This window comes from Gobius niger (assembly GCF_951799975.1).
Source record: "Gobius niger genome assembly, chromosome: 18".
In the NCBI taxonomy this organism is placed as follows: Eukaryota; Metazoa; Chordata; class Actinopteri; order Gobiiformes; family Gobiidae; genus Gobius; species Gobius niger.
Window position 1 is genome coordinate 10,974,865 of NC_136869.1, and position 117,585 is coordinate 11,092,449.

The 117,585-nt window shown below is 40.8% G+C and overlaps 1 protein-coding gene across 1 annotated transcript; it reads right to left on the minus strand.

Moving 5' to 3' along the window:
* Positions 1 to 7,801: 7,801 nt before the first annotated feature.
* Positions 7,802 to 100,594, minus strand: col11a1a (collagen, type XI, alpha 1a). The gene is made up of 67 exons (XM_079576018.1): positions 100,268 to 100,594; positions 96,344 to 96,508; positions 94,791 to 95,004; positions 91,101 to 91,260; positions 82,061 to 82,183; positions 80,549 to 80,638; positions 79,445 to 79,543; positions 78,356 to 78,619; positions 77,631 to 77,696; positions 77,052 to 77,093; positions 76,912 to 76,974; positions 75,982 to 76,056; positions 75,054 to 75,137; positions 73,801 to 73,857; positions 72,478 to 72,531; positions 72,142 to 72,195; positions 71,463 to 71,516; positions 71,290 to 71,343; positions 70,433 to 70,486; positions 70,140 to 70,184; positions 69,952 to 70,005; positions 69,819 to 69,863; positions 68,764 to 68,817; positions 67,731 to 67,775; positions 67,270 to 67,323; positions 65,927 to 65,971; positions 65,764 to 65,817; positions 65,642 to 65,686; positions 64,259 to 64,312; positions 64,074 to 64,181; positions 63,939 to 63,992; positions 62,554 to 62,607; positions 61,727 to 61,771; positions 61,590 to 61,643; positions 60,281 to 60,325; positions 56,472 to 56,525; positions 55,929 to 55,982; positions 52,012 to 52,065; positions 51,351 to 51,458; positions 46,636 to 46,725; positions 45,641 to 45,694; positions 44,387 to 44,494; positions 44,181 to 44,288; positions 43,978 to 44,031; positions 43,817 to 43,870; positions 43,388 to 43,495; positions 39,267 to 39,320; positions 39,135 to 39,188; positions 38,655 to 38,708; positions 38,052 to 38,105; positions 35,618 to 35,725; positions 35,204 to 35,257; positions 35,072 to 35,125; positions 33,550 to 33,603; positions 25,890 to 25,943; positions 23,578 to 23,685; positions 23,242 to 23,295; positions 21,419 to 21,472; positions 18,940 to 19,047; positions 17,101 to 17,154; positions 16,976 to 17,011; positions 16,820 to 16,873; positions 15,869 to 16,115; positions 14,807 to 14,919; positions 13,376 to 13,444; positions 11,053 to 11,286; positions 7,802 to 9,050 (listed from the first exon to the last, which is right to left on the minus strand). The coding sequence occupies exons 1-67, from the start codon at positions 100,380 to 100,382 to the stop codon at positions 8,904 to 8,906; spliced, it is 5,406 nt and encodes a 1,801-aa protein (XP_079432144.1). The 5' UTR covers positions 100,383 to 100,594; the 3' UTR covers positions 7,802 to 8,903.
* Between the last annotated feature and the right edge of the window lie 16,991 nt (positions 100,595 to 117,585).

The window sequence follows — 117,585 nt, forward strand, 5'->3', positions numbered from 1 at the left end:
GACTCTATAGTGACTCTGCAATCCATTACATTTATACATAAATCCTGTCTACTGCAGTATAAATTGTCATATAAGCAGTATCTTTTTCCAGTCTTGACCTGAGCATAGACTTATGGAACGAACACTGCATTCGACTACATTTGGCAAGCATCATTTTGGCTTCCCTCCCTATTAGCTAGCGAGTGCACTACAGCAGCACTTGGCTTGGCTACCGGCTCTGCTAATTAGCCCTATTAGCGAAACAGCTCAAGGCGTTTCTCTGTGCACAAACTGAAGTATGGATTTAACAGTGAGTGAGTGAGTGAGTGAGTGGTACGATCATTCCCAGGAGACTCTCATCCAGTGCCCGGTATCGAGTGCACATCCGCGGACACTTCCTTATAGCAGCTGAGAGCAAGGATCATGCCGGAAAATGATTGCCACTCGGCCGTATTTGTGCTGAGCGAGCGTTTCGGCGCATGTTTAATAGTGCTTTCGGATGGGAGAGGAGTGGTAAAAACTGAAGTGATCAGCCATCTGCCGCAAGAGGACACTGACATGTTGGAGAGAAAGTGCAGGGGACACAGTTACATGAAGGAAGTACAAGTGTTGGGCAAGTTACTTTAAAAGAAAAAAAAAATGAAGAAAAATGAAGAAAAAAAGAAGAAAATAATGCCCCCAGACTTGTCAAACATAATTACTTGACCATTTATTTTATTGTTACTACAGAAGAACAGAAGTCACTCTCTTCTCCTCTGACACTTGATGTGTGACAAAAACTATTGAATATATTAGTTTAAAGCTGCACTACCCAATTTTTATGTAAAAAAAAATAAAAAATAAACTTGATATTAGTGCGTATTAGACCTTTTGTTGACCTAGAGGCTGCTTGGGTGGTTATCTTAGAGCCTTTACTTCTAATCCCACTGGCCCGTAAGACACTCCATGATCAGATGTTTTTAAGTTTCTTTAAGTTTTTCACTGCTGCCGTCTCCATGGTTACGCATACATTTATTTCCGAAAACCTATAAGAAATGTAATTGATTCGGAAGCAGGATGGAAAGCAAATGCGTCAAGCTAAACACCCGTACAGCCACTAGGTCACTGAAAGGTCAAATACGCACTAACTATTTCTTCAAAGTTGCATAGTGCATCTTTAAAAAAAATATTGGAGTTACACATTGAATTACTTATGGGTTGCTTTTGATCCTGGGAGCTCTGTTGTCGGGGGCTTCGTGCCCCTGGTAGGGTCTCCCATGGCAAACAGGTCCTAGTTGACGGGTCAGACAAAGAGCGGTTCAGAAGCCCCTAATGAGAGACCAACAGGCTGGTTAGGATCGTGAGGCCGTCCTTCCTCTGTAGACACACCACCTGCAGAAGGAGCCATATGGGGTAGTGAAATGTGATTTAGGCAGTGCCAACAGCTGCCCCCACGACCCGGTAATGGACAAGTGGAAGAAAATGGATGTATGGATGTATGGCATATGTTATATCCCTTTTTGTAACACTTTACCCTCAACACTGGGAAATGCTGTGGGTTGCCAGATTCTGCCCATGTCCCATATCAACAAAATAATGGGTTACACACATTAAACTTGGCACAGTCTGAACACAAGATCAGAATCCATGTGTGGCACCAGACTCTTTCCCATCCATCCATCCATCCATCCATCCATCCATCCATCCATCCATCCATCCATCCATCCATCCATCCATCCATCCATCCATCCATCCATCCATCCATCCATCCATCTTCCTCCACTTTTCAGAATCAGAATTGCCATTGTTTGTAAACAGGTTCACAAACTAGGATTTTCTCTCGGTGAAGACGTGCAACATTAAACATAAAAACATGTAACACAGACATTAGATAAAAAAATAAGCTATAAAACTTTAGACTATAAGGCTTTAGGGGCATGCTTAGACGGGTTGTGGGGGCAGCTGTTGGAGCTGCCCAAATCACATTGCACAAGCCCCCTATGGTTCCTTCTGCAGGTGGTGGGTCCACGGAACAACGGCCTCAACGTTCTAACCGGGCCTGTTGGTCTCTCATAAGGGTCTGAACATTAAAAAGTTGCTAGTGTATTTGTGAGGAAGCTGGCCACGAGGGGTCGAAATGGGCAGGCAGACTGACATGTAGATCTTACAAGACAGTTATTGTGCAAGACAAACAGAACTTGACCCACATGTCACATACAAAATGGCCCCGAGTGACTAGAACAGTCAGCTTTTATACCTCCCCTAATGGGAAAGGACCTCCCATAGGTCAGCACCATTAGTTCATTGAGTTCCAACAGTAAGTCTATCTGGCAAGTGATCATTTTATATAAAATGAATTAGTTTAGTGACAAAATGATAAGTGTTCAAAACAACACAGATACAAATCAAAATCATGCACAAAAGGAAACACAAAGCAAAGTTTAAACCAGTTTCCCTCTGCCACATGGTCCAGCCTAAGATTTTAAAATGGCAAAGACCACGCCCCTTCCTTTCTCACCAGGTGGTACAGGTAAGTGAATAAACAAAGTGTTAAATGGACAACGTGAAGTAATTATTAACTTAATAAAATGAATCAGGGGTTATTGTTAGCTAGTGTAAATTGCAAATGAAACAAACGAAGCAAAATAACCAAAATACATAATGGGACAAATCCACTTTGTTAAATCTTTGTTAAATATTTGACTTACTTTCACCATTATCGTTTCAAATAAAACTGCGTATCAGAAATCACTCATATATTTTAGAAACAACAAAATAACACGACTGACAAAAAGTGCTTCGCTTTTCAACTCCTCCATTGTTACTGCTGTGATAGTACTATTTGAGAACTATGTTTCTTCTACGTTTAACTGAGGGTCAACCCAATTACAATGTTAAAAGCGGCAGTGTTGTAGACATAAAAGACAATAGTTTTGTACCCATTTTCAGTCCCACAGCGCAAAGGCACAATGCGCTGAAGACACCTCTTTGAACTGAGCCCTAAGCCAGTGTCTTTTATCACCTTCGGCAGCATTGGTCTGTATTGAAAAGACAAATTCCTGCTTCTGACTTTGGCTCCTTTCTAACCCGCATTAATATAGGCCTTTTTGTAAACAAATGAAGGTAATTAAGTGACAAAGCTTTTAATTAATTCTGACATTAAGCATATTGTGCGCATAGGTTAGTGACATTTAGTTATTTCTAAGCGCGTTATCAGCTATGGCTAATTAAAGCAATGAAGGAGGCGGCCGACTTTACATAGAGTGTAGAGTAAACAGTCAGACAGTACAGAGGGTACGGGTAAAAAGAACTGCAGCTACTTTCAATGATAGAGAGATTTAGAAGTTTGGTTCGTATAAATTATTCATCTGCAAACCTGCCAGCTTCTTTAACTTACCCAAATAAAGCTGCCTTTCCAAACTTGCACTCTCCATATTAAAATTGTATATGTTTGTCTTGTTGCTTTTTTATGTCAAAGATGCTTTAAACTTTGACCTGAGGAGGACTGTTGCAGAATGACAGCACACGGTGGAAAGGAAATAGAGACAATTGCAGCACAGTCCAAGTATAAACAACACTTTCCAGGCGCATTATAATTACATGCTTTGTTTTTCACTCCCTTTACTGGTTTTGGTATAGCCACACCAGCCCTGGGGTACACTGACAGAAGCAAGACTGCCAGTTGGCACAAGCAACCATCATCAGCCGTCACTCACTGAACAGAAGCAAGCACACCGCTTCCCATCCAGGCACCAGGCCCAATCTGCTTAGCTTCCAAGATCAGACGAGATCCCGCTTTCTCCAGGTGCGTAGTAGGTTCTTGGTAAATTTTCCTCCTGTAAGAAAATGTTGCTTTATAAACAAGTCAAACACAAACTGTGACCTTGAGGAAACTTCTACAGGGGCCTAGAGTGAGTGAGAGTGAGCTGGTTTTGTTTCTTTGTTGCTCCAAAAACCCTTTGTTTTCAGTGTTTTTGTCTGTAGAGCTTTGAGCATAGGTATACAAGCGTGAGATCCAGCTCTCAATCTCCAGTTTCATTTAGATTCAACCCAGCGTTCTTAAATGGTATCGTTCTGTGACCCAAAGTGTTGTGCCCTTCACAGTTTAACGTGTGCCCCACATCTGAAGGAAAAGTGTCTGGTTGTGGTCAGCATAATCAGCTCTGCGCCCATCTGTGCTGACGGTTTGATGTCCCCCTGAATTTCCTGTTATAATGTACAAAGCTTTTACCAAAAATGAAAATCTGTCAATTAGTGCTCACTTGTGTTTCTAATTTAGGAAAACAGATGGACATCATTATAATATAAAAGGGAATGGACTGGAAGAACGATGTTTTGACAACCATGGACAATATTTTCTTCCTTTGCAACAAGAGATCAGAAACGTATGTTGAGCAGCATCAAATATTAGACCATTAAAGCAATACAAAGTAACACCTTAATAAATCCTTTCCGTAGTCCCTCTGGGGGTAATGCAAGTGTTAATGGGATGATTGGAGGGTCTTTCCTCTCCCCCTGGTGTCTCTGGCCAGAAATCCACAATTGCAACTTGACTGCCACCGGACCGGAGCAACCAATACTCACTAATAGATTCAAGATGAAGAAGCTAACAGGCTAAAAGGACAAAGCTAACTGCGGGCTAGCGCCACTTAAACAGTATTTACAGGCAAGTTTGAGTGGAAAAAAAATATTTCCATTGTGTAATTGGATGTACAATATCCCTCTCTCCCTTCGCCTTTTCTGTCAGAGTAGTATTTACTCTAACAGACAAAAAAATCACAACTTGCTACGACACCTGCAGTTGCGCTTATGGCCTCTAGGGGCAAGAGTTACTTAGTACTGCTTTAATAAACAGAGACTTAAACACATAAAATAGCCTACACTAGTTAGAAGTCGCACTCAGGTATTTTAATGCTACAATACAGTGGGTCTCAAATGTTTCACATCAAGAATCTCCTCATAAAATATTCAACATTCCAAGTGCCACCAACCCTAGATCAAGATTAAACCAAAAGTACCAGTAAATGTCTAAAAAAAAGGTCTAAAATAGACTCAAATGTGACTAAATTAAGTGTAATCTAACAGTGTTTAGACTTAATCTAACCCAATGCATTGCTGTAGCGAAAAATGAATAAAGAATGAATTGCAGTAATGATTAAATATATATGATTCAATGCTTGAGAGTTTGATTCCAGATTATGCCATAGCAAACTGTTGTGTTCTTGGATAAGACTCTCCTTTATGAATGAAAGAATAATGCAAATTTGCTTATGGCTAAACCTGTTCAGTGTGTACGTGTCTCATGTGTATCCTTGAACTTCAATCCAAGTTCATTCCTATTCTCTATTTAAAGGTTCAGTCATTAAGTATGTACTTAATGCATTACAGAAGAGGAATGAAACTTTTCTTAAAAATGTTTGGTGTCTTGATACAAACTTACATTAACACAAATTAGGTCGGCCAAATTTATATGTTAATAAGTGCTAAAATCAGTATATGTTAATAGGTACTAAAATCAGTCTTTCGTCTAACCACTGAAACAAGTTTGATTGCTTCATGTAAATACAAATACTTCTGAATATGTATCAAACAACTTTAGATGCACATCCTCTTTGGAGACCGAGACTGCATCTTTAAGCAGGGCTTGAGTTTTGAGAGAGCGGCTGGCGCTGCTGCTGTGTGAACCACTGGGGGTGTTTCTTGATTGTTTTCCAGCCTCCTGCGTGAGTACTGTATTCTCTTTGGTCCACTGTCTGCAAGTCTACAAAGACCAGGACTGAGAAAGAAAAAGGCGAGAACTAAAACAGAAAATACAAAGTCAATGTGGCGGCGAGCTGTCAGGTGTAATTTAGTGGATTTTTAGTGGTTTCTTTGAGGTGAAAGGAAAAGCTTTGTCAGTGGTCAGTGCTTTGAAGACACAGGACATCAGTGCATTTTCACTGAGACGGCGACACTGGGGGATTTGTATTAATTAATTAGCTCGGTTTGCTCTGAACTGTCATTTCAGAAGTATATGATCGATTGTTTTGGTGGGAGAGCTTTCGTCTGAGCACATGCATAGAATTAGAAGTGCAACCTTCATATAACATGGGTAAAGAAAAAGTTTGTCTTTCAATTTTGACAAGGTAAATGCTCTCAGCATTTATGGAACATTATTGTCAAAGGTTTTCATTATTGTCAAACATTTTTCACGCTTTAGCCTAGAAGCATAGTTTATTCTGTTCTGTGGCGGACATTTGCAACATGGCCATAGCTCCGTTACACAGTTATGGTTAATATATGTTTTACTAAGTTACCAATTACTAACTGTTGATTATTGTATCTTTGTTTTGTAGACTGTACATTTGCATTTGAGTCGTCTTTCAACCTGTGCATCGGGGAAACCTGTCAGGAGCAGTGACCCAGAAACCCTTCTCCGAATATTGAGCCAGGTTCTTGACCAGGATTACCTATCTGGAGGGCTACCCTGATGGAAATAAAGTTTTGATACAAAAGGGAGATGGGAGGATGAGCAACAGGGCAGCACGACTTTGGCCAAAAATTTGAATTGCGATTTTTTTCATACAATTATTGTGATTGCAATTTCATTTGCGATTTTTATAGAATATATAGCTGCTAAAATGATGAGTGAAGGGAGCTACGTTCAGACTGTCAAACAACACATCCTTGCTCAAATTACCACTCATTAGAACAACACACAAGAATCTACTTTCACAAATATGGTTTTATATGGACAGCGCACTCTTCTGGAGGAGTTTCCCCGACATTCGCAGTAGCTCTGGGGGACAGCCACGTGACTAAAATAAATCCAGGATGGAGTCACATTGCGTCTATCTAAACACTTTATAATCTGCTTTATGGAAACTCAGAGCTTTGAAATGCTGCGGCTGAACCACATGCCTGAGACAGAAAAAGAAAAAAAAACTCTTGAGGTTAGGTTATTGCAGTCGATTGTGATTCAATAAAACTTGCAGCCCTAATGAGCAACAACATCTTTTTTGTGAAATGTGCATTTTAACCTCATAGCTCCCATCTTTACCGAGCACATTATCTCCAGTTCACCTTTACCCGCATCTAAGAGCTTACAGCCTATAGGCCAGAGTAATGGCTCATTTGAAAGCTAAGACCTACAACTGATCTAAACTGATCTTTTTCCTCATGCCATTTTTCGCTCTTTTGTTGCGTTTTCATCCTTATACGTTCACGATGTTGGCTAAAGCTAAACTGGAGAAAATGTGCTTGGTTCAGGTGGGGGCTAAGAGGTTAAACATTTTACAAGCAATACCAAATCAATAACAGTACTTCAGCATCTTCACATACTATTGTTTTGGTAAAACAGCACTATATAATTGTACTGACTTGAGAGCTGTTCAAACACTTTTTGAAGCCTCTTACACAACGCGAAACCCTCTATTATGCTTTACCAAGAACACATCATTTATATTTGTCAGAGAGGGCTTTTGTCACTTGTAATAACCCTGTAAAACTGCCTTTTTACACGAGTGCTACGAACACTGCTCTGAGAGTCTACTTATTCTCTGTCAGAAACCTTCACGCGAGTCGGTTTTTAAAAGCTTTGTCGCTTTTCATGCAAAAGAAACAGAGAACTTATGCTAAGTGGTTGGATATCAAAAGAAAGGAACATTTAAAAGCCCCATATTCACATCCATTTAGTCAAAATGATAGAAATTTTAGTGTAAGATGGTACTTTATTGGATTCCATTGCACCAGCCCAGAGTCGTATTCCTAGTAACACAACCAAGTACAGTAGGCGTATGTTAAGAAGTTACTTAGATGTACAAAGCGTCCACACATTCAGTTCACTGTTGTTTACAATCCAGTTTTTAATATTTAAATGAACTATAAAAAGCACATCTTAAAACATTTTCTCATTTTAGTTACAAAAAATGGGTCACCTAATGGGTTTATTGTGTCATTGCGGTTTCACAGAAGATTTGGAACAGTGGATGTCTAGACCAGTTATCTTTTTTTTTTTTTTAACAATAAAAATCCCCTCCCAAAATATATAAACTTAATTGTGTAATCAAGGTATATACAGGGCATATTATCCTTGTTATCAAGAAAGTTTTTTGAGGTATACAACCTGAAATAAAAAGCCTGTCAGAGAAACAAAAAAAAAACAGTAAAACGACAAATAGTCTTAAATAAGAGAAAGGTTGCTTCCTACTTAGCACAGGATCACAGGGAGTGGCTGGTTCTGGTTAAAACTGGAACTGTCAGTATATACAAGGGGCTAACTTTGCAAAGTGAGGCGGCTTGCATTATGAGGAAACAAAAAATAAAATAGTAAGAAATTTATTCGATAGCCTTTCAACTGTCCAATGTGAGATGAGACTTAAAATAATAATAATATTAATAATAATAAAAAAGCCGGAAGCAGGTCTGATACACATGCAAGTTTTGAAAGTGGGTTCAGAAATAACAGTATTGTACAAAATAATAATTACAAAGTTTTTCTTTAAAATGATCAAAATACACCTTCCATTTTCGTAGCACCTCTATATAAACCTTTGTGTTTTTTGACAAAACAAGCACCATAGTTTATTCATACAGCACCTTGAGAATCCAAAGTCAGAGGGGGGAGGGGGCTCGGTGTTGGGCGCCCTCCCCCCCCCAAAGCCACGTGTTGACGCCTCTGTCCCGTTGCACCCTCGTCCTGCCACGATTCCTTGCGCTCTTCCTTTTTTTTTCCAAATGTCCCTTCTCACCGGCTCAGAAATGTGGTTTCGTCGAGGTTGATTTAAATACAAAGACATGTTGGATAGGCCATCTCTCATTCAAAACTTGCATGTGGCGTGGATAAGGGTGTGGGGCTTAGGATTTCGGGGAGATTTGGTGGTATCCAAAAACTTCGTCTTCTCTGCTTGCCCCATCAAGTCCTTTTTTTTAAATATAAAACAGGTATGTGTTATTTTGTTTTAACGCTAGCCAAGGAAACACACAGGCCCAACTTCGAACCCAAACTTCTGGTTGGGGTCCCCAAAGTCAGTCAACATAACGTCGACAATTGGAAGTTGATCAATTTTGGGAGTATTAATCTCCATCACAGTCTTTGCGTAGCCACTCCTCGCCTGTAACGAGATAAAGAAAGCAAAAAGGCTCAGTTAGGTATCTGGAAAGTCGAATTTGCACATGTTTTAAGGCTTAGGGTTAAGGTGCAATATGTGTATGCATCTCATGTGATCATGTACTGTCTCCCCAAAATAAAAAACAAAGCAAAAAGCAGGTTCTGCGGTCCGAAATCTGCACGCACACTGTACCTTTTGATATTTTCAAGTCCATTGTAAGTGAGCAAACTGAATGAAGGTCAGGCCTTTTGTCCTGCCATACCTGCCTTACACAAAAACCTTTTCTAATGTCGGCAGAGAATCGGGTCCGCTGGGGTCATCCGCTTTCATTAGCCACTGCCATAACTTTTCACATGTTCGCATTTCAAATCCAAGACGATTCCTTTTGAGAAATAATGATTCTATTCAGCCCTGCTTCAAACTGATGAGAAACTAATTAGATCCATTCAAAGTTTGACAGTTCTTTACCTTTCTTTCCAAATGACACGGGGGTAAATGTACCCAAAAACCTGCCTGTTAATTGCCTATTCACCGGTTTGCACAAAGAGATGTTCGTGATCAGACTGGAGAGTGAATCTCATCAGGTTTGACAGCGCTTGGAATTAGAGCTGTTAGGATAAATCGCATATGACCAAACATGTGAAAGGTCGCAATTTGCAAATCTCCTCAGAAAACCGACTCATCCTGTTGTAAAGATCTGTGAAAGGTGAAATGTTATGTCAGCGTGCCATTAAATGCTAATGCTCCATTTATAATGTACACTGTTGCTGCAGTTCTGAAAAGTAGCAGAATATTAAGCCATATTAGTCTATTAGTTTCATGTTTCTGCACTGGCTCCTGTTGCTCAGAGAATAGACTTCATAGCAGCTCTGCTTGTGTGCGATTGTCTCCATGGCCTAGAACGGGGATCTCCAATAGCTCACAAGTCCTTTCCAAGTTGCCCCCTAAAGGCTTTCTACATTTCTACAAACACTTGATAAATCATAAGTTGGATGCATTTTCTGTTAGTTCTGAACATGCTGAACACATTTATACTTTATAAAGAGGAAGCTCAAGTCATTGGCGATAAATATGTTCATCTCATCACTCGCTGCCTTTTTTGTCACATAAAAGGAGCTTGTGCGGTAAAGAAGGTTGGAGACCCGTGGCCTAGAACCAAAGCATATTATCTCTGGCTTATTCGAACCATATGAATCATCTCGTGATCATAATCATCTCTTCATTCATGAGAACTTAATAGAAGTGATGACTTGCTGGTGCCCAGAGTCAGTACTAAAAATGGTGAAGCTGCTTTTCAGTTTTAAGCGGCTGAAATCTGGAACAGTCCTAAAGATGGTCTTTACTTTCAAGGTTTGAATCTAAACTAGAAATGGTTCTATTTAACCACGAAAATGACAATGAAGGTACTATTCTGGACTCTTCACTTTCAATTTAATGATTATTTATGACTTATTGATTTTGATGTTTATGTACTGTTAACACATCTTTCTTTTCCTACCTACCTACCTACCTACCTACCTACCTACAGGTGAAACTCGGAAAATTAGAATATGTCAAACTAATATATGATATAGACTCATTACATGCAAAGTGACATATGCCAAGCCTTTATTTGTTATAATTTTGATTATTATGGCTTATATTACAGTCCATTTTCAAAATATTCTAACTTTATGCGATTTTTAATTGGGTTTTTTACAAGCTGAGCCATATTAATCAAAATTATAACAAATAAAGGCTATACATAGCTCACTTTGCATGTAATGAGTCTGTCATATATTAGTTTTACAGTTTTAGTTGAATAACAGAAATGAATTTACTTTTTTAACTATATTTAAATTTTCCGACTTTCATCTGTAATAACATGGATTAAAGCTCAAAAAGTTGATTTTGCTTGATTGATACGTCCCTTCTAACACTTTCTCGAATTTGACATCACAAATCCCAGAAGCTGCCAGATAAAAGCATTTAGACATCATTCTGAAGCGCCGTGTCTGTCTCTCACCGCGCAGCCGTCTGATAGGGCCTTGATGTAGGGGTTGTTGTCATAAGACATCTCCTCATCGTTGGAGCCCAGGAAGCGCAGCGCCTTGTCGTAGCTGTCGCTGGTGGCGTCGTGCCAGGCCACAGACTGATGGCAGCTGTAGGTGAAGTTCTGCCGCGCCGAGGCCGTCAGGAGCCTCAGGAAGGTCATCTGCACCATGTTTATCGAAGCGCCGTCCACATCCACGTAGGACAGCTGGAGAGGCAGATAACACCCACAGAGAGATTACAGATCAATACACAAACTAATGAGTCTTTTCAATTATGAGTTAACAACAGGTGCATATCAGTTAATGAGAAAACTGCGGAAAAGTTGAAGGATTTTGATAATTATGTATAAGATATAATAAAAAAAAAGGATTATTCATAAGGCAAAATATTATGAACAAATTCTAATTCACAATATTTACCTCGAATATTTTATCCTGTATGAATATATATTGTTTTATGAATTGTCTGTCTGTAAGGGGACAAAAGTGTTTTTTGATCAGGTCTGGACTGGTTTTGACTGGTTTGAATCAGGTCTAGACTGGGTTAGATCAGGTCTAGACTGGTTTTGACTGGGCTAGATCATGTCTGGACTGGTTTTGACTGGTTTAGATCAGGTCTAGACTGGGTTAGATCAGGTCTAGACTGGTTTTGACTGGGCTAGATCATGTCTGGACTGGTTTTGACTGGTTTAGATCAGGTCTAGACTGGGTTAGATCAGGTCTAGACTGCTTTTGACTGGTTTGGATCATGTCTGGACTGGTTTTGACTGGTTTAGATCAGGTCTAGGCTGGTTTTGACTGGTTTAGATCATGTCTGGACTGGTTTTGACTGGTTTAGATCAGGTCTGGACTGGTTTTGACTGGTTTAAATCCTGTCTGGACTGGTTTTGACTGGGTAAGGTCAGGTAACTTAGAGGTCTATAAAAAAAAAGAACATTGATGTCTGTTCCCCAAATGGTTAGAAAAAGAAAAAAAAAAGGGGTGGATGGAAACATGCTTCTTGAACACAGCCGACCTTTCACAGACGAGGGCTGGGTACCATTAATTGATACAAGTATGGTATCTGAGGGTTTTTTTTAGGTAATATGTGTGCTGGTGCCGTTTTTCAGCTCAAATACATCATTTTTTGCCATCATTTTAAAATATTTTTTCTCTTTATATTTGTCCCATTTTTGCCATCTTTTTTACAACTAATATTTCCCTATTCTTCACATTCCTGATTTTATCCCCAATTATTCCCACACATTTCTTGACATTGGAGATTAACCTGATACTGTAAACTATGGTGAGTATTGTTAAAGTACTGGCATCAAATTGTTTTTTAAGGTTTCCAGCCCTCATCCTGACTAGGCCACGATAACAAATTTGAAGTTCGATATATTGAGGCAGGAAAGTATCGTGATAAACGATATGCAACTTTGCTGCATGTTGGACCGGACTTTAAACATTGTTCCCTTGGTCAAGTAATTTACAATATCTACTTAAGAGCTGTTTACCTAAAACAACCGCCCACTCATTCAAACTGAAAAGGGTAATGTGTCTTTGAGCAGCAACTTCTTCATCCTGCACATTTTTTATAATTAATATATTTATACAAGTGACATTCTTTATTGACTTTACTCGACAAATAACAGCTTCTTTTGTTGGTTAATTTTCTGCATTTCAGTTTGAGACAATATAAGATGCGCGTGGGCACTGAGGAACAATACAACGGATTGCTGACATTTCAACGCTGCAGACAAGACAATTAAATCCGGTGTACAAAGGTAGAACAGAGATTAATAATTATCCAGGAGCATCTGCAGTGACTAAGAGGAGCATCCGGCGCTAATGTGTTTTCTATATGGCCCTTCGAAAAGGGGAATGTGTAGGAGAAGGCTGTTTCGAAAGATTCTTCACTCAAAGGAACTAAATCAAAAGTTTATATCATGATAAAGTGGATCACTCTTTTTAAATCTACAACAACTAGCCAGTGATGTGTTTGCAGAGATTTCTGGCATACAAGAACTTCATATTTTTCTGTGTTTCTTGCTGCATTTGCACGCTCCAATGTGCAAATTTATACTTGAAAGGAAGCAGCGGCTCAAAGAGGGTTTTATTAACTCAACATGAACATGATTTAAACCAACAAAGTTTGGATTTTTAATGGATGGCAGCGAGGGGGTCAGTGGCTCGCAATTTCACGGCTAGTGCAGCTATTTGAGTCTATTAGTGGCTTTGTGCGCGCTAACTGAGCAGGTACACAGTCGCTGAAATAGCAGTGAGGCGGAGAGAGCCCAGAGAAAATCCACTCACCATTTTGCCGCGCTTAAATTCACTGAACCACGACCCGGGGTTTTCTTTGGGCCACGATGATATTCTGACCTGCGGCGACAACACATCACATGAGTAACAAACATTATACTCTTTCAGTCAGTTGCATTCATGTGACATTCAGAAGCAGAGGTTCTAAACAGAGAGGTCGGGCACCAAATGTGGGATCATCATCTGTGGGTGATAATGAGCTAGTGGCGGTATCCTCCACACAGGCACTATTGCTGTCAGTTGTAAGGACTTAAATTGTAAGAACCAGATCAATAAGGTAAGTTTGAGAGAAGAAAAAAGTGACAGTGTTTAACATAACATATTTTGATTTTGGTGAGCGCAACCTATGCCTTTAAAGCAGGGGTGTCGAACTCATTTGGCCTGTGGGCCGAAATTCTGCCCCCACGGCGGCCCCATGGGTTTGTAAGGACTGTAGCCTAATAAATAACACCAGCTTACAGTTATTAAGCTTTATTAGCCTGTATCACACATTTTTCAAAGTGCTACATAAAGTCATTATTCATTCACTCCACACTCCATGGCAGTAAGTTATTGTAGCCACAGCCCTGGGGCAGACAGACCATTTACCACATGGCTATAATATGCTGTTTATATCCTGATCTCTTATTATGTCAGTGCCCTCTACTGGACACGTGTGGAATTCTTTCCTTTTTTAATTCAAGCTGCCCCTTGGCTAGAAAGAGCATTCTGGGTATTTCTGTAAAAATCCATAACTCCGCACAGGAATGGGCTAGAGACATACCCACGGGCCTTATGTTTGACACATGTGCTTTAAAGCCACACAAAATCTTCATGACAACTTTAAGTAAAATCTCCACACTCAATAATTGTTCCATCCCAATCCAAAGACATTTTCTCCTTCTGTTCGAGAAGTACATAATGATATGTTTTGACAAGCACGAGAGTTATTACAGCTGTTGCAGTAGAGAAAGCATGACAGTTTGAATTGCATCGCTATAAATACCACTGCAATGTGTCTTAATAATTGCGCTAATACTTATTTTCTACAATAAAAGGAGTTGGACAGAAAATGAACTGCTTATAAGAAAAGACACACTACAGGCATGAAATATAATCATGTCTAAAGTGGACCCATCAAGTTCATTAGCTCCCTTTTACACACAAGCATGGAAATTCTTGTAAACTGGAATCCGCCTTTAACATCAGTAACATGATATCATCTTGTTTGTTTATTTAATCAGTCAGAAACATCCCTCTTAAACCCAATTGAGTCAAATTATGAATGCTGTAGGAGATTTAAAGAGCGTATCTTGCCCTGAAGCAAATCCAATAGCTTCCTTTGACACCTCCGGCTCTCCGATGTCTTAATATTTGATGAGCGCTGATAACACATAGTTCTACACAGGGTTCGAGGCATGTACATCTGCTCTAAAGACTTACCCCATTGGATTTCTTATCGGGGTAGATGCAGGTCTCGCCACCAGCAGTAAAGTTACAGTAGACTTTGAAAGAGTCCCCTGAGCAGCCCTGGTTTGGATCGATCCAGTATTCGCCTGAGGAAGAGGAAGTGGAGATGGTGAGCCAAGAAACCAGTGATAAACTCCAATAAAACTGTGCCGCATTGCCCCAGCTCATGTGTAATTCAAAGCTTAGTTTTATGGGTTCTCACAGAGCAGAGAAAGACTGGGATAAGGCCTAAAGCTAAGCATTACCTCACTCTAGTTTAGTAATGTAAACACACAAGCATTGTAGTGCATTTTGATCCATTAAAGGAAAGTATTTCTCTATTGACATGATGTGTGTTTTTGTTAATTAAAGTGGACAAATGCATAACTGCGGCTTAAATACATACTTTGGGGAACTCAGCATTGATAGTTTTACGATTTCATGATTAGAAATAATGTCTGTGTGAGGAAAGACTGTGACACTGAGACACGGGCTGGTCAGGATTTTGCCTGGAGCTCCTTCTGCAGGCAGCAGTGGGAATTGCATAGTGAAATCTATAACGCCACATGCTCAAAACTGCATGAATGAAGCTACATACTCCAGGCATTCTTCAGACAAGGGAACGTAATAACATAAAAGCTCACAAAAGTTAAATTGGCCACCGTTCATGAATATGCTACCATGAAGAATACACTTTCCAACTATTGTCTTTAGCCAGTGGTTCAATTGCTTCTTGTTTCACTCAAAGTATATGTTGCCAGGTACATTTTCTATCTAGCATAGTTAGCAGTCTAATTCAAAATACTTTGACAGATTGATTTTCTGCTTGCCTTACCAATATTACACTGCATAAATAGAGGCATTTTTAATTATTTACAAACTCAAGACAAATATTGTTTTAAGCAAATTAGAAAAAATCCAGCGGGAAGGGACAGCAAATCTCCCCCGGGTCTCATTTTCCGAGGTTTATAGACTTCCACTGCAGTCTGGCCAAACCTAATCTCCCCCGCCGCATATGCTGCCTGTGTCATTAGCGCTGTAAGTTGTGGGACTCACCATCTGGGAACTCTGGATGGGACAGCTGTAGATCTTTGCACGTCCGGGCGGGGTTGTTCTGCGTGCCCATGGGGTACTTCATGCGCTCAATGTCCTGTTTCAGGAGGTTGAGTGAGCTGAAAATGTCCTCCATGCCCTCGCCGTAGTCCATGAACACACCGGCCGCGTCGGATTGAACGTCGCTGGAGCGCTTGGTCTTCTTTGGCGACTGGATGGGCAGGGGCTGAATCACCTCACCTGGGGGACCCTATGAGGAAAATAAAGGTTTTTTTTTAGAATTTAATAAACCTTTGTATGGTCTATGAAGACAGCCAGAACATCACATTGATTTTAACATTTCAAAAAGTAGTTTCACCTCCCATCGCAGACACTTTATTTATTTATTTATAAAATATATATTGTTTTTTTTAAATATATATATTTGTCAAGACTGTAATTTGTGGCATTGTTTGTTAACCTCTTAACCCCCACCTGAACTGAGCACATTTTCTTCAGTTTGGCTTTACCCAAAAAAAAGAGACAAAAAAGAGACAAAAAAAGAAAAGGAAAAAAAAGGCAAAATGAGATTGAAAACAAACAAAAAAAAAACTGAAAAAATTGACCACACCACGGTAACAACGCAAGAAAAAAAAAAACATCAGTTTTGTGGGTCTTTCAAATGTCATGTACGCCAACAGGGCTGACCAAACAAGTAATGTTGTTCTACTTGAGCTTTCACATCTTGGATTATTGACAGTTAAGTAAAGAATAAAGAAAAATCACTGAAATGTCTTTTAGTCTTAGCTTTCAAATCAGCCGTTACACTGGCCTATAGCCAAAAAGGAGAGACTACATTCAGTTTGGGTGGGTTTTAAGTGCTTAATGGCTAAAATTACATAACTTAGGCTTCATGCATGTACATTAGTTTAAGTGAGAATAGTTCAAATGCAGCAGTGAACTCGTAGTACTTACAGGAGGACCAGGAGGACCGATTGATCCTGTGTCTCCCTTTGCACCGGCAGGACCCTGTAGGAAAGAATAAACAAAACGTCCTTTAGCTTGATCTCTCACAGACACTCTGTAAAAAGCTATAATTGCGCTGTCAGATGTATTTAAAACACTACTTACCGAGGAACCTTTCGCTCCCTTTGGACCTTGAGGACCCTGTTAAAAAGGGGGACATATTTGGCAATGTCATAGTGTGCACAGGGCAGAATATAAATGAGCCGTTTAATGATGGCTGGGGGACTTACGGGGAGACCGGGCGGGCCGGGGGGACCGAGGGGACCGTTTGCTCCAGAGATGCCCTGTGATGGGAGCAGAGACTCAGGTCAGACACATTAGTGAATCAATGCCACTTGACAGAAACGCCACCTGCCGCCATCTTGGGTATAGTCGCTAATGCAAACAAATGTCAAACTCCTCAAGAAGAAGAAAATAAATGCCTTCAGCAAATATAATATACTGCAAGGGGGCAAAAATGGATTTCACTCTAACACAAGGATAGTCCCCCTTTAAAGTGACTGTGTTAAAAAGTAGCTATTTAGACTTAAAATGCCAAGTTGCATCAAATGCTTCGAGCAACAAAAAATTGAGTAAAAGATAAGTGTCTCAAACCTATTGTGCACACTAACACAGCTGACCCCCCAAAAATATTTGACTTTATCTGAGCTTTTACATCTCGGATTATTAACAGTTAAGTATCATATTTTAAGGACTGTGAGTCGCACTTTTTCATAAATTGGCTGGGGGTGCGACTTATGCTCAGGTGCTTATATATAAAAATATATAATTTCATGTTTTTCCCATTTTTACACTGACTGTCGCTAGAGGGCGCTCTAGGCTCCAGTACCAGTGTCCGCTAAGACTGAACACAAATGCCCCCAAAAAGAAAATCACTGCAGATAACAGGCTGCAAGTGAAAAATGCAGCCGAAAACGGTTATCGAGCAGCAGAAGGAAAAGCAGAGGTTGCTCTTACTGCAATGAAGAAAACAATAAAAGCTAATCGCGGGCTCAAAGCTAGATGGCAATAGCTAGAGGAAGAGGTCGCAAATGACCAACGTGCTGCCAGGAGAGGCTTGTCAACAGTGGACCAGGGAGGCTGGTGCAACTTGTACTCTGTAGCAACTGTTTGTTTTTGTTATGTTTTTATCTTCCTCATTATGCATTCTTTGGCTGTTGCGACTTATACTCTGGAGCGACTTATAGTCCGGAAAATACGGTAGAATCTGAAATAAATGATTAAAGAAAAATCTCTGAAATACTTTTGAGTAACTAATTAAATGCCTACAAACCTTTGATATTATGAAAATGTAGTAATGGAAACGTTTTTTAATCAGACTTTACAGTCTCAGTATTTCCCAGATCCAGTCTGTGAGCTGAAGACGATTAAACCTCATGTGAACTGCAGCAGGACTTAATTGTGTGCTCCTTTGTACTTTCGCTGAGGCTTATATAAAATGGATGAAGGCCATCACAGAGGCTTTGGCGAGGACGAGATGTTTCGCGTGCCTCAGTGCTGGAAACAGACTTCTTTGGGAGAAAGTTCTGCGCGATTACAAAGCTCGAGGAGAAGGAGGAGGCGGAACTACAATGGCATCGAAACCACAAGCACACTCCGTCCAAGGAATACAATAAAATATCAAGAAGGGAAGAAGATCTGCTGCAAAGGGGAAAAATGAATGACACTGTCCTATTATGAAGAGGTAGATGAGAAAAGTTTCACTCAACTTTGTGAAAGTCTAAGAAATAGCACGCACTATGGGGCAATCATGAACCCCTAGATGTTATGAAGATGATTCTATGTGTAATACAGGCTAAAGATTTCTAGCAATATGTGAAAAAAGGTGAAGGGAACATTTCCGAAAAGATTGAACAGATAAATGCATGGTTTACACTGATGTAACTGTATTTACCGTGATTTACTGCAAAGGTGACTTACTGAAAATAAAAACATGTGTATAGCTCTATTCTTGAATTTCAGAGTTGAATAGGTAAATAGGACAACCAAAAGATAAAAAGGGGAGAGGTGAAGGGGAGATGGCCTTTAGGACCGGCACAGGAATGGGGGTCATACTGTAAATCACTTACGCCGTCGCCCTTGCTGCCAGGTGATCCTTGGGGTCCAGGCAAACCGCGGTCTCCCTTCTCTCCCTGCTCACCGGGCGGCCCGATCAGCCCAATCAGACCTGGGTGACCCTGTGGGACAAAGGCAAAAGGAGACAAAACACATAAACAAACAAAACAAAAAGAAGTGTTTTCTGGATACTCAAATGTAAAACTTTATTTTGACACACAGTTCAATATTCAGAACCAATTCCAATCCCACAGCACCACAGTGTTATAAAAATGATGATCCTTTTTTAAATTTGGCACACTGATGCAGCTGTCCTGTCTCTACTACCATTTTACGAGCCTAATTATGTAGAATTTGTAATGCAATTGTCAACACAGAATTACAGTTCTGTGCTTTCTTTTTGTCTAACTGACACTTTGCTCATTTTGTTGACACTTTGCTGAATACGGAAACAGGTTTGTCTTTTGTCAGTAAAGTTTTTCCCTGTGACAGATTTGGATGGGTGAATCAGGTTCTACTTCTTCCCACTCCATTTCAAGCATCAATGTACGCTTGTTTTCTTCTGGCTGCATCAAATCGATATCAGATCTAACCTAAACAGATGGTGTTCAGGGGCACACAACTCGCTTAAAATAAATAAATGAAGTTGCATGAAAGAATGTGAATGTGCAAGAAACTATTGTTATTAACGATAAGCTATTATTAACTATACTATTGCAGCTGCAGCTGCTCTGGGTTTGACTGATGGAAGCGAGGCCACCAGTTTGTGCCATCGGGCCCTCTGACCACCACCAACCACTCACTCACTCAGGCTTCCTCGTGTTCCTAAATGGTCTCCCATCCAAGTACCAACCAGACCATAGCAGTTTGGGATTTTTTGGGATATTTTTCCGTGCCCGCTGCTAGCCGTCTCACCAGCCCAATCAAGCTCCAAGACGGGTCGAAATATGGCAGTTTCCCCGCCAAAACAGCCACTCAGGCTACTGACAGAGTGTAGGCCTGTCACGATGGCAAATTTTGAAGTTCGATATATTGAGGCAGGAACATATCGCGATAAACGATATTATTGACTACAAGATACTTTCAACTCAAAAGCATAAAAATTATGGTAAACCTTTGTTCCAAAAGTGCCTTATCATATCCTAAAATACCACACAAGCTGCGGAATTGTTATAATATAACAATTCGCTTTATTTTATTTTTTTAAAGGTACACTAAGTAACATTTTGGACTATTCTGTTGCCATCAGTACAAAGCATGCTCCTAATGAGCAGCTCGACACAGGAAATGCTATTAATGCAGTGAGAAGTCAATGAATGGATTTGGATGGGAACCAAACCTGTTTAAATCTCAAATTCTGCTGCCTTTAGTCGGCATCTCCATGGAAACGAGCTGGAGACGTACCCACTCCTGGTAAAGTTATGTCATGTCTTAGGAGAGCTGAGCCGCTCACAGCGAAATCACATGTTTGTTTGAGGTATTTTTCAATGCTGAAAATATCTGTTATAAAATAAAAACTATAAAAGGTAAAATTCTACGTGGTGTGGCTTTAATCAAAGTTTTACAAAGAAAAAAGGTTGATATGTAATGTACAGACGCTAAATACTGAGCCCATAAATGTATTGTTTAGCTGTATATTTATTGAACGATAAGTCGATATAGTGATTATCGTGACAACCCTAGACATAGGGGATAATACGGGAAGACGGTGGGAAAGAGGGGCAAAACGACCAAAACGGGACACTTGACAGCTATGAACCAGACCCTTCCCTGCTTCACTTCCGAGGTCTGACACGATAGGGCAGAGCAACGGCGGTCTGAAGATGTTAAAGTAAACAAACACAATCTAAATAGCATGGAATGGTACCACATAATGCTCCACACTTACTGCATGTCCGACAACGCCATTACTGCACAAGGGAAGATTGTGAAGGATGGTCTTTCATTATAATAACCATCTCTATGCATTATAAAAATGAAATGTCATTCCTACCACCGATATTAAAATGACATGTAAACACAAAGGCAGCCAAGGCCCAGCGAGAACACAAAGATGATGACTTGGAAACGGCTATAAGCAAGTCTGATGATTCCAAGGGTTTTATCCATGCAACGCAATGCATTTATTTCAACGCTTTTTGCCGTCATGTCAGCGTGTGGTAGGCAATTTAGACAGAGTAATGCTTGCTGTCTAAACATCACTCGCTGTTATATTTCACCAGGAAATTTGACAGTGGCAGCTTAGACAAGAGCGAGACTACACAGATTAAAGTCATACATCACGTTTAGCCGCATATTCGATTCCTGTTAAGTCTTTTGTCTTTTGTTGCAACAATGACAAAAATCTAATTTGGCTCCTCTCAGACGCTGGCATTAACTTTGTAATTATAAAAGTTGCGGGAGTCGTGTGGAGTTGTGAAGTCGGTTTGAGGTTTGCACTTTCTGTAATGAAACCGTTTAAAAAATCAGGCACAGAGACGGGGGCGAACTCACCTTTTCACCTTTGGAGCCGGGATCGCCTTTGAGACCAGGGAGACCAGGAGGACCCTGAACAACAAGACAGTTTTAGTTTAGAAACTCACAGCCCAGATTTTGAGTGATGCACGATATGTCATGTTACTGCAGAATGTTTGTGTATCCACTCAGTCGTGGATAATTTTGTTTGAATGAAAGGGAAAGTAGAAAGTAAATACAGCCACTATTACTGTACTGCTTCAATACTGCTTCTATTGTTTTATCAAATACTGTGACTATTTCTAAAGTAGTACTAAAAAGAAGTAGCACATAAACGTCTTTTTTACCAGTAAAAATCTTACCCATACAACTAATAAGACACACATTAACCCTTTAATGTTACGCCCTACACCACCTTTTTTTTTGTATTTTCTAACCATTTGGGGGACCTCTTAGCTACCTGATCTAAGCCAATCCAAACCAGGTCTAAACTGGTCCAAACCTGATCTAAACCAGTCCAAACCCCGGTCTAAACTGGTCCAAACCTGATCTAAACCAGTCCAAACCCGGTCAAAACTGGTCCAAACCTGATCTAAACCAGTCCAAACCGAGTCTTAACTAGTCCAAACCTGATCTTAACTAGTCCAAATCTGTCAAAACCAGAATAAGCTAGTCAAAACCTGATCTAAACTGGTCCAAACCTGTCAAAACCAAAATAAGCTAGTCAAAACCTGATCTAAATCAGTCCAAACCTGTCAAAACCAGAATACACTAGTCAAAACCTGATCTAAACTGGTCCAAACCTGTCAAAACCAAAATAAGCTAGTCAAAACCTGATCTAAACCAGTCCAAACCTGTCAAAACCAGAATAAACTAGTCAAAACCTGATCCAAACCAGTCCAAACCTGTCAAAACCAGAATAAACTAGTCAAAATCTGATCTAATCTCGTCCAAACCTGGTCTAAACCAGTCCAAACCTGTCAAAACCACAATAATCTATTCAAAATCTGATCTAAACTAGTCCAAACCTGGGTTAACCAGTCCAAACCTGTCAAAACCAGAATAAATTAGTCAAAATCTGATCTTAACTAGTCCAAACCAGTCCAAAACTGTCAAAACCAGAATAAACTAGTCAAAATCTGATCTAAACTAGTCCAAACCTGGTCTAAAGCAGAATAAACCAGTAGAAACCTGAACTAAATTAGTCTAAACCTGGTCTAAACCAGTCCAAACCAGCATAAACCAGTCCAAACTAGTCCAACCCAATCAAAACTAGTCCAAACTGGATATTTTGAGTATTACACACTTGAACCGAATGGTATAGGCAGAATTAGAAACAGCACACGATTCAGTAAAGAATAAAGTGTCCTCTCCCAAACGGTTAAGAAAACTATTATAGGGTTAACTCAAAATATTTTACTCAAATGAAGATAATGCAGGAACATACACTGCAATAATGTATATACGAACATATTTCTTGTGCAAAGCTAAGGTGTGACATTGTGGGGAAAAAAGAGAGAAAATATGAAAGTGCACTGAGAGAGGTGACATGAAACAGTTCGCGGCAAGAAGGGAAGAAGCAAAGAAGCGCCACATCACAAAAGGACAAAGGAAACAGCAGGAGAAGGCAGAAGTTCTCCATTATACAACTATGCATTCACTTCTAGGAAAGTCGTTACTCGATATTCAAAATTACGAATAGCACTTAAAAGCATCTTCTATCACTGCATCTCAAAGCACGACTCTACATTTGAGCTTTTGTATTAAAAAAACGTATTTTTGGGAAGCAGCATTTGATGTAGACGGCGAAAGGGAGTGAGAGAAAGAGAGAGAGAGAGAGGTGCGGCGCTGTGCATACTAACCATGGGACCAGGTGGACCGTCTTGTCCTGGGGCACCGGGCAGACCTTGTTCACCCTGCGCACAAAACATTTGATTTCAGTGAGCATTATAGTCTCGCTGTATTATTATTTTTTTCTTCTTCTTGCGATTGATTTTGTGAGCGCGGCGTGATGATTAATACCCCAAAACAAGGGACAAAAAGTGCGTGGGATTAAACAAGTGAAGCTAAAGCATACGCCAAATGGATGTATTGATTATTTGATGAAGTGTATCACATGCCTGAGCGAGTGTCTGTTTCTCTAACGGAGCATTAAGTATGAAACTAGAGTGGGATTTGAAGACATTATCGGGACTTACGACTGGGCCGGGGATTCCTCTCAGACCCTCGGGACCGGGCTTTCCTGGAGGTCCCTGGGGTCCGACTGGTCCGGTTTTACCTGCGGGTCCTTCTGCTCCAGCCTCGCCCTGTTCAAAAGGTACAGAGCACACCATTAATACCACTAAGATTTACTTCATTTCCATGAGTTACGCTGAGTTAAATGTATAATAGGGTTGGACTATTTTTTGGAAAACTGCCAAATTGTTATTAATATTGCAATTGGAATTAGATTTACAATTTAAGATTTAAAATCAATATTCAGATTACAGTGCAGGAGCAGCAACATTTCAGAGAAGACTGAAAGAAGAACCGCAAAACTCGTATGTCACAGAATATCATCTCATTTTGTATACTGGTTACTTTGTTGGAAATTACGTCATTTTACATAAATAACAGAGTCCTTCCAAAAAGATGTTGATTAAATTACGATTAATCTAGCGTCCTTGATGTTAATCATATTTACATGGCTGAATGCATAATTAACCTTTTTGGCACATTTCAAATTTCAAAACTGATTTATTTACCGAAAACAGCACATCTATCATCCAAGGTTACATAAATAGAGGATTAAATCCATACAAAGTGACACAATGTTCACATTTTGTGAGCTGTGTATTGCCTAACCAGTGAACTATTCCTATAGTTGAACAAAGTAGGAATCTTTTTAACATTTTATTTATAGATGAAAGTGTTTTGTAGAGAAAAGGAACTTCAGCTTATTCATTATTCTGCGAATCTGCTGTTGACGATCAGTTAAATGGGCCGCAAGAAACAGACCATGTTGCAGTCACGTAACCCCACGCCTCTGTATTGTTCCACATGAGACAACACACCAGAATTATCTGTGGTGGATTTCATTTTGCATTGCAGGACTGACCAGCTGTGACCTGAAATGTAATAGAAATATTAACTGCAACATAATAGCATGGACTTCTTACTTCCAGAAAGGCTTTTTGAAAATCTGCCCAAACTCCTCCAGTCAAATTAATGGGAGATTTATAGCAGCATGTGTTCACTCAAACTCCAACATGGATCATTGTGTCTTAGAAATACAAGCTTGAGTGACTGGCACTTTAATGAAAATTATAGCTATTAGGAAATTATTGAGAGTGGTCAGACCTTCAATTCAGTTGCAGATGAAAGTAAATCTCATACGGGCAGCAGCCCCTTTTACAATCCTATTATTCCTAACTCCCTCAAAGTTTGGCATTTAAGTCAAATACTGCTGCTGTCGTAAACACTACACACAAATAATAACTAAAAATGTTGTTAATCGTTATGTTTACATCTGAATCAGAGACAAAAGCATTTATTGGAACAGATTTTTAACAGAGTATATTTTCCAATTTGTAAACCTAACCGTAAACACCCTATACAATGTACGCACTCCATATTTCATTAAAGTTACAGTAATAAGCTTCAGGGGGCGATGCTGTCACAGTAATGTAAACATCTAGCTGCTCGCTTTAGAACTCGATGCACTGTGCACACATGTTTTTCACTGCCTTTACAACAAACTGAAGGTCAAAACAAATTTCACTCCACTACTAGAAAAAGAAAACTGTATTGAGCTTTGACCAGTTCACCAATTGAAGTTGTAATTTATACCAGAGTAACAGTAACTGTTCAAGCATCCCCACTTGGGCGAAATGCCAGACAAGTAGCGTGTGTTCCTAACCCTAGCCTCAACCATATTCTAAACAACAATAATATAATACTTTTCTATCTGAGCGAGCGAACCGGTGTTATATAAGTCCACGATGCTCCACACAAGAGGTGCTTCTGGACCTTTTGAAATGAAGGGTTCCTGCAATGTCTGATATGTAAAAAAAAAAAAAAAAAGGAGAGAGAGAGAGAATCCAGTGAGTATTGGGATTTGTAGCCAATATTTACAATATCTATAATTTATCCTGTGGGGCTTGTAAACGAAGACAGGGAAAGCCCAAAGACCTTATGTGACACTAGAAAGCAGAAAAACCTTCATAAGCGAAAACCTCGGGACTATGGATATAAATAGCACCGAACCCTTTTGTCTGAAATCAAGTCACATAACAAAAGAGCCCCTCCAAACTGGCATGCCTGCGTGTCCATAAATTTCCATCTAATCAAGTCCAAAATTGAATTACTTGTGCATTTTGCGATCTTTTAATTCCAGACGAGAGCAGGGGCAGGACTGGTGTGTGTGTGTGTGTGTGGTCGTAGTAGTGGCAGTGGGAGGTGGTGAGATGACGGGACGTGGGGAGTTGCTGATATGGCTGTACTGTGTTGAGGAGAGAATTGATTTTGTTACCTTGGCGCCCTTCTCTCCTTGCCTGCCCTCCGCACCATGAGCTCCCGGAGGTCCCTGAGGAAGAAGACAAGAGGACAATACTTTAGCATTTCAATACGACATGCAGCTACGGACCCGCAGCCACTTTGTCCACCCCGGGGAGGGAGCATCAGCGGACATTTGCGCTTGATGAGAGGCAGGGCAGCGTGCCAGTAAACCAAAGAAAGTCCCGGGTCTATAGTTTATTTGCACAATGGGCTTTTGGTACTGTTGATACAGCTTTATAGCTATGAAAAAAAGAAAAGAAAAAGCAAGTACTGGACATGTATGTGGGTAACGCAGAGCAGTGATTCCCAACTTTTTTTTTTTTCTTGAATTAAACCTGGAAGACTCATTTCAGCATCACCTCCCCCCAGCCAAGCCTCCAGCATTCATGGCCCGTTTGCCTCCCAGCTGTGCTGCAGCCCACCTCCACCCCATCTCCCTGATGCATCCTTCACCGGTCTCCCATACCACCACCAGTGTATTGGCTCCGGGGGAAAACATCCCTAACACTAACTGACCCATCCATACTAACTTTAATTCATATATCAATGCCTACTGCCGGGGTTTGATTGTCAAAATACATGTCAATAAATCTATTTAATCACTGCTTTTGTCTGTTTGAGTCAGGTTGAAATATATACAGCATAAACCTAAAAAATCCTCCCTTTACAGCCAAGGGAAGTAGGCAACATTGTGTTTGTAATGTTAAAAAGAACAAAGTGTACACAAAGGGCACACTGAAATACTGTAAGTATTCTGGACACTTTGCCGGCCCCAGTGAGTTTGAGTCTGGGCTGTGAAAATGAACTGACCGTCTGCACCCACTCTTTACCTGCTTCCACTCAATACTGTCCTATACAATCCAATAAAACAGCCTGTAAAAAAAAAAGAGAAGACACCATTTTGGGCAAACTATGGCTATGGTTAAATACAGTGGGAGCGCATCTGACATATAGCCTAGATTACATACAAAGTTTTCTGTTTACTGGCCTGTAGATATGACAAAAAACCCTGCATTAAACAGCAGCTGGCAATGCAGTCTACAATATACCTCGTGGTGCTCAGTGATTCTAAATTGAGTTAGTTTTTAATGCTGCCTTCACCTTCTGCTACCTGTTGATTCACTGTTGTTGGATAAATAGGATAGTGGCCATCTGCAGAAGCATACAAACGATCTGATATTGCTTTCTTTTTCACTCTCGTCCCGATAAAAGCGCCAAGCATTCTCGGTGCTTTGCCGATGTGATTAAATTCCCATGACCTTGGTCTCCTTTCGTATGTTATTAAGCGTCGCGTGAATGGTTTGGACATGACATTGACAGACACCCCCCGCTACACGGACCAACACGGAGTAAACACGCACAGACATCAGGAGACGTGGCCGCGGGTTGCCAGGTCAGGGCTTTGATTCCTTTCAACTCCACCTGCAGCCGCCCCCTCTTCAGAACCGGCTCTCTATCCAAATCCCCCGCGCTGATTCGGCCCGACGCTTGCCTGAGTGCTATTGACTGGGGCCTATAATGTGACCCCGCTTCATGTCTCGGAGCTTTCATCTTCCCTCCGGCACGCGGCTCTTACTGGTGGTGAAGAGGCGCGCTCTTGATCAGCAACAAGAGTCACTGCAAACGTTCGGAGATGTGCCCGAAGCGCGGCTGAGGTCCGGGTCTTTTCAAGGTTACAGGGGCGTGCTTGTAAGAGAGGTGGTTTAGTGCTTAGATGAGGATGAAACTCATAAAATGGAATTCATCTCCTACTCTAGGCATTTAGTTTTGATTGGATTGGGTTTGCGAGTAAAAAAAAAAACTTTCCAATGTATTTAAATTGCAAACCCACAAGTTGCCCGAGAAAGAGTCTGTCTGGCCAAGTCCTGGAAATGCGTAACCAAAACAACTAATTTGGAAAAGAATGGTTTCAATTTCCAGCGCGCCAAGTGTTCGAGATGGCACCTACAGCGACTGCAAATTCCAAACAATTCTCGCTTTTGGGATTAAGTATTCACAGAGGCACCGGGCGGGGGGGTGGGGGGGGGAATCATCTGGGGTCCCTTTTTACCGACGTGCGACTGATAAAATAGCCTTTCCTTACCATAATCCCCGGACCATTTAGGAGGAGCGTTCGCTGATACCGTGCTTAATACCCCGAATGCAAATTCCAGTGGAGACATTAGAAAAGCAATCAACCCGGGTTTAAAATGCACAACATGTTTTTTATGCACAGGACTGAGTCAGAGAGTCCTCCTTTGAAATGCAGCCAGTTACTTTTCCCTGACATTCAGAGCGGCGGCCGCTCACTCTGATGTGGACGTTAAACTGCGCATTATATTATGTTAATGCTCTCTATATCTTTGGTTTGTGTTATTACTGTATCTCAAGAAGCAGAGATGGAATAATCATTTAGATCGAATACAATCTTTTATCTCTTTGTTGTCTGTGTTTGTTCCACCCACAATTAACATTCATTGACTTTGCTGTGTGGCGTCGACATTGCCAAAGGGTCACTTTTGCAAAATAACAATAAGGCAAGGTCCACTGACAAAATGTATAAAAGGAAGAGAAAAACAGAGCAAAATAGACAACGCACTGCAACTGGGCTTTCCAATGCGACCAAGCACTGTCATTCTGTGTCCCTAAGCCTCCTGGAATTGCATAGCCATGGCCTGCCAAGCTTGTCCTGTTCCTTTAAAAGATATATACGGTCTGGAGCCACGGCATTATCTCCGCGAGTTCCGGCATGAATCATGATTGACAGGTGGATTAACCGCACAAAGGTTAGCATGGACCGTCCAAAACAAACATGGCCGCTTTCACATGTAGGATGAGGAAAAACAAACTTATAGAAACAGCTTCTCCTGCCAAAGCCATGTGTGAAGCACTAAACTCTGAATGACAGGACTTGAGAGTGTCACACTTGAGAGATGCTTTATAAAGTTGTATTTGTGATTGAGCTGATACGAAATTGATCAGAGTAAATAATTTGTTGTGAGCCTGGTCCCACATGCTCCAGATTGTGAACAGAAAAGAGTATCTAGCTGGCCAGGCTAGTAATTTTATAGTATTATATATTTTTGATTCAGTAGGCTCTACTGAATACATCTCTATTAATCCGTGCTTGAGACAGCGCTAAAGAGTATATTATGACCCTTTGTGGCAGTGTCGGGCAAGTTATTTTAAAATTGGAATATATTCTTTATCAGTAGTTACAGTTTTAAAAATGTAATATGTTTGTATTACACATAACTGTTTCAAAAATGTAGCTGAGTTTCACTACTTTGAGTTACTTTCGGCCTAATATAAACTGAAAATAGTAATATACCACCGACCAGAAGTGCAGTCAAAGAGTTCCTTTTCCTTCTATTTCCCCATTCTCTCGTGTGTTTATTTGGGCAGAGTGTGACATTTTTTGTTCGTACATCAATGCAAACCATTTAAATGCACTTGTAACTGAAGTTACTTAAATTGTAATGACTAATATATTACTGTATTTTGTTTCGCAACACAGCTTAGTTGGTTGGTTGGTTGGTTGGTTGGTTGGTTGGTTAGACTGACTAACTGCACACACTTAAAGAAATGAATGTCTTTGACCCACCGGCTATATTTCTGTCTTTAATAGATGGGACAGTTTAACGTCAAAGGAGGGGAAGACCCAGGCATTAATCAGACTGTCGACTCATGAAACTTAGGAAGGCAATGTGCCCGGCCAAATGTATTTTATTTCACGCAGAAATCTGTCAGTGAAGATTTCACTCTGTCACTCTTTTCTCCATAAAAAAACAAAAAAGCATTTAGGAAGCAAGACATCTACAAATTTGTGGTATTGTAGAAAAAAAATATAGGCCTTTATTGTTTTAAAATAGCTTAATTTGTTGTTTTCTAATACGTTCTCCCACCTTTCCCTGGTCAGTGCTGCCTTTGCCGTGCAGCGGCTGCCAGTCAAGCCCAGATCAATAACCTGTCACACATGCTATAACCCAATGGCTTTCTTCCTGCTGCCACGGCGACGCAAACGAGCTTTAGCAGCAAAGGGGCTTTTTTTGAGCTAAGCCTTTTCAATTTCTTGCCAAGGAATAAAAAAAGATTCATGATTATTACTTCGTTACATCCATCTCTCAGTGGGGCTTTGGGGGGGCTTTACTTCGCAGACAGCCCTGACCCCTCCAATCTCACACTTTGTTTTCCCCCACTCCACTTTTAATGAAAATGAATCTCCTCTACTGCGCAGCCAAAATGGACTTGAGGAAAGTTCGGGCTACAAGCAGAAGTGTGAAGACGTGCCAACGGGCAATTATAAGCAAGCTTCGGCTGTTTGAAAATGAGTGTTAATCAAGTGTTTCATTCCTTTTTTTGGAATGTTCGGAAACCTAATGCATGTGCTGGTTAAAAATATGGTTTTACAGCGCAGTAATAGCATTGTAATAAGATTCAAATAGCAAGGTTGTTTCTATAGTATCAAAAAAATACCAACCACTTTTCTAGGAAATTTACACTCTTCTGGATTCAGGTATTATTATCATTATTATCATGCCATATCTGTCCTAACAGGGTTTAAACAGGCAGAAGCAAGTAAAATTAAAGCCGCAAGCGGCATCGAACGGCCCTCGCGGGCCGTGCCTCCTTTAGCGCCTCTATCTATCCGTGCCACAACCCTACCAAGGGCGCCAGACTGCATTTTATTGTCCTGATGTGCCATTAATCGTTGTCAGTAAACATCAAAAATACATTTTTAGCCTCTCCATGTGAATAATGGCTCCAGCCTGCAGAGGGCGCTAGCACGCCCGTAATCTTTTTAATTTCACAATTAGCATCAGACAGCTAATGGGCCGTACTTCCATGACCACTGTCCACAAGCTCCTGACAGGAGGCGCTAACGCGCTGCAATGTTGTATAATGTGAGATTTATGTGTCAGCCCCATTACAATAACATGGGGGGCCCCGGGCATCACCATGGCAACACCGTACAAAATACGATATGGGTCTCATTGGCTTTTTGGATCGGGACGCCATCACCTATTTTTTTGCCAAATTTCATCCATTTCCGAGAAACTAATTTTTTTCCCATAATGCATTTTTTCTTCTGCACCTGGAGGGGGCGCTGTCGCGCCCAATGTCACTTTTTTGCATTTGTTTTGTCCTGGGATGAAAGGTCAATAAAATGTATATTTCGGATTTTTAATGGGCGTTTCTTTGTGCGAATGGGAGCGATTTTTAGTTTATGATGAATCGCAGAATACTTCGGAAAGATTGCGGCTTCGCCGCAAACAAACCGTAAAACATAGCCAAAAAATTTGGATAACATTTGATGCCCCACATCTCGAGATGAGCTGGAGCGATTTTGAGCTCATTCGGTGAAACGCCCTAGGAGGAGTTCGTTAAAATGCGATGTCAGCGAAAACGCTGACTCAGCATTCTCCGGGCTTCCTGTCAAAATGGCGGACTTCCGGTTTGTCAGGGGGCGTGGCAACAATAATATTTCTTGTGTGTCGTCACATGACGAATATCTGTACCAAATCTCGTCGCTCTACGACAAAGTTGACGTTGGTCCCGCCTCCATGGACGCAATGTATTTTGATTCACCATGGCAACACCGTACAAAATACGATATGGGTCTCATTGGCTTTTTGGATCGGGATGCCATCAACTATTTTTGTACCGAATTTCATCCATTTCCGACAAACTAATTTTTTTCCCATAATGCAATTTTTCTTCTGCACCTGGAGGGGGCGCTATCGCGCCCAATGTCACTTTTTCACATTTGCTGCGTCCAGGGTTGAAAGGTCAATAAAATGTATATTTCCGATTTTTAATCGGAGTTTGTTTGTGCGAATGGGAGCGATTTTTAGTTTTTGATGAATCGCAAAATACTTCGGAAAGATTGCGGCTTCGCCGCAAACAAACCGTAAAACTTAGCCAAAAAATTTGGATAACTTTTGATGCCCCACATCTTGAGATGTACTGGAGCGATTTTGAGCTCATTTGGTGAAACGCCCTAGGAGGAGTTCGTTAAAAGGCGACGTCAGCGAAAACGCTGACTCAGCATTCTCCGGGCTTCCTGTCAATATGGCGGACTTCCGGTTTGTCAGGGGGCGTGGCCACAATAATATTTTTTTTTTGTCGTCACACGACGAACGTCTGTACCGAATCTCATCGCTCTACGACAAAGTTTACTTCGGCCCCTCCCCCATTGGCGCAATGTATTTTGACTTTTGTAGGTGGCGCTGTCGCGCCATTTTTTTTTTCCCCAATATGAAACACACATTTTAATTAATTTTTCGCCGGATCTGAATTTTGGGCAAAGTTTGGTGAGTTTTCGACTATGTTCAGGGGGTCAAATTCCTGCTCAAAGAGCAGAAGAAGAAGAAGAAGAAGAAAGAAGAAGAAGCGAGAAAGAATAATAATATTTCCGAGAAAAACAATATAGTCGCTTTCGCGACAATGTTATATTATACATTTTTGGAAAGCTTTCAACGATCCGCACGCACCCGTGGGGTTCCTGGGTGGATGACGAGCGCTTCGCGCTCGTCATCCACTATATACCCCCATTCACACTATATACCCCCATTCATTTTAATACAATAATAAGTATAAAGGGCCCACACCTTTGGTGTGGGCTGTCACTGTTTTACATGGTGAGTTTACGGTTGACATGGGGACAGCGCTTCGCGCTGTTTTTGTGCGCTCCGCGCACTTAGGTTCAGTGCGCTGCGCGCACTGCGCTGTGATTGCGATTACAATAGGCCCTTGCGACGGCAGGCCGCTCGGGCCTAATTAAATGCTTTGTAGTGCCATTTTTAATGCCCAAATATTTAATGCCACCAAAAAACTGCTGCATATTTCATTTCTTAGGATTTGAGAACATTTCAACTCACAGAGGAAAGAGAATTGGACAACTCATGCCCCTAGCATGTTGCACTTTGTTTTACTCATTAATTGTCCGTGAGAGTAAATACTACGCTGGCGTTAGCCTATTAGCTTCTTCTTCGTGATTCCATTAGTGTGTATTACGCCTCTGACCCGGAGGCAGGGAAAGTTGCAAAGGTGGTTTTCTGGCCAGAGACACCAGGGGGACATGAAAGACACCCCAATCATCCCATCAACACTTGTATTACCCCCAGAGGGACTATGAAAAGGATTTATTTAGGTAGACAAGTTACTTAGTTCTGCTTTAATGCACTGGACTGGCAGGCAAAATATAACGGGGATAAAAAAAAATAAAGAAAAATAGCAAAAGCGAGATGAAAGCAGTGATGGTTTTGGAATTAAGACTGAAGTAAAGATTCAAAATCTATGTCAGATCAAGTCCACAACACGACTGCCATCCATTTGTGTCCCTTATGGAGCTCAGCCGCAGAAACCCGCAGTGGTAAATCTGAAGAATGATGGCGGCTCATCAACTATGTGGTAACTTATCATAAAACATATTAATTCCAATAAGAATATTTTATCAACAAAAAGTATGTTTCTTTTTCTCATTAAAATAATCACAGTGCAGTTACCACAAAGCTTAGAGCTTAGAGCAGGTTTCAAGGTGAGCAAAACTGGTGAGCCTCATTTAATTTTTGATACCACTGTACCATTAAATTAATTTAGAATTGACAACACCATCTGTGCATCTGAGCTGAACCAACTCCCAAACAACTTACTCTCTTTCCAGGGGGTCCTGGGGGCCCGGCTTCTCCTGATGGTCCTGGCGGTCCCTACAAACAGACAGTGAATAAAACATAATTACAAACACTGAAAGGTTTATCTGAATAGAATGATCCAGCGCTGCGATGATTTCTAATGACAACGCGGCTCGCTTCAATGACTCCCTCGTTGCGTCTGCCAAAAAGACAATAACACAGAAAAGAATATTGACATTTGGGGAATACGTAACCCCAGGAAAGGGACTCGCGTTGCAGCCAAAAACTAAGTACGATAAAGCACCGCGCCGCCCGAGATGACACTTACTGTGCTCCTTAGACACTTTTATCTGTTATTGCGAAGTTAATTACAAGCAAGTGAAGCTCTTTGTAGCATTTTGTAAAAGGTAAATACGTATTTCACAGTGCAGCAGTCTGGAGGTGCAGAGTTGTTTGGCTGGACTGCACTTGGCATACAAAGCAGAGAGACCGAAAAAAAAGGATATCAAGGGACAGTGCAGCAAAACACACAATAATAATGTGGCGTCCCAGAATATATTAATAGATTAAATTATGCTACAAAAGATCTTCTAACTGCCTTTTTGCATTTGCATAAAATTAATGGTCCTAGAAGTTGGAATGTGATATGCTTCTCGTAGTACAGTAGTGATAAAGAAAAAAGAAAAAATGCATAGCAGTGACTGGGCTCAATATGACGTGCGAGTGCTAAAAAAAGGACATTATATCATTTGAGTTGTTCACAAATGATTGATTGGGATCCAAAAGAGTCTCAGATATTGTCTACATTGCCGGCAGATTCTCAAATAAAGTATTTTAGTTACAGACATGCCTTTAATGTCTTAACCCCCACCTGAACCAAGCACATTTTCTCCAGTTTATCGTTACCCAAATATAAAAGCTTCATGAAAAAAATTGTCAAAATATAGACAAAAATGTGGATGAAAAAGAAAAACAGTGACCAAAAAGTGACAAAAACATGGCTAAAAAGTGATGAAAAAGTGATGAAAAAGTGATGAAAAAGCGTTAAAAAACCCCGATGTGCCGGAAAAGCAACGACAACACAATAAAAAACAGGACAAAAAATGACCAAAAAGTGACAAAAAGAGCAACAAAAATGTGACAAAAACCCATACAGAAAAGCAATGAAAAAAAAGCAATGAAAAAGCAAAAATGTGACATAAATGTGGCGACAAAAAAGCTTTGTAGGCCTTAGCTTTCAATTGAGGCGTCACACTGGCCAAGAGGCTGTAAGTTCTCCGGTCATAAAGCTTTTAAGATTCAGGTGATACCGAACTGGAGAAATGCGCTCAGTTATGGCGGGTGTTAAGAGGTTAAATGACTAAAACGTTGTCAAAAAACAAACAAAAAAAACAGGAAATGATGGGTCACTGAAAGGGGTACAATGGAATTGAAATCATGTGTGCTTACCTTGTTTGTAAAAAGAACAATGTACATACCTAATAAAATGCACAATTTGAAGACAAGTGTTTTAGTGTGTGTGGAAAAACCTAAAAGAACTCACTGGTTGTCCGGATTCTCCATCCTCTCCCTTCTCACCGGCCTCTCCGTCCGTGCCCTTTCACAAAGCGATAATCCCGGTTAAATACGATCATTTGGAATGCAACACAAACATTGTCACCGGCATCGTACTTACAGCAACACCGGGCTCTCCAGGAGGGCCGGGGTCTCCAGGGAAGCCAACAGGACCCTTTCGAATAGAAAAATAAAGCAATTAATAAAAGCTTAGGCTGGGATTTCCTTTGCCTTTGGGACATAGATTAAGTACGCGCTTAGTAATTCACTCAGCTTCCCATACCTAGCTTCCCCGAGGTGCCTAATATAATGGGCTTAATAATAGTGTTGCTAATCTATCGGGAAATGTGTCACCGTACGTCATTAGCGCGGGGCATAAAGTATAATTTCCATCAATAAAACGGGACTTTTACTATTCGGCATGTCCACGAATAAAAATGACTGCCTCTAAGCCGGCTGATGGGGGCTATTACCTTTTCCATATTTGAGCTACAGCTGTGACTGAGTGCCAGAAAACAGTATTAGCTTGACTTACGGGGTTACCCTTTGGACCGTCGTCCCCGGGGGGTCCCTTAGCGCCAGCGGGACCGGCGGCTCCAGGGGGGCCGGCTTCTCCCTTCTCGCCTCTCTCACCTTTGGGTCCCTGTGGAAGGAGGAGGGAGGTGTGGGTATTAGCGTTAAAATGGGTACCGCGGGGAAGTAGACAGCAAAGTGAACAGGCAGTAAGCACTAGCCTCTGGAGAGTGTGCCGGGGAAAGTAAGTGTGAAATAAGAAAGGCAGGCTGCTCTACAGGGAGTGACAATGGGGACTGTACAGAGTAATTTGAACTGAACCCAGGGCTCCACACTAACATTTTGTGCTGTTTATCTGCTGCATCTCTGCTTTACATTTAGGTGGAGGACAGAATGAAGGCGTACCACTGAAAAAATGTCCCTGATTCATCCTAAAAACACGTTCAATGTCGATACATTAACAGTACATTCACCATCTATGCTGTCTGCTATTTCTTTTCATCTTCTACAACTACAAAATAACATAAATATCATCATTTGACTCAATACCATTTAATTTATGAATCTATTAGAATAACACAGTATAGGAAAGGACTTTATTTGTAAAGCACATTTCACACTTGGGCTGAACATATGGGATATACAATATTATTGCGATTTTTCACTAAACCATTGTAACCAAATTGTAAGTAACTAGTTAATCAGCAAATTGTGTCAAAAGAAGACTTAAAACAACACTACATCAGCACCAAAACAAGACTCAAGTTGAACTAAGTTTGCAGAAACTCTGTGTATGTATGTATATGTTTATACTCTGTATATAGCCAGCGTTATTATGCAAAACAATAACTCTTCCATAGATGTAACATTGGGCTCTGGTATATGACGAGGATCTGACTCATCGAGCCAGTGCAAGCAAAGCAATGAGTTGAACCAATTATTTTTTTTCTCATTTCAATCATGTTGATTAGTTAAAATTAATTATAATTTTTTTTTCCATTCTGTCATCAATCAGGGCTCCAGAGTGAGTCCTGATTGATCTTTTCTTTACCATATATATTCCCTTTGTGTAACATGAATTTCCCAAAATGCAATTTCTTTGTTATGTACAGTAATTTAATTTGATGATTTTGACAGACACACAATTGATTTCATCGCATTGTTTTTGGTGCAAACTCCTCACATCTTATTCTACTCCACAAACTCAAATTAACTATTGATGTCTCTGTACAGCCCTCCTCTCAGTACAGAAACATCACTGCGTTTATTATCAAATCAAATATAATCCAATGTGATTTATTACGGTAAAGTGCTTTACTGAGCTGCAAGCACTTTTAATTTAAAACTTCATAATGATATCCAGTTTTATACTATATTCCGAAAATCATCATTATGTAATTACAAAGCTGACATTTCACTTGAAGCGAAATTGAATTTGATGAAGTATTAATTTTACTTGACAAATTGAATTAGAGGTTGCGGTGTGCCAAATATGAACGTTTTACATCAATATTTCTCGCACTGAAATGAAAACACGAAGAGAGAGTTAGCAGGAGCTCTTTCTTTTTTCTGGGAGACTTTGCTGCTCATCAACTTTGTGCATGTTAATGACGCCAGTGAGTAGACAGGGACCAGACAAAGGACATTTGAATGCTGGTAACCACTCTGCATTAGAGAAGGGCAATCTCCTCGATCTGAGGGGACCCTTAATTATAATTATCGAGGAAAAAGGCCACTAATGATCAGTGTGAGGCAAAAGTCAAAACAAGGTAATCAGAATGTACATAACTCTAAGGCACGCGTGGATTTATGAATATGCTTGGTTGTGAAATGAAAAAGAGACAGGGAAAGTATGCAAGTTCCAAAGCCACACTGCGGAACATCCTAGGTTTACAGTATATGTGCTTACGCCACAATACGCTCACATGCCAGTGACACAAACGTGCTTCTGATGCTCAGCTAGACCCCACCAGAACCTAATGTGTGTGTGTTTGCAGCTGATGCTCGGCTACCTGTGGTCAAAGCAACATCTCCATGGAAACTAGCTGCTCAAGTCCCGCCCCCCACCAAAGTTACGAGCCACGTCTGAGGAGAGGCGGCCAATAAAACAGTTATACTCACTAGTACGCAGCTACTAATTTAACTTGGTTCATCAATTTGACATTTGATAGAATCTGTAGAATCCTCATTGCACCTTTAGCTTAAGAGCTTGGGAAAAGTCTGAATATGTTCTGCAGTGGTAGGAAGTCGTGCTGAGCATAAAAATGATGTTAATGTTGTGAACCTCACGCTGTGTTTTACTGCTTCTGTATTTATGGGTTGAAAAAGGGCATTACTTAAGGCACATTTTACAGCATCAGCAACACTCGCAATGACATAAAGCTATGTATATTGATAGTAAGAAGTATAAAACATAGCATTTTCAGACGCACATTTAAGCTGATCATTTCACTTACCCCCGTTCCTGGCTCTCCTGAAGGTCCTGGGTTTCCAGCTTCACCTTGTTCACCCTGCAGAGAGAGAGAGAGAGAGAGAGAAAAAAACTTTCAACAATCAATAAGAATGACACACTTTGGTTCAGACGCCCTTTTCTGATGTGACACAGAGTGAAACTTTTCAATGGTTTATTTGGCAGATTCATCATTAAGCTAAATGACAAAATAAACTGCAGTTTTTCAGCCGAGTCCAAATGCCTTTCTAATAGTGTCTGATTGCCAAAATTATTGAAGGTTACTGCATCGCGAGTGCCCTCTTGAAGTGTTGGCAGCCCTTCATTCTCCATCATGCTGGCTCGCTTTAACAGCTGCAGTAAAACATTAACTATTTATTGTGGAGCGTTTTGCCAAATGGCTCTGAAATCCGGTTGAAAGTGTGGGTAAAATTGACTCTAACAGTGTCTAGCGTTCACCCAGCTTGAACGTGTTTGACGAGGGGGAAGGCAGTGACAGCGGGTGGCAGCTCTGGACAGGGCCAGGAGCAGTGAAGCATCGGCCTCCATCACAACGGCCTCACGCTGCGCGGACAGATGCAAGTCGGAAGTGCCCCGAGCGGAGACCTACCTTCTCACCCACGGATCCCATCGGGCCCACACCGCCAGGAGGACCTTGAGGACCCTACGGCAGGAACAAAACAAGAGAAACAAGAGGTCATTATCAGCCAACCTTGGATAATATATTTTATGGTAAACAGCAGCGTATAGAGAAAAGTTTTGTGATAGCTTAATGTAGTTGCAATCAAGTTTGTGTTGACTTGAACTGACGACAAGTTTATATTGAATAACATCCAAATAATAGTGCAGAGCGGAAACTATTTGGATTCACATTGCAGAACAATTGAAAAGATTAATATTCCTAAAAGCTTGCTGCAAATAATTGTCAAATAATCTTTTGTTGGGAGAGTAAAGCCAGTTTTACCGGTTCAAAATCCTTGTGTGTATTATGCAGCTAGCTAGTGTTAGTTTGAAGCTTCGAGTCCTTTCAGAGGAATGATAGTGAACATGAATAGGCCTCTAGGAAGATGCAAACTTAAAGCATACTTACATCGGCTCCGCTGGGACCCTGAGGACCTCTGGGACCAGGTGGACCAGGAGGACCCTGCGCACGAGAACGGTTTTGTTAAATCGAAGATCAAATAAAGAATCCGGGATTTCCTTTATCGGATGTGTGTCTTACCATTGGACCGACGTCACCGTTCTCTCCCTTCTCACCAGGAGGTCCAGGAAGACCCTAAAACACAAGAAGAAGCAGCTAAGTAAGTAATCAGAAGACAATCAAGTGCAAGTGGCAGCTGCATGAATAAGCCACACTTCCTTAATCATTTAAATGTGTGTGCGCGGCTAACTGTATTTACAGCAGCTGTTCTCCCTCGACTCTTAATAGATTTCATTTGCAACATGTAGCGGTGTAGTGAAATATTAAACATACCCTGGGCTAAAGAAATAATTAATCCCCTGATTTCATGTTTCAAATGCGCCCTGCTGTGATTAGTAAATGAATATATTCAGTATAATACAAGCGGCTAGAGCACTTGGTGGTGCATTAGATTGGGTTGCGTTGAGGGTGAGTCTCAAAGCAACACCAGAAAGCTGTAGGCTTATAGTGTTATGTATTCTAAAGCTAGTCACTGCCAGTAATCATCTATTCTATTCTGGTTCCGTGAGCATTTTGGACAAAATTGGAAGAAAGAAATAGAACTGACTGCCTATTATCTTGATGACAAAATGTTGGTATTTGATTTGTCAGGGGGAGCTGAAGCTTTACGAACAACAACAAACATTAAATCAATAATCCATATTGAAATATAACTTTTTAAATGTCATGGAAAGTTTCTTTGGGATTAATATATATAGCATATATTATGTATCGTTTCTTGGCAAGAATGGATTGAGTTCTTTTATGCGCCTTCGCAAATGTGTGAGTCAGAGATGATTAGTCTTAACTTTTTGCAGTTCTTTGAGGTTTAGCTGAATTATGCTCTCTAAAGGTGCGAGGCATCGAGGAACTTGAACTTGTTTCACCCCTGACATTTGGACGATTGATTGTTCCGATTAAATTGCTGCTCTTTCAGTGTCTGTGTCTGATGAAAATACAGTCGGGGTTTCATCACTGTGAGGTTAAATGCTGCATTCCACTTGTCCTCGGGGGTCGGGTCTCTGGGCTAGGAGAACCTTCTCATCTTTTTTCTTCAAGATATACAGTGTGTTTACATTGTAGTACGATAAGATAAGATAAGATTAGCTTTTATTGGTCTCACAATGGAGAAATTCACTTGTTAATGATTTTTCCACACACTTTACATATGGCCTCCCTGCTGCACATCAGTAAGGTAAAGAAGCATGTCCTCACTCAGCCAATCAGAAGAGATCACCCTACATTATAGATCCCACTACTGTGTCATTTGACCAATCAGCAGAGACTTATCAACTTCCTGTTTTCTCTGAAGTCTGAAAAAGACACACGTCTGGCTAAATTCATGGTACATTTCTTTAAATAATTTGAAAACTAACCATGGTTAGTTGATAACTCACACATTTTATTGGTGAATAATTGTGCTAAGTGATGATACATGTGTTGGTTTTGGAGGACACAGTGAAATGAGTGAAATTACAGCATGAAAAAGGCAGGCACCATATTTGATCATACGCCCTGTTTACGCCATATTTGGACATGCCCATTGCACCTATTATTCATACTTATAGTAATTTCGTGACAAAGGAACCAATAAACCCTAGGAATATGTATTTATGTTGCCAAAGGTTATTTTAGTTCTGGAGGTGACTGACCCCGCCCACTGCAGGTAAAGCACAGTCACATTACAAAAACTCTTGCCTATGACAGGTGTGATCATTCAAACATCAATATCACAAAATACATTGTCTCCTGAATACCAGCACCCCCTGAGACCTGAAAGTACTTTTTATATATAAACCTTTGTATATTTTTTTTACCCATAAAAGGGCAAAGAACCAAATACGGTAACTTCGCTCACATTGATTTTCTGCATGATGATGAAAATTAACACTCTTAATTTTAAATGATTTATTTCAAAGCATTTCAATGAGTGCCCTGTAAAGGGTTAAAACACATGCAAGGAGAATGACATCTGTAGGATTCTTCAAACTAGTTTTCGCACCATTTACGACGGCCTGTCAGTTAAACTGATCCAACAAGCCTTAGTGCTCGTCCGCCATTTGCCTGCATTTCCAAAGTGTGTTTGCGCATCCACCCTCCAGTTCATCCCTCGCTGAGAAATCTCATCTGTGTAAAGGTCTCCTCCAGCCTGAGATCGTTAGCGCCGGGGCTAATTATGCTCCGTGGTGAATGTGCTCAATGACAGACTGACTATCCTCGCCGGTCGGTCCACACAAGTAATGGAATCGCAATGGGAAGTGAATTACACCCAATTAAAAGCCCATCGAGCTCTATCCCGTCGAGATGGGATAGCACCTTGGGATGACGAGCAGCGGGCTACGTATAATTTCATCAGGACAATGACCCGACCCTACCGACATGTTTGACTTGAGGGAAGCTGATTACTATTAAAACACATAATTACAAACAAATGGGCCACTGTGCAGAAACGGCCCGGCTTATTAGATAATTAGGAGGCAACAAAAGGCCATTAGGTCTAGTTAGAATTGTGATTGGTTCATGGGCGATGTAAGAAGGGGACAAGCTTTCATTCTGTCCCTTTGTTTGGAGCATGCGGGATTCAATAGGGGAATGGACAATAACAACACGGAACTGACATGAACATACAGAAAAGATGCAACAGCGTAAATTTGAGATCAACTCAGTGAGAAAGAAACTGTGAATAGTGACGTCTTGGACACCGAGTTACTTGTTTCCCGCCTAAAAATTGCTTGTAAAGCTCTGGGTTCGTCCGCGCCTCAAAACTCCATCTGCTGTGAAAGCCACTGCCTCGCCAGCACAAAGAAAAGGGGATAACAATCAGTGCACAGCTAAAGCTTCCTGGGATTTGCAGATATCCAAAGGAAACTGAATCACAACAGAGCATCAGCAGAACATATTTGTTCCATGGACTCAGTGACACCTCGTACAATCTATACATCTGCGCCTGGAGTTAGCAAAGTGAACAGCTCGTACTGTTTTATTGTTTCACAGGTCAAATGCAGAGCAATTGAATTATAATGGAAACAAATCGTACAAATATTTATATCAAAACAATATTATAACTACTTCGATGCTTTGACTCAAGGTCGCTTGATGTTAACTGATTAGTCCTGTACTGTGACTATGATTAGATTTAAGATGTAAATACATTGCATGCTTTTAAATAGAGAGAAGACAACAATATGAACTTCTAATGCTTTTTTTCCTGACCCGTCCCAACCCAACCCAATTAAAATGGGTCTAACTTTACCGACCCAACCCAAATTCGCACACATTATAAAGGCGGCACATGAGCCGCTCTGCAGTTGGCTGTCACTCATACGGGGGTGATCGCGGCTTCACTCTGGAGAAATGGCGCTGGTTGTTTTGTTTTGTTACTGAGCCGCTGAGGACACCTTTGAAATCGCTCATGGACTTTCACAAGGCTTTTCTTTCACCACGTCATGGACAACTCTTTCTGTCAAACTAAACGAGAGCTTGGAACCAAAGTGGCCCAGGAGCAGCCTATGTGACACAGCGTGAAGCTGCTCGCTCGTCAGGCTAGTAAGAAGCTCTTGCCTTGCTATTTTATCTGTGCCTTGCTTCTCGCTGCTGCATCATTTTCAAATGTTGTGCATGTGTTTGGGCCCTGACACTACCGCTGTGCACACATGTGGAGCTGTGAGGAAAGTCATGAGAGCTATAGGCTGCATCAAAGCATGCTAATTATACATTTACCTCATAAAACTGCACATTCACACACAACTAAACATATCATACTTTAAGTGAAATGTATGGATAAGAATATACTTAATGTGTGCGTTTCAAGCCTAGGGGTTGACCACATCACTACATGGTAAGACCTTATGGATAGAACTTATTAGGGCCTTTCCAGTTATTTTAGTAAAGTAATGTAATCCTTTGGCGACTATTCAAATTGCAAATCATCACGCTGCTCTGTAAGCATATCATCTGCATCTGTCTATTGCTCTTATAAAGTTTTTGTACATGTAGTGTATAGAATTTGAGATTATCTGATCAAAGCCGGTAAAATTTGAACCTTTATTTTTAGCTACTGTTAATATGTGAACAATGTTTACGAATACCCCTATAATGGTACATTGTTATGGTAATTATCTGAATTTACAACATTCGGTCCTGAATTCTATAAAGACACTGACCTGCAGACCGATGGGACCAGGAGGACCAGGGAAACCACGGGAGCCTTCGTCTCCTTTCTGCCCGAACATACCCTGCTGACCTCTGGGACCAGGCTCTCCATCAGCTCCCTGAGAACAGACACAGACATGTATTTATACTGCATCTTTCCCATATGGATATGGATATTCTGTGACCACTTTGTAGCAACCTAATTTTGTGTCTTTTTTTTTCATGAGACTGAATACATACAAATGAAAGAGCCTCTTGAACAAATACACAGTGAAACAAAATGCTCAAAGAACAAAGTTTTTGCCTTATGTCATCAGTCTTTTCAGAAAACAGCGGCTTGTTAGCTTCAGTTGCTTTTAGTTTTTCTCCTCAGTTTATGATCAATCGACACAGTCCAATAAAGTTTTATTGATGAGGAATACAACAAGCGAGACACTTACAGCAGGACCGGGGGCACCAATTGGACCTTGGAGACCGGGTGGACCAGGAGGACCCTTAACGACAACAGAAACAAGTCGGTGACAAAAAAAATAGCAAAATGTCCACACCGTGTGCTGTAAAAATGTGACTTTGCTGGTAAATGTTTTGTGTGTTCACTCACCTGCTCGCCTTTGTCGGCTTTGCTTCCCTTCTGTCCAGGTTCCCCGACCTCTCCCTAAAAAGATATATATATTGGATTATTACTAACAATATTGAACTTGAATACTTAAATTAACCAAAGTGTCTTCACTGCTACGGCAACACAAACCTGAAGAGCTGTGTTACCAAGCGAATAACCATGATATAAGCAATAGATTAATTTACCTTGTCACCGTCCTCTCCGGGTGGACCCTGTGGCCCCGCGGGACCCGGAAGACCGACCGGACCCTGGACTCCATCGCGACCAGCTGGACCTTGAGGTCCTTTCTCTCCCTAAAACACACAGGTGATATTTCAGACCAGTTTAGAAATAGAAACAACAGATCAAGGGTAAGCATTATTACGTTTGGAGTCTGAGAAAAACTACTCACAGGTGCACCTTTCTCTCCAGCGGGACCCGGGGGACCTTGAGGGCCAGGTCGACCGGACAAACCAATTGGTCCAGCCGTGCCAGCACTGCCTCTCTCACCAGGGGAGCCCTAACAGGATTTAAGAAAATAAATAAGTAAAAAAAACAGGAGCCATGAGAGGACAAAACGCTGTATGTACGACGCCGTATAAACGCCGCTCCTAGTGTGTATTCTAACAACAAGCATTCACATTAAGACATCTACAAAGCCAGATGCGCCAGAGTGGCACGGCTAATGGATCAGACACAAGCCCTTTCTGAGAGGAATAGTGTGAAAACAGCACAAACACTGAAACAGGTGGCTTTTAAGTTCTAATATACAGCTCGGATACTTGAAAGCTCCGGGTATTATCCGCCGACAGGAACCGGCCGCCATGCTGCTGCTTTCAGGATCCTCTGATGAAAATGCATTATTTGTAATAGGACTCCAATACAAGAACTGAACTCACATAAATCCATTACTCATAAGAGAGAGTGACACTACGGCTCTGAGTAAAGAATAGGAGACAGGGATTTGAGCAAAATCCAAAGATCCTCAATATAAGAGGGAAAAATTGTGAGAGTCTGATCCTGAAAGTGTGAGCCATATTGGATGTGTTTGCTGTGCGGTTTGATAAGTTTTGTTTGTTTCATAGACCACTGGAGCAAACAACTGTGATAGTGAGCTACCGCGGCACTTGAACGCTCCAGTGACAAATCTGTGTGTGCAGCGAGATGACACCAATCTGCTGATCCCCATCAAAACACGCAGGCAATAATGATGTAACACTAATGGTCTCATTACACAGGCTTACAAAATTACCTATCTGCCTTAGAGATAATATCTTTAAAGCCCGGGGCTGCCTTTGAAAATAATACTTTTATTTCAAACCATATAAAAAGTGTATTTAACTTTTGTTCTTCTTAAATTCATTATGACATATTCTCTTTTATGTGAAATTCATCTAACAGCGCCTTTCAAGGCCTCCAGCATTGTGAAAATGCCTCTGCAATTAATTATAGAATAACGTTAATACTTTTGATTGTACGCACTAACATTTCAAAATACTAGCCATTTTAAATAATCTACAAAAAGCAACTTTAATGATACGTGTGTGCAAATATTTCATTTTTGTGTTTTTTTGATTGCAGTGAAGAACATTGCAACTTCACTGAGTCAATATGAACCCTGTACTGTAAGCTCGGTGATGCCTGAACTTGATTGATGAGTGCTTACCACAGGGCCAGGTGGACCTTGGGGACCCTCTCCTCCTTTTAGACCAGCAGGACCCTAGGGAACAATGAAGAAGAATAGATATGATTCAAAAGACTTCACAGCAGGCTGGACATTTGACTCAATCTCAGCAATACACAAGATGGATGTTTGGACTTCGAACTCAAAGGGAAAAAAACATATCTCAGAGACAAGCGGAACTTTAGGATTTTTTTCTCACTATCTCACTGTATGTGTTGCAATACGCGCAGCAGATGTGGGATCGCGTGCTAAATCCCTCTACGTTCCCTCGCTTCGTGTCAGGGATCCGCTTTCCACCGCTCTCCCGAAGAAAACATTGCAGTGTGGGTAATGAGTCTGTGTGCTGGCTGGTAAATCACATTGGCGGAAAACAATCGGGCACGTGGCGGCCCGCAGAGTCCCGCTGACCTTGAGAAATGCAAAATGGGTTGCAAATAATCTGTGAAATCCACTTTTCCAAACGTCAGACTAATGGCCAACAGCTGCCATTAATAATTCAAATATTATGTGGATGCTCCTTTTGAAAAGTATACAGAACTTTACAAGTCAAAAGTCACATTTTCTTCTCTAAACATCAGTATTGGTCATGAAACCCCCCGTATAAAGTCAAACACTACTTTTGAGCAGTGCTTTAGAACACTCTATGATTTAGACATTTAAAAGTAGACGCCTCTTCTTTGATGGTAGGACCATGATGCATTGCGGCAGGTGAAACCGTATTGTCAATGCCGGCAATGCGAGCGCACGCCTGGCCATTTGTGAGACGTCGCGCTGGATTTCCTTTGGTGCAGATTGATTGCTGAGAGAGAATTCTGGATGGGTGCCTCTAATGAAGTGAATGGCTTTGGATGGGCTCTGGGTTCATTTGTTATGTGCCATTGTTCTGTCACTTCGCACTAACAAACATGCGTAAAGAAAGGCCGTGATGAATGGGCGCAGGTGGGCAGGAGTAGGCGGCGATGGGGGAGTGTGCTTACCAGGGCGCCCGGTAGACCTCTCTCTCCGGGGAAGCCTCTCAGACCGGGGGGACCGTCTTTGCCAGTTGCTCCCTGGGGGCCTGGGTCTCCCTGTGCACAACAAGATGCAGGTGTAATCCTTATTATCATAGAAAACAGTCAATAACAAGCAAAATGTCACGTTTTCAATGCAATTCTACCACATCATGACATAATAGCAAACGGATCTTCAACTGTCTTTTCCAGCGGGCGAAGATTGAAGGTTTTGAATCTTGATTGAATCTGATTTGACAGTACGTACTTGAGCACAAATGGGACCAAAGTTTTGGATGTTATTTCAACACAGAAAAAATCACTTTAGTTTTCTCATGCTTTACGAAATGAAACAAAATGCTTCAGGTTGTTTTCAACTTGTTCATAACTTGGTATGAGAAAAGGAATTGCTTCGATAAATGTGACGAATACCTCAGCTGTTTCGCCTCGACAGAAATCACATTCAATTCATGAAGGTGATGTAGAAACATTAAAGGCACTTAAAAATTAAAATGTTGCTATAGGGAAAATGCGCTATACCTTGATCCCTTGTATAAAAATGAGAACAAAGACTTAATGACTTCACTTCCCTTGAGCAAATAATCCACTATCTAGCCGTGTTTTTACTCAGCCTTTCAATCAGATGACCTTTCTTGTGGAATCTGCACCTTTCTTTACACACATTATGAAAAATGTTTAGACTACAAAAGTCATCTACTCAGAAAAGCGTTCAATGACAACAACAAAAAAATGCAATTTTAATGTATTGTAATAATCCTTGCCTCCATTTGACTCGAATTATACTCTTGTGACACAACTGTTGTTCATATTAATGACCCCAGTGGTCATGAATGCTAAAGAGCATTTTGTTTTGCTGTCGGCAGCTAAATGAAGGACATGAAGGCAAGCAGGTGATGCAACAATGAATATGCAAATTATGAATAAACAGAAGATATTTTCACACTGGAGCTGCATATGATTTTGAATGGTGTGGATTGTATTAAAACCACAGTGAGGGACAATCCAGGGTCATGAACTAAGCTTCAAATTACAACCCCAATGCTATTTTTGCAATGAGTTATCGAAAGATAGAAGACTAGGAAGAGTATGTAATGCATTAGACATTGTGTTTGGCTGCCTGTAGTCAATAAGCAGCAACATCACCTTTAAGATGAGCTGTCCCACTCCCAGCAAAGTTTTTTTAGGTAATTTTCACCAGCAACAATTCTCGAAATGAGTAAAATGTTTGTGTTTAATCCAATTTACTCTGTCTTGAGTATTTCGACGTTAACAAAAAATGTATGTGCAACCTGCATCAGTAAAATAAAATCATATAATTTGTATACATTGAAAAGTTCATTGCACGAAAAGCTGTAATTTTATTCACCAATATATTAAACTGAGCCACCGATGTCTCCTCTGATATATTGCACAGTTCAATACAATGCTCCGTGAACAACTTTTCAAGCCAAGGTCGAAAATTACTGATTCACTTTCCTCTTAACCTTATCCCGAGACCAAACTTTCTTTATCTTTTTTAACGTAAAGCAATAGTGCAAACGGCCGGGAGTCTCTTGGCACCTTTTCAGTGATTTATTTGTTAAAGCACATTTCCAAACAAGGACATTTTACTAAAGAAAAAGTTAGTTGTGTCGTTTTTTTTTCTCTCTCTCTCTCTCTTATTGGCAGACTGACTTTATCTGCAAACAGGAGGCAGAAAGGAGTGTGGGAAGGCTTGTCTGAGAGCCCTGTAAGAGGATTTGGGCAGCGGTGCCAAGCCCCTCCGCGAAGTAAAGCAAAGTGTCCCTGGCATACTGATGTATAGAGGGCAGGGCGGAGAGAGCGGGCGAGGCAATGTGTGGGGCTGCGAGTGCTGAAGGTTTGTGCCCAGCTGACGCTCTTGATTAAACTGTCTGCTTGCGGGAGATGGGAGAAAATGAAAGCGTTGGGGGGCACGGCAGAGGGGGAGGCCGGCTTCGGAGCGGGCCATACTTCTGCAAAATGGCTGCTGTCTCCTCCTAATGGGCACTCAATTGGCGACCGAAGAGGACTGAGGGGAGGAAATTTAGCCGGACGCCGCCTGCCTCTCAGCTACTGTATCTTCGGCTGTTGTGGTAAAAAAGAACTAGAGAAATACGAGTATAGGCTGATTCAATCAATGCACAAAGTTTACATTGATGTATATAAATGGCTCAAGCATGCAGCACATACTGACTCCACAATGCAGCAGTCCAGGAGATGGTTTTCGCAGATACATTTTAGAAGCTTGGTTACCTTAGAAAAATGTAAATATGTAATAAACTAGATCAATGAGCTGAATTCATTCTCTCCTTTTCCTTTATTTTTTCCAACATAAAGAGGTATACACAGCTAAATGACAGACACGCTTCAGCTAGCTAACACTAGCTTGTTTGAATGATTCCAGAGGGAGAAGGGTTTATACAAAACAACACATCAGCTCATTGTCGTATTTCTGACTCAGTTGTTTCTGATGAGACGAGGGTGAAGAAAACAAAGCCCAGACTTTTGTTTAACGCGGGGAACAAGTGAATTTGTTTTTTTTATAATATCACTGCGTGGTTTGGGTGTCACAGTGGCAAATAAAAAGGGGATTGGTTGACAAGAGAATTCACTTTATGCTCTTAACCAGACATCTACGCATATAAAAGCCAAATCCATTGTCAGAGACTTGGAACATCTTTTCACAGAGTGCCTTTATCTACAAAGAAAACGTCTAGGGGCTTATTTGTGCCCAATGCAATCAGACGACTGAACAAGCGCTGGTGGCGTATGCTTCACATAAAAAGAGTTTTTTATCACTGACTTGTTTTTATCCCTAACTAACCCATTATTGTCTATGCCATTTATTATTCCCACCTGTCTTGATTTGTTGGGATTTGCTGGGATTTTGTGACTGTGATGATGAACCAAAGATACATTTTCACTTAGGAGGGCAATAAAGTATATCTGAATCTAAGGTTAAAGCAGAACTAAGTAACTCATACCCCTAGAGGCCATGAGCACCACTGCAAGTGTCGTAGCATGTTGGGGTTTTTACTCATTAATTGCCCGTGAGAGTAAATACTACGCTGACAGAAAACACAAAGAGAGAGAGGGATATTGTACATCCAATTACACAATGAAGATATTTTTTTTTCACTCAAACTTGGCTGTAAATACTGTTTAAGTGGTGCTAGCCCACAGTTAGCTTTGCCCGTTAGCCTGTTAGCTTCATCTTCGTGATTCCATTAGTGTGTATTGGTGGCTCTGACCCGGAGGCAGGAAAGTTGTAATTGTGGTTTACTGGCCAGAGACACCAGGGGAGATGAAAGACCCCCCAATCATCCCATTAACACTTGTATTACCCCCAGAGAGACTACGAAAAGGATTTATTAAGGTAAACAAGTTATAGTTCTTCTTTAAGGTGCTTTATTCCCTCTAAATGAAATGTACCTCATGTAATGTAGCTAGCATAAATAAAGGTGCATACTCCCCAAACCAACTGTAAATGCTACAAAGCAACAATAACTAGGGTCAGTGCCGTGGATTTAAGTCTTAGGTTCAGACTTCTTACTAAAACCATTCCACCAAACTTCCTCTACCAAACGTTTTCTGTGACTTATCTGCTGTCCTGTTATTTAACATATACATTTCTCATAAACTATTGTGCTATATGCCAAACATTACTCAAACTATTCTAAAAAGTTTAGGTGGAACTGGAACTAATACTTGGCTTGGTATCTTAGCTTTGTACAATGCTAGAGGGCAAATGTATTAAACATACTTCATGCAATCCAGCAAAAAAACAAAAAAACAGCAGAAGCACTTGGCCGAGGTTAAAAATCTTGTTGAGTAAAAAGTACAAGGAGAAATGGGTTTTAATCCAGAATTAATTTGTCACCAACAATATTTCAGTATTCGAGTAATTTTGAGCGAGTGCCCTCCAGAAATGTAACCGCGCGGCGATGCAGCTGCGTCATTCGGCAATCGGCACTATTAAATCATGAACTATAATTGGGGCTGCATAAATTCAATTTGCAGTCCACTTCAATAATCTCTCTTTCCTCAATTCAAGCTGCACTCAGCCCGACTCACATCTCAATCTTTAAACAAATTACTTTCTAAATCTGCTTTGAACCGAGTCTTGCCCTGAGAAATCAATGCGTTGGAAATTAAATTTGAGCAACAACAGGGAAAAAGAAATCAGCATCTTGGTACCTTACAGTGAACACATCAAGCAGAATTGTGACTTATAAATATTCTTGTGAGCTCCTCAGTATTGATGTTTTAAGTCGTATAACTTAAAGTAATGTCTATATACGGACAGTTTATATACGACGACTGCCTTGGTCTGGATTTTGAATTAGCCTTGAGCGCTCACTGGAGGCCGCAGTGAGAATCAAAAACAAAAAAATGAAAAGAACAAGGTTTGGAGCTCGTGGTAAGCGAGCAAAGCAATGGTGCCATAATGAAAAAACACACTTTGAGCACAGAACTGCAATGAACGGGTCCAGTAATGACTTTGACAATGTGAAGGACAGTTCAGGAGTCCAAAACACGAAGCAAACACGAACAAATAACCATAGGAAACAGGGTTACTCAAAAAGAAATGCTAGTTCAAGTAGTTTTGAGTGAAACATACACAACATGGTTAAAGCTCCAAAACTCATGATCGGAGACCTTTCAATGTAATTTAACTGTACCTTGGCGCCCTCTTTTCCTCCAGCTCCGGGAAGACCCTGCTCTCCAGGTGGTCCGGGAGGTCCAGGGTGGCCTCTTTCACCCACAGGACCTGTCTCTCCAGTGGGTCCCTAAAAACACCAAGAAGTGGAGCTGTATTTATTTTGACATAAGTGCCTCAGAAAAGTCGTCCATCAGGTCATTTCTAATAAAAACGGTAGCTCTAGCGCTATATACAGTAGTAAAATATCCTTTTTAACAAGCAATGAGAGAAAAAAAGTATATATCGTTTTTTTGGCCTGTAGGCTCTATTTGATGGCAAAGTTCAGAGAAAAGGCTGTAAAGAGGTGGGAGAGACATTCAGCAAACTATTTGAGCCGGGTATCAAACCCATGGTGCTTGGGATAGAACAACATCAGGTACGACTGTTGCCATATGCACACCAGCCGTAAACAACAGACTACCGACTGTGAAGTTTGTAAAGGGTATAATGCACTAAATGAGCTGCATGAAAGTCTCCAAAGGTATTTGTATACAAGAGGCAGCTTGTACTGTTTTGATCTTAGCCATTAAAAGATTTTTCAAGGTCCAACACAACAATAAGCTGTGCATCCATTTGATATCATGGTCTATTGACTTGATCTCCATCTAATCAATGTGCATTCATTAAAAGATATTCCTTACCTGCGGCCCGACTACACCTCCAGGACCAGGCGGACCAGTCTTTCCTTGGAAACCCTGAAAGAGGATTACAGAATATAGCATAAACAATACAATCTAATAATTTATTCTCAAAAGCAGAAAAAAAAAAAAGGTTGAGCCATGGTACAATAGTTTGTAATTCTCCTCTTCTTGGCAAAGTTCTCAGTTGTGAAAGCCCTACGGATATGACTTAGCAGAAAGAAGCGAGGCTCCCTTTCTCAAACACAGACAGTAAAACTAAGAGACGGACAGAAGAATCCTTTGTGGATCTAAGAAGAGCGCCGTGTAATACTGGAGTCCTCAGTATTGGAATAAAGCATGAGGCAAAGTAAATGACCTAAAGGAAAATGCACTGAAGTAAAGAAATGTTTAGAAAATCCCTTTTAATTTGTACAGTGCAGAAAGTATGACAAACAAACAGTATTATATATATGGCAATCTCTACAGAACAGTACTTAGATTATCAATATCTATATGTTTTAAGGGAATTCTGGCCTCCCACAGTTACAATTAGTCCAGAATGCAGTGTCTTCTAACTTCATCCAAACACAGCCACATCACCTCCACCCTCCCCTCCCTTGCACTGGCTCCCGGTCCGTTTCCCGATTGATTTTAAAGCACTTCATGGTCTCCGCTCCTTTATATCTAACTGAGATTTTGACCGTACATCGCCCCAGCAGAGCTCTCCAAGTCCTCCGATCAAATAGTTCTGTTCTAGACGTGCAAAGTCCCGGTACAAACAGTGGGGCGATCGTTCCTCTGCTGCTGCCGTGCCTAAACTGCGGAACAGCCCATCCCTTAAGTCTACGTGTTCTCACAGATCTGTCCCTTTTCAAGTCCAGATTAAAGACTCTTCAAACTGGCTTTTAACACCGACAGTAGTAACGAACTGAAATATGTCTAGGATGCAATATTTCAGCGTGTCTTCCTGGTGTTGTTGTAAAGTGCTATATAAATAAACTTTGATTGACAGCCTGTACTGTATATAATTATTTGCTTTGCTCTCTGATTACCGTTGACATAAGTGACACATTTTCCGAACCGGAGTCTTTAGCAGCCATTTAAATCCATGCGCAGACTCTAAAAGCATCGATTATACCGTGCTGTGATTTATGCCGATGTATAATTCAGCTCAAACCCCGAGGCCGCGCAGTTACCGCATCAAACCCCTGACGCAGACAACTACATTTTTTACACCCACTACTAGAAAGCGCCTTCTCCGCCCCGGTTTGAGCTTGCTCTGATCACTTCTCATATCAGATGCTATAATAAACCCACGGCCGTAAACACCCAAATGAAGACGGGCATCGTTGTTGCTGGGATTGCAGGGCGCCGCTCATGTGTGCCGTGTTATCTATAGGAAAGAGGCAGGCGGTGGGAAGCCTTAATGATACAGCCGATGATCTGTCAAGCTTTTAGTAGAATTTATTGCCCTCCGGGACTCGTCAAACCAAGGTGCGCCGATGCATACCAAGTGCGACGGAATCAAAGCTAAGAGCGAGCATTCACAGCTAGATGGGATCAATTTTTACTTATTTTTTTTTCTCTCTTTTTTTTTTTTTTTTTTTTTAACTGTCAAATAAATCGGCGGCCCCCTGGGGGTTTCTGAATATGCAATCGGTGCAACAAATAGAGTGAAGTCGTTTTAAAGCTATTTGGTGTAAAAGTGTTTCAACCGCGGCCATTATCCAGGCTTTGAGAGCAAAAATGTGAGATCTGATAGTGCAGTGCATGCAATTTAGGGTGATAATTCTAAAGGCAGAACTGTATAGCTGTGACACAATGGTAATGGTTCACCCAAATGCAATAGACTGTAAATAGAGATAGCCCAACCATCTTCACTGAAGTCTAAGGAAAATGTCGATAATTGGTGACCAAGCTATGACACTAAGTTTGAGAACTGCTGCTTTGAGGGGAGACACTACAGGCAAAACTCAATTTTTTCAGGTTTTGGGCCAAATTGGTCTCTGAACATAAGCTTTCACCTGGAAACAAAAAATATACCTAATCTTCACAATGACATGTTGAAATATTGCACTGATTCAATGTTTCCCCATAGATTTATATGGGGGGCCATTTTCTCAAAACACATTTTTCTATCATTGTGGCGGCAACATCTCCATGTAAGTAGCTCCTAAAGACTTTTTCCAGCCTTGGATTGAACAATATTTTTCAGAGGCATTTTTTAATATCTAATTCCTAGCCTGATCTATGAGTTTTGAATGTCATAAAATCCCCTCTGAAAAAGTCTTGGTAACTCATTTATCATTATTCATTACTCATTTATTTTTAGGCATAAAACACCTTGTTTTTATATGAAAAAAATAAAATGACAGAAAACTTGCAATGTATTTTTTTCTCACATCCATGCCAGTAATCTACAGCAAAAGTTTCAAAGTGATATCTGTAAAAAAAAAAAAAAAAATCCCTATTCACCTGCAGTGTCTCGCCTTAAAACATTGTAAACTACATTTCAGTCCAGGAGCTTTATTTCTGTGGTTTTATTCAGCTGAAACCCCTCAACAGACAGGGAATAGATGCTTCTCCATGCGCCTGGTATCCATCACCGGGAGATAGGGCCTGAGCCATGTAGATTGTCCCTGACAGTGTTTAGTGTGCGGTGGGTGAAGATGACACGCTCAGATAGCACCAGGGGCTTTGTCTTCCCTGTTTAGTTTACGATTGGTGTCGCCCCATTTGGCATCCCGCTGAGATATTTCATCACTGGTTGTAATCCGCGCCGGATAAAAGCAGGGCGTTTAAAGCGAAGCGACTTGATTTAGAGGATCAAATGTGTTTTAGAAGGAAGGGGGGGGGGGAGAAGTTTAGCTTATTTTGGCCGTTTGACAACACAAAGTGCTTTGAATATGACATGGATAATCTAGATCAAATGTGACCTTATTTATGTGTAATGTGTAACATTTTCACCCAAGAAACATCAGGTTTGGTAAAAAATATTTAAAAAAGATGTCATGTTCATTGATTCATCAGTATTTTAGATCATTTTGAAGGCTCTAGTGACATAGTGACATATGACTTGGAATGTTCCGCAGTATGGCTTTAAGGCTGGAGAAGACATTTGTCCAGTGCCTGAGGTCCCTGGTCTAGATGATGAACCACAGTCCTGACCCAGTGAACCTATGGCGGGTGAATAGTTTGTACCTCAAGTGATTTGGAAAATGTAAATACTAAAGTCTACAAAGGCCAGTGAATTGCAAGTGTGTTGTTGATGTGAAGTTCTTGATGTGAGTGTGCACATTTTAACCTCCAAACCCCCACCTGAACTGAGCATTTTCTCCAGTTTGGCTTTACCCTAATCTAAGAAATGAGGATGAAAACGCAACCAAAAAGTGACAATAAAAAGCAACAAAAAAAAAGACGAAAACACGATAAAAAAGAACGACGGAAACACGCAAAAAAAAAAAAAAATTAAAAAAAGCAGAAAAACAACCCAAAAAAACAACCAAAAAACAATTAAAAAACAACAAAAACACGACCAAAAAAACGCAGAAAACACGACTAAACAACTACGAAAACATAAAAAAACACAACAAAGAAACTACGAAAACACAATAAAAAAATAACAAAAACATGATAAAAACTACGAAAACACGACAAAGAAACTACGAAAACACAAAAATTGTGACATTAATTTGGCTATAACGTGACAAAAACGTTACAATCATTCTTAGAACAGTTCTTAGCTTTCAAATAGGGTATAAACTCTCCAGTCGAGAAGCTTTTAGATTTCATTAGGAGAAAATGTGCTCAGTTAAGGCGGGGGTTAAGAAGTTCAAGACTGCAGTATATTGAAATGATTGGGGCTGTAAAGACATATAATGTGCTGAAAACTGACAATACCATATTGAAATTGTTATCAACTGAACAAAAACACTTACTGTTTCTCCTCTCTGTCCAGGGTGTCCGGGCAGTCCATCCTTTCCTGGTGGTCCCTGTTGAGCAAAAACACAGGTCAATCACTTTGTTGCCTCATCATAGCTTTTATTGACAACTTTTTACCATTTATTTTGTAATAAATGATGATATATCGCCCCATTACACAATTTTAGATACTGACAAGTGGACCCAAAATGAGGAATACACCATGTACATTTTATATTTGAGAAAGCTACACTAGTGAGTGAGGTCCAGGAGCCAGCTATGAATCCAACCTTCAATCGATAGCTGGAAATTACCGCTTGTCTCCCACCGAGAGCCGCGGAGTGAGAAAACAGGCTCTGCTCCGATAGCAGTCAGACTAACGACCCCCTAAACAGAATTAGGGATATCACCACGGTTTACCACACCCCATGAACCCCTCAAATTAAATCAATCTTGACTTACAATGTTTACAAACCAGGGTAATTTGCAAGTCGGGGCGAGGGGGATGTGAGGATAACACGGACTCTGGTTTATACAGTGCGTATCAAGGAAATACTTACAGGTGGCCCCTTTGGTCCGGAGAAACCGACGGGTCCCTGCGGTCCTTGAGGGCCCTGCAATCAGAAAAGAAAGTTAAAAATGAGAAAGTAGAGGATTGGCTCACACACAAGAAGGTCCACATGGACGCACGGTCTCACATTTTTGTTGGAAATTGAACATTCGCGTAAAAATAGTCTGCTAAATCCAAATAAGCGACTAACAGCAGTAATATATCTTTGAAATGCCTGAAAATTACAATGTCTGGTGTGTCTAGCTTGCCAATGATTATTCACAAAGCTTATAATGTCATAGCTAAAAATAAGTAATAACATGAAGAACCAAGAATGAAGTCTAAGTATCTCAGCGTGTTCATTTATGTAAATCTCTTAACATGCAGTGAGTAATCCAAATAAACCGTTTCCAGCGCTATTATCCTTTTTTTCAACCTTTGTTTTTCACATGAACACAGTTCTTGCATATTATATTTTACTTTCCCTTCAGAGCGCCAGTTAGAGTCAGGTTAAATGCACTGTCCCCTCTCAGCAGCGCTTTGCTTTCGCTCTGATCTGGAGTCAGACTTTGCCTCCGTATTCACATAGGCGTAACATCTGCTGTCAGAAGGAGCGACTGTTCCTGGATCAGTTTTACAGTTCCTATATCGCGTATCCTCCTGCCTTGGCATTTGATTGGTCAGCAAGACATAACCCCGTCTCACCCCTTGCGACGCCGTAATTTTACCCGCCTCTTTATTCTACCCGAAAAAACGTAGGAAGGAAACATGTGTGTGCGTAATGTAATAAATGGGACTGTGTTGTAGTTAGAAGTGGCGATGATATGAGCCATATTTTGCGCATATTTATAGTGTATGATAGTTTGTGCTGAAATACGATATAATTATTTCAGAATCTGGCAACCCTGGCTAGAGGGTCTGTTGGCGCAGATGTGTGACCCAAACGCGAAGGCAGCTGTGGCTATCTAGCTCACTACCATTTAGTTTAGTTTACTTTATTTTCAGTCAGTATCTTCACACTACAAAACTACTTTTGTTAACAACAAAACATGAAAACAATGAAACAATGACTGAAAAGGGTTTTGGATGAAGTGAAACACTTATCTAAAGCCAAACCCTATTACAGCTTAATTACAACTTAAAGCTTTTACCACCTGCAAGATAAATAAGGGACAAAAATGTGAAAAGCACCATAGGAATAAAACCACCCCCCATTTCCCTTTCTCTCTTTTTTGCGATCAACTTTACGCATTGTTATGGGGCATGTTCTTCCCCCTCCTTTCCGTTGTATTTTATCTTACTTGTGAACTGTATGGTCTGCTTTGATGCACCAAGAGAAAAGAAGACATTGTTAACTGTGCTGCAGCCCTATTACGAGGTAAACGACGCAGGAAGCAATTTGGCGGGATGTTACCAAAGCTAGGTCATCTCCCGAAAGCTTATTTCAATCCGTTTATGACAAAACCACCGCGGGTCATAGCCTCATGCTCTGATTAGCTTTTGGAGTGTCACCGCGTCATTACGGAGAGAACTGTGAAGTGGCACAAAGCCCTTTGATCGAAACCGCCTTCATTTACAAGCGACGGAAACGCGGGCATCATTATTAAGGCGATATCGAGGCTGGCAGCGGTGGACCTGCTGCGAGAAGTGTCAATTCTGTAATGGGATCTGAAAGATTCAATGAGGATTTGTTTTTGTAAAGATCTGGAGATTTACAGTCTGTCCTTGCTTTAATAATACAGTACCACATACATAAACGGCTACATTTAAAGGCTCCGTATTTGTTTGGGTTTTATTTGTTTACAACAATGGAATAGGGAGCGTGAAACATTTAGCCGTGGTCAATATAATTCCAAGCTTTCCTTATACATATTTAACATCTCGATTCTTCAAAGGGAGGAGTTTATAAACAAGTATTACAGCTTTCAGCCTGCAAGTTTGAATCTACTTGTACGGTTTACAGTAAAAAACGTATTAGATTTCACAACTAGCACGTTTTCTCCAGTTTGGCTTTACCCAAATCTAAAAGCTTCTTGATAAAAAATCAACTAAAAACAACAAAGTGATGAAAAGGCAACAAAGAAGCAACAAAAGAGCGACAAAAACGTGCTGGGAAACAACAATAACACAACAAAAAAGTGACAAAAACACGGCGGGATAAGCGACTAAAAAAAGGGATGAAAAAGCAACAAAAAATGACAAAAACGTTCAAAATGCTAATCAGTTTTGTAGGCCTTAGCTTTCAAATGAGGTGTCACACTAGCCTAGAGGCTGTAAGCCAGGGGGTGTCCAAACCTTTTTTCACTGAGGGCCACACACAAAAAAATATAAAAACAACTGGGTCAGATATATAACAGTAGAGGTCAGATATATAACTTCACCTCTACTGTATTAAAGCTAGCAATTTCAATAAAATGCTAACTATGCTTTTTAATTGAATATGCTTAAAATAAAAACAGCCTTCATCACAGCTTTCTATTGATGGATTTTATCTATTCTATATATATTCCATTATTTATATATGAATCAATTATAATTTTAGAATTTGCAGCGGACCAATTAAAAGTGGGCCGCGGGCCGCAGTTGGCCCATGGGCCGTAGTTTGGACTCCCCTGCTGTAAGATCATTTTCCCTAGTTCGGCATTATCCAAACTCTAAAAGCGTCAAAAAAGTGTCAAAAACAAGATGCAAATGTGTATAAAAACGCAAAACAAAAAAGCATCAAGAAAGCACAAAAAAAAACGACAAAAAATGACAAAAGTGCAACAAAACAGGCCAGAGAAAGTGATGAAAAGACACAACAAAAGTAACAAAAATGTAAAGAGAAACCATCAAAACTACAACTAAAAAGTGACGGAAGGATAAAGTTTAGATTAACTTTGCAGGTCTTAGCAGGTCTTAGCTTTCAAATGAGGCATTACTCTGGCCAATAGGCTGTAAGCTCCAGTCAAGAAGCTATTATATTTGGGTAAAGGTAAATGTATTTCGAATTGAAAATCTTAATCTATTGTCACACTAACATTATTATCAGGATAAGGCTTACAGTGAAGATGAACACATAAATGGTCTTTTATATAGTGATTTTTAGTTGAGAAAATATCCTAAACTAACTCAAATTGTGATCATAATGACATCTAATACTGCTGCACTTTGTTGTCCATATTGTATACCATATATTCCAAAGGTACTGCAGTTCAACAGACTCCACGGTAGAAGATAGCGTTTATTCACTTAAATTAGGCTGAACAAACAAATAACAGGTTTTACTAATGTATGACCAAAAAGCTTGAAATATAACGTCACACTTTATTACCCACGCTGCTTTATTAATGTGGCAAAACAACTCCGCACAAACTCCGTAGCTCTATGTCACGTTAATGAAAACAGTAAAATAAGGTGACTCTGCTGGAAGGCTTTCACCGCTGAGCCGCCACAGCAGAGATTAGTGACTATGCCACTTGTTTAGCCGTGCAGCGCGAACTCATTGTTTCACACGCGCGGCTATGAATCTAGATTGGACAATTTGCTTTACTTTGGGGAGCGCCGCGCAGCCGAAATCATCCTATTTATTATGTTTATGCCTGCTCAAGGTTACACCTGTCGGGCAATTCCACAGCAAACAAACTCGATTCGCCGCTGTTTGATCGTACATGAGCGAGTCTAATACAGCATTATAGCGGGGAATAGGGGGGAAAAACATCACGCCCAATTGTCTATGCAAGAACAATACTGGATAAGCGCTGAGTAAACCTTGTTTGTATCTAGATCGGGAAAGCTGTTAAAGTCTTTCGCAGTTTGTCAATATGTTTTTGGACTTACCCTCTCTCCGGGCGGACCAGGAGGGCCGTCGTTCCCTGCCGTGCCCTGCAATACAAAAGAGACATCAGCAACACGGCGAGGCGGCGTTTCACTTTCACGCGGCTGAAATCTGGAACAGTCTTCCTGAAGATGTGGCCTGTCCACCACGCTGACAATGTTCAAATCCAGGCTTAAAACAGTTGTATTTAGCTGTGCATATGACAAGTGAAAGTATTTTATCTGCACTCATGGGTTTCAATGTAATTTATCAATGAAAATATATTTATCTTTAATGCATTGCTTTTATCCGCTTTCTTGTAATTTGATGTAACTTTGAAGCACTTGTATATGAATGGGGCTCTGCATATACTTTTAATTAACCCTGCCAAGCATCAGTCAGGAATATGCCATATCAAGCGCGTTATTATTGCATAGGTTCATTTATTTCTGTAAACTAATATATGATATAGACTCATTACAGGCAAAGTGACATATGTCAAGCCTTTGGTGATTGTGGCATACGGTGATTTTTCTTTTCTATTCTGTTCAGCTGGTCTGTCAGAGAAGTATTTAAAGAATGTAGGCAATGATTTTAACATCATTTAAACTGAGAAGTATTTAAAGAATGTAGGCAATGATTTTAACATAATTTAAACTGAGGTTGATGGGCCGTGGTTGGTTCTTTGTATGTTGTCAATGTTTGGATCTGTCTGCTGTGGTCGTTGTTGTCCTTGTGTATTTTTACTCACTGCAAATGAATTTCCCCCCGGGGACAATAAATTTCTACTACTACTACAGTCCATTTCCAAAATATTCAAACTGTATGAGATTTTTAATTTTGTTTTTTTACAAGCTGAGCCATAATAATCAAAATGATAACAAATAAAGGCTATACATATCTCACTTTGCAGGTAATGAGCCCATCATGTTAGTTTCACAGATTAAGTTGAATTACAGATATTAATGCACTTTTGAATGATATTCTAATTTTCACACTCTCATTCATACACCAGTGTGTGCAGACACTGGAACCAAGGAGGGTGAAGTGTCTTGCCCAAGGACACCATGAATTGGGCTGATCTCAGTAATCTGCATGAGGCTTTTTAATCCTCGGGTCTACGGCCAATTCTGTGGAGTTTGAAGGAGTACAATGGACCCCTTTGTTGTGTTGAATGGTACAGGTGTGTTTAAGCTGAGGGTGATGTAAAACAAATATGTCGATAAACCTTACAAGTAAATCAATGTTTACTGTATATGTTTTTTGTTAAATATGAAAAGCATCAATCTTTTGAGATATTGCCTGATATGATCAAGTTTTTAGCAGATATACCTTAGGTCCTGGTTTTCCTGTGGGACCCCTCGCTCCTCTTGCCCCACGTGGACCCTACAAAGAGACACAAATTTGGTTTGTGTAATTCTGAATAAAACTGAACAATTATTAGAATAAAGTGTCAAAAAAGAACATACTGTTGGACCCCGCTGACCTCTTGGACCAGGTTTCCCAGCAATCCCCTGCAGGAGCACAAAAAACACACGCATTTTTTGACAACTGTTTGAACAAAACGGTTTGAAAATTGCCTGCTGTTCTTTTGCTGCAGAACGAGTGCCGCAATTACCATAAGCTTCATGTAAACACCATGTAACATTGTTCGTCAAGTCTTTAGCGGGATTTGCAAAGTCCCTTTGTTTCATTCCCGTCTTTGGCGTAATCCAGCATCAGAGGAAGCCTGCCAATAACTGCACTTCAAATATTTCCACGACAGCTGCTAAACGACTTCTTGGCTTAGCATCAGCCCTGTCCAGAATCAAATTTTTATTTTTTCACAGAGAAAAAAAAAAATCTATTGAGTCTTTGGCAGATGGCCTTAAAATAAGTGAGATAATAAACTCCAAAGTCACTGTGGAGCTATGTCATCGTCAGTCCATTACAGAAGTGAGATCATTACAAATTAATATGGCTTAAAAGACACCGATGAAAATAAGTTTTACTCAGACGGTTTTGATTGTACCTGGGCTTTTTATCAGCAATTCCCCAGCTGAAAAAGGAGCAACTTTCTTCAAACCCTCGAGATGGAAGGCGAGCTCAAAGCGCAATTGTTTCCATATCTTTTTGTTCTCTGCCAACATTGATTTTTCGAGACTGTTTTTTTGTGTGTGCCAAGTCACCATACAGATGCCTTTATAATAGGAATCAATTTTCCTTTGTGTGGAGATATGCGGCGATTTTCATACTCAAACAGCGCTGTAGGTATTGAAAATGTGTGTGTGTGTGTGTGTGCGTGCGCTTGTCTTACCCTGGCGCCTTTCTCTCCATTGGCCCCTGGGAAGCCCGGAAACCCGCTGGAGCCCTGTTAATAGGAAAGGGAGATACGGTGAAGGACAATGAGACAGCACAGCGTGAATGAAAATGAAGCGACTATTATCCAAGGAAACGTCCAAGAACTAAAGAGACATCATGTTCCATGAGGCGCATTTCACAAAAGATGCAACATTTTTAAGTTTAAGTGACATTGAAAGCTATTTTTGTTTTGCAATATGCTAATCTTTGAAGATGTCTCAAACACTTTACAGCTTTATACTTGCAATAAAGAGACTAGACTTTAATAATAGCACAATAAATGCTAAGCTTGTTCTTTCAATGCTCCCCTTAGGTAGATAGGCAGACCGATAAGAATGCTAAATGCTAATGCTGAAACGATACCCAGCAATAAAGCGAGAGGAAAAATCTTTGTTTGTAAGAAGGAAGCACTCTTCTGATCTTTGTCTGTCCAACATCGGCGTAATCCATCGGTTCTTTCGGTAAGTTATACAAAATGGCTTCGCCCTCACCATGACTTTGCAACTTCCCCTCAAACTTTTAGTTAAACCTATCGTCTTATGGCCTGAAACAACACGGCACTTGTGGCCACGAAGCCTTTTTTATAAACCACGATCCCGGTTTTTGACCTCAGCCGATGACTCAAACACTGTGATGCTCGAGCACCGAATGACCATCGATGAGACCAGGAGTCAAGTGCCATTTTGTGCCACTTTGCTGAACTTCAGAACGGTCACGGCATTGAAACAAGGGTAGTGCCATTCAAATAAGGCGCTTGGGTTTATAAAATAGACTTAAATATAAAATGTAGCCAACAAGGGAAGGCGGACAGATTATTAATGATAAAAAAAAAAAGTCTGAACAAGACCGTGGTCCTCAAAGGGAGTTACTGCTGGTGGTACTTTGGCTTTTTCTGTAATTGCCATATCCTCAGTTATTTTTTTCTTATTATTTTAATGATAGACTTATGTGTATGTATATTTTAGTATTGTTATATTAGTACCCAGTTTGGTCTCGATAAACGCTAGAGTTTAGGTTCACTTTAGCCTAAATTTATTATAATTCAAGTCAATACTTTATTTTTGACACAAACTAATGGTCCAGATTAATGAGACACACGTAAAACACAGACTTATACACTAGTGTGTCCATATACTGGAAAGTAACGCATCGATCATTAATCTTTAATCCATAATCTTGATATATTTTGCTTCTAGCCAAATATTTTTGAGTGGTCGTATTTGTTGTGAAAAGATTGATAGAGAACCACTGCATTATGCGACAACCATTAGTTATCTATCTATGACATAAAAAATCAGCACGCCACCATGCACAGTCTCAAGTATTGTTGGTTCCTCATACCTTAGGTCCTTGCCTTCCTGGATAACCTGGCAACCCTGGCACACCAAGTTTACCCTGTGTGGAGGCAACAACAAAGATCAGTCAACTTTATATCACAAAATATCTGCTTAATACGCGTTTTCTCTGGTCCATTACCTTCTCTCCTGCAGGACCAAGGGGACCAGACTCTCCGTTGGGTCCAGATCGGCCTTTGGGACCCTCAGGACCGTCTTCTCCTCGCGAGCCGGGCAAACCAAGCTCTCCCTAAAATCCAACACAGGCCACGTATTAAGGCCAAAAGAGCTCAAGTTCACTCAGAAAAGGTGATGTTTGGTGCTTACCCGGTCACCTTTGATTCCCATGTCTCCCTTGAAACCTGGGAATCCATCTTCACCCTAAAAAAACACACACATAAATTGTAAATATAGGAAGAATTGCTTTTCTATTTGTACTATTAGTAATTGTTGCAGAACTAAATTTACGACAAACTTCAAGAACATGAGTATATATTTAAAAAGTGATGTCATTTGCATAGTTGGACTAATATGACTAATCCTTGGTTTCCCTTTCTCAGGCTTACAGAAGCATTTCAGGTTTCATACTGCCCCTTGGTGGTCACAGTGTGGAACTGCACTCACCCTGTCATCTGGCTGATGGAGTGAAAGTTGCTCAGTATTTAAGCCAAATTGTGTTTTCAAAAAGAGAGGAAAAAATATGAATACAAATAAAAAATATACAGTCTAATTGCACGAAATGTATTGAAACTACACAAAAGCCCAAACTTCTTCGGACACCTCCTCTGGTTCCTGTGTCATCTGTGCATGTTTTTATTTTTTTCATTTTTTTGCCAATATCTGATGCATTATGCAGCATGTCTTTCACCCCACATCACAGCGACCACACACGTACAGTCGCCGGCGTACACCTGCATAGACCTGCATACTTTATTCATAACAAAGCCCTTCCCCATCCAAGGTTCCAGCTTCAGATTCGCTCCCTATAAATTATTCAATAAAAAAACTGAAAAGCTGTCACCGCACAGAGAAACAACAGCCCACAGCCACATAATGGCTTTCATAGACTTATAACTGTATCAATCCTAAATAAACTTTATCCATATTAAAATTGAGGTCTAAATACACCTAAATATAAGAAGAGACTCAGAGACAGCTCTATGTAAAAGCTGGGACCACATCAGTGTTGCATTTGACAAGGGATTTCAGGTCATTCCTTCTGAAGTTGGCTATTGGATGACCTCTGTACGCTACTGTGGTGCTGTCAATACAATAAAAAAGAGAGGCTAAAAAAGTTTGGGTGACAGGTAAACAGCCAAGCAACAAACAGAAGATCTGTGATAAGAATACATATCTCCCAAAAGTTGATGTAAGCTTTCCAACTTTGTGACAAGGTAAGGCAAAGAGTCATGCATAGCGTTTGACAGCGTCTAAAGAATACATTTGGCCTTGCTTGACAAGGCGTTTGGGTGAATTGGGATTTAATACAAAAAAAAAAAAAAACGTCAAGTGCCTCGAGTTTTGAAGTTGCTGCTTTATTTTGATGAGCACAAGGCCAGACAAAAGATCGCTAAGTAAAATGCAAAAGAGCCCGTCAAACCTGTCGCTGTCATTCAGCGTCAACAGATGGGGGAACAAGGAAGCAAATTTCCGAAGCTGATTTCTTTGAAACATTTTGAGTCTTTTTGCTTTCTTTGAACAGCGTCTTACCTTCTCTCCCTTTCCTCCCTTCAGTCCTCGGACGCCGTCAGCTCCCTGTAGGATAGAAAAGTTTGTCAACACAAGCAACGGAGCACTTAAAATAAAGAGTATAGTCCAATTATTAGAATTACCTTAACCCCACGAGGGCCAGGATAACCGATTGGACCCTGAGGACCGAGAGGACCCTACAGAGACAACAGAAACACTTTATTACTTTGTGTTTAAAAGTAATATTGTAACCTTCACCAGCAGATAAATATATACAATACAACTTAACCAAAGGACCAAACATACCTGGCCTCCCTTCTCTCCAGGTGGACCCTCTTTTCCAGGATGACCCTATAACAAATGAACATACATTTAAAAGCTATTCAATGAAATACTGAGCATTCTTTCTCAGTTGTGCATCGATTCAAGAGAAGCCTTTCAGATTTTTTACTTTACCTACAATATTTATATAATGGCAGTTAGGCTAAATGGTAGGTAAATACATGTGATTATTTTTATCTGTTTATTTGGCTGGAACAGTGCACACACCACATGCCGGCTGTATACACGTCCATTTAAATATCATTAAATGGGCAAGCAAGATACAAGGCCATAGCTGTCAACACATTTACATCAGTTGTCCTGTAATTACACACACACTCATTCGTACACCAGTGTACACAGAAACTGTTGTGTGAAGTGTTTTGCTCAAGGACACAAGCCCAATCCAACATACACTCTGCTACTCAGCCCAAAAAAAAAGAAGAAAAGAAAAAGTAAACTGTCCATAAACAGCTACTTCTATTTATCATTCCAATCAATCAGATCAAACCCCAAAACAAAATCATGTTCATGCAGAGATATACCGTTTTAATACGCCGTGGTTTAGAGGCGAGTGTGAGTCTTAATATATGGACGCACAGGCCTATAAAAACTCCAGCCCCTCCTGCAGCGGTGCAACACCTGGCTGCTCAGTCTGTGCGGTGGGTCTGTGGCAGGAGTCTGTAAATCAGTGAAGTGTGGAGCCTGGGGCCGCCCTGACGCACCCTGACACCTGAACTTACCCCCATCCCACTCACCTCACTCCTCTACGGCACAAGGCAATGCATATAAACTCTTCACAAAGAAAGCTTCTGCTCGACGTTTGTGTGATGTAATTGTAATGGATTATGTCATTACAAAACATTTGGACAAGTTTTGATACTATACTCTAATGTGTTTCATTGAATTTTTAACTCATTGTGTGAAATGTGCACAGTTGACAAGAAAGCAACTGAAATAGTGATGTACTGTATCCGTATTTTGAAAAATACAATACCAGGGAGCTCATTTCCTTAGAAGCTAGTTAACTTGTACATCATTTGTTCTATGGTTGAATGGGATAATATCTTCTGAATTATCATCATGTGGGCAAACAAGATATGTAAATGAAAGAAAACTATTACTTGGTAATAGTATAGCATCAGTTTTAAGGTCAGAAAAAAGCAGTTCAGCACAAACCCTTCATTCATTAAACCCAAACTCAGGGTTTACACATTTACATTCTCAACAATATTCGTGGCTAAATAACTTCCCACTTTCAGGACAGACTTCCTGCCATGGCATAGACTAAAACGGCTGTAGCATGTAGAGTGTAAAAGTGCACTCACAGGAGGACCGTCGGCTCCAGGTAAACCAGGCAGCCCGGATCTGCCCCCGGGCCCCTGTAAAAAACGAGAGGTGAAAGGTTATTTAGAGTTCATGCGGAGCACCTGCACTTTTCAAACTCATAAAAGGCATTATGCAGCGAGCTATTTATAATTCACCATCCTACCTTTTTCAAAACTGTTTTGTCATATTTTCTAGAAAGCCTGTCTCACAGTAAAGAAAACAGTCCAAACACTAAAAGCTAAGAGCAATTTTGCTTATCATGCTTTGAAATTGCTGTATACAATTATCATCAGATGCAATAGTCAAATGTTGTGTCCCTGATGTTCAATATATACTCAAGATGGGCTATGGAGAGCAGCATGTGGGATTGTCCGGAATATACTATAAAACAGTAGGCTTTTCTGGGTGTTTTCTTGTCTAGAATTACACAAAATATCACTGCGCATAAAAACAAACCTACTTTTTCTCCAGGTGGTCCAATGGGGCCTTGAGGACCAGGGAGACCCTATGAGAGAGAGATAAACAAATATTATTAGCATTTGTTATTCTCACAAACAAATGGGGGAAAAACAAGTGAGGCAACTGGTTATGTTGGTGGGTTGCATAGATTTACATAATGTCAAAATTGAAGGGAGAAAAAAAAGTTTCCCCTCCAATTTCAGCGTAATTTGAGCTTCTGCTAGAGCGTGCTTAAACAGGTGTGTCAGCGCCGCAGAAATTCCGCCAAAATGAAAGAGATGCTTTCAAATGGACTGATCCGGATCGGGCCCCCGTTCCCAAGATAAACCCTGCAAAAATGTGTGCGTTTCTTGTATTTTTAGACCACCTATGGGCACACAAGCGAGCAACAGACTGTAAGATAAGCTAAGATAAGATAAAAGAGCCAATGTTATGTTTGAATTTAGCTTCCGGCTAAACATAAGGAAAGAACACTGAAGGGGTATGTTATAGGACTGTAAGAATAATTGCAATAGAAATCAAATCACAATTTAAATGTCTGCAATCATCAAATCGTAAGCTCTTTACTCTTTAGTTCAATGCTCAACACACATGTTCTTAAACACATTTGTGAAATAAGATCTTTGTGCACTGTGCATCGAACCCATTTTGTGAAACATGCTTATAAACGGATCCCTGTGTGAAGAACTGCGATTTTGGAAACCCTGCAGGTAAGTCAGAATGAGTTTATCTACCTGCTCCCTGTTTCATTGTTTGCAAACAAAGACAAGCAGGTACAGGGCCTTTAAATCTATATATATATAGATATAGTATGTAGTTGTTGTTCACCCTTGTAATGTATTCCTCATACCTAAGCCGGAGGTTGCACTGACAGAAAGGCAATCCGTGCTATTCTCTGTGGATTTGTGTGGAGAGGAACAAGAACAAAAGCATCTGTGTTACACGCTCCTCATTACACAGACATTTCCAAAGGCATGAGGTACTGCAGGCTGCCGTGTGGTACAACGCTATTGATTTTTTTTTTTTTTTTTTACCTGTGTTCCTGGGATTCCTTGCTGTCCGGGAGGGCCTGGTTCGCCTTGTGGTCCCTAAGAAAATAAAAGAAGATTTATTTTCCCCCCACTCAACAAAGTAATAAGTCAACCCAAGATAAGTGGTTCCCAATCTGCCGCATAGGTACCGTGGGGGTATGCAGAATAAGTTTGCAGACTTTAAAAGAACAGAATTATGATTAAACAGCCCCATTATGTTTGAAATAATGAGAGTGTTTTTCCACATAGGAATCACAAGTAAAGTTAAATAACTACTAAGTCATCCAAGGGGGTGCAAAAGTTTGGGAACCACTGCCCAAAATAATATCCACATTGTCCACTGTCACCCTGTCTCATCTTTAGAAATTGTATGAAAAGCTCTGAAATATCTAAAGGAATGAATTACAAGCAAATAACTTGTTTAAAATGGGCCTATGTCTGAGAACACCTCCATGTTTATCTATACTGACCCCTAGTGGCTTGACACTGGAAGTATTGCATGCTCTGAAGTGAATGTAACAGCCCTGGGTGGGATGGTGGGGGGACCAGAGTAGACGCAGAGATGTGACCCCAGCTGGACATGGGGAGGGTAGTAACAGAAGCACTTTTAATAATAAAGGCATTTACAGTCTGTATTTCTGACAGTAAAGTACCAGCAGAAGAGATACTGCAATACCTGATGGTTGAGTGAATATTCAGGTAAATGAGTGCTGAATAGTGTAACATGTTACTAGGCAAATCTTGTTTTAATCAATAGACTATTGCAGCTGTTGAACTAAATCTAACGTGTCTCCTGCAAATGCTTCAGTGAGTCTTGTAAATCTGAGTAGATTTACCAAACAGACAGTAAAATAACATGGGTTACTGGCAACCAGCTTTGTAATCCTGACAAACATCCTATAGATCAAGATCTAACGGGTCCCATTGCACTGCAGTCGCCCACTGTTCTTGACAGGTGTCCCTGAGGCACTGCTTGAAGGACAGGTCAAATACAGAGGATTACATTTCTCAACGAGGACACTAAAGTCTACAAATAATAATACAGAAATACTAAGTACCATGTTTCCCTTTGGACCATGAGGCCCGTCCACTCCAGCGACACCCTGTGAACAACAAACCACAGAAGAGCCATCAGTTTTTTCAACCGGAAGTGAGACCAGATCAGGAGATAGTGAAGGAGGAAGTTCATACTGGGGCTCCGGGAGGTCCGGGAGGTCCACGTGGTCCCAGCAAACCCCGAGGACCCTGCACACACAGAGAAGCCGTGACCGAGGGTATCATTTTCAGAGGGGCAATCCTGTCCCCTGATGGGAGCGCCTCAATAGAAAGCAAATGTAACGGGATCTTGTGGCATGTTTGGGAGAACAGATAATCCTTACACTCTCGCCAGCCAATCCCCTTGGTCCGATCTCTCCATCTTCACCCTGAGGGAAGAAAATTACTCTGAATTAGTAGATTTATTTCAATTAATTAGTCACACGTAACCCCATGGTATACATCATCAGGGAAGGTAGATAGGTAAGGGGGAAAAGGTTACACTCATACTTCGCTCTGGTTGACAGGTCCTGCCCCCAGGTGTCAGTACCTCGAGCTATGGCGGCCTGGATGTCACTTCAAATCCATGTCTGAGTTAAACAAAACGGATGGAAGGTAAAAAAGTGATTGAACTTACTCTCTGTCCATCCTCTCCTGGGGCGCCGAGTGGACCTGGCGGTCCTTGTTCCCCCTGAGGAGAGAGCGGCACAGACAGACTTAGAGAGATACAAAATGAGTTTACCATATAAGTATTTGTGACAATGAGGACTGTCCAGATTGCTTTCTCAGGGAAGAACGAGGTAAAGTAGCTGCTTTTGCTGCATAGGTACCTTATATTTAACCCCATGACTTAGCCCTCAGGTAAAGGAACAGGGCTATGAGGTATAATTTCAGAATTTCAGAGCCTGTTTTTTATATTGGTACTGAATAAGCAGCCAGGCTCGGATTTGAAGTCTGTCTGGTAAAACAAACATAACTGTGATCTTAAAACATTCAAAATAACTAGTAGCTCTTTTATATAACATCTATGTAAGTCTATAAAAAGAAATGAAAGTACTAGAAATTTAGAAAAAAAAACATTTCCACATGTTTTTGCATAAGCAGCTTGACACACAAAGGGCATAGTATCTTAAACATGTGCAAAAGATCATTTTTAGTCATTTTGTGGTGGTACTGATTAAGTATGTTTCAGTCGTGTTTTGACACAATTTGCAAAATGAACAAATGGCTAACAAATATTTAGTTTAAAGTTAAATAATGTTCTTTATTAAGTTTAAACATTTATCATTAAAACAATAAGGATGCAAAAATACAAATTAAAATTCAATGGTCGTCTATGGAAAACAAAATGGAAAAATCACAAATAATTCATCTCTTAATCTATTTGTCAAGAGCTCTTTAGACAAAGCCTTGGTTCACAGCTTTCGTAAATTGTCACAATGTATCTTTAATGCAATATAAGACAGTTTGTGACATTTTTGACCTTGTACTTACCCTGTGTCCCTTCTCACCAGGCAGCCCGGGCAGTCCATCAAAGCCACGGTCACCCTGCAATCACCCACAACAAATATCACCCAAATGCAAGAATCACCAAAATGCACCAATACACTACTATCCTCCTCCTCCTCAAACTTTTCATTTAGTTTGTTGATCTGGGGAAGCTGTACCTTGGAGCCTGGCTCTCCAGGCATCCCACGGGCTCCATCAGCTCCGGCACGACCCTAGAGATAATGACGAGATAGAGTAAAACGTTGTATATGCATTTTTCATGTTAGTAATGTTAGCAATGAGCCACATACCTCTAAGAAATGTTGAATAAAACATCAGTAAGCATACATTAGGATAGAGAACAGAGTTTGATTTGATTTAATATATTTGATGAAAATGGCGCTTTCTCAAACATAATGAATTGTTAATCTGGGCAGCCGTGATTCTTAGCAGTGCTGAACTGAGAAGTAGAGCATAGCGATTTTTTGGGGGGTCAGATTTAGTTTTATTTCAACAAGCCCTGTTTATTTTTGCTGATCATTCAGGTCATGGCGTTTGGCCTTGTGGGCGGACTGCACAATGCCACTATCTGCGGCCCACATCCGTCATCTGATTTCTCATTTGGGCATTTTCAGACAGATTAAAGCCCCTGGTCATTGATCCAAGGGGCTGCAGTGGAAAGCCTTTAAGCACATCTCAATTAATTGTTTGTTGGGCCACTAAATAAGCTTCTCACTTTGTATTTGAGTCGCGGCCACGGGCGAAATCCAAACAACCGCATGGCAACACAAACTTAGCAACAAAAACAAAGAGCGGAGAGCGCACACTTTTACCCCGGAGGTCAGAGGGTTTACCTACCCGCTTCCCAGCTTTGCCAGGTGGTCCAGAAGGCCCCTGGATACCACGAGGCCCCTGCACAGAGATAGAGGGAAAGATTACAGGCCATCATATCTTTGGAGCAACCTACAGTATGTATTTTATCATAAGAACTACAAGGACTACAGATTACATTTTACAGATTTACATTTTAAATAGCTTCAATTATAATGCCAATACTCAAATCAAAAACATTAGTGTATATTCGGATCAAGGACCACAAGTACAACACTAAACATAAAGGACAAAATACAGGCTATTTTACAAACCATATTCCAAAATTGAACTATACAAACTTGGCTATAACTTGTAAATTACCTGTGGACCATGATCGCCACTTTCACCCTTAAGTCCAGAAGAGCCAGGAAGACCCTACAAAAATGCAACAGAGACATCTTTATTCAAACATGCATACATTTTCTGAGGCTACAAAGCTGTAATGGCAGCAATGTGACAACAGATGGCGATGTTTGGCTGATAATACTCATTGTCCTTCACAGTTGAGAACAAGGCATTGACTGATGAAGAGTAAATTGACATAATAAAGCAGAGTTAGAATATGAAAGTTGAAGTTAAACAAGTCGGTTAGTCTGATTTGAAAAGAATAAATCATTTTTTCCATTTCGAATCATGTAAGCTTGTGTACACTTCAGTAGCAAGTATCAAAGTCTTCACACAATAATCCAGGTATTATACTATAGTAATTCTTCACTTCTTGTGAAGGGCCATATTCTGTAGATAAATGGTGGATCGTGCATCGACAAGTCTGTTGTCAAGTTATTGGAGAAAGGGGAGGCAACGAGGAGATGATGTTTTCTTGGCAGCTGTGAACCACGACTAATACAAAGGACACTTAGCCACACAGCGACAAAGCAACCAATCAAAATGAGCTGCATCTGTTTATCTGTTTATCTATTATTGGATTGGACAGCAGAGATAATATATGGGATGGATAGGCTTCACGCATGACCTTTTCCAGCTACAGTATGGAATCATTTTGAGGACTCTCCACCATTTAACAGATTTTGTAGTTTGTTTTGGTTTCTTAATTGCTTACGTCGGTCAGTAACAAAGTCAATTTACTTAAGAACTGTGCTTAAGTAGTTTATGAGGAACTGTACTTCTGTTGGATTTTTTGTTGAGGACTTATTACTTTGCTATATTAGAAAGATACAAATGAAACTTTCATTTCTACATAGACTCCAAAGTTAAAATATGAAATCATCCCTAACCCTAACCTAAACAATTATAACACACACAGCCGATCAGAAGATTTGTCCCAGACTTGTTGCCGTACAGGTGTTTATAACAGTGATTAGAAGCAAATACTTCAATGCTTAAACTTCAGTAATAATACGACTGAGTAGCGTTGAGTTTCAATGGTGTAATATTTGACTTGTAGTATCTGTACTTTTACTCAAGCACTGAAATTGAGCTCTTTGACCCCTTACATTTTATCACTTCTGCAAACAATGACATCATTTGAACTGAGAGTTACAGTATTAAACGTAGACATGAGATGACGGTGTTGCAGAAGTAATAAAAGAGACACATTCTCTTTGTTCAATATCCAGCAGTCTGCTTCAATTAGCAGGAAAAAGGCCACTTTATTTAGGAGGAAATGAGGTCTAAAGCACTCACCACTGGTCCTGATCTTCCTGTCAGACCCATTGGCCCCGGGGGTCCCCTCATCGCCAGCTGCAAACCAGACACACACAGAAAACATATTAGATTCTTCTCCGTTTTCAGAAGTTACGCCTTTACTGTCTTTTTACATAAGCACTGACTTTACTGTATCCTCAGTAAAACAGGGATACTCTTTTTAAAAGTAGCATAGAAACTTTTCCCCCTGTGAGCTACGTTTACTACATGAAAACAACAGAGATATTAATACTTTGAGGATATTTGGGAACTATGGGATACTTCAACACAGAAATTAATATATTTACCCTGATTGTTCAAAGGTTTAGTGCAATCATTTGGTGCACAAAGAGAAAATGCATCAATAGCTGGATGGAAATGTAGAAAGCTTGCAAAGGGTTTGAGAGCCACTGGCTGCTCCCAAGCCTTAAGTTGGAGACCCCTGCTAAAAATTGGTCCCTTTCCATAATTCATGCTGCAATTTCATTTATGTAGGCCTGGCTCATGTCGAAGATATTGTATATTTTAATGCTGATAAATCATTTGGCTGTGAAAAATGCACTTGCTAAAGTTCTTTTCTACTATTTAAAAGGTCATCATAGTATTAATGTTACAACCTGCATGCTACTGAAGATGGATTTGACTGCACGTACGCACATCATGCAGATACAAGAGCATAATTATGATAGTGTTATATGTAACCATGACAACATGCAACAACATGTTACGCAAACGTCACATAACTCAACAATGTATTTTCCATAAAGCGTTTCATTTCACAACAGTCTTATAATAAAATGACTTCTCTAAAAGGCTTAACATCCCATCCCTTATTATATTAGATACATATGAACAGTAGCAAAAACAACAGTAATGGCTCATTCCCCAAACCAGTCCGTGTCCAGTGCCTCTATTTCCCCCCCCAGACCCCCACCTGTTGGACGGGCCACCCACAGGTCACGAGCCTGGGAGTATTTTTACCACTGTCTCTTGTGTGCATCTGTTCAGAGCGGCCAGTTATACATTGTGGATCTCCATTTAGTCCTTGCAAGGCTACAGCTAAAATGCCCCACCAAAATACAGTCAGATGCCCTACAGCTGTGGGGAGGAAGCTGGAGTGAGTGGGGCATTTTGGAGGGATGGGACTTAGTAGTGAATGGGCTACAACTACTATGCCAAATTATCTGTTGTTTCTTGTTTGTTAAGACGGTATTCTCTTACAGATGAGAGCCATTCTAGCTCTTCATACTCACCCTGGCCTGGGAGAGGATGGCCTGAGCTTGTGCTTCTTGGGCAGACACAACGGGACCCTTCTCACCATCACCACCGAAACGGAACTGCAGGCAACACACAGGAGCAGAGTGAGACAATGTGAAAATGTGGAATGAAGTAATTAAACAGATAATCATTCCTGCATTACATTTCAGATAAATGCAAAACATGATGAGCATCTAACTAGGGGTGAATTAATGTGTTTATAATAATGGAACAATATTTTTTAATAAATCACTCAACAATGCATTGCCCAGAACAGTTTTCTGAGTATCTTTAAGCAGTTTGGAGACTACGACTCACAGTAACACAGGGGTTCTAAAACTTTTCAGGTCGTGACCCCCAAAATAACCATGTAAAAACCCAGGAGCCCCACAGTACAAAATAAGTGTTGCTTGTAACAATTTCAAGTAAAAAAAATGTAATTTTAATAGAATAAGTAACTTAATCCCAGTTCATAAGTTCGTATCGTTGTATTTCGATTAATATCTAAAATTGTGTCTTAAAATCATTTGGGACCCACTTAAAGAACCCATGCAGTAACGTTAAAATTGAGACAGGGCCAAGTATTTAAGGAGTATAATGAAATAAACAATCGGCAATGACAGTAGTTGTCATACCAACTACCGCCTCATAAGACATTTGACCTTCTAAGCACCATCAATTCAGGACTAAAAGGGTCCATAACAAATATAAACTCGACTAAATGATGTCTCTTTGCATACACGAAAAGCTGTTGACTTAAATAGAATTACTGTATGAAATGTAAAGTGTAAAATGGCAGACCCACTGGGCTATGACATTATGTTTATGAGTGTCATCGAACAGGATGTGAAGAGCCCATTCCACAATGTTATTCCACTGAGTCTTTAATGTTAAATCATGAGCCCCATAATGTCAAGCACTTACTGGCAGCATCAGCATTGTACCGGGAGGCCCTGGCAAACCGTCAGCACCGGGCAAACCACCACGACCAGGAGGACCCTGCGACGGACCGAGAAACACATAAACATCAATGCAATAAATCACATTCTTCTGATCGGCTCAGCCACAGCAAATACATGGGACTGTTAACTCGTCATTGCTTTCTATAATGAGTCACATAACTCTGTAATGTTGGAATGTTGTATAAATATGGCATATTCTTCATTGAGATTTAGTGACTTATGTCGTTAGTTTGAAATTCTCACAGATTATTCAGTTGTTTTGTAATTGACTTGACTTGACAAACCTATTAGTTTCGGGGACCGAACATGAGTTGGCACCTATCATTGTGGCCCTAATTTCTACACATAAACAGACCCATCACTTTCACAAACCACACACACTGCTGTTCACTCTGATTACCATTTGCTCAATACAGCCACAGCCGCACACAGAGGAGCAACACTACTGTACACTCTCCAAAACCAACATCCTTTTCATGAGGCCTGTTTTGCGTTATGCGGTCAGATTCTCTCTATGATTTTCACAAGTTTGATCAAAGGAATCAAGACACCAGCAGCTCTACAACTCTAAAGCAATGGGAAATATTGTAAATGTTGATTACGTGATTTGGGTAGAGACATGATTGTCATTTTTCATCATAGTAAAATTATAAGTCGATGGAGGAACAGCTTTATCTGGCAGACTGTTAGGAAGCTGAACTTTTGATATTTGTCAATATAATGTTTTTGCACCAAGGGTTTAACGTCATGCAATTTCACATATGCACATGATGTCATTCCCCAGTGTAGAGTGTAAAGTTATGCAATGTGTTATTATTTAATGTGGGCTTTGTTTAGCATTATAGTGATGCATCAATGAATCTCACCCAAAGAGAACATTTTTGCTTCTTACCCTGTCACCGGGATCTCCAGAGGGGCCTGGGGGTCCTTGAAGACCTGAGGGACCTGGGAGACCCTAAAAAGAGGAGAATGTCATTTAGTTAATTGTTTATATCACAAACAAAATAGAAACCCTATTGTCGTTGTACTCACAGCTGGGCCAGGAGGTCCGGGAGGTCCTTCAATCAGCATGCCCTGCAAAAAACAATACACGGTTTAATCGGGCCTCATGAGAACAGAATGAAGAGTGTAAAACAAATTTATTAAAGGGACTATACAGAGTTTAAAAATGTTAAAACTAAGTATTTTCCCCTACATGTTCCAGCAATGTCCTAATGTGTAGAATGAGCTCGGGCCTTTTCACCACAACTGCCTCTAAACTCCTGCACTGTCACTCAAAAAGGTGTTAATTCGGGTCCGAAGTCGAGCTTAATATAGAAGCTGCAGTTACGCGTAAGACCTGAGGTGGCAGTAGTGAGCATAAAATGACTAACTTGCATCTAGCCCCTTTAAGCTAAATCCATTTTTTTTTTAGCTTTTGTCATGTCTGTCTCTTTTTCCAGATCTCAAAACACTTGCTCCCACTTTCTGATGTCATGAGGTGGTGCTTATCTGTGTTTTTTAAAGTCCAGACAGGTTGACCTGAGTCTCCCTGGACATTACAGCTCCTAATTTCCTCTAAAACTTTAAGTTGTAACTCATCATTGCACTAAGTGAACCCTGGGGACGTACAGGTTCGATGACAGCAGGCTCGCCCTTCTCTCCCTTCTGCCCAAAGCCTCCTTCGACTCCAGCGATCTGCGGGCACAAACACGCACAGAGGTGACTCTCCAGTACGCAGGGCCAAAGTCGATGTAGTGATATTTTCATGATTACATAGCAGCGAGTGAAAAACGACGGGGAACAGAGAGGAAGAGTTACAGAAGTCAGAATGTCTAGAAATCTAAGAGCGGTGTCAACATGCTTCAAATACAATCACAATGTAGTGGCAGATCAAAGGGACTGAGTTGAGAAACACAATAGTCAGGACAGAATGGACAGGCCAGATAGGCATTAACCATCACCCTGGTAAAATAGCTAATGAAATGGTTAGAACTGCATTATTTTTGTTATCAGATATATGCAAATATATGGGCTTGAATTGAACCCCACGAAGGCAAGCGATTTTGTTTTTTTACACTGAAGTAACAATAAAGAGATGTCCAACAATGATCTTTACTTCAACATAAAAAACACAGCAGCCTTATGTTACTTTTGGGGTAAACAGTGGTATTTCTTGAGAGAGACTAGTTTTTCAGTATGTATGCACAATATCACCCTCTGATACTCAAGGAGACATTTTTCATGCAATCAACCATAAAAACATGCACTAAAAACCATTAGAAGTCCGTGGCAGGCTGCTCATGCACACCCCCGCCCTTTGGTGCCCGGCTGAAGGGGGGGGGGGCTGTACTTACGGCGCTCTCTGAAATGTCGGTTTCGGCGGCCACCCCGGGCCCCACCTCGTCATCGGGGGCCGCGCTGGGTTTGGCCTGGGCCGTGCCATAGTCATCATAACTGGTGTAATCATAAATTTTGCTGTCAACCTCTCCCAAATCATAGTCCTTTAGGTCATACTCCTTAAAGTCATACGCGTCTGTCCCGTGTGTGTCGGGGGCAGCGGTGGGCTCCTGAGCTGTGGTCTCAGTGGCAATGCCCCCAACAAGGTCCTCCTCCACAGCCTTTGTAAGCCAAGAGGGTGAGCAATAGAGGAACAAAGTTAGTTAAGCTGTTAAAGCATTGAGGCTACTGCAATGAGAGCAGATACAAACAGCAACATAATGATTGAGAATTACGTTAAAAGCAATGGCAACATCTTATTTACATGTCATAAAAAGGAGTGACAAATCACATTACAAATACTGAATGCTGTGCCATCCACATACTCACATACTCATATGTACAATAAGGTGATGCCATTTTGAGAAAAGCTAAAACTACAAGTCTATTGTTACTTCAGCCCTCAGACTTGTGCACGTGTCAATATGAGAAGGGCTGAGTAACAATGTGGCTCTACAGAGTAATGCATTTAAATGGACTACAGTAAGATTAGATGTGATCAGGTCATGGTTGTGCGAATACACATAAAGTTAAACATAAAGGAGCTCCTTTTCATACTTTGTGTATTTGGCACAACAACACATCACATGTAACACAGTGAGCCTTAATTTTAGATGGAGAGAATTTGGAATTGATTTATGCAAAGAGCAACATCAGGGATGTAATGACACACTGTCACATTCAGAAATGATACGTTTAAATGTGGTGTTATTACATCCACTTATGGATCAGGGTCCAGAGGCTGAGAAGCTATAGTGATCCATTTGGAGGTGAACTACACACTAAAATATTTACCATTGCTCTCCCAGAGAGAGGCTCCGTAAAGACACAGCATTGATTTGAATGTATGTGTCTTTATGTTTCGTACCAGGTTTTATGCAATAATCGGATCTAAATTTCCCCAAAACTGCTAATAATTGTGTGCAAAGAAGAAAGAAGCACATTACCTCATAGGGTCCATTGGTGGCATAGGGGGACTGAGTCTGAGTATCATCTAACGTCCCGTAGTCAATGCCTGTATTGTAATCTCCTTCTACATTGTTTAGCTGAGTCATGTTGGAAAAGGACAGAAGAATAAAGCAGGCGTTAGCTCAGATGCAGAGGTGTTATGAAGAGGTCTCTATAGACTCTGCTACCGTATACTACGGCTACATCAAGTTAGGGCCGCTCTATCTGCCATCACAGATCTCCCTGTGGAGATACGAGTGGAATGATCTGGATGGACTGGACATGTCTCTAAAGGTTTACCCTAAAACTTCCTCTGGGCCGCGCTGGTGCAGTGGCCTGGTAACCAGGCATCGGGCGCTTCTTCTTAGCGGCATACTTTTTAGCAGGTGATTTTTTGGCAGCCAAGAACTTAAAAGTTTTTGCCTTGGTTTTACTAAGGGACTTTGTGGTCCTCTTCTTTTTCATGGAGACACTACGTTTCACTCTCTGGAAAAGGTTGCAGCAACAAAAAGCACGGAGACAAACACAGAACATTTAAAAAGTGGAAATGACCCAAAGACCTGGACCTGGACTGAGTGCTGCTACATTGAATTTGTAATGTTTCCGAGTCCAGTGAGTGTCATCATGTAAAAGCATGGCTTCCAAAAAGAAATCACTGGTGATGTTTATGCAGCACAACAGTCTAGACCTAGGCCTTTCTTTGACAAACAGAAAATGAGAACATTAAACAAGAATACAGGACACTGAGGCTTTGCCTTTGAGCAACACCTTCAAGCTACTGAGTCACAAGCTCTTTGCTTTTAATGTAAAATGTAAAATGTATTGTTGCTGACTTGTCCAAATGTAAACAATAGTTTAAAGGCATGCTGGAATGCAAAAGCCTCTTAAAGTTGACAGCATTGACTCAGTGAGCAGAGAAAGCAGCCTGTAACACAAACTGAGCTAATGTCCTGGTATTGTGTCATTTTGTAGTGAAATCAGATTTAAAATGAGGACTTGCTCAGTTGTGCATGGAGACATTAGACACAGAGATTTGGGACACGAGACAAATGAGACATGACAGTAACATTAAGTACACCGTGTATCTTCCTGTTTGAATTTACCTGCGGCTCGGCATACTCATCGGTGGGAATGATGTCTGTGGCTCCCTCAGAGTAATCATAGAACTGACTGTAATCTAAGTCAGTAAAGTACTGCATAGCGATACAGAGGAGAGAGAGAGGCATTAGTCAAGGATGCACTCTGCACTTTCTGCACGATGATACCGGACATATCATCCTGAGATCAATGCATTTAAAGCAGGTAAAAGTCAAATATCCATTACGACAAACAAAAATCATTTAGAAGGTATCTGTCTCAAGTTAAAAAAAAAAGTTTCAATTAGAGTAAACAAGGTTTGAAAGTGCCTGTGTTTTAGCTGACAAGCGTAAACAGATGGGATGTTTAAAAGCCCATAAAAGTCAGAAAACAACAAAGAAACCTGAGACAAAAATTCCAGCTGCGTTCAGGGATATCGTAATGGAACTTTCTCACTAAAGGCATGTAAATGATACGCCTCAGGACCCCGAAGTTTAGTCACATTTAAGACTCTTATTAGAAGATAGTGGGTCACTGGGCAAATGCTACTCTTTAGGATGCATGACAAAGCAGACAAGCTTCGTGTAGCTGTTTGTAAGTTCTGTAATTGTTTAAATATTTTAGCAAACTATGATCTGAAGTCAGTACAAAAGACTCAAACATGTTGAGCTTCATGTGTTAGCAGGCAGCCGAACAGGTCATTGGTTAGACAAACACTGTCCACTCCAATGACTGTTTCCTTTTATCTGTTAAAAAGCAAATGTTACGTGCAATGTTAATTTACTCCTAATTGCATCCTTGGGGCTGAAGCTGCGTGTGAGACAGAGTAGAAAAACGAAAGAGGAAATGTAAACGCTTTCCTACTTTAAACTCTGTGTCTGTGCACAGCTCCTATCTGGGTCTCCTGAATATCTGCTTTTTTGGAAATTTTACTATACTATAATATATAGATAAAATGTTAATGGAAATACGGTCACCCAAGACCTAAAGATAGCTAAACTTATGGATACCTACTCAACATAAATGCATGTGTTTCAGTTTAATTTAACCACACTTTGAATGCTTTTATTACATATCACTCATTGTGGTTGATACTAGACACCTACAATATATTGCTTCCTCCGGCTAATCCCCCAGCTTTGTTAGCTATTTGTTTCCTTGTGAAGACATAATCAACACTGCAAACTACACTGTAGGGAGTGGTTAAAAAAAGCACAACTTTACTCTGTGCCATACTTATCAAAATCTAAAGCCTGCAGCTTAACCAATGTCCCGCACTGGATCTGTGAACCCAAGCGAATTTACCAAACCAGACAGGAGTTTTGGCAAAGGCTAAGCCTCAACTTCATTTTTCCCTCAGGGTGGGATTTCCCAAGCTCTAATAAATTACAGTAACAACTTGTCTTTTATCACATACACACAATGAATTACAAGCTTTTAAACAAGTTAAAACAATGAGCGACCAAAGTAATAAAACGAGTTAAGATGTGCGGTGCAAGAACAGGAAAGTTAGACAAAAGTGAGCATATGTAGCTGACCTCCTCAGGGTCCTGTGCTTGTACTCTCTGGCTGTGGGGGGTGTCACAGTCTGGGCTGTAGTGTTCACAGTAGTCATAGGCTGCAGAGGGATCGGCCACAATCAGAAGCTGCTGGATGTCACCCTGCGAAAACCACAAAACACATCGTTAGGTTGAAAAGATCCCAACATATAATCAGCTATTTCTACAGAGAACCGAGAATTTCTGCAATGTGGTGAGGAGAATGTACAAGGCACTAAAAGGCACCCTGGATATAGGAGCTTCATGTGCCCACAATAAAGGAAGCGTGGTAAAAATGGGAATGTGAAATCACAATATTGTTGGTGCTTTATAGTCTGGGAAGAGGTGACATTTTCGAAGGCACATAAAGTCATGCAATACACATAGAAAATGATTACATCTGGGACTAGGATATATGACTAAGATATGTGTTTTAATGATACAACTGCAGTATAGTATGGCAACAGGTCTATACACTGCAAACCAGATGGAAGATAATGTATCTGTACAACTTTTTATTAGTAAACATAGGAAAATCTCTTTTAGAAATTATAGTAACTCTAATGCTATAAGATGCTACTATAATATTGAACATCACGACACGTAAAGCCTGTCGAGAAGTGTCAAAACAACTTTCACACCTAAAATACACTTCTCAAATCATATAGGAGAAAAACATCGAAAACAAAAGAATTCCCTCAAACCCGCATTGGCAAAAAGTCTGTTTTCTGAAGCCCACAGTGTCCTTTGGCTAAAACCGGGACAGAACACCACAACATCAAAATAACACCGCAGCCGAAGAATACACCTCACAAGAAGACACGCAGTGCATGAACGGATAGGCAGTTATTATATGTATCTCACAAAAATAGAAAGTCTTGCTAACAATCATACAGCATCACGGACCAAGAAAGTGAGGTAGATGTTTATGCCATCACTTCTTTGATTTGAAACTTTTTCCTTTTCATTTGAAAGCATCTGGTCGAGCAGAGTATTGCCTCGGCAGGTGACACTATACATTGAACAGAGTCGACGCTGAAGCAGGAAGACACAGAGCATGCTGCAGCTTGTCAGGAGAATGTGAGCTGGAGCTCTTCTGGCCCGCTGTGCTGCAGACACGTTGGAGATGTATGGCTCTTTCACATGTAGCCCAGAGTAAACAGCCATGTGCTAAGGCTTGTCTCTGGGGGAAACAGAGAGTGGTCCTTGAAACTTTCTCTGTTTGAGTTACACATCAGTGGACACCTCTGGTTTGACAGAGCAAAGAGGCCACGAGTGCCTCTGGGGCGGAATGTAGCTTTAAAGGCTTGATTTGTGTCTCACTGGATCGAATGTGACAGAGAGGAAATTGTATGCAACTAAACATATAAATAAAAGTAGGTCATTTGGGGTAAAGTATTTCAAAGTTGTCAACTGGACTGGGTTGTCTGAGTTGAGAAAACTGTTCTTCTTTTCTCAGACTCTTCTTCATGTTCATTGTTAAAACAGAGGTTGAAGAAACATAACGTCTTGAACTTAAATAACTCTTTACAATGTCTATTAAATAATAAATCTTTACAATGATGGAAAACTCCTGGACGACATAGAGCTTACACAGACATTAGCATTGAGACATTAGGTCAATATAAATTAGAGGCCGACCGATATGGGTTTTTCTAAGGCCGATGCCGATATTTTGGGATGCTAATTGACCGATTTTTCCAAATGTCTGGTCTATAATCCTGTAAAAACAAATACTTGGCCGCTCCAGCACTGGATGATTTTATTTATGTTATTACTTTAGGTGATCCATCCAATCATAGTTTCTGTACCAGCATTGATTAGTCATTAGCATTAGCATAGTGTTGCTAGCCGCGGGTAACATCGGACCCGGGGAACATAGGTACGGGGGAACATCGGATCCAGGGCAAGTGCAAGTGACCAAAACGTGACCACAAATACAATTGCGGAGGTTAAAACTAAGTCAGCGATTGAATTCTCCAGATTCTGCACTTCAAAATGACAAGCAGCATGTCCATATTGACGGGAGTTAACTTAAACTGAAGCTAACCATATAGCTAACCACATAGCTAACTTGAAGCTACCCAATATATCGGCCAGCCAAGTCCAAAGTCACTCAAAGAGCTACTATATGCATGAACAATAAGCAACAGAGATATTGTTCCATCTTACAGTGCAGGCATATGGCATCCAACACATATGATTATAATCAAGCTGAAACAACTAGCGCACACATTAAATACAGTATGTAATTTCACACTGATTATTCAAACACTACAATTAAAATCCTTATAGGACATAACGTCCTCCGTGCCGCTGGGGAATCCTGTCTGGAGCAGTGGGAAGGGGAGTCAGAAGTGTCCAGGGACTATGGGTTGATGGGGAAAACCAGAGCAGTCGGAACAAACACACCAGGACATGAAGAAGAAAGTATGAAAACTCCACAAAGAAAGGCCCACACGGATTGGGGATCGAACCCACGGCTTTCTTGCTTCAAGAAAAACGTGCCAACCACTCAACCATGCAATCTTCTGTTCTCTGTACAAGCAAGCTCACACAGAAGCTATATCTTCAATCGCCCCATTGGTGTTTACTGGAAATAAACTTTAAATACTATACCTGCAATCAATCATTTATGTTTACAGTGCCATGTCAACTTCTTCAAAAACGAACACATGTTTACACTTAAGCACACAGGTCTATTTAAAGTTTCTATAAACATGTTAAAAGCCAACACAAGAGAAAAGGAGAATATCTCAGAGGTAGGCACAGCTTATCACAGTTTTGTACTGCTACTATTCTGATAAAAGAGTTTATCATAGCACCCCATATAGATCATGCACAAAAAGACAGCAGCCACAACCTGACATAGGAAGCATCACCATGCAGTTTTTGAGACAGGCATGAGCAGAGGGGTCTCGGACGCAGCAGCTGGGATGGTAAAAGCTGTTTTGTACAGTGCACGGGGGAACACCTGGGGAGGGTTACGCCAACTCCTTGGACCTGTCCTTCATTGCGCAGAGCTGAGATAAAAGCCTCTGGCAACTTGGAGCTTGGCCAGGAGTTTTTTTAAACGTGTCCCTCCCAGCGGCAGCCGCAGACGGAGCAGCAGAAACCGGCCCAGGAGGCGGAGTGATAAAGACTCCGAGGGCAAAGGGCAACGAGGAGAGAGAGCGGCAGGGTCAAGATCAACAGCTGACTCCTGTGAATCTCCAGAGACAACTATCTGTCGCAAACATGAAAAAAGAGCAAACGGAAAGTAGCAGTGCTGCACAGTTTCGGGAAAGAAACATACACACTATTTGCAATTTCTGTTTTATAAGAAAGAGTCAATTCACTGCATGTCTAGGAGCATTAACATTTGAGAGAAGACTGAAATATGAACGAACTAATACAAAAATCCAATGTATTTCCAAACACATTTGTAAAAGTCTAAGTAGGTTTTATACAGTATAAATCCTTATGGAGACAGATTTGTTGTTTTCAGAGTGCATTGCAATATCTAAATAACTACAAAGGATCATTATGGGTATACAATGTAGTCCTTGTAATGCTCTGTTATAAGTTATTGTCATCTGGACCTATTTTTGGCCACTCCACCCTTCATCCATAAAGTTTAGCAGGTTTGATTTTCACAGGCTTTGAAGGTCACTGGAGCCACGTGGTGCCAATTACCGGGTTATCTAACATGAATGGAATGCCCAGTCTGCATTTCTACAAATGAATTGCATCAACAAAGCCAAAAATGTAAAATAACACAAACAAGTGCTCATGACAAGTTTGACGTCATATCCAGTCACTGGTAAGCGTTTAATCTTAACATTGAGCTGACACACATGCAATATTAATGCCCATTGACCTATGACAAGCACAATATGCTAATACTCCAGCTAAGTGCATCTAAAAAACAGCCCAATTTCTGGAGATGGGTCCCCAGGTGCTACACTACTTCTACCCCATTGAGAACAAATTACCATGTTCTTGTTCCATTGAAATTTCCTAGATCTATCTTGTTCACAACTAGAAAGACCTCCAGGAATTATAGTGAAAGTTACAATATGATCCACAAACATATGCCACAAAACATGACAGCATTACAACCAAGACTGTATCTGAATTTATAGAAAATAATTAGCAACATAACTACATTAAACAGAAATGATTTCAAGAACTGTTTTTTTTTTTTATTACTATTAAAGCAAATCATGCCCCTAGAGGCCATAAGCGGCACTGCAGGTGACAAAGGGAGAGAGGGATATTGTACATTGTGCTACAGCCCAATTACACAATGGAGATCATTTTTGTCCCTGAAACTTGGCTGTAAATGCTGCTAAAGTGGCGCTAGCCTACAGTTAGCTTTGCCCATTAGCCTGTTAGCTTCTTCGTGATTCCATTAGTGTGTATTGCGCCTCCGGGTCGGAGCAGGGAAAGTTGCAAGTGAGGTTTTCTGGACAGAGACACCATGGGGAGATGAAAGACCCAAAAATCACCCCATCAACACACTTGTATTACCACCAGAGGGACTACAAAAAGGATTTATTAAGGAAAATAACTTAATACTGCTTTAAGCTAGCTGTGTTACGCCATCTTTTCCTCCTTCCATCCTTGCTGATAGTAATTAGAAGTAACAGGGACCAATCGAAATGGTATTATAATCATCCATACTGCCCCTTTGACATACCTCTGCTCTGGGCTGGTGACCTGCTGTAGCTACTCTAACCCAAAACAACTAACCATGCACCCCCCACCCGATAGAACAGTTCAAAAAGCAGAGCCAAGAAAGCACGCATGGGTAGATTTGGATATCTTTAGGTAAAGGACGCCCAGGGATGAATAGATGAATAGACAGACTCATGGGCTGGACAGTTGAGGAAGAGGAGGAGCAGAGGGCGGGGGGGGGGGGGGTGAGGAAGGCCCAGGACTCCTATGAAAGAGAACCATTCATCCGCACCAGAGCCCTCAGCGGCGGTGGTCACCTCCACGAGGGCAGGTATGCTCTGAATAACACGCTTATGAAAAATGCAGGTCAGCAAATCAAGTCCAATGTCAAACCCTGTGCTATAAGGCCCTGCTTTACCACGTTGCTGTACCGTATTCACATTATCCATACTATCCAACCGTATCGTAGGTAAGCGGTCTCACCGGTGGATCGCAGGACTACTTTCACAGGGTCACAGGACTTTGCTTATAATCACTGTTGATAAAATGTTTTTGCAAAATCTCTCTTAAGATGCACGACTGAATCAACATCATTCTTTGAAGGAATCACACATTTTTTCAATATCTTGCTCATCTTTTTCTCTGCAATGATTCATGGACCAAATCAATGTTTTCCACTCATTAACACAAACCCTTCCACTGTGTAAAATAGTAACAGTATTAGCTGCAAATCAGTTAAAGAAAGTTAGGGCGATAATTGAGATTTACAAAAGTTGAGATCGTGATATCTATTGATCTAGATTAATTGCACAAGTGGATTTGGCTTATCACGATCCGCTGAGGCTGGGTCCGTAGTTGCACCAGTTTAGAAGCACTGTCCCAGGTCACTGTAATCCTTTACTTTACTGTTGCTGTCCATATACTCAACAAACCTCCTCAACACAATGGTTTACAACAAAACTTATTGGAAAACTTTTAGGCAGAATCATCCCTCTCATCCACAGCTCATTGCACTACAAAGAGAGTTATGTCAGTGCTTTATTATTCAACTTTGTCACAAATGATAAAAGCTAGAAAAAGTAGGATCTTTGTGGTGCTTCCAAACAAATGATCAAAAATGGAGAAAAGGCAAAAGTGGGCCAGATTCTCACAGGACATGCTTCTGGTTAAACAGATTGTATCGCGTCGTTTATTTTCTCAATGTAATCCAAGGCTTGGACATTAAAATCCGAACCATTTCCTTCCCTTGTATCCCAGCATGCACTGGGGTCTGAGGCGGCACAGAGAACAGACTGGTGACCTGTTCCAAAAACCACACAGAGAGGACTCCTGTTGACTTTCGCCTTTTTTCAGGCTTTCTGCAGGGCAACACTTGACTGGACAGTGGACTCATGGTTTTAACATACGGGACTGGACTGAGCTCTTGGGCATTGAACCGGGATTAAGGTTAGAATATCGTTATTTTAAAGACACACTATGGAACATCCTGGCACCAAATATGCTTTTAATGATCAGCCAGACAAAGACAATACTACATTTACAATGTGTTTTCAAAATAGGCACGTTGAAGCTGATCTAAATGTATGAAAGTGAAAGCAAAGCAGCGCGAGTCTGGTCTGAAGAGAGTTTTAACTGCACGACCTGAATTACTCCTTTATCAAAGCGTGAAAGTCGACTTCCCTCCCGCACATCCCACTTGTTCACTTGAGTTAATTAGAAGCTCTTCTCTGCAGGAGTCCATAGCGAGACAGAGTTGAGACGTGAACAGGGCAGACCGCCAAGGCTAACACTGCGCTAATTTAGCCTCTGACTTCCTGATTCACGCTGAAGGAAAATTGCTCTATATTTAGACACACAACAGCGCACATGGTCTGTTTTTCTTGCGAAAAATGTCACGTAAAGCCGTGATGAAAATAAAGATTGTTTTCCATTTATTCTGTGAAATGTTGCACGTTGTTGGCTTTAAGGTCCAAATCCAATAATAAATCAATGTTTTTGGCCAATGTAACATTCTAAAAGTCCCAACTAAGGGACGTTTTTGCACATTCATCATCATGCATGCGCCTTGTCAGAGAGTAAAAGAAATGTTGCCAGGCCCCGGGAAGGGTATGCTGGGAAATCGATTGTGGAGTGAAACGAGGTACATCCAAAACTGTCTTCCGAGCAAACGACTCAGGAGCAAACACGGTCCTCACACAGCGTCCATCTGACCTTCTCCTAAACTACGACTGTCCCCACACTGAAGCCTTTGTCCAATGTTATTGACACAAACACAACCCCAACCCCAGGACAGGTCCCAATGTGTGCTCTTCATTCTGTTCGTGGCCTTAGGCATTTGAGAAATTTGGCGAAGATTTGTGTGACGTTTTTGGCATCAATGGCGCCAAGCAACAGAGTTTTATTAACCAGGACCTTAGCAAAGTAGCTCATTATGTTTGGTCATAATTTCAATTGCTGAGTTTCAGGTGACATCACAGCGTTCTAAAGGCCTACAATATTTATACAGGTGGAGGACAGGTAAAATTATTTTGTTTTTGAGGAGGTTTTTGATGTTGTACAGAAAGATCATGGAGATAGTAAATAATATTAATGATAATTTTTGTAATTCATACATTTTCTTTTTACAAACTACTTGTAAAAGTGTATTCATTTAATAGGATCAACTGGCTCCTGCCCCCCACATGGTAGTGTGACATCATCACATTATAGAACCTGAAAACAACCAATACCTGATACCAAAGGTTCCAAATTACACACATTAGACTGCATCCATACTCATTTTATAGCAAAAGAAGCAAAATATGCTACATTTATTTATTTCCACTTGTGCTACTGGATTGTATAGGTGTCTAGTAGAACAGCCCCGCAACTTAAGACATGAGGAGATGAACATCGTGGACCGTATACAAGGATTATGGGCCAAGTAAAACAAATTCTTCTATTGAGATTCCCTCACCCACATACAAAAAGACAAATAAAGCAAAACATCACTTCTGTTGCTCACATTGACTGATTTTGATTTACAGTTTGATTTTTTGCCCTCATTCATCATAAGATAGAAGTTTCAAAATACACAATATAACATGCTCTACTCCAGTACCAGTGCGCTTCACAAGTTTCTCAAATCAACGCACTGTAGTCATTATTCATTCACTTCACACTCTGTGGTGGTAAGCTACTTACACACCACATACACACAGGCAGTGGGTGAAGTGTCTTGCCCAAGGACACAAAATTACTTCCATTTGAGTCCCCTTAAGTCCAAACTCAACAACAATGAGGTGTTGCTTCCACAGAAGACTGTCGATTAAAGAGCTCCATGCCGATAATTAACATTGATCATAGGTTTAATCACTATATGATTAATTGCATAGCCTTATAGAGGATTATGAAGGTTGGCTTTAAACTTTATACTCCAAATAACAAGGTAGTAGATCATACTGTATGTGGAAAAGAGTATCTGCTTTCAGTATCTGGTTTCAGTAATGGGTACCATTTCGTCCAAAAGATGTTTTTTCATCACGTAAGACCCATTAGCTTAGATTAATGTATTGTTTTCACCTTATTTAAATGATCTAATAAGCTATCTAAGCTATTTTTTGTTTGTTTTGCTTTGTTTTCTTAGCATTTTTGTTCATCCCTTTATACCCATCATCTTCATACTATCGCTCAATCTACCAATCAATATCCGCGCAGCCCATAAGCACACAACAAAACACAACCTGCCGTTTGTCACATCCAAGTGTGAACAACCAAACAATAAAATCGGATCTATGCAGTAAGTCCAAACTGGGCGCTAAGGCTTCCAATGCGAACATAGCCTAAGTGTCTGTAATTACAAGGGAAGGAGCGCTTGAACAAAGGATCAGGGCGGCCTGAGAAGTATACCCAAAAGCTCATGCGCACTTTCAGGAACAACTCAAACAAACAAACAAGAAAAGCGGCCAAATTTGACCGCTTAGGCTTGGAACAATTCCCAATCTGGATGGACTGCCAGAACTGCAAATACTTACTGTAAAATAAAGCATTATACAACGGTGTGACCCGAAAACCAAGGCTTTCATTTACCACAAACCTAAACCTTTATAACTGAGATCTGCAAAATATGTGAAGCCACTCTATGTATCAAGGCATTAAACATAGAATCTACTAAGTGACTTTGAAAATGCAGATTAAAGATGAAAAAAGACCAACATTTTCATTAATATGTGAAGTCTAGATCTTGGAACAACATGTGCACATTTTCAAAGGATGATTAAAAACAGCTGGCAACGACTGAAGCTCTATTCACTCACTAGATAAAATCATGGTTTTGTTCAAGTCAAGACTGAGAGCAGTCATTACGATCCTAATTATAAATGTTGTTTTGAGGAAGTCTTACCTTGAAGCCCTCCTCTTGGTTCCTGGTGCCAAAGAAAGTTTCGCCGTCAGCGTTGATCGTGCCCTGGTCACTTCGTAGGAGAGGTTTCGAGATCTTAGTTTTGCAGTCTACAATGATAGACACAGTCTTCTTGTCTACGCTGATAGCCACACGATGCCACCTGAGTGGAAAACAAACAAAAAGAAATTTAGATTCAAGGCATTATATACAAGACCAGTGTTGCACAACCTGTTTGTTGGTCATGGCCACTATTTAAAAAACATGAACAAATTACATTCAAAGGGGCTAAATGCAAGTTGGCCATTTTATACTCACTACTGCCACCTCAGGTCATACGTGTAACTGCACCTTCCATATAAAGCTTGTGCATGACGGCCCAAAGTAACACCTTTTTGAGTGACAGTGCAGGATTTTAGAGGAAGTTGTGGTGAATAGGGGCTCATAACACCTTAGGACATTGCTGGAACATGTAGAGGGAGGAAAATACATATTTTTTAATTTTTTAAAATCTGTATAGTCCCTTTAAGGTATAAGCATACTATTGTCCCCGTATGGAAATTTGTCCTCTGCATCTGATCCATCTCTCCCATCTCCCCTGAGAGAGGAGAGACATCGAGCATATTGTCGGGTGGCAAACTGGACCCACAATACTGAGAACAGAAAACATTCTGTATATTCTGCAGCCTAAACCCCTGGACCATCTTACAGTAGTTCCCAGCTGCAATAGACAATAAAGGTACATGGAAGCAGGTTCAAAAACATCACCAATGTTTTCCCCTTGAAATTTCACTGTTAAACGTTGATACAGGGGGAAAAAAGTCCTCACAGCATCTATCAGTTCAAGGGCTAACCCAGGTCGCACGTGAGCCGGACACCTCCTGCACGTCCGGACTGTTTGCCTGTGCACTTTAGCGCTATTGCATACCAGGCTGCAGCAGACCACATTCTTGCCCCAACACTCTGGCCCTGTTTAACACGGGATTACACTCATTAAACTCCAAACTTAATCCTCCTCCAGCGTTACTCGGCATGACAGACGTGGTGAACATTGTAGAAAGTGAGTGTCAGAACGCAGGAAGGTCTCTCTTGCCAGAGCAGGAGGCCTACAGTCAAAACATTGTTCTTGGGATGCAAGATGAGACTTGGACATGACTCTGTTTGATATGGTAATCCAAAGAGCTTTTTTGCTAATCAATGAGCGTAACTGTAACTGTATATTAATTTCTTTATTCATTCCGCTTTGAGATCCCACATGGACACATTCCACAGAAGGGCAGCATGGCTCAGAGTGGGAAATGACTGTGCCACTTTTTGTGGGTTAGCGACAAGGCAGGAGGGGATTACCTGTCACCTTATATGGCAGTGAAGCTGAGGGGGGCTTTTATAAGTTTGTACAATTTCTTTAGAAATCACGACGAGTCAAAACTTAGGCCGTGTTGTGAAATCAAGTTGAAACGTGTTGCACTTAAAACTCCAAGCATCAGTGGTGGAAACTGACATAGTAAAATGTAAAAGAACATATAAAAAGGTCAAATTTGAGTTACTTTCTCTTGACCTCAGTACATTTTATGAATAATGTACTTTCATTTACTTACATTTTAGAGCCTGTATCTGTTCTTTCTACTCCAGTTGACCTTTGTACAGGATTAAAAGTAAACTCCAGTAAAGAAGTTCTGATCAGAAACATAAGAATAAAACATCTGTGACATTCAGTCTCCTCTGTATGACAGTTGGATATTTTTATACTTTTACTGATGCAGTATTTTAATCTGTTGCAGTTGGAGCAGTCCTTCCACCCCTGCCAAACCTACACAATGAACAAATTCATTAACAATTAGGAGCAGTTCGAAGGTCTACATGCTACGAAGCATAAGAAAGTTCCACAGGAACTGGCAACAGGACAGAATGGATTTGGTTGGAGGAATAGTCATTCCAAATTTTACAAGAAACTTACTAAAGGCTCATCCAACTTCCTTCTGTCCAGATAACACTGGTGCATGCTTTAGAAGTCAGCACAAGCCACTTGGAGCCAGAGGGATATTGTGACCGGAGCATGACCCACTTTCCAGCTCAAAAGCAAGCCTCGATAGCGTCTTCAAGAAGTCTACATAAGCCTTATTTACCACAAGCCGCCACTATACATTACAGTGTTGCCCAGGGCAGCAATGCAATAACTCAGCTAAAGCTAATGCTACAAAGAACGTCAGTGTTGTTTCCTCATGTGTGAGGTAATCTAACGTAAGCAAAAAGGTAGTTTGAGGACTTGCTTCCACTCTGAAGCCCCTCCCAAAAAATAACAGAGCACTGGGTTCATGGATGAGGTCAGGTTGCCCATAGCAGTCCCCGCTGTGCCACAATAATCTCTCAGTCTCCTCGTCCTGTCTCTGTAATGCCCCTGTCCTGTCTATGAGCTACTGACCCCCGGTGGGACAGATAATCCGGTGATGGGCGCCCACAGAGCAACAATGGCAAGGTCTGCGTTGGGTTTCTAAGCTGCGGCCAGAGGGCCAAGACAGTGAAAGTGTTGGGGAGGATACTGTACACAGCTTAGGTCCGTGCAAAATCTAATCTAATTTCAAGGTCAGGAGGTTCACATTGAGCTACTGAACAATAAATATGTGAATTGATGAAAAGACAAGCAAAAGATCTGACACAGGTGGTGTTGAAGCAATACTTTGAAGCAGTCATGCAGTATGGGAAAGGAGCAGAGTCATAGAAATGCAGCCTCAGCATTTTAAATGGGTAAAATAGGTTGCAAGCTTTGATACCAGAAATAAGTTTTGCTCCAATACCTATACAAGGACTATTGATGCCATATGCCTTTTACATGACAGAGGCCACGATCTTTCATGCTCCTCACCAGCTCAAACTAAATGAGAAAAGTGAAAAAGAAAAGTGCTTATGTACCAAGTATAGGAAGACAAAAATCAATCAGTCAATCCACTCTATAAATTTGATGACTGTGAAAGCATGCAGGTCAGGTTGGCTCACAAAGGCATGGGGTACTACGTCCGTTCTGACCAAGTTCATTGTACAATCGTATAATGACAAATAAAGCTCTTTTCCACCCACCTTAACCACATTTTCTCCAGTTTGGTTTTACCCAAATCTAAAAGCTTGAGTTTACAGCCTGTAGGCCAGTGTAACACCTCATTTGAAACTACGGCCTACAAAACTGTTTATTACTTTTTTGTTGTAGTTTAATCCTCCCTTTTGTCGCTATTTTGACGCTTTGTTCAAGAACCTTTTAGAGTTGGATGAAGCCAAAAAAAGAGGTTGGTAATATCTAAGAAATGAAAGACATGATGATTTCTTCTTCTGATATTGGTATTTATCCACCCTTGACTAACTCTATCCTCAGTGCGGAAAAGGCAAGTGGGACTTTTTAGTTTTGGGAGATTACCATTAAGTCATTGACTACAAACGTTCATCCAAACCTATAACAGTACAATGACTAATGGAAACAGTAAGACTGATCATACAGCCATAATCTGATATGAAAGCCTTTGAACACGTTTTGCCCATTCTTCTCTCAAAACACGCGGCTATAAAAGAGCAAGAGAGCACCAGCTGTTTGGAGCCGCTGACATTTTTTTGTGATAACCCTCGTCCCATCTGCTTGTGTTTTGATATCGCCTCAATAAAAGAGCGCAGGGTGTGTCTTAACTACATGCTGCGCCGTTGACATACTTTCCGTCAGCCAGGTTGAGGGTGTTGAAGAGTGGGTAGTCCTCCGGCGCAGGTTTGCCGCTCTGATCCTCGTACAGGAACACGGGGGATCTTCCGAGCTCCACGCCCAACTGCTGGACTCCCTGCGCATTGTAGACGGACAGCAGGAAGGACTGGAGGCTGGACTTTGGGCGGACTGTGGTCAGGATGGAGAAGTCTTCTGGGAATGCACCACCTAGAGGAACGAGGGTGTTTAGGGATTATTAGAGTGGGTCAGTTTAGTCACCCTATGGTACACTGGCTCTGAGCAAGCTACTTCCGATGCATCAGTATTTTCCAGCTGTCAATAAGCCAGACCAGCATAAGCAGATAGACATGTTGTACAGACTTTTGCCTAACATGTATTTGCCGTGTCATAGAGCAGGGGTATGTTTTACTTTGTCACCATAGCATATTCTTATGAACTATTCATTATTATATTTTTATAGGTTAATCTTGTTTTTACAACCTACTTGGTGGGTTCTGCAAAACAGTCTTTCGTTTTTATGTGCGCATAGAAAGGACAATAAATTATTTATAAAAGACGATGGTTCTGAGCAAAATGTAAGCAAATAATTAGAATACAATTAAATTACAAAGTGTAGTTCCACAGATTGAGTAAACCTGGGGGTTCAAAGAATTTTAAAACATTAGACAGCGTTTTTTCATATTTTATCAGGAGCACAGATCTCATTAATCATATTTATATATTTGAAAAGGAGGGACAATATATATTAATGAACATGTTCACAAATATAAATATGCCAGATTATAGCTTTAGGCTAATTTCCATCTGAAAACCCCCTGGCAGGTTGGTGTTACACACAAGTTAGTAAAAACATACAGAGACACTATATACAGACTATGTACAGAGAGAGACAAGGACGGGAACAGTGACCACATCATGTTAGGACAAACGATAACAACAAGAGAGGACAACAAAGGACAATATAGAAAACAGTAACAGAAATGCATTGACTGTATTCACAAACCCCAGTATTGCACATGCCCTGACAGACCTGATATGGCACTGACCCATATTGCACCATTCTCTATTGCACTGACCCATATTGCACCACCCATGTTATACTGACTCTTATCGCACAACCCGTATTACACTGATAATTGTAGTCCATATCCCACCCTCATCAGAGCGCTATTTAATCAAATTGTGACCCAATGACAAACAGTTTATCTGCAGAGATAATTAAATCATGATACAGTGATATTCTGGTTAACAAGGCTCTGTGCTCCATACTCTGTCATACTTTTCCCTTTCCCTCTTTCTATTTCTTTCCTTTATAATGCTCTGTGCGAGTGACAGGTGAATTATCCAACTCCTAGTGAAGTGTGAACTCTCAGAAGAAGCAGACCTCTTCAATCAATTATGATGTGTCATCCCAAATATTGTTTGGCTTCTAAGAAAATTTGAATGCACCTTGATTTATAGAAGCAAGAAATAAAACTGTATCTCTGAGTGTAGAAACCTTGTTAGTCTCTCAATGGTCCAAATGTGGCTTTTAGGGTGGACTTACCGGGGAATAGCTGCGTGGTGGGGGCCTTGAGCTGGACGTGGTTGGCGACTCTGTAAGCTGTGTCTGGCTTCGATGCTCGTCGGTGTGTGCAAAATCCTGATGTTCTCGTCACTCCTTCAGGGGTACTTTGAAATTCTAATACTTTTAGGACGTCCACTGGCTCTGCTGTTGAAGGGAAGTGGGCAAAATATTAGTTAAAAATCAGTGTTGGGTTGGGCTAGAAAAAAACTTGGTAAGTAAAAACATAATTTGTGTACAGATTGAACAGAAATCATTAAAGGTTGTAGTATTTCATCCCTAAACCACAATTAGCTTAAATATAATGTTTTTTCCCCAACATGTCCCATTGCTTTCTATAATAATGAAGTATAAGTGACAATGAGGGCCCCGGTGGTGATAAGTGTAATGAAGTGTTTATAATCCAGCATGGGCAGAGCCTCGAACCTCTAATTGACTGTAGATTGTAATAATTGTTATAAAGAAACAAATGGCACTAATGGCAAACATATACCTACACAGAAACAAGTGAATAGTCAAGCGAGTGTTCAACTTCAAAACAACTTAGTACAGTCTATATTGCACATCTCTGTCTGGCTCTCTTCTATCTATAACCCCTTATGTGTCAGGAAAGAGTCCAGGTTAACTGCAGCATAAGCCTATTTTCAGAAACATATTTCTGTAACTGTATATTTTTACCTGGAAAAGAATCACCAGAACCTTTAATATGAGGCATTGTATAAAGAAACATTTGTGTTAGCCACAGTAATATGCACAGAAACCTATGGGAAAGGCTTAAATTATAACATAGTCAGAAACAATCTCAACTTCTGCATCATAAACAAAACTACTTTCAGACAAAACAGCTTAACTGAACATAATGATGGTAATGCTAAGGCGAGCTGACTTATTGGTCAGTATTTCGTTAGAGAGCTACTCAAACATTTAAAAATGTGCTTTATAAATTGGCATGAATAAAGTGATTGCATTATTATAAAAGTGGTAGTCAAAATCCTCACTCAATATCTGTGATATATTATACAAACAACTGGTACAGATACAGTTTTAACTAAGGAAGACTAGTCAGTTTTCACGTGGGGCCCTGGCTAAGGAAGGTAAACAGGAAGTTTTTTCTGAATCCACTGTTTTGGTTTTGCACATTACTGAGAACTTGAGAAGTGTCTATTATACAAAACTTTCTGTCTGAGAGCTATGCAGTCAATACTTTTACATTCCTTCAAGGGGGAAAGGCTGAAAGCATGTTCAGTTCTGTTAAGACCTGTATCTGCGTGTAGGTAGGCTATATATTTTTCAATATGGTTCGCGTACTCAGTTATGCAAACAATATTTGAGTTTATAGTGCAATTCATTCTAAATGAGCAAAGCCACATGTTGTAGGCGTTTCTGCCCTACACCAAAAGGTCCAGAAGTGAACACAGAGTACCTGATCCCACATTGTGAAAAAACGGTCAGCAAAATCAGATCAGCAAAACATCACTCCATAGGAATCCCGTCACTTAGCACTAGCCCTTGTTGTTCTTTCAGAGATGGACCAGTACTTTCTTTGGACCCTGAATTGAGGACTTCATTGTGAGCTCCTGCAGTGCAGCACTCAGGACTCATCTGTTCCAGATGTGTCAGTTTGGCCGGGCAGCGACCCTCGCACCATGGTGCTGAGAAAACGTCAACAACAGCCAATCCATTAAGGCTGGCCAAATGAGTGTGCGGAGGATTTTAAGAGCGCACATGGGACGACTGTGACATTGCCCAGAGGCTACACAAATATAGCAACAGGCAAGAGTGAGCACCACAGATAGAGGATGGAAGAGAAATCCCAGCCAATCAGAGCGGCCGCCTCTATGCCTCATCCCAACATCACTGTTCTAATGACACAGACAGGTGAAAGGGGAGGAGCTCAAATTATTGCTATAATTTGGTGATAGTTGTCATGTTTTACAGAAAACAGAAGTGTTTCAACGCTATAACATGACATTGCCTCCAGAACAATGGCCAAATGACCTGCCTCTCTGCACTCCATCTCGTGCCCGCTAAACAGCCCCTGAAGAAGCCCTCTCTGTCAGCGTCTGGTTGGAAAAGGTGAAGTTGGCTGGTAAACGGAGGAGGACCTTTTCACCTGCAGCTCCTTGAGACTCTAATAATATCTTGAGCCAGAGTGTCTCTCTCACCCCCACCCCTCGCTCGCCCTCTCCTTCCTCCAGCTACCACCGCGCTACCAGCTAAAACAAGACGGCTTTATACTGCTGTCATTCCAGGGAAACCTTACAGGGACCTGCCCTTTTTTTCTCCAAGCATTTTTCACTCAACTCATCTCCCTTTCACAACAGATTGACTCCTGAAGATCAACTGAAATAAAATACAAGCACAAATCAATGAAAGTATTCAAATGTGGAATTAATCAGGAAGAAAGTAAATGTTTGAATTGCAAAAAAAAATGATGCAAAAATGTTTAGCCAAGTTGATTGGCTGATGGATGTATATAAGAAGTAGGGAAAGATAGGGCTCTGAAAATACTAGCTTTGAGTGTTGGAATGCAGATCAGAGCCCGCGCCCCAGGGGTAGAGAGAACGTGTCTGTACACCGCTGGATGGAGAAGGCACCCTGCGGAAAACTCCGACTGCTCATAGAGAGAAGAGGGGGACCGATCATCAGGGGGCCTCCAGCTGAATACTTTACACAGTAATGATTTAGGACTCACTCAAATGTGATCCCGTTGGTGGAAGTGGAAAATGCTCTGACGCTGTTTTGTAAGTTAAGTCTGCTGCTGAAATAATACTGATTCTCTTTCTTTCTCAAAGAAAAGTGTCAAAATGCTTCAGAAGATGACCCAAGGTGCAAGGCCTATCCTGAACTTTGTGACTTGTGGCTATTATGGCTGCAGGCTATTGGCCCAGTCCACAGCCCGGCTCTTTGAAGGCTCTTAAATCATAGGGAAGCGCAACAAGGACCATCATCAAATAAGAGCTCAGTACTTAGGACGGGAAGCATTCCCACCGGCGCTCACAGTCCACACAACACAGCCTTGTCCCGGGCCCAACATCTAAGTGCAAACTGGGAGAGGGTAGAGCCCGGGGTTCCTCGTGGGGGGTGGGGGCAGTTCATCTGTGCAGTGGGCTTCAGTGTGGACCAGGCCAGTGTGGAGACAGGGTGAGCTGTGTGTTGCCTGCGCCCATGAAAAGAAACCGACACTCAAAAAGAGCCTTTTATCAAAGGAGTCACTTCATTCTAAACTGAAAAAGGAATATAAAGCCAACAAACATCTATCACAATATCACTACCTCTCCACCTCAAGTGGCTCAATTCTTCAAACTCAAAGGGAGTATTAGATCATGAGTGCAGAGCAGATGTTTTGTGCCTCACTGATCCAAGCTGGCATGTTGTATAAAGTCAAATGCCCAGTAGGTTAGTCCACCAGACAAAAATATCGCTATGCACCCTAAATGCATCCTAAAAAGTTGTCTCCCCTTGATGTCAATGAGCGCATACCAGGTGCAGCTTAGGATGAATTTAATTAGGAGGTGTTTCATCTTTCATTCATGCGTAAAACAGCGTCTGGGCTAATGTGTGGTAATGAATATTGTGTTTTTGGACAACAACATATGTGCACTGAATTATAGGTATACGTTTTTTGTCTCCCGTAGGCTATGGGTTTTACTGTAAAGTGTTGTGACTTTGACACAACGATCAACAAAACAAAGGTTGTGCGTAATTGGCTTAGTCGATAGCTACGTTACGCGTGTGCGTGTCTTGGCTCAAAAACACGACTCCTCTGATTGTAAAGAAAAAAACACGATCGTTTTAGTCCAGGTATGATAATCTCCATCATCTGTGAAAGAGTTCCCAGGCGGCGCAGTAGTGGTTTCTCGCTCCGTGCCATTTCGGACATTCATTTGGCCGCAATCTTCTTACCTGCATTGGCAATTGACGCGTGTAGAACCAGGGTTAAAGTGATGAATGCCGTTACAGTGGAATCCATAATCCACCTTCTCGTTTTCCACCTTGTGGAGCACCTCTGCATCTCCATGGCCAGGCGCCCACCAGTGAACCAAACTCTCGGGCGACTTTCAGGTAATTTAAACAGGCGTCCCTTCCACAATCCCAAATGATGGAGTAAACCGTCCTACAAAAAAGCCATAGGTGTGCGTTTAGCCTCTTCTCTCAGCCACAACGAGGCCCCCGATCCTCCTTCCCAGTGCCCAGCCTTCACAGTGAAGGAAGTCGGGATTTAACCAAAGCGCACACAGTGCAGACTGTACACTTGGTGCGTCCGCGGACGTGAGGGCTGGGCGAGCTCCACAAACCAGCGCCACGATTACAGGGAACTGACACGGCAACCAGCCCCCGATTAGCAAATCACGGGGCAGGAAATTCTCCTGCGGGTCCACCCATTGACTTTGTAAAGCGCCCCCCGAAGTCTGTGGCCGGTGCATCTGGGAAAATAAAACCTGGCACCAGATGCAGGAGTCGATGCAAAGTGTTGAACTCAACTATAATTGCAGATGTGTAGAGGATAAACTGGCAACAAGCTCACATAATGAACTTGAAAAATGAAAGCAACACGGAGAAACGTCTTTAAAGCAGTAAAATACTTGGCCTATTAGTTTTATTCACAATCATGAAATCACCTTTTATGTGGAGAACGTTCTGTTCATCTCATTATGTTTGGATTTCATAATACAAATAAAGTTATTGTCTGTCTCAACAAAGCTCTATTTATTAAATGATTAATATAGGCATATCCATGCCCACCACCAGAATGCCCATTTATCTCATATTTTGAGAACTGCCAGTTTGCATTCATACCCATTAAATTTGTAAGCATTTTAAGAAGCTTTATAGCGCCACAGTCAGGCCCGGTGTCAGTGCAAGACCACCCCTGTGTCTCAGACAGAGGTCGGGGCAGCGGACAGTCCACCTTTTGTATCTTTTGGCTCAAAACATGGACAGTATCTGTCAGCTGTCTTGTCACTCTCATTCTCCTCTCTTTCTGCCTAACGCTAACATACATACAGAAATAGGGCCCTCTTTTCTGAGTGATTTGGACCAGCCCTTCACAGTCGGAGGTGTAGCTAACCTGGAAAGTTACTTGCCTAAGGACAGGTTGCTGAATCCGCATGATTACATATCCTCTTTTCACATGGGCTGCCACGCACAAAATCTGGGCCTAATACATTTCCACAGTCAGAACAAATTAAATGTATCTTAATTTCTACTTTGTAAAACCAATATTACCACTGTACAACAGAAATGAATCATGGAAACAGTTGGTGTGATGAAAACATACCAAAACTTATTTTTGGCATTTAAAAGTGAAAAAAAAAACACACAAAAAACTCCAAACTTCACTTGGTCAGTATAACATTATACAGTATAATAACACAGGTACTTTTCACAGCAGCATTTGAGCCAGCGAGCGGCCGCTGTCTGACACTGTTTACACACCGCGCAGCCTGAGCATAAAGAGCTCTTTCTCCCTCCCTCCTCTGTCCAACCCGAGCAAGAAAACCTCCCCTCAACTCACTTCCACTATTTTTGGCCACCACAGTATTTTAAGGGAGCACAAATATGTAATGTGTGGCACTAAAATGCTTTGGCACAACCCAAAAATTAGGCCAACACTGGTTTTGTTTTATATCCACAAATTTCACAGTCCTGGAATGTGGACTGTTTGTGGCAATTAAGAATATCAAACAACATTTTCCATCTTTTGAATGAAAAAAAAAAGTCCTAAAATGGTGTCCATAACTTGAAAAAGCCCAATATGAACAAGAATACAAAATTAGCAAGTGCTTTAACACTTATACACAATAACACAATACATTTGCCTTGTCCAATGTTATTGTTGTGCTCATATTGAATACATAAATAAAAAGTAGTTTATGGTGAATACGTTACCATGGAAATCCGTCATGTTAGGGGGTAGCAAACATTGTCCATATCTTACAAGTTCCAAACATATAAAAAGTACACTAAAGAGCCATGTGACAACTCCGTTAGCTGCCAAGTTACAACATCTAACACACTGTTCTGCCCAAATGCCTTTATGTGAATGGTAATCTCCACTATTTTACAATTAGTTTATTACTTTGGAATGCACCAGGAATCTCAGAAATCTTAGTGGTTTTGACAAGTCTATACAGTGGATAACCATTAACTTGTTGACTTCAAACCCTTGATGATCTGTACTTCAAAAACAGTATTCAGGCTGCATGATGGCCCATATTACATTAGGGATTATAAGTAAAACATAATGGCTTGAATATAACTTAGCTTCACGAGCTTGAGGCAAGGCAAGTTCATTTGTATGGCACATGTCACGTACAACTCCATGTGCCTCACAGCAACACCAGACACCCAAACACGATAAAACAGAAGACCCCTGACTGAGGTTCTCAAGGCCTGAGGTGGTTCATACGGCTGTAACATGTCAGCTATGTACTTTTGTGCCCGACCATGAAGGGGCTTATGCACACAAGCAGAGCTATTTTAGATTCTATTCTCTGAGCGACGGGAAGCCAGTGCAGAGACCGGAGCACTGGACTAATGTGGTCGTATTTCCTGGACTTGAGGGGCAGCATTTTGAATGTACTGCAGTTGTGTAACAGCTCGTTTAGAGAGGCCAGTGAACAGGCTGTTACAATAGTCTAACTGACTGGAGAGAAACGCATGAATTAATCTCTACTCTATGTTTTTTATTAGCAATGTTTTGACAAGCTATCCAAAACACTGAAGTGGACCATTGTGGGCCATCCTCGATCATTTATCCTCAAACTACATACAGGTGGGTGTCTAGCCCAAGGACATAATATCAGACAATATAAACCGTTCAAAGCTGGGATCGCTCCAACCACTGAGCCACAACAGCCCTGTCCTGGTTTGACCCTAACATCATTGTTGCTTCAAATAAATAACTTGGAGATGCAATATTTAATTAAAGTATTTAATATTTGGGGAATTAGAATAAGTTGAAAAGCTAAATCCTCCATTGGTATTGAAATTGCGGTGAAAGAAAAAAAAAATCCTTATTTCCCTGTGGTGGGGACATGCTGGTCTGGCCCGCAGGTGTCCCTAATCTGAAGCAGGCTGATTCTACCGCGCATAAGCGCTGCAGATGAAGCGTTTATATGACTCGAGAGGAGGATGTCCCTCTGTCTGTAGCTCAGGGGCATCTACAATGAGAGTTTGGCTTCAAAGAAAAACATATTTGAGGGAAGTCTGAGATGCACATTGTGTTATAACAGTGGCTTAAAGGTGCATCTTTCATCATGCTGTTCTCTCTGGAAGAAACTCCTAATTGGAGACAATGCAGGTGTGACGCTCCGCACAAGTCATGGTTTAGATCTGGCCAACTTTTCTCTTTCTTTGTAAGCATGAGTCACAGGACATCCGGCATAAAGTGTGTCAGTACTCGAATAAATACATTTATTGAGACAGTTTTGATTCCAATGGATCTTCCTTAAGTCAAGTTCTGCATATGCAATGTCATGTGATGATGCTTCCCAACTATTTATTTAACTCATGTAGTCGCTAAAATAGTTATATAAAGTTAGTTGTGAAGATATAGGACACAGTGGCTGGGCACTGATAGTGCTGTGAGTCAGTGTGGGAGGGTGCCTGGTGATAGGGGGGAACAGTAGTATTTTGCGTGGTCAGTGAGTGGAGGCATGTGCCGTGTGTCCTACTTCAGGTAGATTTTTGAATGAATGTGAAACTCTACCCACTTAAACGCATGCAATAAATGTTCCCTATCAGCTCAAATTGTACATGTGTTTATCGTGGAAATGTGGAAACATAGGCTGGCACTGGACAATTTGATGATCTGTTTAAAATGTATTACCATCAACATTTTAAACTATGAAATGGGCCATCAAAAAGTGAATTGCCACAGGAACATCCATGCATTCATTACACAGCGTAACACAGGGGTGAAACATGCCTCGATTTATGGCTGCAATTAATTTAAAGTTTCCAAATGACCTAACTACAAGTCTGCGTCAATGTGTCCAGAGACTGGTAGAGTGGAGATGTCCCATGTTGGGATTATCCAACCTGTGGAAAAGGAGCTCCCGTTAGCTCCACCCCTTTTGAATTAACTCCCCAAAGAATATCTGAATTCTCCAAGACTGAGTCAAACATTTATAGATCTATGCATTTTGAGCAGCAAATAAATGAAATATGAACAACTTAATCAAAAGCTGCAAATGTTTAGGTATGAAATGATAAAGCAATAAGAGTAAATGTAATCTGTTTCCTTCCTTTGAGTTTAAATATTGTCTCAGTTACAAAATGGACAGTTTGTAAATGAGAGAAGGTTACACAAATGTCCTCAAATCCTGCTTAACTCTCAGGGGAAAATAAAGGTTGGAAATGCCTATAGCAAGTGAATAAAGGGAATATACATTAAGCCCACTGAAACTATTATATAGTGATGCTATAACACCAAGTGCCTCAAACGTGTCTCGTATGTGTGGTACCAACGGCCTCTGAAGGGAAGTGCTCTCCCTCACGTTTCCCAGTTTGTTTTTAGTGGAAATCACTGACAGAGCCCCTTTTCATACACCTCTACATGCCCCTCCCACTTTGTCCAAGGCCAGCCATGTATAGTGTACTACTAAAGCAGGGATTCTACAGCTGAGTGTGTTGCCCCATGGCATGGGTCTTTATATTAAGAGCCAACTCACTTCTATCGTCCAGCCTGGTAGACGTGACCTTGATCTGGGGCTGGAACATCTGGTGGGACACTTTCCCCAAAGGTATTAATCAAAGGATTGTTCAAATGTAGGGAACATGTTGTTACCTACAGAGACAATTATATCTGAAAAGAGAAGTGAGAGAAGTCCAAAATTAACTAAAGCTGACCCTGTTGTCAGTACAGTCTGTAACTCTTCACTTTGAAACTAATTATTTACACTAACACTACATTTGAACTTTCCATTTGAAACTTGTTAACTCAGACATCAGTAATTTTACAAAGCAAAAACACGTTTGTTTAGTATCAACTGCATATGGGTCAACATTTAGAGCATGAATCAGAATATAATACACAATTTAAATATAGGGGAAAGCCCTGTCTTACCTAAAAATCACACAAACCAATAACACTGGCTCTATGTTAGACTAAATTGGGACTGAAAGTCAAACGACGTCTCAATAGCACTAGACGAAGCCCGCATTTTGCAGTTTAGGAAGCACCACACTGCACTAAATGCTGCCTTAGTTTTAATGGAGGCCCAATATGCAGACAGGCTGAGTGATATGTTGTAGGAGGTAATCTGTATGTCAGGAATGGTAATGCTAAATAACAGGGTGTATACACTTGTGCAGCCAGGGGGTTTTCTCTAAACTACATGTGTCTGTCTGCAGCTCTGTGTACAACTTATGATTGTGAGGGCTGTGAGACAGTCCCGTTTATATTATTAGCCTGAACACTGTCCTTATATGACCCTTTCCTCTTCTGTGTTGAGTCAATACTGCAGATTATGTCCCAGCATGACACTCTATGGAGCTATAAGGCCGTTGCATGTGTGTACAATTGCACATGTAAGCTCACATTTCCTCGTCCTGTATAGGATGTATATATAGCAGTAATGCAGGGGTGGAGGAAGGTGGTTACAGCTGCAAATGTGTCTAAATACAAAGCAGAGAGATGGCAAAAAATGACTGCCTAGTGACACACAATAGGCATTTTATCACTGCAGTGGATGCTGTGGTGGAATGTCTGTACTCAGGTAGGTTCAGAAATGACTATGTAATTACCGCACGGAAAGGCATAGAACCATTAGCCCCATAACAAACAATTGGCATTTTCATGTCACTTTCTGCAAGAGGCATAACTGTTCTACCATCCGAGCGACAGTTTCTCTGAGGGTAAAGCAAGTCCTCTCGTGACTGGAAGGTTGGCGGTTCAAATCCCGGCTCCGGCTGGTGTGTCCTTGGACACAATGTTGCCCTGCCTGTGTGACTATGGAGTGTGTGTGTATAAATGGTGGTGTTTGGGGGGGGGGCAAAGATGCAGATTGGCAGCCTCACTTCCGTTGGTCAGAACCATGGCAGCTGTGTAGTACAGTGTAATGCTTTGACAAATTTCCCAAGCTTGTTAGGTGCAATACAACAGTAAGCATAGTTGTTGATTTTAATTATTGTTCATGTTAAAGATGCATTATGCAACTTTTTATGCAAAAAAGAAAAACTTGATATTGGTGCGTAATTTAACTTTTTGTGATCCAGTGGCTGCTATGACCTCTGGGACGCTCAGGATCCATTGAACTTACCAGAAACCTAAAAACAATTGACCCTGGAGCCACTGTGATGGAAAGTTAAGCCGCCATGCTAACCATTCCCACAGCTGCTGGGTCACTAAAAGCTAAATTATGCACAAATACAGTGAGTAAAAGTTCACATAAAAAGTTTCATAATGCACCTTAAATGTGTCATGCTGCACCACTCCCAAGAATATTCCTAGTTTGTACACCCTTTCACTGACAATGCCAATAAAAAACAATTCTGATTCTGAAAATCCTTCTTCCATTTCATCCATAGGTCCTTACATATAACACTTAGTATCTTGATTTACGCCCAGAACATGATGCTAAAGACTATTGTCACTGTAAGCTGTTGTAATGTAATGAATAAAACAGCAGTTCACAGTCCCGTAAGTGCTGTAAACATTTCCACAAGTCGAAAACAGCCAATTTACTAAACATAAAAGTGACAGTAGTGGAGGTGATGAATGGCCCACTGTGTGTCATGCAGCCTATGTGTTTGGACATGTACAAGCTCATACCAGCGCTATGGCCTGCAGACGGTGTCTATGATTGAGAGGCTGCGACAAATAGTTTTCTTTGAAGCCACACTGCGAAACCTTTCACCAAATAAATAGAATCAAAGACAAGCACATAATTAAATACAATTCCTCTCCTCGGACACGTAACTTATAGGAGCAGGACATCACCAGCTCGTCTCATGCTTTGACTACAGGTAGCCAGACATGAGGTACATTGGGTTCTCTTCCAATGCTTTCGATTGGTAACGCACTGCAATAATGGCATTGTCAGAGTCCAGCGGATTAATTGGTTGATCATTGCTATGTTCCGCAGTGTGGTTTTCAAGCAAAGAGGAAAATGGGAAAGTATGGAGAGCGCTATAAGCAGTTGTCTTCCATCGTCTGTGCTGGTCACGAGGGGTACAGTATCAGCAGCGAATGCACCTGCTCCTTTTGAACTTTGACTTCCCTGTGGCTTGGCGAGAGGAGGTCACACAGCCGGCCCAGAGCGAGCCATGTGTTCACACTTCGTACTTAAGAGTCGTCTCGCGCACTGGTCATCTCCACAGACCTGTCAGGCTCCGGCTTGTTAGTCAAACTACAGTGGTATGTGCTGAAAACCGTGTTGAGAGAAATGAGATGTGGCATTTCTTTTGACAAGCTAGACTGTGGAACTACCTTGAACTATGTAAGGGCTGGAGCGAGTCCCAGGTGTAAGGTGTCAGCAGTGGGAGAGCACAGGGGAGTAGTGGATAAGACTCTCGCCACACAGCAAAAAGGTCCTGGGTTGGATTCCCACACTTTCCCCCCAAGGTCTCAAAGGAAACTGAGAGGCGATCGTGCCTTTTCAGTTTCAGGCCCGTCATTGTGGAATGCACTGCCGTCGCACCTTAGACACGCCGAGTCACTTTCTGATTTAAAGTCGGCTCTGTTTACTGTAGCTTTTAATTGAGTTAAGAATCTTTTGTATTTTATGTTTTTTGCCTGTATTCCTTGTATTCTTTTTACCTATGTGCTCTTAATTTTTACTGTGACCTTTTGCTGTTGTGTTCTGCACTTTGGTCAACCATGTTGTTTTTAAAGTGCATTATAAACTAGAAATGATTGACTGCGGAATTGCGGGAAGCGAATGCAGAAATTGCATAAACTGTTCAAATTGCATAAATTGCTTAATTTGCATAATCTAATTTGCATAAAGTGGTAAAATGCATAAAATATCATGTTGCATAAACTGTATAAACTGCATAAAGTGGTAAAATGCATGAATGGGTTAATTTGCATAAATTATGTAAATTGCATAAACTCTTTAAAATTCATAAATCCTAAATGGCATAAACTCGTCAGTTGCATTAACTGGTTAAATCCCATAAAGTGGTTACTTTGCATAAATTATTAATATTGCATAAACTTTTATATTCCATAAACTGGTCAAACTGTTGAAATGGCCTCAGTGCTTGATTGGCAGAAGCTGCACAAATGGCTGAAAGTCCTGGAGTCTCCCCATTGGCTGGATTCCCCCATACACACTAATGCAAAAATTTCAAACTCTCGTATAAAAAAACTGGAAAACTGCAGAAGGCCAATTTTTTCTCAAAACCCACAAGTTGCAGAAGCTGAACATGCACAAAGTGCAGAAATTGCAGAAAATGCAGAAAAAGGTGCAGAAAAGCATGGATTTGCGGCAGCCCCATTATAAGTCAATGGGAAAAATCTCCGCCATTTTGGCCGATTGCAGAAAAACCGTAAGTTGCAGAAGTCCCAAAAGTAATAGCACCCTTCTCCTCAACATGCGGAACATTTTGATGCATAACTTGCATAAATTGCACAAAGCATGAAGGTGCTGAAAGCTCTAGAAAATCGGGAAAAAGATGGAAGAGGAATAATAATAAAGAACATGAAAACCAATAATTGACTGCGGAAGAATTCCGCAGTCAATCAATAAAGTTGGATTGGATTGGATTAGGTTTAGCAGTTTTGCAGTTTTGTGTACCAACAAAGTATGTGGAACAGGTCAGCCCATAAAGGGAAGAAAATGCTCTGTTTACCTTCCAGTGAGCATACACGGCAAAAAAGGGCAAATCGTTGAGAGTAGTAGTAAAATGAAATTTGATGTAAACACGGATGCTATTGCTAAAAAAGGACAGCAGAGAGTTTATCTGCTGGCGTCAGTGAGAGGATTCTTAGAGCCTGCTACAGCTCCTACATAGAAGGTCTTCTCACTTTTTCTTTCATCTGATGGTTCGGTTGTCTATCTGTAAGAGACAAAAACAACTTGAACAGAATTGTTAATGTGTGTTCCAAAATCATGGGCGTCCGACAGAGGGATATGACCTCACTCTGGAAGAGTCGGGTCACTAAAAAGGCTAGTCAGATCATAGACTTAAAGGCACATCCTATCATGTTTTAGATTAACGCCCTCAGGTCGACATTTTTACTTGCCTGTGAGCCGAACAAATCGTTTTTCGAACGAATTTATCTTTTCTGCAATAAGGTTTTTAAATTCAAACTAAGAGCTTTTACATTGTCTTGCTGAACCTTTGTGAACTGTTGTGACACATACTGTAAATGTTTGTTCTATGTGTATGTATAGCCAGGTCGCTGCTGCAAAGAATTGCTCTTCACGGGACTAAATAAGTTTTCTCATTGTCATTCTTCCATGATCTATGACATATCTGTGTGCCACTTTTATGTATTAAACACTTTACAATGTATGCTGGACAACTGGCTGGCTTGATTGAAATGTGATTGGTTTGTGGCTCTGACATTCACAGTGTAGTGTTTCAACAATAACAAAAGCAACAAGTGGTTTAGTATTGTTAGTTCATGGGTGCTTTTAGAGCCGATCTACTATGTATTTGTCAGGTTTGCAAGTTCTGAGGGAAAAGGGATTTTTGCACAAGGCAAACTCATCATGGAAGCTTTTGTACTTTTTATATTTACACTATGCTTTGGTTTCAGTATGCTCGCTCTCCAATTATGTACTCCTGAATATTGTTTTTGATACTTCTATCAATAATCGCATGTGTGGTCATGCAATGGCACATATACATTTGTTTCCAATTCAGTCAAATCAAATCAGTGTCAATGTCAATGCCCAATGTGTTCCTCTTTCTTTGCAAAATTCTCAACAATGAGCTGTAAAATGTAGGAATTCACTCAATGTCAACTTGATGTCAGTAAAAGTCTCAAGTCACAGCGTCTCCGAGTGTGACTGTAAAAATGCAATGAGACAACCAGCTCCAATGTGCTCCAATCTCTGCCAGACAAAGACTCCTGTGCAGCCATGTGACTCAGGTGTGCCGGTATTGCTTGGACACATTTCACAAGACATGCTCCTCCTGTGGGAAGACGATGCCCATTTTGACTGGTCTGGTCCACATTAGCAGTGGTTTTCACAGTGTAAGATTGTGTCTGGAAGCACTTTAGACTTGTGAATGGACTCCGTGTGTGAAGCTCCGTGGGTAGATGGCTCTCATTCCCCCTTGGTTTCACTAAACAACTTTTCATCTTTGAGAACTGTGTGAAAAAAGTCAAATAGTGTCGAAAGAGGACGTAAACGGATACAGAGTTTTCAAAGACACTAGAGTTGATTTGTTTAAAACTATAACTAAACCGTAATTTGACAAGTCACATTCACACGTGTTTTCGTACAGGACTGGACACGGCAAGAAAGACAAGAGTGTTGTTGAAGTATGTGAATCTACCAACCGGCTGATACAAAATGATATTGCACAGAAGCGTCCACCACCAAAAATCATCAATTCAATCTCTAATAGCAGCTTTCACCATTCGTTTATAGCTATTTATTAAATGTGGCACCAGTGTAGTCTTTTCTAACCCTGCATCAGCTCACAGTAAAGTACAGTCTTCTTTAATACAGTCTTTACATGGGCCACAGCTGTTTTATTTCAGCCCTGAAATCCCTTAATCACAATTCTAACCTCGTGTCTTATAGCCTGTGCACTCTGTATTCATCCCGTTTGATGTTTGGCCTCCCGACGTCACTCTTATCCCATCAGTGTGTCCCGCACGCCCTCCACAAACTAACAATTATCTCCCCTAATGCACGGCCCCTCCCAAGTCGGACTCAACCACATGAGGAACTAGATCCACGCCGCGCAGCTGGACGAGAAAGCTTTTTATATGTGCAACAGCATTTTCTTGGAACAGTATGGATGCTTTGAAGTACAGTTCCGAAAGGAGAACTGTGGCAAAGTGGGTGCGACAGCTCAAATACTACAGATTTGCCACAGATGCTTTATTTAAGTCCCCTTAACTCATAATCTTAAATCAGCTGAACTAACAAAGTGGGTAGGCACAACAAGGAACTGAAATTGTTACTTTCAATTGACAAAAAACTATTATATGGATAAAGTTGACTGGTCCTGTTCCCTGTATACATGGACAATAGGATACATTGTCCTATACTGTCAGAATATGCAATGAATGCCAGTGGTTGGTGACTTTACAGTGTTAACGCCAAACCATAATGTTATACCACCAGCTTATTGCGGCCTAAACCACAGAACACAGTGGACACATGTGCCGTGATATATAGCACAGTGAACATTTACTCAGGCTTCTTATGTGTTTTTTGCTGTGCTATTTCAGGTTTGACAACATTAAAAAATCTATAAGTAAGTAATTCAGCGGAAATGTCTAAGCATACAGAGGCCTGGAGCCTTCCTTCAGTGGGACATATTTGAGTGAAGCAGAGTGCTAAAAAATCAGAACAACTTTAGATATTAAAAACACAGAGGAGCACCAACTCATGACATCAGCAGGTGGAAGCAAGAGTTTTGATCCCTTTGAAAAGGAGACAAACTAAACAGTGTTTAGTTTGTCTCCTTTTCATTATAATCATATTTAATCAAGGTCCTCTGCTTCATGGAGCTGCTCCCACATGAACAAAGCTCAGATCTGTTCCTTTGGCAGTGAATTTAGATGATATGAGGCTTTTTGAGACTGTCAATAGCAGTTTGGATGATTTTAGTCGCTCCTTTTCATTGTTATTTAGTCTTATTTTAGTCGACTAAAATATCTGGACATTTTAGTCATAGTTTAAGTCTCATGAAAAACGTTTCATTTAGTTTCAGTCCAATTTTAGTCGTCAAAAAATATCACTTTGACTAACATTGAGACTAAACACTTTTTTTGCACTCAACATCATTGGTCAGGGATGTTGTGATGCCATTTATTGTGGAAAAAATCTCCTTAACAAGTTAAAATACCAAAATGACCCCAGTTCCTAATGTATTGCCCCCTTTAGCATCAATGACAGCTTTTCATCATCTTGTTGTCAATAAGGCCTATGATGAAAAGTGCACCATTCTTACTGTGAAATATGGAGGTGGTTCGCTGATGCCACTGGCTCCAGCAGAATAAAGTGAAGGTCCCGTTAGTGTCCATCTCAGTCTCCTGATCTCAATATCATCTTCATGCAAGACAGCCCCGGAACTTACAGGAACTGGAGGCTTTTTGCCAAGAAGCATGGGCCGCTTTACCATTAGATTATATACAGAACCTCATCCACAACTACCACAAAAGACTCCAAGCTGTCATTGATGCTAAAGGGGGCAATACATGGTATTAGGAACTGGGGTGTGTGTCATTTTGGTATTTTATTTTGTTATGGAGATTTGAAATGAGTTCACACATTTTATTCAACATCACTGGCCATGAGTGCAAAAATTATTGTGTTTTCATTCATATTCTTTGAGAAATGGCCAAAAAATCCACCAGGGTGTGTAAACTTATTGGCACAACTGTACATATAAAAAAGTGCATGCCCAGTGCTGTGAGAAAGTACTGTATATTCTTACATTCGTTTATATTTACCACACTTAAATATTTCTGATTATCAAGTAAATTTTCATATAATTTTCACATATAAGGGCAGCACGGTAGCGCAGCGGTTAGCGCCTCCGCTTCACAGCTAGAAGGTCCCGGGTTTGCTTCCCACCAGGACAGGGCCTTTCTGTGTGGAGTTTGCATGTTCTCCCCGTGTCTGCATAGGTTTCCTCCGGGTACTCCGGTTTCCTCTACCACTAAAAACATGTGCAATAGGTGAATCCTTACGGGTCACCCCAGCACCATCGAAGGATGGGTTAAATGCAGAGGACAAATTTCCCTACGGGGACAATAAAGTATACAAACAAACAAACAAAACAAATATCACACAAAGACATTCCCAGGAAATACAAAATGCAGTTTCCACCTATTAAGGGAATGTCTTTCTGAGCATCAAGCCAATCTTTATACCACACAAACATTTAAGTGTGATAAATATAAACAAATGTAAAAAATCAGGAAGCATATACTTTCTCACAGCAATGTATCTATGAACCCTACAGATCTCTGGCTCATGATAGGTTAATCTGTTTTGAGTTACAGCCTTCTATAAGCCAGTCCTTCTTGTTATTACTACATAAATTGGCGTCTCTCTTCTGATCATCTCCATCCCTTTGTTGGAGATGAGTTTCTGCACTGATGTCTGTCACGTTATGAGGCCGACCCTGCACCATTACTCTTCAGCGCTTCAGATGCTATCTCCGAGCAGCTTCTGGTTTAGCAGCGCTGGGGTCTGCAGGCTAAATTCCACACATACTGCCTTTCGACTGGGATTCATGACTTTCCCGCATCGTTTGCACACACCTCGTTCTGTAGTAGATGAATCGGAATATGAAGATTACCTGAAACGCTACAAAAATTGATGATTGATTGAAAAAAATAATAATGGGATAATCATAGCTATTTCGACTGCTTGGATTGGTCAGTTGAACTTGGGGTAAAGTAATGATGTTCTTTTACTATTGATTAAACTGGCTTCCAAACTGACGTTATCTCAAGCCTATGAATTACAGGTTACTAATCTAATCCCCCCCATTATGGAATGATGATTTATCTTTTCCAGAGTTTCGGTTTAAGAGGAGAATGCCAAAGAAAGCACAAATCTGCAACATAATCCCCGACACATAATGGGCACAGATTAAGCCAATGAAATCACTAAATGTGTTGAATTTAGACTTAAATGACTAGGGCCGCAATGTGGGACATCTGGGGGCCACGTGAGGTTAGTCTGTCAGGGAGATGTCTTTGTCTATGTGAGTTTATAGCTGAACACAATAAAGCTTTGCAAACTGTGAGTAAAACTGTGTCGACTGTGAGTCCAACAGGAGTTTACCATTACACACAATCATTAATTCAACATCTGTACTGGGCTGTTTTAGTGAAACAAAAAAACTCTACTCACCACTTTAGCCTGTTTAGTATAGTGAGATTTGCCCGCTTTTTTTTGCTTTAACTGAATATATATAAAATAAATGAAAATCCATTAATAGACAACTGTGATGAAGTGTGTTTTTTTTTTTTACTTCAAGCATATCCCATTAAAAAGCATAGTTAAAGGGACTATATGGAGTTAATGTTCCAGCAATGTCCTAATGTGTAGAATGAGCCCAGACCTATTCACCACAACTGCCTCTAAAATCCTGCACTGTCACTCAAGAAGTTGTTACTTCAAGCCCGAAGTGCCGTCATGCACGAGCTTAAAGGAACAGGCCACCGTTTTTCCATACTGAGATATGTTCTTAGCTTAGACAAGTTGATATGTACCTGTTTGGTCTTTGTGCGTGCCCTCAGTCACACAAAACGACCACATTTGGCCTCTCCCAAAGTATTCCTAAAGCTCCAAACAGGGATGAAGTTAGAAGCGACTAAGCTCTTCCACGGGCAGGCACAAAGACCAGACAGGTATGTATCAACTCGACTAAGCTAAGAACATATCTCTGTATGGAAAAACGGTGGCCTGTTCCTTTAAAATGGAACCTGCAGTTATGTGTAAGACCTGAGGGGGCAGTAGTGAGCATAAAATGACCAACTTGCATCTAGTCTCTTTAACATTTTATTGATTTTGCTAACTTTAATACAGAAGTGAAGTTATGTCTATTTGTATATTTTTCTGTCTGTGAAAAACGTTTTGTCACCCTTGCAATAGAGGCTGTTGAACAAATTGAGAGTAGCTTTTTAAAATAAAGAAGAGTGCCACCAATAACCAGCACACTCATTGCATATGCTTACTCATTTACGAGACATTTTCTCATCTAACTTCTCCTCCAGCATTAGAAAGCTCCACCATGCTCTTCCTGACTGCAGTTAACCCAGAGCATGTGTGTGTTTGACAAAGTGCACCTCTCGGATTGGTGAGGAATGCCAACAGTCAGGGTCCTGGGGATTGGTCCTTCCTCCTGGTTTCTCCTCCGTCCTCTCAGAGCCAGTTATCCTGAGGCCTTGTAGAAAAAGACATACGGATTGACTAAATAGTTTGAATAGGCTATTGAAATGTTTGCGCTGGATAGTTTTCACTTCGCTAATGACTTGCACACTTCACTGCAGGTTTCTGAAAACATTCTCTAAAATATTGGTAAATTGTTTGTCTTTACTCAGAGTTGCAGTGAACTCAAAGATTATGACCAGCTGATTTATTCAGAATTAAAAAGTCATGTGGAAAAACATACTCTCTCATGCTGTCCAATCTTGTGTTTGCCTCAAATTAAAAATGTACTGAAACTTTCCATATTATTGTTTTGTGGTCAAAAAAGATCAATGAATTTACTATGTTTACCACTTTTTTGTCATAAGATCCTAGCCCAAAGTATCCCCTGGGCGGGAAAATCTGTGCTGTACCTCGTGCCAGAGAATCCGCACTACTATGGGTCTATGCAGGTGGTGGGCACACAGGTGTGAGCTTCCAGAATGAAGGAGCGGTAGTCAAAGATCAAGTACAGCAGGCCTAAAACTCCCTTAAGAGAGTGAGATATGTTCTTGCCTTAGCTTAGACGAGTTGATGCGTAACTGTCTGTTTTTTTACGCGTGCGCTCAGTCAGCAAAAAGAAGAAAGATGCTGTTAGCATTTAGCTTCTCCTCCGCTCCTCTATGTTGCCAAACAGGGTGAGATTAGAAGCGACCAAGCTCTTCCACGTTTTCCCTATTTAAATGCAGTTACGTGAGCGGTTACACGATCCAAGTATAGTTACACAAACTTGATTTTCTAAACGGAAAAAAAGGGGTACTATATTGTAAGGCATAATAATACCTTTGGAGCACTTCAACGTCCACGCAGTAAAGTCGAAGTGTTCCTAAGGTATTATAGCACCCCTTTTGATCCGATTAGAAAATCGACATGTTTCATTTTGAGTAACTAGACTTGGATCGTGCAACTACTCATGTAACTCATGTGGAAGAGCTTGGTCGCTTCTAAATTCACCCTGTTTAGCCACATAGAGGAGCGGAGGAGAGTCTAAATGCTAACAACATCTTTCTTCTTTTTGCTGACTGAGTGCACGCGTGAAGACTAGACAGCTACGCATCAACTCGTCTAAGCAAAGGTATGAACATATCTCAGTATGCAAAAATGGTGGCCTATTCCTTTAAGGCTCTATACAATGGGCCGACTACAGTGCTTCAAGAAAAGGTACTTGAAGCTTCTTTCACTTGGGTAATAGATAGATCCAAGGCGAGTACACCTTGGTGGTATTTTCAGCTCCAACAGCGAAGGCCCCGTTTGTCACCATCCACAATCTCTGTTAACGCCTGAACAATTCATGGAAGTGGAGTTAGCTTTCAACTTCAACTAAGAAAACTGATCATTAATGGCTTACACTTGCCCAGGGACCCAGCAACAGCCTGTATCAGCTGAAGCCAGAATCCGAACTGCCAACCTTCCCATTAGAAGACTCTGCTCTCCCATCTGAGCTGCTTAAGGTGGTGTTCAATGACACAGTATGCCACTTCGCCTCCTGTTGCACAGTCGCCCCAACTTCTATCCATTGATTAACATGTATGCCTTTTTTACGTATTCCAAGTTTATGCATGAGTTTCTTCTTATCTACCCTCATTACACTGTAAAAAGGGATGCATATTTTTCTTGAAAGCGATTGGAAACATACACAAACCACAGCAGCCGCCTCACTGCCACATTCATAAATGGGATCATGAAAGAGTCCTTTTAGAGGCTGCCCGTGACCTGACTTTACTGTCTGTGCTCCCAGTCAGTGGACCTGCTCCGCACCAAATACCAGGCAGAAGAGGTCTGCTAAACCCAGAAAGACTGCTACATTGTTTAGTAAAACCCAGTGACCTATTTATTTTTAATTTCCAAAATACAGTAGCAAGAAGAATGGGGGCTGTTATAGGTCACTTGCTGTTTGGATGCCCCTGTGTGGTAACAAAATGTTTACCTACAATTAAATGTAACGAAATACACAAAAGGTAGTGCTAAACTCAGGGCTAAGGTAAGCTTCGAGGGCTAAATTAGCAGGGAACTCGTCTTAAGGCTAAGAAGACTGAACGCACCAAGAAAACTTAACCACTGAGAAAAATCTTACGCCCTTCAGAGTGTACTGTGCCGATACATATTAACCTCCAAGATGCCCAAATGAAGTCAGAGCATGTCCCCCCTTAAGAC

Excerpts from the sequence above, each read along its gene's own strand:
- col11a1a (XM_079576018.1), bottom strand. The coding sequence starts at position 100,382 with ATGGAGATGCAGAGGTGCTCCACAAGGTGGAAAACGAGAAGGTGGATT. Across the intron at positions 76,057-76,911 it reads CTGGAGATCCCGGTGACAGG|GGTCCTCCTGGTCGTGGTGG; the intron begins GTAAGAAGCAAA and ends GGTCCGTCGCAG. Across the intron at positions 75,138-75,981 it reads GTACAATGCTGATGCTGCCA|TTCCGTTTCGGTGGTGATGG; the intron begins GTAAGTGCTTGA and ends TGTTGCCTGCAG.